The sequence below is a fragment of the Oratosquilla oratoria genome, unplaced genomic scaffold (genome assembly GCF_046742065.1).
Source record: "Oratosquilla oratoria isolate Oo_2021 unplaced genomic scaffold, ASM4674206v1 SCAFFOLD54, whole genome shotgun sequence".
Taxonomy (NCBI): Eukaryota; Metazoa; Arthropoda; class Malacostraca; order Stomatopoda; family Squillidae; genus Oratosquilla; species Oratosquilla oratoria.
The window spans coordinates 1,843,797-1,975,328 of NW_027467718.1; the positions used below are offsets into that span (position 1 = coordinate 1,843,797).

General features: G+C 38.5%; 8 protein-coding genes across 16 annotated transcripts; 7 read left to right on the forward strand and 1 right to left on the reverse strand.

Annotated features, from left to right (window-relative positions):
* Positions 1–36,448: 36,448 nt before the first annotated feature.
* On the forward strand, positions 36,449–64,815 carry LOC143023674 (uncharacterized). Of its 4 annotated transcripts, none has more exons than XM_076182281.1 (2): positions 36,449–36,697; positions 60,615–64,815. In XM_076182281.1, exon 2 carries the CDS (start codon positions 60,881–60,883, stop codon positions 61,838–61,840), a length of 960 nt encoding a protein of 319 aa, XP_076038396.1. In that variant the 5' UTR covers positions 36,449–36,697; positions 60,615–60,880; the 3' UTR covers positions 61,841–64,815. The 4 variants fall into 4 exon arrangements, with proteins under 4 accessions (XP_076038396.1, XP_076038397.1, XP_076038393.1 ...); XM_076182282.1 differs by lacking the exon at positions 36,449–36,697 and adding an exon at positions 57,579–57,732; XM_076182278.1 differs by lacking the exon at positions 36,449–36,697 and adding an exon at positions 57,862–58,037.
* LOC143023675 (uncharacterized) lies at positions 37,003–41,542 on the forward strand. Its single transcript, XM_076182283.1, has 2 exons — positions 37,003–37,086; positions 39,701–41,542. Exon 2 carries the CDS (start codon positions 40,054–40,056, stop codon positions 40,924–40,926), a length of 873 nt encoding a protein of 290 aa, XP_076038398.1. The 5' UTR covers positions 37,003–37,086; positions 39,701–40,053; the 3' UTR covers positions 40,927–41,542.
* Positions 42,206–43,497, forward strand: LOC143023666 (uncharacterized). Its single transcript, XM_076182269.1, has 3 exons — positions 42,206–42,263; positions 42,417–42,550; positions 42,706–43,497. Exons 1-3 carry the CDS (start codon positions 42,206–42,208, stop codon positions 43,495–43,497), a joined length of 984 nt encoding a protein of 327 aa, XP_076038384.1.
* On the forward strand, positions 54,486–54,998 carry LOC143023667 (zinc finger BED domain-containing protein 5-like). Its single transcript, XM_076182270.1, has one exon. The coding sequence runs from the start codon at positions 54,486–54,488 to the stop codon at positions 54,996–54,998; it is 513 nt and encodes a 170-aa protein (XP_076038385.1).
* Positions 55,608–56,129, forward strand: LOC143023668 (zinc finger BED domain-containing protein 5-like). Its single transcript, XM_076182271.1, has 2 exons — positions 55,608–55,762; positions 55,865–56,129. Exons 1-2 carry the CDS (start codon positions 55,608–55,610, stop codon positions 56,127–56,129), a joined length of 420 nt encoding a protein of 139 aa, XP_076038386.1.
* Positions 64,816–75,486: 10,671 nt separating the features above from the next.
* On the forward strand, positions 75,487–75,999 carry LOC143023669 (protein FAM200B-like). The gene has a single exon (XM_076182273.1). The coding sequence runs from the start codon at positions 75,487–75,489 to the stop codon at positions 75,997–75,999; it is 513 nt and encodes a 170-aa protein (XP_076038388.1).
* A 726-nt stretch (positions 76,000–76,725) lies between these two features.
* LOC143023670 (zinc finger BED domain-containing protein 5-like) lies at positions 76,726–77,133 on the forward strand. Its single transcript, XM_076182274.1, has one exon. It carries the CDS (start codon positions 76,726–76,728, stop codon positions 77,131–77,133), a length of 408 nt encoding a protein of 135 aa, XP_076038389.1.
* Positions 77,134–94,411: 17,278 nt separating this feature from the next.
* LOC143023676 (uncharacterized) lies at positions 94,412–119,536 on the reverse strand. Of its 6 annotated transcripts, none has more exons than XR_012966192.1 (5): positions 118,041–118,801; positions 114,487–117,114; positions 110,714–110,855; positions 110,243–110,418; positions 94,412–94,749 (listed from the first exon to the last, which is right to left on the reverse strand). XR_012966192.1 is itself a non-coding variant. In XM_076182288.1 (5 exons), the coding sequence occupies exons 2-5, from the start codon at positions 116,996–116,998 to the stop codon at positions 94,678–94,680; spliced, it is 2,949 nt and encodes a 982-aa protein (XP_076038403.1). In that variant the 5' UTR covers positions 116,999–117,114; positions 119,444–119,536; the 3' UTR covers positions 94,412–94,677. The 6 variants fall into 6 exon arrangements, 5 of the variants coding, with proteins under 5 accessions (XP_076038403.1, XP_076038401.1, XP_076038402.1 ...); XM_076182288.1 differs by lacking the exon at positions 118,041–118,801 and adding an exon at positions 119,444–119,536 and having other exon boundaries at positions 110,243–110,465; XM_076182286.1 differs by lacking the exon at positions 118,041–118,801 and adding an exon at positions 118,912–118,962 and having other exon boundaries at positions 110,243–110,465.
* Positions 119,537–131,532: the final 11,996 nt, after the last annotated feature.

Here is a 131,532-nt window from a genome sequence, read left to right on the forward strand (position 1 = left end):
TATATATATGTATATATATATGTATATATATATATTTCTGTATATATATGTATATATATGTGTATATATATGTATACATGTATATATATATGTATATATATAAATGTATATATGTATATATATGTATATATATGTATATGTATATATATATGTACTGTATATATATGTATATATATATGTATATATATATGTATATATATATGTATATGTATATATGTGTATATATATGTATATATATGTGTATATATATGCGTATATATGTGTATATATATGTATATATGTGTGTATATATGTGTATATATATGTATATATGTGTATGTATATATATATATATATATATATATATATATATATATATAAGGAGCAGTATAGACTTGCCACAAGTATACAAGGAATGGTATAAGCCGTACGTGAGGACGGTATGCTCAAGTTCACTCGATTCCTCCAAGAGTTTTCTCATCTTGGTGACATTTCCCCATTGTCTGTCACAATACTTCCAATGTGACAACCAAAATCTTGTTTAGCCTTCTTGATAGAATTTTGTACAAGTTATAGAAGATATTCAGCAGTGTGAGGTTTCCGTGATGTGTCTATTGTGTCAACTAAATAAATCTGACCAGTGGATGTTGTTAGAGTGACACATATTATAGGCTCATTATGGATGTTAGACCACCCATCAATTGAAAGACATACAGTTTCATTATTCAGGTCATCTGCACACTTTTTATATTCCTTTTCATACACAAGATCCAAGTACTTATCAGCAATATCTTTTCTGGATGGAGGAATATAACCTGGTCTTAGGTTCTTAACCATCATGAGAAACTGAGGATGCTGAACAAGACGAAACGGTGAATTTGTAGCAAATATCATTCTTGCAACTTCTTTGTCGAGATTCTCCTTTTGAGAGGCTGAAGTTTTTATGATAAATCTGTCCAGAGATGTTGATGACTTTCTTTTAAATGAAAATGATTTAGCAGAAGTGGCGCCTGTGGAGGAGTCTGATAGTGACCTTTTTAATGGTGAAGTCTGGTTTTCAGATAATTGAAGTGGAGCCGATGATGAAAGGACTGAAGCTGTTGATACATCTCCTGAAATGGATTTTTTTTAGCATATTGCATAATTTATAAATGAATAAATAAATGAATGAATACAGTATGATTTAGGCTACTTTTGAGTACAGTAGTTATTTTTTAGATAATGATCATATTCACATAAGCCACTAAATTATTTGGAAACAATTAACAGGATATAAATAAGTGGGCTTGGAATTCAGCCCGCACAGGATTCAGTCCACTTTGAAATTCACTAAAAATAATGGGTTGGGTTAGGTTTGACTAAAATCCCTTTGGGCTGAATCCTATACGGGCTGAATTCCAATGGAATCTATGAAATATATTACACAATGTTGATTGAAATGAGTAACAATCATCTAGGCCCCAAAGTTGAATGGATACAGTATAACATAGTGATATAGTCATTACCCAAATTTAGAAGTAGTGAAGTTGAAGTATCATCTCTTTAGGCCTTCACATTGTTATTGCACATGCTCTCTATTGTTCACCAAATTTATATAGTTACGTATGAAAAGGGTGAAATGCACACAATATAAGTAAAATTATTTACCTGAGTCATCAACTTCTTCTGTGTGCTATGGCTGACCTTGGCATTTATCTATGTGAGATTCTAATCTTGACACAATGCCCTGTAGTTCCTGGCTGCAGTCTTTGAATTTAACTCGGTATCATTGGTCAGAAGTTGTTGGTAGTTTTTCAAAATAATTCCAGACAGGATAATTTTTTCTGCCTGAAGGAACCACTCTGTCAGGTCCAGAAGACATCCTTCCTGGTTGATTCCAAAGCAGCAACTGACTCAGTAAGAAGCTGCTTACCTAGAACAAGTTTCAACAAGAATCTTGTTGAAACTTGTTGTGGGCTGCACAGTGATATATAGAAAATGTAGGCTTATACCGTTCCTTGTATACTTGTGGCAAATCTATATAACACTGCTCCTTATATTGATATGCTAAAATTTTTCTTTAGCAATCAGATCGCATATCAGATAGTAATCCCATAATATTTAAAATCTATAAAAAAGTATATTTAAATCAAATAAATCTGATTTAGATTAAAAAAAAAATCGATTTATATATATATATATAAAAATCGCCAACCCTGGTGTCCACTAACCTCATAAAATAATACCTGTAAGTCCGACAAAAATTGGCATTTCAAAGCATAACAGTGCCTTAAAAATAGTTTCTTATTTCACTATAAAAGTTTATATTAACTTATACTGCATTCAATAAGCCAATAGTTGATATAGTTGTCCTAAATACAATGTCAGGTATCTAGTTTTGATATATTTGTCCAATATAAAATGTTGGGTTACAAAGAAAGCAATGGCCACTAGCGGACCCAGAGATCTGGGTGCGCACGTCCTGTGTAATAGTAGTCCTTGATATGTGTATATATATGTGTGTATATTTATATATATGTATATATATATATATATATATATATATATATGTATATATATGTATATATATATATATAATATGTATATATATATGTGTATATATATGTATATATATATGTATATATATGTATATATATATATGTGTGTGTGTGTGTATGTATGTATATGTATATATGTGTATATATATGTATATATATGTGTATATATATATATGTATATATATGTGCATATATATGTATATATATGTGTATATATATGTATATATATGTATATACATGTATATGTATATATATGTATGTACTTGTATATATGTATATAAATGTATGTATATGTATGTATATACTGTATATGTATATATATGCATACATATATATACATATATATATGTATATATGTATGTGTATGTATATATGTATGTATATATATATATGCAGAGGTGGGCGTGGGGGGCTTTAGCCCCCCAAAAAAGTGGCCAGCCCCCCCATTAGCCCCCCCAACTGAAATGAGCAAATTGAAAATTTAAAACACTCATTGAAATAATTTTATTAAGTGGAATCTTTAATTGCCAGGGCTAAAGATTTGTCAGCCATCAGTGCTAGCCCAACCATTAACCCCCTCCCCTTCTGAAATGAGGATAATATATGTGTATTATCATATTACTATTAGCCCCCCCAAAAATTTGCTCAGCCCCCCCAACAAATTTGCTCAGCCCACCCTTAGCCTCCCCAACTAAAAATTCCTGGCGCCGCCGCTGTCCTCAACTACCTGAACCCTCAGTTCAAGCTGCTGTCCAGGAAAAAGCTTGGCGACGACATCAAGCATATGAGAGCCAGGGCCAAAAATGAGCTCACCCAGATCATGTCCAAGCAGGACTACCTGGCCACCAGTGCCGACAGCTGGTCGAGCCACAACCGGGCCTTCATAGGCTCCACAGTCTCGTGGTTGGACAAGGCCACCCTGGAGAGGACGACTGCAGTCTTGGGCATGAAGGAGGTGAAGGAGAGCCAGACAGCCAAGTACTTGGCGAGGTCCTTGAGCAAGCTGCATGAGGACTTCAGCATCAACAGCAAGATTATCTGCACGACCACAGACAGTGGCACAAACTATATAAGTGCATTTGTCAACTTTGCACAAGAGGACGTCGTCATACAACCTGGCGAGGACAAGCCTGACGAAGAGCTGGCTGACGAGCCTCAGGCCATATCTATGGAGGAGGCCCTGGACCAGGCTGACGAAGCCGAGGTTAGTCTGCCTAAACACCAGAGGTGTGGTGTACACACTCTGAACCTCCTGGCGTCTGAGGATGTTTCCAAAGTGAGTATAATAAAAAAAAATTATTTAATAAATTAATGATTTATAGATATTAAATAATTTATTGTTCTTTTGGTAAAAACTAAAAAGATGTAAATTATTATTTATTAGTTTTTAATTTGTGAATTGTAATAAAATATTAAATGATAAATATTCTTGTTTCAGGTCCCACAATGGAACCATGGTGGCAGGAATATCTTCAGAAGGTCGGCTGCCAGGGCACAGTCTTTGTGGAATGCCCAGGGCCGCCGAACTGTCGCAGCCAACGAGATAAAGGATGCTATCTTCAAAAAACTTAAAGTCCCTGGCGCGACGAGGTGGAACTCCAGCTATGACAGCTATAAGATGCTTTCTGGCCTGCTGGACCTGGACACCCGTAAACAGATCAATGATCTCTGTACCAGCATGCGCCCCAACCCGATCCCCGCCTTTGTTGACGAGGACAACGAGGTCATCGCCGAGTACGTCAAAGTTATGGCCCCAGTTGCCAATGCTTTGGACAAAATGCAGTCAGACCAGCATGCCTACATGGGGAACTTCCTTCCCAACTTGATGGTGCTCCAGAGGGACTTGAACCTGTTTAGGGACGACAACAGCATCAAGCATGCCAAGCCCCTCGTCACCTACCTCCTGGGGACACAGGAGCACCATGGCAGAGACAAAAAGGGCTTCACTGAAAGGTGGATATTTTTAATATTTTGATATGATATAACAATAATAATATAATATAATTATATAAATAATAAAGTAATATAGTGTTTTATAGTAATTGAAATGAAAAAAAAAAAATAATTAATAAATTAACTCGTATCTTAATTTTTTTCAGGTTTCAACACATGTTTGAGGACCAGGAGAAGCTCCTTGCGACTGCCTTCCACCCCAGGTTCCGTCTAAAGATGGTCAAGTACATATTCAAGACAAATCCTGACTTGTACAACCTGGTGAGGGACAAGATGGTGTCGGACCTTGTGGCCCAAATCAGGTCCAAGGAGGGGGATGTGGCCTCCGCCTCCAGCCAGCCCACCTCCAGGCCACAGTCTGTGGCCAGCCACACCAGCGAGCACGACGAGTTTGCCTTTCTTCTTGAGGACGAGGAGGAGCCTGTGGTGGTGGCCAACATGGAGGAGGAGGTCGGCAAGGAAGTAGACACTTGGGGCGCCATTCTCGGCACAAGCATCAAGAAGATCTCCCCGGCAAACTTCCCCAAGGAGCACAGACAGCACTGGGTGAACTGTTTCATCAAGAATAACACTCCCCTGCCCTCGTCTGCCTCAGCTGAACGACTCTTCAGCTTCGACTCGGACATTTTGAGGCCAAACCGAGCCTCTCTGACCAATCTGAACTTTGAGAACCTGACCTTCATGAAGAGAACTTGAAGTTGGTTAAGAGGGAGAGAGAGAGGGCCGACAAGTTAGAGTGAATCTGTGAAGAGTGAAGACTGAAGTATTGTGAATTTATGTTTTAAATGTTTTTACTGTTTTGTTTTGTGAACTTTTGTTTTTACTTTTTACTGTCTTGTATTAATAATTTGTTTTTCTAGTAATAATTTGTTTAATAAATAATGTAGATATCTTAAAAAAACACTTTTTTTAATCGGAAAGCTTTAAATTTAGATTCGGAGATTCGGAATGAGTAAAATTTAGGTTTGGAAATGTTCGGAAGGTATCGGAATTAAGGTTCGCTTTGCTATCTTTTAAAGATTCGGAGGTTCGTGGACAAATGTTCGGAATAAATGTTCGCACCGAAATTTTGAAAATCGGGTTCGTTATTCGGAGGTTCGGAACCCAAAACAGGCGAAGATTCGGGTTCGGATTCGGACCCCAAAAAAAGGTTCGCGCGCCCAGCACTTTGGTTTATTTGTTGCCGGACGTCTCTCACGATAGGGAACACAGAGATTTACAGCATTGTTTAGCTCCGTGGTGAAATTTTCCCACGCTTTATCAATATCAATCTCGTTCGAAGTTGTACACCAGTCTAAGTTTTCTAGTAATGATCGGAGTATATCAAAATTAGCTTTACGGAAATCGGGTACTTTTTCTTTGCTAGTCTTAGATAAATTGGCTTCCATTCTAATTTTGATCGCCAGTGCTGAATATTGGGCCGACATTTACTTCGTTTACAAGATTCTCTGTTGTAGAAAATATTAGGTCAAGGATATTATTCCCTCGAGTAGCCCTGTTTACGCCTTGGTGGAAGTCACTTTCCAGTAAGTTACTATACAAGTCTCGTCCTGCATGCGAACTCAAATCCTCACCCCATCTCTTCACCGGTAAGTCCTCTGATAAGTTACATATTCTTCGATGCACAGTATCATTTGACGATGGCAAGGTGTTTAGCTTCTGTGCTGCATTCTCCCCCGAAGAAGCAGCTAACATTATCTTTGCAGCATGGTAAGACAAAAGTTTCAACTATTGTATGGGGATCTTTATTTTGTGCAACTCTCAAGGTAACCATATATGAAGCACGGAGGCTAGCTCCATTTTGATCATGTACCTGACCGGTATGATCAAATCTGATACGCTTGAGAACAAGTGCCTTTCTCTCAAAATAGGACTGGTCTTTATCAGAAAGTTCAGGATGACAGCTGGATAGGTGTCGCTTGAGAAGACTAGGTTTCATGGATCCATTCTGAAAGAACTTTTTGGCCGATCACACACTGCGGCAAATCCTTGCCTTGCTTGTTAATAGATGTGAGGCCAAATTTGATGTAAGACTCGCTGTGCATTTTCTTGCCCAAGGAAGCCATCGTTATCTAGACTTTGAAAAAAGCAGTTTACACAATCATACTACACACCACAACGTAGTGATGCAACCACACAGCCATTCACCATACTATGCACTCATACTGCATACAAAACATTAATACTGTACACCACAGTAACACTGCACACCACACAGACAAGTCACCAGACCACACTATAATACTGCACACCGTGAGCGACCTTTCTCCCCTTTTTCTCTCTGACATCTAGGAACATCATGTTTCTCTTTAATACCGTAGATTACAATGCATCTCTTTTTATCCACCGCATCCCTGACCAAATTTCCTTTCTCCTTAATTACTTTAATTACAGTTTCCTTAGCATTTTCCTTGACTTGTTGCCCTACTATTTAACCCATTAAACTCCGATGACAAGATGTCTTGTCATTTGGTCAAATAAAACAAAAAATCATAAAACACCAAAATGTTTGATCAAACACCAGAAAAATATGACGTCAATCCTCGCTTCGCTCGCGAGCGAAGCGAGGACTGACGTCATATTTTTCTGGTGTTTGATCAAACATTTTGGTGTTTTATGATTTTTTGTTTTATTTGACCAAATGACAAGACATCTTGTCATCGGAGTTTAATGGGTTAATATATATATATATATATATATATATATATATATATATATATATATATATATCTATATATATTTATTTCCCTGTTCTACTTTCCAAGGTTTCTTTATTTCTTGTATTTTTTTTTTTATTTTCTCTTCCATTTTCTCGGTCACTGCCTGTATTTGCTCCTTCGTTTCTTTTCTTTTTCTTTAATGCGTCACTTTTATTTATATCTTCATTTTTCAATCTTTCATTTTCTCCCTTTTTCAAATCATCTAGCTCCCTGTTGGTTTCTTCATTTGCCTTTCATAGCAGGGCTATCTCTTTATACATCGCCCTATGCTCACTTCTGAGTTCAATTATTTCATCCAATAAATCGTTTATCTCTCCATTTCTCACCATATTCTTATACCTGGGCTCTCTATTTCTATCCATCCATTCATAATTCCGCCCTCTCATACCTGTACTTCTTCGGGGTTTTATTCAGGCATATCCTTTTTGGGATCACCCCCAGTGGCGATTCCACTCTTACTTCCAGGCATCTCTTCGTTGGTTCTTTATTTCTTAAATCGCCGTTATTTTCTTCCATTTTTTGAATAAATTATAACAAGAAAAAAAAAAAAGACTATTGCATTTTGGTCACTCGTAGTACAATTCTCCCTTCCCACTTTAGTAAACACAACTAGCGCCGGTTTTAAATTCGTCTGTCAATGAAGCCAGGGCTGCCGTTTCGTAGAATTTTGTACCAAAACGCAGAGAAAAGGCGACATGTGGCAACTGCGCGAGGAATTTATTTTTTTGCATATCAGCGGGCTGTTCAAAACATTTAAAAAATCAAGCTGTTGTTTAAAAATCATTTAACTATCAAATAATAAATGGAACATCAAAATATATAATTTCTATTGGTAATCATGTTCCTTATAAAATATTGTACCCCAGATTATACGTTTTACGGTGCAGAAAAAAAATTCTACGCTAAAGTTTTAGTTTTCTTTTTGTGATAATAATAAGAAAATATATATTTTACTAAATATTTTATGGCATGAGGGCCTTGTATGCATTCAAGAATATATTATAAAAAAGAACCAACATTTTGTCAGTTTGACAAGTACCTGTCTTGCTATGAAACATCATCATAACACTATTGAAAACAAAAAGCATCAAAAGCTGATTTAGGTAAAACGGCTGAGGAGAGTAAAAATGTGTCATATCATGTGAAAAATAGATTAACCTACACATGCTGACCAGGTCCAATCACCAGACAAAGAAGGGCCAGAACACTTATGTAAAACCCACCCCATCATGTTATTCAGTCTACCGTAACCAACATTTTTTATCCTACAACTAACCTAAGGCAGCCAAAGATGTAGGATATGCCTTCTTAAAAAAATAAAAAGGGGGGGGGGCAATCATGAGCACTCAAAAACCATGCCTCATTAAAAAAACAGAGAAAACCACATTCATAATAAGAGGCAAAACACCATAGGAAAATCACAATTTTTTTAGACCAATTTCAAGACTTACAGAATATATATATATATATATATATATATATACATACATATATATATACATATATATATACATATATATTTATATATATATATATGTATATATAATATATATATATATATATATATATGTATGTATGTATGTATGTATGTATGTGTGTGTGTGTATGTGTGTGTGTGTGTGTGTATTTACCTAGATGTATTTACCTAGTTGTATTTTACGGGAAGGGGAGCTATGCTCATGATTTCCCATCTTCATATCTCATTTTATCTAAAATGTTTTTAAATTCAGGTATTATTTTTGCACACACCACTTTCTCATCTAACTTGTTCCAAATGTCTATTACTCTGTCAGGAAAGCTGTTCTTTTTTTGAGATCTCTTCTATAGCTGTCTTTCTTGATTTTCTTGCCGTGTCCTCTTGTATTTCTATCATCCAATTTTATTAGATCCTATCAATAGTTTCTATGCCTTTCATAATTCTGTAAATAGTTATCAAATCTCCTCTCTCTCTTCTTTGCTCTAATGTCTGTAGCTCAAGTTTTGCTAGTCTCTCTTCATATGATAGTTTTGAGTGTTGGTGCCAATTTTGTAATTGCTTTTTGTATTCTTTCAAGTTCTGTTATACATTTTTTTTGTACTTGGTGACCACATCGTTGCTACATATTCCAATCTTGGTCTTATCAAAGTGATTAGTATTTTCTTCACCATTTCTTCATCCAGGTATGTGAATGCAACTTTGATTGTTCTTATTAAATTATAAGTTTCCCCAAAAATCTTGTTTATATGTTTCTCAGGTGACATATTATTCATAATAATGACTCCCAGGTCCTTCTCATTTTCTACTTTTTTTATTCCTTCTTCTCCCACTTTATATGATCCAACTATTCTGTTTTTGCTTTTTCCAAATTCCATTATACTACACTTCTTAGTATTGAACTCCATCTCCCACTTCCTACTCCATTCCCATACTTTATTGGGATCACTCTGTAGTGACTTACAATCTTCTTCAGTGTTCACTTTTTTTTTTAACTGTTTTGCATCATCTGCAAAGAAGCTCATATAACTTTAAATTTCTTCATCCATATCATTAATATATATAGCGAACATTATTGGGACCAGAACTGTTCCTTGTGGAACACCACTTATTACTTCATCCCAATTTGAGTGTTTGTCTCTTATCACTACTCTCATTTTTCTTTCTTGCAAAAAGTCTTCCATCCATTTAAGCAGTTTGCCCTGTATTCCTCCTTCAGTTTCTAATTTCTCAAGCAACTTCTTATGTGGTACTTTGTCAAAAGCTTTTTTTAGGTCTAGAAATGCACAATCATCCCATCCATCTCTTTCTTGTATTATATCTATTAGCCTTGAATAGAAACATATCAAATTGGTGACGCATGATCGTCCTTGTCTGAATCCAAATTGCCTTGGATTTAGCATGCTGTTTTTTTTTTCTAAATACTTTACCCATCTACTTTTGATAATTCTTTCACAAATTCTTGCTATTGTACTTGTTAGGGAGACTGGTCTATAGTTGGTAGGGTCTTCTTGATTTCCCCCTTTATATATAGGTACTATATTTGCTTTTTTTCCTTTTTTTTTTAACTTTTCCTTCTTTCAAGGAACTGTTTATTATGCTATGTATTTTGTCTGCCATTTCATTCCTGCATTCTTTCAAAATCCAGTTTGCTATTTCATCTGGTCCATGCGATTTTCTGACATCAAGATTACTCAAGTGTTTCATTATTTCATTCTTTGTTACTTCTATTTCATTCATAGGGGGGACTTTCTCTTCCCATTCGATCTCTCCAGGTTGTATGTTCTCCCTTGTAAACACCGATTTAAAATGCTTGTTCATAATTTCTGCCATTTCTATTTCCTCTGTGTATTCAACTCCTCCTTGTCTTAATTTCTCTAACTCTTGTTTGTTTTTCAGTTTGTTGTTTACAAATTTGTAAAATAGTTTTGGTTGATCTTTACATTTTTCTATGACATCTTTTTCATATTTTCTCTTTTCCTCTCTGCACACTTGTACATATTCATTTCTATAACAAGTATATATTTTCCATTTTTCAGATCTTTTGTCTCTCTTCCATTTGGTCCAAGCTTGATCTCTTTTTTCTTTTAACTCCCTACAACTTTTGTTGTACCAGCACTTTACATATTCTTTTTCTTGTTTTTGTCTTGGGACATATTTCTCTTTCACTGTATTTTCCTCATTGTATATTCTTTCCCAGTTTTCTTTTTGAAACAATTCTCTTATTCTATCAAAATTTGTTTTTCATACATCATTCTTCCTTTTCTATATTGTTCATCTCTTTTCATGTATTTTTCCTCATTTGGTTCCACTTCAATCAATATGTGGTCACTTTTACTTATTGGTGTCTTATATTCAATATTTTCCACTATTTCAGGTTCTGATGTGATTATTAGGTCTAGTCTCGATGGTTCTTCTTCATTTCTATACCTAGTGTTCTCTTGAATCCATTGTGTCATTCTATGGTCAATAATCATCCCAAGTAGAACATTTCCCCATGAGTCGTCTCCACCCTTTACTGTCATCTCTTCCCAGCAGACTTCTTTGCAATTAAAGTCGCCCATCATAACTATTCTTCCTCCATCTTCCATTATCTTATTTAATGTTATCCTTGTGTCTTCTAACATACTTTTATGTTCACTCTCTTCCCACGAGGCTGTTTTTGGAGGCACATAGTTTATTACAAACTTTCTGCTCTTCTTATCTCTGTCTTCCACTTCGATCATAATCATCTCTACTGTATTCTTTCCATATGTGACACTCCTCACGTTTATATCCTTCTTAGTCAGGAACATAACTCCACCCCCTTGTTTTGTCTCTCTGTTTCTAATCCAATAATTATATGCATCATGTCCTACACTGTTGGGTGGTAGTGGACCTTTTAATTTTGTCTCTACAATTCCCATAATGTCCGGTTCTTTTCCCCTCAGATAATCATTCACTTCATTCAATCCTGTTATTAATCCATCTATATTTGTGTAAGACACTCTTAATTTTCTGCTACTTCCATTGTATTTTCTGTTTCCCCTTTGTTTTTCTCTGGTATGGCCCATTTCCTCAGTTTCCTATTCACTACTCTCCAATAGAATTCCTCTTTTTCTGACTCTGTTCTGTTTTCGTTTTTTCCCCTTAGCTTCTTGTCTTTTTATTTTTTCCTCCTCTCTCTCCTCTTTATTCATTTCTCTTTTTATCCATACCTTTTTCTATTGTTCACTGTTTGCTAGTTTCCCTGTTTTTGCTAAGATATCCTCTGCTGTCGTTTGTGACCTGAATTTAACCTTAATTGGTCTGGTCTTATCTGTACTATATTTCCCAAGCCTATACATTTCTTCAATTTGTTCCCGATTTCAGGTTCATCTTCCTGAACTTATTCTAGTAAACTGCATACTTTTTCTTTTTCCTCTTTGATTCTTGTGGTTCTATTTGGATTATACTTCTCTTCCATTCCTAATATAATTATACATTTCTTTTTATCTGCTAAGTCTCTTACTATATTCTCCTTCTGTCTCATCACTTTAATAACTGTGTCTTCAGTTTGTTCATCTGTTGTTTTACTATATCATTAAATGCAATTTTGCTGTTCTCTTGAATTTTTTTTTCCAACCCTGTGCTTCTTTTGCTATGGATTCTTTATTCTCTTCTTTAATTCCTCACTCTCATCTTTTATTTTATCTGTCTTTTTAATACTTTTATTTCTTTAGTTAGTTTTTGGTTCACCTTCTCTAATTCTTCCAATTTTCCAACTCTCTGCGTGATCTTCGTGAGTTCACCGAAGCTATCCTCCCAATGTTTGACAATTTTCTCAAGTTTTTCTTCTAGGCTTGCTAATCGGGGAGGGTTGGCTTCTCCCTCCACATTAAATCCTTGGAAATTGTTATCTTTGCTTTCCATTGTGCTGCTCTTATCTATATTTCCAATCTTTACATTTCTGTTACTCCCTTCATCGTCACTAAATTGATCTGGCCCGCCTTTATTTATATGGCGTCTGCCTGCCTAGACCAAGTCCTCTCCTTCCTCATTTCCCTCAGTAATCCCTCCCCTTCTCCTTTTTCATCACCTTCCCACTATACCACGAGCTTTCCCCTTCCCTGTAAATACAAAAAGGTACTTCCTTGACGTTGAAATTCACGAAAATTTCACTTTTTCTTCGGAGCTCCAATCTTCGCCTTCAATCCGACGAATGTGTGTGTGTGTGTGTGTGTGTGTGTGTGTGTGTGTGTGTGTGTGTGTGTGTGTGTGTGTGTGTGTGTGTGTGTGTGTGTGTGTGTGTGCGCGCGCGCGCGCGTCCTTTATATACAAAAATGAAATACGTGGTACACTTGGAAAGGTCACCTCACAGACTACTTTTCTTTTGTTACAGTTACCAAAGTGACCAAATGTCTGGGATTTTGTCCTGGCGTGGGTGTGGATGAAAAGTCCCTCTCCCGTCCGTTCCTGGTCATAACCTTACCTAGGTTCTCGCCTGCTGTCGGGTGTCTGTCCTGCTCATCCTTTCCCTTGCCCCTTGTTGTGCTGCATTCGTAGCGGACGGACGTGTTTTGGAGTGCTCCGAGTGACTGGGGTCGGGGTCTGAAAATCTACCCCTTTCTGGTGCATGTTATTTGGTTTGTGATTCACAGTGTATTCTGGAGTGCATTGGGTGTCATATGTGCAAGAGTTGCATCCAATAGGATTGTACACCAATCCCAGTCTGTGCCATTGTAAACTTCGGCACCTGTGAACGGTGCGTCCTAAACAACGACGGTGACCGTGTTTTTGCGCTAGTGTATAACCTAATTAAGTGAGAAAAACAAGAATAATTAAATCAAGGTTGTAGAAAAAACAGAGGTGAAATCAAAGGACCAGATAAAATAGAATATTCTGCGTCGCAATTTGTTTTCCTTAAATTATGTATAAGTTCCCTGCTCAATTTTGAGCGTTCGTGTGTTCTCTATGGATGACCCAGGGGGAAGTGATGACACACCCTGTAGTTTTTGTAAGAAGACGGGCGGAGCTAGTAACAAATGGATTGGTTGTATAAACTGTCCGAGGTGGGCTCACCTAAAATGCACTTCTTTACAGGCGGTTAAAGAGGAACATATTGAGGAGATAAATTGGATATGTAATTACTGTGTAAATCAATTAAAGGCTGACAAGAAAATACAGGCTGAGTTGCAAAATGTTAAGAAGGAACTAAAGGACATGAGGGAAATGTTAGAGAAAAATTTGGGTGCATTGAAGGGTGAAATCACAAAGGAAATCACAGATGAAATACTAGTAGTGAAGCACGAGCTTGAAGGTGTTAAGAGTGGTGTAGAGGCAGTGGAGGCGTCGAATGCCTGCATGGTAGCAGCAGCTGCAGTTGGCTCAGCGGAGGGTGATGACAACAACTCTCCATGGACCACTGTAGTAAAAGGGAAGGTTAAGAAGAAAAAATTACTAGTAGTCAAGGCGAAGGACGAGAAGGAAAAGGCGGTAGATAACAAAAAGGAGGTTTCAAATGCACTTGAGGGTGTTCAGATCATGCATTCTAGATTTACAAAGGGAGGTAATATTGAGCTTAACTTTGAAGTAAGTCAGCAAGGAATGTGGCAGCTACCAAGTTAGAGGCTGTGAAAGCAGTCTCTATTAAAGCTGTTAGAAAATTCAAACCTAGAATAACACTATGTAATGTGTACAGGGAAGAGGATGGAGCCAATCTGATTGCTACTATGGTAAGAAAGAATGAAACCTGCAGGCAGTTGATGGTGTTGAGGAAAAAATTGAACTGTAATTTCAGAAACCAGCGCATGGCAACACTATTAACCCATTCAACTCCGATGACAAGATGTCCTGTCATTTGGTCAAATAAAACAAAAAATCATAAAACACCAAAATGTTTGATCAAACACCAGAAAAATATGACGTCAATCCTCGCTTCGCTCGCAGCGAAGCGAGGACTGACGTCATATTTTTCTGGTGTTTGATCAAACATTTTGGTGTTTTATGATTTTTTGTTTTATTTGACCAAATGACAGGACATCTTGTCATCGGAGTTGAATGGGTTAACTATATACTAAAGTGTGAACCTGACGTGCGTGAGTGCCTGCACAGGCACCATGACAAGATAAAGATGGAGTGGGGGTGTTTACAGTCAGAGACAGATATCATGTAAAGATATGTCACCTATTGTCAGAGGTTTGGTCATACTGAGGACAAATGTGCAGCAAAGGCAAATCAAAACCCGCCTAGCTGTTTCACATGTGCAGGACCCCACCTTGGGAAAAACTGCTGCACAGAGACGACGACTCGGAAATGCATAAATTGTGAAAGGTTTGGAAAGACTGAAACTGATCATGGGGTGAATGATCACTGTTGTCCTATATATGAGAATGAAGTAAGGAGGATAAAGGACAGCACTGACCATGGCTACTAATAACAAAGTGGAAATCAAAGCAGGTCTATTGAATGTACAATCAGTAAAAAATAAAACATTTGAAATAAAGGATTTGATGAGTGAAGAAGGCTTTGATATTTTAGCATTGACAGAGACTTGGTTAAGTGAATATGACTCTGCGGTTATAAAAGAAATGACGCCGTGTTCTCACACTTTCCTACATGCACCGAGAATGGGGAAACGAGGAGGTGAGGTTGGACTATTTCTTACTAATTCAATTACTAAAATTAAGTTATATCCTACCCAGGAAAAAAACCCAGTTATGAACTACTTAGAGTTGGATGTGAAATCATGAATAGAAAATGCATGTTCGTAGTGGTGTACAGACCTCCAAATTTGGGTATTAATGATTTTTGGAGAAGTTTGGTGCGTATCTGGAAACATCAGACATGGTGACCATGAACACTTTAATTTGTGGAGACTTTAATATGTGGATGGATTATATAAATGGGAGAGGAGTGATAGACTTTATTGATCTAATGGACTCATTCAATTTAACAAACAAGGTAAACAAATCAACTTCAGTCAGTGGCCACATGTTGGATTTGGTGTTTTGTGAGAAGGACAGGCCTAATTCATAAACTCGATGTTGAAGAGATATGTCGTTTATCACCTATACATAAATTAATTACTTTTGCTATCCCCTTTAATACGGCGACGAGACAAACGAAGAAAATTAAAATCAGACTAAAAAAAGATTTGAAGCCCGATCATTTTGACTTCAGTGATCCAAATACTATCAGATAAAAAACATAATCAATGTGAACATGAGATGGATAAGGAAATTGTGGACTGTGTTACATGTTCTTTCGAAGTTTACAATAGAAGTGTGAGTGAGGAGTACAATAAGGTGTGCCCTATTATTGAAAAAGAAATTAAACCTAGGGACAATACACCTTGGTTTAACGGTGAAATTTCTCGAGCCAAGAAAGACAATATTAAAAAGGAAGACTGTGGCGTAGGCATAAAAGTGAACATACTAGAAATGATTATAAAATTGCAAGAAACCATGAGAGAAGGCTGATCATAGAAAGGAAACGTAAATTTTATAGGTCTAAGACTATTGAAGCACGAAATGACATTCATAAGTTATATACAATATTAGATAATCTCACTGGTACAAAAAAGAAAGTCAAATTACCAGAGGGTGACAGTGCCCTTGCAGATAAATTCGTAGAATTCTTTGACAATAAGGTGAAAAATATTGTGGCGAATTTTCAGGATGATACAAATGAGACATAAATGAACCAAGACTATCTTTTAGACCAGTAAATCTGGGTGTGGTGAAATCCATAATGCGTAGAGCACGGTCGACATATTGTAGCAATGATCCCATCCTGATAAGTGACATTGAGTGTAGTGAGAATTTTGAAGACTTTGTAAGTGTTATCAAAGATTTAGTTAATCTTAGCATTGAAAAAAATACTTTTCCATTCTCTGAGAAAAGAGCGATTGTTAACCACTTCTCGCGGGCAGCAGCCAATGCCAGCCGTACGACGTGTCGTAATAATATTCGCATCATAAAATATAGTCACCGCTTATATCGATCGTTCGCTCTTACACCCGCGAATTTTGAAAACCACAGAGAATGGGATTCAGGGTACATTTGGGAGAATGTAAAAACACAGGGGCGACTACAATAAATATAATCAAGACGCCGATATGGCAGCGTCGCGAATCCACTTGCTCCTCATGAGGCCTACGTGTGCGGCACCGTATGGAAGGGGTTAAGCCGATAGTGAAGGGTAGTCTTGATAGCCAATCCTTAAATTCCTACCGGCCCGTCTCCAATCTGACATTCCTGTCAAAAATTATTGAAAATGTTATCCTCGAACAACTGAACACTCACCTTGAATTAGTACATGCTCTTCCTGAGAGTCAATCCGCCTACCGTAAACTACATTCTACGGAAACAGCGCTGCGTTCGGTAGTAAATGATATGAGAATGTTAATGGATGAAGGAAAATGTGGTGTATTGATTCTACTTGATCTTAGTGCTGCTTTTGATACAGTGGTGCATTCTATATTATTGCAAGACTGTAGGACCATAGGTATAGAAGGGAGGGCACTGAGGTACTTCAAAAGTTTCCTTGAGATGAGAACATATCAAGTACAAGTTGGTGAATCACTTTCAAGCCCAAAGGAGCTAGTGAGAAGGGTTCCGCAGGGAAGTGTCCTCGGTCCAATTTTGTTTTGCATATATACTAGAGGGCTCTCTGATCTACTGAATAGACATGGGGTCAGTTTTAAACTATTTGCGGATGATACACAATTCTATATGGCAGTGAACAATGTGCATAGCATAGAGACAGTGCTGAATGACTTAATGCATGACATTAGAAACTGGATGAAACTCAAACAACTAAAACTAAATGAAAACAAGACAGAGTGCCTGATAGTTGGGAAAGAAATTGATTTGGTAAGGCTAAACATTCCAAGGTTGCACATAAATGGTGTCTCGATGACTGTGGGAGACAATATTAAGAATCTGGAAGTGATCATAGACAGAAATGTAAATCTTGTGAGTCAGGTGCATCATGTGGTTAGAGTGGCTAGTTATCACCTGAGAAACATAACCTTTGTAAGGAAATATCTGGATAAAGAAACTGTCAAAATGCTTGTTCATAACTACGTGATAAGTAGGCTTGATTATTGCAACTCGCTGTATTATGGACTGCCTAACCACTTATTGAGGAAACTACAATTAGTTATGAACAGAGCTGCGAGGATGATAGTGGGTTTAAAGAGCCGTGAGAGAATAACTCCCGTACTGATAAGCTTACACTGGTTGCCTATTAAAACGAGGATCATTTATAAAATATGCACGCTGGTATATCAAGCGATTAAATTTGGAAAACCAGTCTACCTCAAAGAATTGCTTAGTGACTTCAGTACAGCTTCCGACTTGACGTTAAGGCATAATGTTCAATTAGACAGGCTAAATGAGCCAAGATTCAACACCGAAATGGGTCGTAAAGCCTTTGTGAATAGTGCTCCAAGGTTATATAATAAATTACCCGAACGCGTGAGGACATCCGAGAAGTACATAACCTTCAAGAAAGAACTAAAGGCATATTTGTTCACTGAGTGCTATGACACGGACAGCATGTCAATGAGGACGGATTTTGGTTGCTAGTATAATCGTTTTCAGCTGAGCAGAGCGTCATGCAAGACGGAGCTCAGCATCGAATCGTCACATCAAGTATCAAGTAAGTAAGTGTGGTGGATCCGTTTATGTTTTTGTCATAAGCCCACACATCCAAAAACAGCCTGCTAACTTGTTGATTTTGTACAAAACCTCTGCACCCTCCCAATCAAAGTCATATTTGAATATCGCCGAACTGTGTTCCCTCCTGTTCACTGCTCTGCAGTGTTCTTGGAGTCTCATGGCCAGCTTTTTCCCTGTCTCACCAATGTAGTGCGTGTTGCAGTCCATACACTTCACCTCATAGACTACCTCTGTTTGGCCCTCCTTGCACTCTCCATCTTTGACCTTCATGAGAGCAATGTACAAGGTGTTGCTTGGTTTATGTGCCACATTGACCCCACATCTCCGAAGCAGTCTTGCCATAATCTAAAAAAATCCCTTCACATAAGGGATCATCACCCTTGTTGTCTGTGGTATCGCACTTCAGTCGCTTTCCCTTTGTGGTGCCATCCACCTCTTCACCACTTGAATTGGGTACCCATTGGCCTGGAATACCTTTCTCAGCCTATTCTCTGGCTTGACTTATTTGGTCATCATCAATGCTAAGTTGTATGGGGGGACCCACTGAAGGCAATAATGGGTTTCAAATGTGTTCTGTCATTGTGCACCTTAGGTAACCCATAAAACTAGGGAATGATGGAATCCCCTGGCCTCGTCTTGTTCCACCCCTTTTCCATAATTGTTTTTCTTTTAGCTTTCTCAATTCCCCTTCAACCTTTTTCTACAGCTTCAGTGTCCTCGAGCAGAGTGGTGAACTTTGTCTCGTAGTCTTCTTTGTCCATGATAACAGTGGACCGCCAAGTATACCACATGTATTGCTTTTTTATATATAAAGGAGAATTAACTGCCTCTCCATTGTAACCCCTGAGGATAATCCCCAGAGGGGGTTCGAAATGTCGGGATTAAATTACCTGTTTCTGAATCCAGTGCTTTTTACTTTTTTTAATCATGGTTCCTAAGTCCAGCTTTTTCCATATATTACATGCATAAAATAGTACACAAATAAGAGTAATTATGATAATAACAAATATGAATAAAAATAATAACAATAATACATAATAATAAGCATGGTAAAGTCTTTCCCAAAAAAGCTCACCATTGAGGAAGCTTCAATGCACGCTGCCCAAAGACTCAAAGAAGGATGTATTACATGCTGAAAAATCAATTGACAACTACATTTCATACATCGTGGACAAATACACTAGAAGTTGTGGTGTCTTGATATATTTTTTCAGAAACTATTTGACCATGAAATTCTCTCTCAGGAGGCACTTAAGATGAACAAATGCAATCAAAACTACTACTAGAAAGTACAATTTTTTCTTGGCTCATATAATAAAAACAAACCACTCATCTAACATCATGGATTTATTCTTCAACAACAATGAGCAACCCATCATATGCCATCGGATATCACAACTGAGAAGACTCCATTAAACTGTGGGTGTTGTATTTCCAGTGATTCAATAAACACTGTTGAATATATTCACATAGTTATATCTACAGTAACAAATTACAAGTAACAATGGTGTATACTCCAGACAACCTTCCACAATGCTAAAGTAAACAGAACTGTATCTGCCATGATATGCAGGTATCTATAGCCACCAGTCATGTCACTCTCTAACATTACTGATGGCTTTCCATAATTACAATAACAACATTCGTGCACTTAATGGAACACTCAAGACTTTAATTACAAACAAGCAAAAATGCAATTACACAACAGGCCAATCAAAGGTCACTCAACTGCACAAACGAGAGTCAACCAAAATTTACAACTGACAGTATTTGTGTGTGATGAATCAGTCAAACAGGTCAATACTTAATACTTAATAGCTGAACACACCATCACACAGAGAAGTTAAATCACTCAAGTCACACTGGAGGGACCTCTCACCAGCATAGGTTATAATGCAGTACTTGAGATCAACCTTTCGTGAGGAAGTGTGAATGACAATGTGACATTTGAAACAAGTCCTTCATGAAAAGGCTTCTTTCCTCTATGGTTCACCACATGACATCTTAGATTACTTTTCCTTATGCAAAAGGTGTATCACACAGGTCACATTTGAATTGCCTCTCCATTGTGGGTCGCCATGTGTCGATTAAGACTATTCTTTCTTGAGAAAGCTGTATCACATTGGTCACACTTGAAAGGCTTCTCTCCAGTGTGGCTCATCACGTGCCGTTTGAGAGATTGCTTCTGTGAGAAAGCAGCATCACACAGGTCACACTTGAAAGGCTTTTCTCCACCATGGGTCTTCATGTGTTCTTTGAGATTACACTTTCTTGAAAAAGCTGCATCGCAAAGGATACACTTGAAAGGATTCTCTCCAGTGTGGGTCGTCATGTGACAACTGAGACCATTCTTTTGAGTGAAAGCTGCACCGCATAGGTCACACTTGAAAGGCTTCTCTCCAGTGTGGGTCATCATGTGATATTTAAAAACATAATAACGTGAGAAAGCTGCATCACACATGACACATTTGAAAGGCTTCTCTCCAGTGAGGAACATCACATGATGTTTGAGACCAGTCATTCTTGGGAAAGCTGCATCGCACAGGCCACACTTGAAAGGCTTCTCTCCAGTGTGGGTCATCACATGATATTTGAGAGCGCTCTTTTCTGAGTAAGCTACATCGCACAGGTCACACTTGAAAGGCTTCTCTCCAGTGTGGGTCATCACATGATTTTTGATAGCATTCTTTTGTGAAAAAGCTGCTTTGCACAGGTCACACTTGAAGGGCTTCTCTCCAGTGTGGGTCATCACATGATATTTGAGAGCACTCTTTCCTAAGCTGCATCGCACAGGTCACACTTGAAAGGCTTCTCTCCATTGTGGTTCATTACATGATATTTGAGAGTATTTTGTGAAAAAGCCGCATTGCACAGGTCACACTTGAAGGACTTCTCTCCAGTGTGTGTCATCACACTGTACTCTCCAATAGGCCAGTTGACAAGAGAGGCTCTCAGTGACAAATGGATCTTATAACTATAACAACATGCAAATCGCGAAAATCAGAAAGATTCATAAGACAAAACACATGCTCCCAGACAACCATGCCAACAAAAGTGTTCTATCCCACACGAGAAATATTAGCACGATGTGTATGGTTTGTCGCTGAAAGCCGACCCCGCTCGCCTCAAGTCCACATGAATCTCTAGGCGACGTGACATCATAACGTAAATTTCAATAAGGTGGACAGACCGAGTTTATAGTACACTTTGCAAAGTACTACATAAATTATTTCAAACATATCTTTCACCAAGTATTTCTACTAATGAACCACGACATGATAATAGTATATCATGCATTTGGCATGCTAAGAAAATATGGGGAAAGAGAAAAACTGCAACCCTAACATTATAAAGCGAGATTTTTTTTATTGTGTGCATGATATTTTCCTGCCTGTCTTTATTTCTCGTGTTTCAGTATTATTCTGCACTGTTTATTCATATTTCTAATCTTGCCATATAACAAGAAACTGTTTTCGATAAAAAATATGAGCCGTTGCTCATTAGTGTAGACCAGAGGTCGGGAAACAAGCGGCCTTAACCCATTCAACTCCGATGACAAGATGTCTTGTCATTTGGTCAAATAAAACAAAAAATCATAAAACACCAAAATGTTTGATCAAACACCAGAAAAATATGACGTCAGTCCTCGCTTCGCTGCGAGCGAAGCGAGGATTGACGTCATATTTTTCTGGTGTTTGATCAAACATTTTGGTGTTTTATGATTTTTTGTTTTATTTGACCAAATGACAAGACATCTTGTCATCGGAGTTGAATGGGTTAAGGCCGTATGCGGACTCCTGGGCCATCAAGTGCGGCCTTCTGCGGCCTTTGATGTACATATTATTCTTTTTAAAGACCTTGAATATTTTTTAAGTCTGAAATCATTAAACACCTGAAACTTATAAGGGTATAATTAAAAACAAAGGGTATAATTAAAAAAAAAAAAAAAAAAAAGGTCAAGTGTAAATTCTGCACCCACTTCGAAATTAAAAAAACAAAAAAAAGGGTAAAAAATCATTTAAGAATTCTATACATATGTATATTTTTTAACTTAAAAAAGTATTTTTAAACTGAATTTTTAGGGAGGGGGGTGGAAAACTTACACCGTCCCCTAAAAAGGGATAAAATAATTGAAAAAAGATATTAAGAATTTGTTCCGTGCGGCCTCTATGTGGGGCGATGAATTGCAAGGTGGCCTTCAAGCACAAAAAGGTTCCCCATCCCTGGTGTAGACTAACAAATCAAAGCAATGATTTAACTAAGGTTCAAGAAAAAATAACAAAACTAATTATGTCATATCCAGTGGCGGCGCCTAGGGAGGAATTGGGGGGGGGGGGACTTTAGCCTCCCCAAAAAAGTAGTCAGCCCCCCATTAGCCCCCCCCCAACTGAAATGAGAAAATTGAACATTTAAAACACTCATTAAAATAATTTTATTAAGTGGAATTTTTAATGGCAAGGGCTAAAGATTTGTCAGCCATCAGCGCTAGCGCTACCATTAACCCCCTCCCCATCTGAAATGAGGACAATATATGTGTATTATTGCGGCGTTATGCAAGTTCAACTGCTTTCATTATATATGACCCACGCCTCAAATCACCTGTAACCCGTTGTAGAAATGTCACACATTACAGATAGCCTATCTGTAATGTGTTACATATATGCATAGCCTATCTGAGATAGACTATGCAACGAATCGGGGCGTGGCCAGGCGACAATAGTATTCCCAAAGTATATAGACCAGGGATTCTCAAAGCGGTCGATATCGACCCCGCAGGGGTCAATCGGAACATCCAAGGGGTCAATGAATAGCCAAGGGGTCGAAAGGGGGTCGATGAATAATCAGGGGGTCGGTGAATGTTTACTGCTGGAGTAGAAGAGACCATTTAAAAATAATTTCAAACTACAAAATTACACTGTATTAATGATTATACTAATAAACATTTTTAGTTAATACCAATCATTGCTTTAATACCGATAATATAAAAATACTTTATAATAGGTTACAAAACGTTATTGTAGTGGAATTTATATATACAAGCATCCGGCTGACGCCGGCCGTGGCTCAGCCACGGGTGCTTGGCCTGCGGCGCCGCTCGCTGCGCTCGCAGTAGTCTTCTTCCACATGTGATTTTTGGAACATCTATACACGATAATACACACACGCGCACACATGCACACACATAGATACATACATAAACACACACACACACATTTTTGCAAATTTTTCTTCCATCTTTTCTTCCAACTTTTCCTTGACGTCTTCCAACTTGTCCCCTAAACTTTCCTCAATTTCGTTACTGTTTTCGTCGTGAGAATAGCTGGGCAAAATCATTTTGACGGCTTCTTCTTCGGAGATGGAGTAGATATCCTTCGGAATGACAACCTTTCCTTGTTACGATTCCTCTTCTGCCAGGACGGTGTCCTCGTTTTCGGCAACTGTGGGCACTACAGGTAATTCCTCTTCTCTTCTTAGGTGCTTGTAAAAAAGCTCTTGGTAAACACAATTACGGGCTGGTTTTAACTCGTAACTATCATTTACTTTCTCCCGCTTTTCTTTTAGACGATTTTTTTTTTCTCTAGAGCCAATTTTTCCTCAATTAACCGCTTTTCTTCTTTCTCTTTTGCAAGTCTCTCTCGTTCTTCTATTCTTTGCTTCGCCTTTTCCTCGTCTTGATGGATTTTATTCAGTCTCCTTTGGTCACGGGAATCTTTCATGGCTTTCCTGATGGCATATTTGTTTCTTCGTTTTGCATGGTTGAACGTTTTGAAGGCCTTCTCTAGATAATACATTTGATATGTTTTGTGGTCGGGTTTTCCGCCCGATTTCACAAAGTTTTTATACCCGACGAAATAATGTTTCGAGAAATTTTTATAAACGCTGTCTTCAATTTCTCCGTCAAAAAGTTCAAAATTGTCAAACATTTCGTCGGAATACTCGAAATCTTCAACTTCTCGTAGCGTCTCGTTGAATTTAAGCACTTTTCGTTGGAATTCTCGAACAGATGCGTTGGCACGGAAGGTTTTAACGTCTCTGTACAGATCCGGGAAAGCTTTTGTGTGTTCGTTACGTAACTGGGCATGCAGGTTCTTGTCATTCTGCAGTTCTGTTTTTATTTTTTCCGGTTAACCGTAATCCATTTCCAAAAGTGGCGAAGACGCCTTTTCTTGTTAGCGTCGGGTTCCCTGGCGGACATGGTGCCTAAGATACAAAAAAAATGACCACTATCTTAAACAACGCACATGTAATAAAACCTTACGTGACGTGGCCCAAAAACGCCGGACCCCTTTCCGTTTTCGCTCAAGCTCACTATGGTTTTGTGAAAACTGACAATTTGAGAAAACTCCGCGCTTTATAGTAAGTAGATATATGTATATATATATATATATATATATATATATATATATATACATATATATATATATATATATATATATATATATATATATATATATATATATACTTCCACCAAAGGTTTGGCATGGCCATGGGCTCTCCTTTGAGCGCTGTCCTTGCCAACCTGTTCATGGAATTTCTGGAAGCAGGGCCTTTCTTAGATATCGTTCCTGGCAACGTAGTATGGCTTCGCTATGTGGATGACATACTTCTAATTTCCCCCCAGACGGTTTGACATCCCCAAACTCCAAGCGGCACTGAACGAGGTTAAGCTATCCATCCAGTTCACCTTGGAGGAAGAAGTCAACGATTCCCTTCCATTTTTGGATACCCTTATCAAGCATGATAATCTTTTAAAATTTACAGTCTACAGGAAACCAACCAATAAGGACGATTTGACTCACTTCCTTTCCCACCATGACCTCAGTATTAAGAAAGGTGTAGTTATATGTTTCTACCTCAGAGCTCTCAGAATTTGTAGCCCTGAATTCTTAGAGGACGAGTTTAGGCACATAAAGGAGGTCTTTCAGAAATTAAAATATCCAGAGTGCATCATCCACCAGTGCAAGAAAAAGGCACTCAAAATAATGGAAGAGCGGGAACCAACGAAAGATCCAGCTAGGAGGCTTATCCTTCCAGCCAACAGCGTCACCACCACCCTCACCCGGACACTTGGGCGTTGCAACATTCAGGTAGTGGCCCAGTCCAGCAGGACTATCAAAGAGCTCTCTAGAAGGAGTGACAGCCAGGACGAGATGTGGGGAAAAAACGCTGGTGTCTACCGCATACCCTGTGCTGGATGTGATAAAGTATATATCGACGAGACTTCCCGTGACCTGAAGACCCGGATCCGGGAGCATCGCTACGATTCCCGGAACAACATCACCACCAACGCCTGTGTTATCCACCGGAACACCAACGACCACCTGATGGATTGGGATAACGCAGAGCTTCTTTTTAGTGAACCAGACAGGGTGAGGAGGAAATGCCTCGAAGCGGCCGCCATTCAAAGCTTCAAAACCATTGAGCAGAACAGAGGCATGTTCAACATCGCCCCTTCTATCATCCATCTGTTACCCGCATTATACAAATGTATGAAATGTCCCTTAGTCCACTTCAACAAACTGTCCGAAATGTCCTCCATTATCTCCACCAAGTCCCACCCGTCCCCTTCTCACCCCCCTCCGCCCCTCCACCTACCACCCACCCCTCCCTGATAACCTCTCCCAGTTCCTTCCCCGTCGGCCTATATGTATTCAGAGTGTTTGCCATATGTCTGTACTTGAAAAAGGTGTAACAAGCGAAACGTCGAAAAAAGATTTCGATCTCACACGGTGTTGATTCTCACAGTCTTGTCGGCTTTTGTCTTTGTGTTTCCTCTAAAAAACGCTGTGGAAGTCGGGGACAGGTGGTATTACGGTGACACTTTGTACTAAAAATATTATTGAAAAAGCGCTTGGGTAAGTCGGGGTCAGGTGGTATTCTTCTTATTCTTCTTCTTCTTCTTCCTCCTCGCGTTCTTCTTCGCGTTTTTCTTCGCGTTCTTCTTCGCGTTTTTCTTCGCATTCTTCTTTGCGTTCTTCTTCGCGTTCTTCTTCGCGTTCTACTTCGTGTTCTTCGCGTTCTTCTTCGCGTTCTTTTTCGCGTTCTTCTTCGTGCTGGGGATCCCGTGTTGGGGTTCCGCCCCGAGGCCGAAGGGGAAAACGAGGGATTAGAGCGCGGAAAGCTGCGGCCGTAGGCCGCTGTTTGCACAGCCAATGAGTACAGAAAAAAAACTGTACTCCTTGATAATGTGAATATATCACGAAAGCGCTCGGACTCCGTGTGTTTTTCCTTTGCCTAGTGGACTCTGCATATATATATATATATATATATATATATATATATATATATATATATATATATATATATATATAAATTCGACGCACCCAAGTTATATCACATTTGACATTTGTCACACTCCAAACTTCATCATAGTTCTTAACTCTTCTTAAACTTTTCTTCGCATTCATTCTTATCCTCTACCCACGTTGATTTTTTTTTGTCATATTTGAGATGGTGCCAATATGAATGGATCGTATTTATATGGAAAACCAGATATAACTAATATTAATGACTAATGAGACTGAGTAAATTCTTAAAGACGCAATAGATGATGAAATCAATTCAAACTAATTAAATAAAATCCATTGAAGTTTCAATTTTACAGCCTTCGTTGTCCGTGCAAATATATATATATATATATATATATATATATATATATATATATATATATATATATATATATATATATATATGTAGTGTTCATAAGCAAGATGCATATTTTAGGCGAAATTGCGTTCTTGGCAACTATAAACTTGAATCAGTTTGATTGGAAACACTTTGAGGAATTTCGTGGTTGTTATTCATGCAGTTTCAGTTTGGTTGGTAGTGGGTTTGTCTGTGATTTTGTACATGTTGAGGTTTTTCAACTTGCTGTTTCAATCTTGTAAATCGTTTTCCCCACATGGAGATGATTTCACTTCATGTATCTGTTTTTATATTGTGGTGCTGCTATTGATATATGGCCATTTTTATGCATAATTATACAAAAAACTGTATATGTACTTTCCACTGTTCTTGTTTCGTTGTGAAGCACATGCTTTTTCTTAATTTCACAGTTCCACTAATAACTATACAGGTTCTTGTTTCTTAAGGATATTTTCTATTCGTTTAGTGCTTGTTGCTCGCAGCACATTAGCGCAGGGGGACCCGCTCAGTTTCGAGTCCAATATTACCAATATTGGATTTTAAACTAATCCAGCGACCCTGTCAAGAAGACACTGTTACTATACTATAAATGTTGTTATTTGATAATAGTGATATTGAGAACGTCAATAATGATTTATATGAATTTTGTGTTAAAAGACAAAGAGGAAAGATAGAAATGTTAAAGAGGAAATATTAATCTCTTCATAGAGAATTAGAATCAATATAAAAATTAATAAGCTTAACATATTTTTGTAACAAAAGTCATCAAAAGGATGGAATATTTATACAAATATTTAACCTAAGCTAACCTAACCGAACCTAATTCAGTTAAAACCTAACCTAAAGTGAACCTAACCTACCTTATGTGTTTCCCAATGGTGACAATTGACGAATGGCACACACACACCTGCTAAGACGAGAAGACGTGTCCAGAATTAGCTCCGACATTGGTATTTATTTTCCGGTTATTTATGCATGTATACACTTATACCCTGTTGCATAGTCTTGACAAATTAAGACTTATATGAAAGCCAGTTGAGAAGTTGGCAAGAGGAAGGAAGAGAAGGGAGGAAATAGATTAAAATATAGATGTAAGCTTACCAGGAATTAGTGCTACGATAAACGACATGACGTCATATCGGCTACCGCAGAGATTTTAACGAAAACTCCTACGGGTAAGTTATCTTCTACGTCGTTATTCAGAGATCTTGATGAACTGAGTACAATTAAGATAATACGAGAGTTCAGCACCGTAGCAGCTCACATCTACACTGATAATTTCAGTGGCAATAGCGTTTACATACAGTTTAATCGTTGCTCCAGTTGTTCCGTCCGTTATCTTACCTGTTTTTGTTTCTGGAAACCAAATTGAGTGCTGAATACTAATTAATAACAAATATGAGTGCATCAAGAGTGCCTACAACAGCTAGGACAGTGAAAACAAGAGCTTCAAGTATGGAAACTGGACAAGATAGGGACGGGGCAGTTGGGGGGAACGGCTGTCAGCGGACTGAAGGGATACAAGATGGCGTCGGCGGTCATGCGGAAGACAAGTTTGACAACAAAGAGGTCTGCCCAAATTGCAAAGGCCAGATTAGTGATGATGATCATGTACTGGAATGTCATTTATGTGACATGTGGCACCACATAATGTGTGAGGGTATATGTGAACCTGTGTATGAATTTTTGAAGAGGAACGAAGAGGGATCTATCCACTGGTATTGTTCAAAATGTAATGCTGTAGTTGGTAAATTTGTTAAACAGATTACCTCCATATCAAAGAGACAAGATGAGGTCGAAAAACGTATGGATGCCTTGGAAGTTAGGACCAATGAAAAAATCAGTGAAGTGACGGAAGATATTGTTAAGATAAACCAAAATGTGAATATTGAAATCAAGTCAGAAGTGGACATTGTAGTGAAGCAGGAGCTCCAGGGATTCAGAGGCGAGATGTATAATGATATTTGTAAACTAGTGGAAAGGAAAATGACTGAAGGACAAGGGAAGTGGCAGAAAGAAGTGAGGGAGGTGGTATCTACAAAAGTGAAAGAAGACTTTGCTAATTCATACAGTGACATTTTGCAAAAATGCGATGGCAGAGCAGGTACTGGGTATGATGACAAGACAATACTGGAAAAGACGACAAGAGAAGTCCAGGGTAGAATGGACAGGAAGGATAACCTTGTCATTTATGGAGTCCCTGAGGAAATGGTAGGAGGCATGGATCTAGCGATTAGGTCCGAGAAGATTCGCCATGACAGGCTTGTGTTTACCAATTTGTGCAGTGAAATAGGCTTAACTTGTTATGATAGTGATATTGAAGAGATAAGAAGGCTAGGCAGGTATGAAGGAGAATCAGAATCTGGAAAATCTAGACCCATACTGATCTCTCTTAGAGGTGGTCTGAAAGATAGAATAATGAGGAACCTGTATAAACTTAAAGATGCCAATACAGGAATTTTCAGGAAAGTAGGAGTGTCACATGACATGACCAAGGAGGAAAGGAAGAGAGAAAAAGAGCTGAAAGAGGAGGCCCAAAGGAAGAACGAAGAAGCAGCTTCGGGAAACTTCTATGTGATAAGAGGAAGCCCGTGGAAAAGATACCTATTGAAGGTGAAGAGAAGAGAGGCAACGAGCAGAGCTTCGGAAGGAGTTGCAAGAACAGAAACAGTGAGCTGTGGGGACTTGGGAGAAGGCCGGATAGATATGTAAGCAAATATGTTGAAGCGTCTAAAAAAACTAGTGCTAATGAAGAATCGACAAATTGGGTTAAAAATGTTAAAGTGTTATTTTGTAATGTTGATGTGTTTTCCTATGATAAGATTAACGAACTAAGGACTATTTTAAGTGGAGAGCTAGTACCTCCCCAAGTAATTGCAGTACAAGAAGTTAAGCCAAAGAATTTTAGGTTTGAAAGAGACATAGTAGAGTATGCTATAGAGGGGTATGAAATATTTGGCAAAAATTTGGCAAAGGCGGAGGTTGGTAGGGGAATGTTGCTGTACATAGAAAAAGGTGTTCAGTATGACATTGTGGAATTCAAGGAGGAAGCTACTGAATATATTGCAGCAAAAATTAAAGGAAAAACGGGTGTAGGGGATGTGTTAATTGTGTCTATATATCGAAGTCCGAATAGTGAGGTAGAAAACAATGGGAAAATTATGTCACTGATGCAAGAAATAGCAGACTACAACATCAAACATAAAGTAATAGTGGGAGTTCTTAATTTACCAAATATAGAGTGGAAGAACATGACCTGCAAAACTGGTGATGATGACCTAAGTCTAAGGTTTATTGAGAAAATGCGAGATTGCTACTTTATACAACATGTCGCCGGAATTACTAGATTCAGAGGTTCAGATGCAGGCAACATACTTGACTTGATTATTACTGATGACAACATGATCGTGGAGGATATTGAGATAAGAAATCCACTTGGTAGGAGTGATCATGGATGTGTAATTTTCAGATGCAACATGGAACCACAGGTAAAAAATTGTAAGGGACTTGTGTATCTTTTTGAAAAGGCGGATTATTGCAAGCTAAACGGAATGTTGAATATTAATTGGGATGAGTATTTGGATACCGATGATATTGAGGACATGTGGTGCAGATTTAAAAGTAAACTACAAGAGTCAATAGACAAATGTATTCCAAGGAGAGAACTTAAAAACAGTGGGGAATTAAGGAAGAGAACAAATCATAATTTGCCAATGAATAGAAAGCTGTGGGCAAAGATTAAGAAAAAACAAAGATTTTGGATGCTATTGAAAAAAATGAGGGAAGGTAGAGAAATTAATCAGGACGAGTATGACAAGTTATATGAGGAATACAGACGGATTAATAATCAGGTAAGAGCTGAAACTAGGTCTTCTGTTAAGAACGTGGAGAAGACTATTGCGCAAAACGTCAAGTCTAACCCAAAGATATTTTGGAAGTATGTCCAGTCGAAAACAAAAGCTTCTGTCAGTATATGTAATCTGTATAAAGATTTGAATAAAACTTCTAAAACTAAAGATGACAATGAAAAGGCAACAGTACTTGCAGACTTTTTTAGCTCAGTGTTTACCAAGGAACCAGAAGGGTTAATACCAGAAGTGGAGGTCAAGGATATTCCAATGTTATCACAGATTGAATTATCTAGCAAGGATATTATCAGTGTTATAGATAAACTACAAAGGAATAAATCCCCTGGGCCGGAACGGCTTCATCCTCGAATTCTGAAAGAGACGAAAGATGTAATTGCATATCCGCTTTGTAAGATCTTTAATCTATCACTTTTGAGCGAAAGACTACCCATAGATTGGAAACTAGCGAACATCTCGGCAATATACAAAAAAGGTGACAGAAGCGACCAGTTAGCTTAACATGTGTCATATGCAAGTTATTGGAATCAATAATTAGGAAAAGGATTCTGGAACATCTCAAGGGCAATAAGCTGATTAGTAACAAACAGTATGGATTTGTGGAGGGGCGCTCGACGGTACTACAAATGATCACGGTCTTGGACAGATGGACTCAGATTTTAGATGAAGGAGGAGCTGTCGATGTTGCATACTGCGATTTCATGAAGGCCTTCGACACTGTCCCCCACAGAAGGCTAGTTGAGAAGATCAAGAGTTATAACATCAGAGCAAACATTTTGTCATGGATAGCAGACTTTCTCAATGATAGAAAACAAAGAGTGATTGTCAATGGAGTTGAGTCAGAATGGAAGGACGTGGTCAGCGGTGTACCTCAGGGATCTGCGTTGGGTCCGCTACTGTTTGTTTTATATATTAATGACTTGCCAGATTCTGTAATCGACAGTGAATTATTCTTGTATGCAGACGACACCAAAGTATTCAGGAGGATTCATGAAAGCCAGGACTGTGAGAAATTGCAAGAAGATCTCGTGAGGATGAGAAGCTGGTCAGAGAAGTGGCTGATGAGATTTCATCCCAAGAAGTGCTGAGTGATGAGAATCGGGAAATCAAATGTGGACAATAGGATATATTCTATGGAAGAAGAATTGACAAGAATCAAAGTAGAGAAGGATCTGGGAGTTGTAATTGATGACGAGCTAAAATTCACAGCACACTTGGCTGAGAAAATCAATAAGGCAAATAGACTAGTTGGGATAATAAGAAGAACTTTCGTAACATTGAACGAGACCATATTCAAGTCATTATACACTGCACTAGTCCGACCACATTTGGAATACGCTAATCAGGTATGGTGATTATACAAGAAAAAGGACATTGAGGCTGTGGAAGCAGTTCAAAGAAGAGCAACAAAGTTGGTCCCTAGCCTGAAGGATTTGCCTTACCCTGAACGATTGAGGAAATTAGACCTTCCTACACTATCATACCGTAGATCAAGAGGGGACATGATAGAAACCTTTAAAATTGTGAACAATTTATATGATAGTGAAGTGAGCAGGGGATTATTTATTGAACTTGCCGGTTCAGTGACTCGAGGACACACCAAGAGGATCTACAAGCAGCGCCCAAGATTGGACATCAGGAAATTCACTTTCTGCAGTCGTGTTGTGAACAACTGGAATAGTCTTCCTGATCATGTTGTGAATGCAAATTCAGTTGTGAGTTTTGAAAAGAGATTGGATAGTGTATGGAAACATCAAGATCAAATATTCGATTACACAGCTCAAATAAATAACAAACACCTAGACCACAGTGACCACTAGACCCCAGATGACCTAAGTTTTAGTCATTTAGAGCCGGAGTCACAGGCTTAATGGCCTCTTCCGGGACCCTTCTATGTCTATGTCTATGAATGAGTCACGAAGTCTATAAGTGGTCCGAATCAGCCATTGCTAGCGAGGGCTGAATGAACCATGAAAATGAACACAATTTCTGATTGTTAGTGTGTTATGTATAGGGCCTATAGTACTTAAAGAAAAATTCGTCTCACCCCCATTTTTAATCATGTGTTCTATTTTTCTGTATAGGTCATGGATCGCTCCCTAATTCCCCACAAGAGGCAACGAGTTAATGACGACGATCAAGTACTTCTAGTTCTACTGAAAATCCGGAGTTGGAAGAGAAGGTGGATGATGACAGTACCCAGAAAAACACAAGACGTCCTCCAGGGCCAAACAACATCAGCCTGCTGCCAGATAGTGGGCCTACCTGTCCTGATTTGAAGAAATATCCTTCACACATGCAAGGTAATCAGACAAGATCATTCAATAAAAGATGGCACCAACAATATTCTTGGCTTGAATATTCCGTGGTCAAAGATGCAGCTCACTGTTTTGCGTGTCGTCATTTTACAACTTCCCATCTTGGTCGAGCTGAACAATTATTCACCCACAACGGATTCAAGAATTGGAAGAAGGCAACCATGTCTCTGAAGGCTCATGATACTTCAGCTTGTCATAAATTTGCGATGCAAGCTTGGGGAGAATTCAAATTGCAGAAAGTTACAGGGGCAACAATTTATCAAGCCATTGGTGCAGGGCATGCCAAGACAGTGGTGGATAATCGGCGGTACATTAAAGTTTATTGATGTACTTCTCTATACAGGATGTCAAAATGTTGCCCAGAGAGGGCACAGAGAAGGGGATGAATCCGACAATCGAGGAAACTTTTTGGAATTACTTAATGTCCTAGCCAAGTATGATCATACAGTTGCAAAAAAAGTTAACGGTCCGGGGAATGCAAAATATACTCACCACGATATACAGAATGAATTATTTGAAATAATGGCAGGTATGATCAGAAAGGAGATAAGTGATGAGGTGATACAAGCAGTGCACTTTGCCATCATGGTGGACGAAACGAAGGATATAGCGAAGAAGGAGCAGATCTCTATTGCTGTGAGGTATCTCCATGATCAGGAACTTCATGAAGAATTCTTGGATTTCACACCAGCTGAAGGCCTTGATGCAGAATCGTTACTCCAGAAGATAAAAGAAACTTTACCCAAATGTAAAATTGACCACAATGCCTGTGTCGGTCAGTTCTATGATGGAGCGGCAGTTATGTCGGGTTGCACCAATGGGGTCCAAGAAAGATTCAGAAGAGATGTTTCACAGGCTGTATACATCCACTGCTATGCTCATAGGCTAAACAATATAATGTCAATCTCTGAGTTTTTCGTCACAATCCAATCACTGTAAAAAAAATTCTCCTCGTCAGTGGTGTATCATGAATTTCTAAAATTCCAAAAGGAGCTGAACCCAGAAAGACCATATATAGAACTCAAACGGTTATCGGACACCAGATGGGCATGCCAACACTCATCCTGCCAAGCTGTTAAGAGGACCTTGCCTGGCATTGTTGCAACCCTAAAACATTTAATGGAAGGGGAAATGTGGACAGGGCCAGTGGAGCAAGGTCACTCACTGCCCTTCTGGATCACCATTTTGTGACGAATCTGGTGTTCATGGAGAGTTTGCTGCATTTGACGAAAACCTTGTCAGATGAACTCCAGTCCCCCGATCTCTAGCTTGCCTCAGCAGTTGATTTGGTTGAAGCAGTGATGTCTAGTCTCACAGAGATGAGAAACGAAGAGAGCTGGGAGCAACTACGAAATCATGCTGAAGAATTGTGCCAGACTGTAGGGATTCGCAGATAACTTGCACGTCAGAGGCAAAGGGCAGCCCCACGACACTTGGATGAGTTTGTCATAACATCCGGCATAGGACAAGATGATGATTCGAATGACTCCGATGTTACCAAGAGACGGATTTACTATTCCGTGATAGACAAGTTTCTCAGTGAGTTGAGAAATAGGTTTTCCGGCGATGCATGTCAGGTACTTATTGGAGTATCTGCCCTCAACCCCAATCATCCAACCTTTTTGAACAAGGAAAAGCTATCAGGAATGGCTGCAAATTACGGGGTGGAGGACAAAGATCTATTCGTAGAGCTGCACCAACTAAGAAGGTTGATTGCCAGAAAGCAGGAGCAGGGAATGGAAGTGGACACACCTATGCAACTTGCCATCATGCTCAAACTGTACAAAGATGCATTCATAGATTTGTATAAGCTAGTGCGTATTAATGTTACTCTTCCAGTTAACTCAGCATCATGTGAAAGAAGCTTTTCGTGCCTAAAGCAACTGAAAACCTACTTGTGTAACAGTAGCGATGACAAACGTACCAGTAATCTTGGAGTATTAAACATCAATTCCCAAAGAGCAACGATGTTAGACAGGGATATGATTATTGATGCATTTGCTGCCAACCATAGGAATAGGCGTATCATTTTAAAGTAGGTGGAATGATGTATTTCCTGAGATATATCATCGTGAGTTTCTCTTCTTTTTTTAACTTTATCTGTTTATGGTTGAAATCCATGAAATGTCAAAACATCAAGGATTTACTGGCTTTTTCATATGAAGGGCACTGAATGAAGAAAACATGTATTTCTATCTATTTTTAAAACTATTCTTAAGGAACAACTTGCAATTAAATTTAGCAAGAGGATTACATTTTTGTTATCGAAATATGTAAATAGTTTCTAGGGAAGTGCTTATGTTTCAAAATTGTTTGTTCAGCTATATATGAATTTCATTTTCATTCATATAAATGTTCTACAAACCGTAAAACCTTTTTGTTTTTGTTTTTATTTCAATTTTTGTTTATTCGACAATTGAAGAAATATAGCCTACTTCAAGTAATGTTTCATGAAGCAATTTACACAGACGTATATGCTACATGGGTTATAAGGGTGATTAGATGCCAGGGCCCACAATACTATATAAGAAGCTTTTGAATTTTCACATTGGCCCTGAATTTCCTATGGCATGTACTGCATGATGAATTGGTCACTGTAGAAATATACACTTGATTTTTCTTCCTCACCCAATTACACAATTTGATGATTGACAGACAATAATACCCCATTCATAGACATTTAATCCAGCTCAAGAAACCCTAGTCAGCATGCAGACCATGTAGAGGGGGGTTTGATTACAATCCTGTCCAAAGTACCGTGTAATTTTTTGCAACCTAAGTGGAATAGCAGCTCGGTGAAGTGATAGTAATAGACCTCCAGCAGTGGGTTTGGAAGCTCGCTATACCTCACTCGAACAATAGATAAGTGAGGTTAGAAAGTCATTTTTTTTTACCGGGATCAAAACAGCATGGTATGCCTCCCATGTTCAAATGTTCGTGAATGATCATCATCTGAGATTATTTTCTGAGACCCCCCACCTCGTCAACATGCCCCTGAACCCCACCAAGGATCCTAGGCCGGCCCCTCTGACCCCATGGCGGACCTTGGACCATGCCTTTCGGATTGCTGCTAACGCGGAAATTATAGTACTAAAAGCCAACCCAAAAATTTGCTCAGCCGCCGCCCCCCCCCCTAGCCTCCCCAACTAAAAATTCGTGGCACCGCCGCTGTGGAACAACAATCTCATTTTTCATTCCCTTTAACATTCTTGGATGCCAACCGTCAGACCCTGGTGTTTTATTAATTTTGAGTTTCTCTATTCACCTTTTATTTATCTTTTTATTTACCGTAGTGAGTAAGTTTACCCTACCCTTCTTCTCTTGCATCATCTTCGTTTCTTCTTCTTGTACACCTGTAAGAGCTTGAAAAGACTTTCTGCATTCAAGCAGGCCTGGTGAGGGCTTTTTACCATCTCTGTGTTTTGTTTGTCACTGTTTCCCACCCAGGTTTCAAACATGGTTTGCCGTCTGTTTTGGGCCTTCGAGTGAAAAACTCGATTCTCCTCTGAGGCCCTCTACAGCCCTCTCTAAAGCTTCAGTTCTACTATGTAGGCTATAATGTAAGTAGGCTACTTCCTTTTGTCTGTGAAGTAGGTTAATTTAGTTAGCATACAGTATGTTGTTCTATCAGCGTTAAAAGTTGATATTTTGTTTTAGTTCTTAATTTATCATGTATGAATACATGTATAAAAAATAGCCCTCATTACATTATATTTGACAAATCAACACTGAAGTATAATTTGTATATTTTATACAACTTTTTTATATTCAGACTCCTCAATAAACATATTCAAATTAATTAAGTTCAAAGTAAATGTCGGCAATTTAGTCAATCTTTGTTTACATTCTTCCAAATGTCTCAGTTCACTCGTCAATCGTGTACATGTATTTATTGTGTGGTAGAGGTTATTTCATTATCTGTTCATTACGTGATGTTGCCTGGCTTGATGTTAGTTCCACATGACCACTGCCTATTTAGTAATTGGTAGGCAGAATGTAGTCGTGTCAAAGCGTTTATTTATTGTTTACATTCGTGCAATAGGTATGCAATGACCATATATTAAAAGCCACAAATTTGGTGATACATTCCTTAGGTAACTATATTCTCGGCAAATTCTTTTTAATGCAAAGTTTACGGGTTACAGGAGTATTATCAATTATTTGGGACTGGAATGCTTCAGATAATGCAGTAGAATGTCTTGCAAAAGGAACTGTTGCTTAAGAAATATTAATAATCAATTTACTTTATATCAGAAGGTTCCAGAAATAGCATAATTCTTCATAAAGTAACCAAAAAGTAGGCCTATGACTATGTTGTCCTTGTGATTTATGAGTAAGATTACCATGGGCACAATTAAGTTTTCACAAAAAATTAAATACAATAAACTTCAATTGACTGATTAACCAAAACTAACCTAGCTACTCTTACCATGCTCCTTGTTTTAGCTGATGGAATTGAAGGGATGGATGGGCAAGTGTCATCTAACCTAGCTGTAGGTAAGGATAGGCATGGTTTGACTGACTAGATTATATTCTGATAGATAAACCTCTTATGAATTTGATTATATTCTTCTGGTGCTGTTTCTGCCAGAAACAAACTCATCAATAGTCAATACTGTGTGTGTAGGGGGGGTTGGTTGGTGTGTGTAGGGGGGGTTGGAAGTGTTTTCTGTCAAAGGGAAGCCTATAAAGGAATCACACATTGACTTTTGACATCCTTGATTATTGGATGGGTGTAGGCCTCTGCCAAAAAATACTAATATTTTATATTTCCAGTTATCAGTTATCTGTGATGCTCTGATTTTTTTCCATGTGGCTTCGTTTCCTTTGTAATGCTTATTGATCCACTCCTGTGCCTTATTATTTTCATGTTAATTTTCACTTTACCAGTCACCTGAAGAATTAAATTATATGTTGACTTATGGGGCAAAAATATTTAAGCAAAATATTTATAACTCATTTGAAGTGGCTGTTTACTCTGAATAACTGTAACTCAACAAGCTACCCTGACAGTGTCTTGTTTTAGTATTTGATGGAAGTGGGGTCTCACTAATTGCCGACCAAATCGACCATAAGCCGACCAAACCCAAAAAATGACGTTTTTTTCCTCAAATGCACAATCTTCTACAAGAAATTAGCATATAGTCGCATTATTTGACCTATTTTCTTTAGAATGTATGATTTTCATGTAATTCGACCAAAGAGAATTTAGGTTTTTAGCTTCTGCAAAATGACCAACCACAGCTACGAACACTGTAACAAATTAGCATATGGTTGCATTATTTGACCTATTTTTTTTAAATGTGTGATTTTCATGTAATTTGATCAAAGAGAAGTTACGTTTTTATACTCAGCAAAATTACCGACAACAGCTATGAATACCATCCAGCCCGCCATCTATGATTGGTGGTATGGATCAAACTTCACTCTATTAAGTTTCCTACTATTGTGTTATTAGTGTAATAGACTGTATATAGTTGAATTATTAGAATGTGTGATTTTCATGTAATTTGATCAAAGAGAAGTTACGGTAATTTTGCAGAGGATAAAAACATAACTTCTCTTTGATCATATTACATGGAAATCACACATTTTAAAGAAAATAGGTCAAATAATGCAACCATATGCTAATCTTTTATCTAAATCATGCTCTCAGCAAAAATCGTCATTGTTCAGGTGTGGTCGGTTATTAGTGAGTCGGACGGTAATCGTAGCTATGGCCGGTAATTTTGCAGAAGACAAAAACGTAACTGCTCTTTAATCAAATTAGATGGAAATTGCACATTCTAAAGAAAATAGGTCAAATAATACAACCATATGCTAATTTTTATATAAGATTGTGCATTTGAGCAAAATCTCATTGTTTCGGTTTGGTCGGCGATTCGTGAGACCGTGGAAAGTGGGGGAGGGGGTGAATCTAACCTATCCTAAGTGTAAGTAGTGACATGTTAGGATACACTTACTAGAAGTAATTTACTTCTCCCACAAGGATGTTAAAAACCTACATTTTATTTATTTGTAGGCTTCTAGTGGTATTTCTGTGAAATGTTTTCCTGCCAATCTTGAGGTTAGGTTAGGTAAGGAATCTCCAAAAAATCGAAAACAAGTCATCGGCTGTAGAAATGAATATCAGATTCCCATGACTCTATCAATCAGTAATTTACAACATCCTTGATTGGTGTGTATGTCTGGTCCTCCATGAAAATTTGATAAAGATTTCTTATTACTGACTATGCTATTGTGTCCTACATCATACACCGATCTCTTTTTCTTGTGTCCTCTGTATCTTCGCAATATTTATTCAGCCACTCATTTTCCTTTTTATTTCCTGATTCAGTTTTACTGTCACAGTCTCTTTTATTTATTGTTTCTCATTTTCTGCACAACCCCATAGTTTTTAGTATTTGTTGAACCTTCTGTTTCTTTCGTCTTTCATTAAGCTGCTTCTTTAATATGAGTTGTTTCTTCTCTTCCTCTACAGTATTTCGGTTAATGCCCCATTGTATACGCTTGTGTTACTCTCAAAAAGTTAGATGTCAAACTTATTGTATATTTTCTTTCAGGTTGAAGGGTGAATATAAATATTTCCTTGGAAGAGGTATCAGAAGATTCTGTATATTCCTCACATAATAAAGAGAATCCTGTGTGGCATCTGCAGCACTCAAATCTTACAAGTCATCTAAAGTATCGTGCAATGACCCGTACTTGAGAGATGCCTTTCAAAAGTGACCTGTGTGATGCAGCTTTCTCAGGAAAGAGTGCTCTGGAATGACAGGTGAGGACTCACATTGGAGAGAAGGCTTTAAAGTTAGAATTGTCTCAAACACACACGACGACCCACACTGGAGAGAAGCCTTTCAAGTGTGTCCTGTGTGATGCAGCTTTCTCAGAAAAGTGTGCTCCCAAATATCACGAGATGACCCACTCAGGAGAGAAGCCGTTCAAGTGTGACCAGTGCAATGCAGGTTTTTCAGGAAAGAATACTCTGAAATATCACGTGATGACCCACACTGGAGAGAAGCCTTTCAAGTGTGACCTGTGCATTGCAGCTTTCTCAAGAAAGAATGATCTCAAATATCACATGAGGGCTCACACTGGAGAGAAGCCTTTCAAGTGTGACCTGTGCAATGCAGCTTTTGCAGGAAAGACTGCCCACAAATATCACATGATGATGCACACAGGAGAGAAGCCTTTTCATTGTGAAATGTGTGATAAATCATTCTTACACAAGAATCATCTCAACCAACATGTGATGACCCACACTGGAGAGAAGCCTTTCCATTGTGACTTGTGTGATTCATATTTCTCACGTAAGACTTCTCTCAAAGAACACATGATGAGCCACACTGGAGAGAAGCCGTTCAAGTGTGACCTGTGTGATGCAGCTTTCTCAGAAAGGAGTGCTCTCAAATATCACATGAGGACCCACACTGGAGAGAAGCCTTTCAAGTGTGACCTGTGCCATGCATCTTACTCAGAAAAGAGTGCTCTCAAATATCATGTGATGACCCACACTGGAGAGAAGCCTTTCAAGTGTGGCCTGTGCGATGCAGCGTTCTCAGGAATGACTGGTTTCAAACAGCACATGATGTCCCACACAGGAGAGAAGCCATTTGTGTGTGACCTGTGTGATGCAGCTTTCTCACAGAAGCAATCTCTCAAACAGCATGTGACGACCCACACTGGAGAGAAGCCTTTCAAATGTGACCAATGTGATGCAGCTTTCTCAAGAAAGAATTATCTCAATCGACACATGGGGACCCACAATCGAGAGGCACTTAAAGTGTGACCTGTGTGATACACCTTTCTCATGAGGAAAAGTAATCTAAGATGTCATGTGGTGAACCATAGAGGAAAGAAGCATTTTCAGCTTTTTCATGAAGGACTTGTTTCAAATGTCACATAGTCATTCACACTTCCTCACAAAAGGTTGATCTCAAGTACTGCATTATGACCTATGCTGGTGAGATGGCCTTTCCAGTGTGACTTGAGTGATTTAACTTTTCTGTGTGATGGTATGTTCAGCTATTAAATATTGACCCACTGTTATAGACCTGTTTGACTGATTCATCGCACACAAATACTGTCAGTTGTCAATTTTGGTTGACTCGTTTGTGCAGTTGAGTGACCTTTGATTGGCCTATTGTGTAATTGCATGTTTACTTGCTTGTAATCAAAAGGCTTGAGTGTTCCATTAAGTGCACGAATATTCATGTAATCATGGAAAGCCATCAAGAATGTTAGAAAGTGACATGACTGGTGGCTATAGATACCTGCATATCATGGCGTATACAGTTCTGTTTACTTTAGCATTGTGGAAGGTTGTCTGGAATATACACCATTGTTACTTGTAATTTGTTACTGTAAATATAACTATGTGAATATATTCAACAGTGTTTTATTGGATCACTGAAAATACAACACCCACAGTTTAATGGAGTCTTTCTAATTGTGATATAAGGTGTTGCTCATTGTTGTTGAAGAATAAATCCATGATGTTAGATGAGTGGTATGTTTTTATTATCTGAGCCAAGAAAAATTTGTACTTTCTAGTAGTAGTTTTGATTGCATTTGTTCATCTTAAGTGTCTCCTGAGAGAGAATTTTCTGGTCAAATAAGTTCTGAAATATATTACACCTCAATTTCTAGTGCATTTGTCCATGATGTATGAAATGTAGTTGTCAATTGATTTTTCAGCATGTAATACATCCTTCTTTGAGTCTTTGGGCAACGTGCATTGAAGGTTCCTCAATGGTGAGCTTTTTTGGGAAAGACTTTACCATACTTATTGTTATGTATTATTGTTATTATTTTTATTTATATTTGTTATTATCATAATTATTATTATTTATGTACTATTTTATTCATGTAATGTATGGAAAAAGTTGGACTTAGGAACCATGATGAAAAAAGTAAAAAGCACTGGATTCAGAAACAGGTAATTTAATCCTGACATTTCAAACCCCCTCTGGGGTTCATCCTCAGGGGTTACAATGGAGAGGCAGTTGATTCTCCTGTATATACAAAAAAAGCAATGCATATGGTACACTTGGCGGTCCACTGTTATCATGGACAAAGAAGACTACGAGAACAAGTCCACCACTCTACTCCATGACAGAAATACCTGTGAGATTTTTTTCTTTAGATCTGTCACTGAAGCTGTAGAAAAAAGTTGAAGGGGAATTGAAAAAGCTAAAAGTAAATCAATAATGGAAAAGGGGTGGAACAAGACGAGGCCAGGGGATTCCATCATTCCCTAGTTTTATGGGTTGCCTTCAGTGGGTCCCCCATACAACTTAGCATTGATGATGGTGGTGGTGAACTTGTTGCAGATTTTGAAGAACTCCAGTGAGTTCCTGGAGGAAATTCGAGGCATCAGTGTGAAGGAGGATGAAGTGATGGTTTCATATGATGTAAAATATGTGTTTACGTTGTTATCACAAAACCTGGTGTAGTGATCCATCATGCCTGTGCTGAAGAGGATGTGGGGCTTCCTGGAAAATGAGAAACTATCACCAGAGGAACTGATGGGGTTGGTAAGTTGGTGCCTGGATTCTACCTTCTTCAGGTTCAGAGACTTTACGATCAGAGAGTTGGGACTCCCATGATTTCATCTGTATCAGTAATACTTGCTGAAATCACCAGGCAGTGCTTCGAGGAGGAAGTCCTAGTAGCAGTCCGAACATCCCTGAAGCTCTGGGCACGATATGTAGACAACGTATTTGCAGTCCTGAAGGAAGGAGATGTTGACAGTTTGCTCTTGCATCTCAGTTCTAAGAACGAGACTATCCAATTTGGGATGGAGGAGGAGGTGGAAGGGAAATTGCTGTTCCTGTATGTACTAGTGACACATAAAAGAAACTCGTCCATTAGTGTTTACAGGAAGTCAACGCACACTAACCACTTGTTGGGTTATAAGAACAACCACGCGGCATGTCACAAAAGGAATGTGGTGAAGACATTGTGGAGCAGGGCAGAGAGAGTGTGTTCAATGGCTCACTCAATAAAAGAAGAGAGGAACAAGCTGAGAAATGTATTCATGGCCACTGATTACCCAAACAAAGTGGTGAAGAGATGGATGGCACAACAAATAGAAAGTGACCGAAGTGCAACACCACAGACAACAAGGGTGATGATCCCTTATGTGGAGGGATTTTCTGAGATTATGGCAAGACTGCTTTGGAGATGTGGGGTCAATGTGGCACATAAACCAAGCAACACCTTGCACATTGCTCTCATGATGGTCAAGGATGGAGAGTGCAATGAGGGCCAAGCAGGGGCAGTCTATGAGGTGAAGTGTAAGGACTGCAACATGCACTATATTGGAGAGACAGGGAAAAAGCACACTGCAGAGCAGTGAACAGGAGGGACCACAGTTCAGCGATATTCAAGCATGACTTTGATTGGGGGGGTGCAGAGGTTTTGTAGAAAAGCAACAAGGTAGCAGGCTGTTTTTGGATGTGTGGGCTAGTGACAAAAACATAAACGGATCCACCACACTAAACCCTATTTTCAGAGGGGCAAGGGAAAGGATGAGCAGGACAGACACCCGACAGCAGGCAAGAACCTAGGAAAGGTTATGAGCAGGAACGGACGGGAGGGGGGCTTTTCATCCACACCCACACCAGGACAAAAGAAAAGCAGCCTGTGAGGTGATCTTGCCAAGTGTACCACGTATTTAATTTTTGTATATAAAGGACGCGCGCAGACACATGCACACACACACACACATATATATATATATATATATATATATATATATATATATATATGTATATATACTGTAAGTCTTGAAATAGGTCTTAAAATTTTTGTGATTTTCCTTTGGTGTTTTGCCTCTTTTTATGAATGCGGTTTTCTCTCTGATTTGTTTAATCAGCCATGGTTTTTGAGTGCTCATGACTGCCCCCCCCCCCCCTTTTTATTTTTTAAGGAGGCATATCCTACATCTTTGGCTTAGGTTAGTTATAGGATAAAAAAATGTTGGTTATGGTAGACTGAGTAACATGATGGGGTGGGTTTTTTTACATAAGTGTTCTGGCCCTTGTTTGTCTGGTGAATGGACCTGGTTGGCATGTGTAGGTTAATCTATTTTTCTCATGATATGACACATTTTTACTCTCATCCGTTTTACCTAAATCAGCTTTTGATGCTTTTTGCTTTCAATAGTGTTATGATGGTGTTTCATAGCAAGACAGGTACTTGTCAAATTTGACAAAATGTTGGTTCTTTTTTATAATATATTCTTGAATATGTATAAGACCCTCATGCCCTAAAATATTCAGTAAAATATATATATTTTTATTATCACAAAAAGAAAGCTAAAACTTTAGCGTAGAATTTTTTTCTACACAGTAAAACGTATCTTCTGGTGTACAATATTTTATAAGGAACATGATTATCAATAAAAATCATATATTTTGATATCCCAATTATTATTTGATAGCTATATAATTTTTAAACAACAACTTCATTTTTTAAATGGTTTGAACAGCCAGCTGATATGCAGAAAAAAATCCCTCGCGCAGTTGCCATATGCCGCCTTTTCTCTACGTTTTGGTACAAAATTCTACGAAACTGCAGCCCTGGCTTCATTGACAGACGAATTTAAAACAGGCGCTAGTTGTGATTACTAAAGTGGGAAGGGAGAATTGTACTACGAGTGACCAAAATGCAATAGTCTTTTTTTTTTCTTGTTATAATTTATTTAAAAAAAAAAATGGGAGAAAATAACGGCGATTTAAGTAATAAAAAACCAACGAAGAGATGCCTGGAAGTAAGAGTGGAATCGCCACTTGGGGTGATCCCCAAAAGGACATGCCTGAATGAAACCCCGAAGACGTACAGGTATGAAAAATATATATATATATATATTTTCCAGTTTTGACAGAGAGGGCGGAATTATGAATGGATGGATAGAAATAGAGAGCCCAGGTATAAGAATATGGTGAGAAATGGAGAGATAAACGATTTATTGGATGAAATAATTGAACTCGGAAGTGAGCATAGGGCGATGTAGAAAGAGATAGACCTGCTATGAAAGGCAAATGAAAAAACAACAACGGAGCTAGATGATTTGAAAAAGGGAGAAAATTAAAGATTGAAAAATGAAGATATGAATAAAAATGAGGCATTAAAGAAAATGAAAAGAAACGAAGGAGCAAATACAGGCAGTGACCGAGAAAGTGGAAGAGAAGGTGAAAAAAAATTAAAGAAACCTTGGAAATTAGAACAGGGAAAATATATATATACATATATATATATATATATACACACACACACACACAAAGGGGACCCCCCAACCAATTTTTTTTTTTTTTTCTGAAGGATCTTGCTGATTTTTTTCTGTGTGATATCTAGGTCTGAGGAAACCACAGCTTGAGTTTTATTCAGATCTGACCAGTAGTTTTTAATTTTTAATAAAAAACGTAAAAAATACCATATTTTTGGGCTTTCAAATCCTATCTTCTCTCACAATTTTTATTCGATGTCTTCCATTTTACAGCAAAAGAATCTACATAAAAAAAAAAAATAGAAAGTTTTTTTAATATCTTTGTTTAACGCCGAGGAAAAAAACATAAAAAAAATTATCGAAAAAACGCAAAATTTTGACACGTTATTAAAAAATTTCTATTTAACACATGGAAAAAAACTCTTTCATTTTTTGTCATTTATCTAGCTATTGATTGGGACCTCATATGCAAAAATCGGTTGAAAATTGAGGGAGGAGATAGACTTTGTGTATCAAAAACTTACATTTTTCAGAAACGAGTGAATTTTTTTTTCCCCTTATTTTGACTAAATTTTACATTGGACCTCCTAAGACCCATTGAAAACAGGTTCCATTGTATTTTCATGATGATTTTGCATCTTTCAAGTAATTCAGGCACTTTGTACCCTCCTACAGTGTTGGATATTATTCACTCCAAGTGAGGGTCTCATAAGGCGCCACCTTAGTCTTTGTCGCAAAGTTTAAGTTCTTGGTCTAGAATGACCCAGCAAGGTAGTCTGATTGCTGGGATTCAGCTCTCTTTTCTTGGGTTTCCTTTCTGGTGTTGGAACAGGCTCTTGCTGCATCAGGGACATCACTGTGAGGTTTGAGACTCTAAACCCAAGGTGTTGCAACAAGGAGGCATCCTTGTAGCCACTTGTTAGCAAACAGTTGTTTGCGTAGAGACAACGTGTCTGATATAGGTGTAGAGGACAGAGGATCAGGTGCTGAGGATGTGGATGTAGATGGCAGGGAGAGAGCTGCTGGAGGGAGTACTAGTGGTGGTGGCGGAGGTGGTGATAACAAAGTTGATGCTGGGGTTCTTTCTCCCTTTGAGTTGCTAATGTAGACGTTCTTATCTTCTTCATGTGTGCCTTTTGTTTGGATAGCTTAGGCATGGCTAATATCTTCAAATTTCTCTTCACTGAAAAATATATGCGAATTTCACACGGCAAATTAGTGAACGCGGCAAACAAGCGTGTACATGTCCTTTACTTTGTAAGGCTATCAGGCCACTGCCAGTCGTGCAGGCTGAACTTCCTCACACCACATACTCACGTGCATGCAGGACGTAAGAGAAAACTTTATAAGTGCATCAAACGCAAAAAAAAAAAAAAAAAAAGTAAAATATGGTCAAAACGTATGTAAAAAATGGTCGTGCGCAGCATGTGGCTGCCGGGGGGAGGGAGGGTAGACCCTTTAAATCCTTTAAAAATGGCGGTACGATAAAAACACTTTACCAGCATCTAGAGCAAGATCCCTACTATGTATTTATGCAATAAAACAATTCTTTGTTTTTTTTTTCTTCAAATTTTTCTTAAATCTGGGGGTGGGGGTTCCCCTTAAATAGAGCAACAAGTCAAGGAAAATGGTAAGGAAACGGTAATTAAAGTAATTAAGGAGAAAGGAAATTTGGTCAGGGACACGGTGGATAAAAAGAGATGCATTGTAATCTATGGTATTAAAGAGAAACATGATGTTCCTAGATGTCAGAGAGAAAAAGAGGAGAAAGCTCGCTAAAGAAATCTTGAAACAGATTCAAGAGGAGGGATGTGCAGGGCGGCTGGAATGACACTCAGAATAAAAGTTTTAAGTAAGTTTATCACAGCACTAACAAACGTGCGTACACTTCAAAGACGAGAACGATACTAACCCACGCCAATCTTACATTTGGCGGGAAAGACAGGCAAGAATCGCTTTGCGATTACAAAAATGCTCACAAAATATACAATAATATTTATAATAAATCAAAACTGGAAATATTTACATAAAACACAAGAAATGTCACTATTCCATAGCTCGGCCACCACCACTCGATAACCCCACCGAGCAAAAAAAAAAAAAAAAAAAAAATGCACAACACAAATGTATACAATAGGCGCACTCGACCATCAAGGCCTTGTACTTCTGGAACGTAGATTATACGAGTGGCAAACAGCGGGTAACACAATGGGAACATTGAGCTTTGGGGAAGGCTGGGTAAATGCAGGTATGGGCACCTGAGTCTTCTTAAGCCTGTCAGAATGCAAAACCTCACTAAGTCCCTTAGATGGGTCAAAAACCCTGAACTTGTTGGGATGTAACTGTTCAGTTACCAAAAAGGGGCCTGTAAATTTACAATTAATTTGGATTGGCGGTCAGGCATGCTCTTACAAACATGATCACCAACAACGATAGTAACAGGCTTTGCACGAACACGTTGGTGTTTCAACGTTTCGGCCTTGGAAATAGCAAGTCACAGGGTCATAAGTGGCATGCATCGCGTGATTCTGGAGTTGACTATAGTCATCAAAATTATAGAGGGGACGAGCAGGGCTGTCAAGCACATCATAAGGGAGCCGTTTTTCAACTCCAAAGATGACATAATGAGGCGTTTTGCCCTTAGAAACATTAATGGTGCTATTAATACAAGCACTGACATGGGGAAGCCAATCTTCCCAAGACTCATGAAAGTTACGAGCAACATGTCTTAGTATCTCTAGAATTTTCCTGTTCGTCCTCTCGACAAGACCATTGGACGCCGGATGATAAGCAGTCACGAACGTCTGTGTGATGCTGTAACGTTCACAAATACTAGCCAAAACCTCATTGCTAAATTCCGTCCCATTGTCACTAAGGAGCACCGAAGGAGTAGTGTATGGACACAAAACATGAAAAACTAAAGCATGGGCTACAACTGGTGCAGACTTGTTACGTAAGGGAGATAATATTACAAAACGACTAAAGTGGTCCACACACACAAGGACATACACAGAAGCTTGAGTGCTACGAGGCAGTTGCAAAAGGTCTATAGCCACAGTCTGAAAAGGGCGAGAGGGAGTAGGGTACTCTAAGATGTGAGCAGTACTAATAGAACCTTTGTTCTGGGCACAAGAACTACACCTGGCTACATGAGAGGTAATGTCTAGTCGCATTTTAGGCCAATAATACTTCTTACGCGCCATAGCGAGTTTTGTCACGACCTGAGTAACCAGCCTGAGGGGCATCATAAGCAAGGGACAAAAGAACGGGAACTAGAGACTCAGGGATCACTAGCTGTGCTACATCTTGCTCAAACACTTCCACATTACAAATGGGAACCTTGTCCTGTAAGGAAGATTGGGACAGAGGTACCGGTAAAGCTGGTAAGGTGGTATCACCAGACTCCAAAGCATAAATGACCGTGGACCAAACAGGGTCCTCACGCTGAGCTTTGGCCAGATCCTTCAGGAAAAAGTTATTAATCACTGCAACAGCAGCAACAGGGATATTACGTGAAAGTTCATCAGCAACGTTGTTCGCACCCCCCGGGATATATTTAAGGGTTGGATTGAATTCCTCGATCGTGAGGAACTATCTGGCTAGACGGCCTGAATGATTTTTGCCCTTGAAAAGCTGAGTGACAGCAGTGTGGTCCGTGTAGACTGTAATAGGATATCCAAAAATGATATCACGGAAATGCTTTAAAGCCCACACCACAGCCAGGGCCTCTAAATGAGTAATATAGTAAGGGGACTCAAGCTTATTAAGAATACGACTAGCATATGCAATAACATGTGGTCTACACCCATCTACTTGTTGCATGGGTACAGCTCCAATGCCTGTACCAGAAGCATCTGTACAAATTGTAGAGGGAAGACTTTAATCTGGGAAGGCCAACACAGGCGCTACAGTAAGAACAAGCTTCAAGGAATCAAAACTATTCTGATGAACATCACGCCACCGGAAGGAAGAGTCCTTCTTGAGAAGGCGAGTCAGAGGGGAAACAATTAAAGCAAAGTCTTTAATGAATGCACGATAGTATCCTGCAAGTCCAAGGAAGGAACGTACATTTTCAACTGACTTCGGTATAGGGAAGTCCCTCACCGCCTTGATTTTATCACCTGTGGTGTGGATACCATGTTTGTCTACAACATGACCTAGGAATTGGATACTAGACTTGAAAAAGGAACACTTGGGTAAGTTGAGTTTAAACCCAGCTTCAGCAAAGCGTTGCAAGACCATGGACAGCTTAGTAAACTGGCTATCCACATCTTTGGAAACTAAAAGCAAATCATCCAGGTACACAAAAAGTCCATTCCCAACTAAGCCAGGAAAAATGGAGTTAACTAAGCGTTGGCAAGTCAAAGGAGCATTCCGCAAACCCATGGGGCAACGAAGCCATTCATAGTGCCCACTGGGAGTCGAGAAGGCCGTGACTTTACGAGACTTCTCCTCCAGGGGTATCTGCCAAAAACCTGCTTTTAAATCTAAAGTGGTGAACACCGTATTGCCAGTGCCAATAGACTGAAGGTCGCTTAAGACAGGCAAAGGGTAATGGTCTGGAACAGTGACCTCGTTAACTCTCCTGTAATCAACAACTGGACGAAAAGATCCATCTTTCTTAGGCACCAGGAGAAGAGGCGAGTTCCACTCTGAGTGGGACTCCTGTACAACGCCTTCACGCAATAAATCGTCAACCAAGGACTGGGCTATAAGCCGACGAGAGTGAGGTAGCCTGTAAGAGGGGACGTAAACAGGACGAGTACCTGGCTGAAGATCAATTCTATGAACCACACGGTCCGTAACACCTAATGGATCACCGGGCAAAGCCAAAGCCTGACGGTGGGTAACTAACAGTTCAAGGAGACGAGGCGTCTCCTCAGGAAAATCAATCTCGCCTACAAATGTGGTAAACTCAGAAGCTAAGTGAGCAGGGTCACGTGTTGGAGGAGACTGTAGTACAGAAGCTGCTATAATAGGCGAGTCCTGGAAAGCAGCAATGTGTACCACCTCAAAGGAGCCTAAGTGACTGCCAGGAGAGAGAGGAATAGGAGCACCCGTGACGTTGGTTACCATCGCCGTGGTAACATGATCCTCGCGAACAGTGGAGAGAGTTCCTTCTAATGCAAGGCGACGAATACGAACAGAGTCAGGCAAAGAGAGAACGTCAGACCCTATCGGGGCACCTGAAACGCGCACCGGAACTCGAACAGAACTTGAAGGTCCAATAAGATGCTCCCCTATAACAACAGCAGCACAATGAGAATCAGGGTGAAAGCGCTTAGAAGGTGGTGAGGGCAAATATAAGGACTGATTAAGCACAGTAGAATCATAAACAGAAACTGGCCTATCTGATGTAGAGATATCAACATTGCAGAAAGTCACTACACGGCGACTAGGAGAAATATCTATGCCATGAGCTGTAAGAGTATCAATACCCAAGAGACAGTCAAATTTAAGGGCAATAACAGAAACAACAACGAAAGTGACATGGAAGACTGTAGCATGCGAGGGAAACTGTAAGGGAAGACAAACAGATCCAAGAACAAGCAAGGGAGAACCTTGCACAGAATGTAAATTATTACAAAAGGGAGATAAAGGGAAATTTTACAATTCCCGGAGGGCATAATTAGCCTTTCTACTTATGAGACTACATTCTGCACCAGTATCTACAGTGACAGAAAATAGGCGTATCCCTAGTAAGAAATTGGAAGGTAAGTAATTGGGAAGACTCAACAGCCACTAAGGGGATTATTTGAGACCGAACATTACTGGTCAAATCTTTGGGGTGTGAAACAAGCGCTGGGGAAAATGGGATTGACGAGGCTGGTGAGAAGTCTCATCCCTAATTTTCAAAACCTTGAAACATTGATCAGTCGAGTGTTTACAATGACCATGGATATGGCAATAACTGAGTTTACCCTGAGGTTCTACTCTAGAAAGGTCATGCGTCATATTAGAAGAAACATTAGATACACTCCTGCGAACAAGGGACTGTCTTGACTTGTGTATCTGGCGCCTACGGCGGTAACAAAAATCGCTTGAATGACCAGACTTGTTATAAAAGGTACATGTAAGGAGAGGGGGGGGGGGTAACTGTAGATTGAGGGGAGCTATGAGTAGGAACTGTAGACTGAGAGGGCTGAGGAGAACAAGGGATATTGGTATGTTGAAGAGCATTGCTAATAAACAAAGAACTAGGAGGCACTTCCCCTAGTTTACAGGAAAGCCTTGTTACAAAAGACAATAGAGCTTCTCAAAAGGCACACAAAAAAAGGATATACATAAAAAATTCCAAAATAAGGCGAAACCTATCTAGATTGATAGTGCCATTATCTACCCAGTCTGAATGTGAGAGTGAATCTAATGCATCAACGACAATTATACTTGCCTGAGCTTGTGCACGCCTATAGTCAAGAGTACCCAGTCGGGATACAAGGGTATCAGCCAGTTTGAAACACCATTGAAGAGAATTGCCACTAGGGGTATCTGAAAAAAAGTTTAATAAAACTAGACTTAAAGATGTCATGATTATAATCCAAAGACTTGGGATCTAAACACGACGCTGACAGCAACTCAGATGATGGAGAATGTGGCACAAGCTGGGACCTCACAAAGGAAATCTTTTCAGGCCTAGTCGAAACACTGGAGTTCACTATGGCATCCTTGCATTGGCGAATAAAATCTATAGCCTTATAATGGGGATCTTGGCCTGAAAATTTAATAACAAGAGGGTTCCTGGTGCAACAAGGTCAAATGGTGCGCCATTGTTTCAGATGGTATTTGGGGACTAATAAAAGATGGTACTTTTGGTTTAGACATAATAGAAGGGGGGCAAGGTAACTGCACTCCACTACATAATAACATTTATGAGAAAAACAAAAATTATACATTAATTATTGCGACCGATTTACAAAAACACAAGCCTCTTTACAGGAAAAATGAATCCACCTAGGCTGACGGTCGTAAAACAATGTCCAACACACAGGGGCAAAAAAAAAAAAAAAAAAAAAAAAAAAAAAAAAAAAAAAAAAATACAAATAATAATAGAAATAAACAATAACACCAGTTTTCTTTCAATCAAAGAAAACGTGACCGTCAATGAAATGACGTCACGGAGGAAACAAACATGGCAGCCAAGACAACATGCCCGGCTATAAACATATGAAATTTATACAAGAATTTATTACAAAATCTCAAAAGGAGATTACTGATATGCTTACAACAAGAATATATATATATATATATATATATATATATATATATATATATATATATATATATATATATATATATATATATATATATATATATATATATGCACACACACACAAAAAATGGGAAACAATTCAAAATACCCAGTCGGAGGCGAAGTGAAATCGTCTGTCCCGCAGGCCAATTCTTCATGCAGGCTGGCCTGCACAGTAATCCGTCCTCATCCAGTCTCCACGTTAATCCACAGAAACACGGTAACAATAGGCAAGTGTTCCACCAATGCTGAAGACGATGACGATAACAAAAAGTTCAAACGAAGCCAGAACACGAAGAACCACGAAGCATGCGTTCCTCAATAAAATCACGTGGCCAACGTCGCCAATACACTATTCCTTATCAATACTGGTCGTTAGTACCATTACTTCCTAAAAGTTATTAAACCTGTAATCCTAGAAAACGAGAAAGGAAGAGAAAGAAAACACAAGACACGCAAAATGCCGGCCGGCTCTCAAAGTTCACAACAATGCAAAACTCAATTTGAGTTTGGTAAACTATTGAAATATAAAGTACATATCACTTTTACAGAAAGTTCACACAATAATTGTTTTTCCGCTGCCATAAAAAATGTGCAGAGCGGCTGGAATACCACTCAGAATAATTTTTTTAAGTAAGTTTATGAAAGCGCTAACAGACGTGCGTACACTTCGAAGACGAGAACGAGACTAAACCCACGCCAATCTTGCATTTGGCGGGAAAGACAGGCACGAATCGCATTGCGATGACAAAAATGCTCACAAAATATACAATAATAAAGATATATATTAATAAATCAACAAAACTGGAAATATGTACATAAAAACACAAGAAATGTCACCATTACAGGGAGAGATTATAGATAAAGAAATTGAGGAAACATATAGAATAGGAAAATACTCAAAAGAAAAGCAGTATAGTCCAATAAAAATAAAGCTTAGGTCTCAAATGATAGGAGAGGAAGTTCTATCTACTACAATGGTTCTCAACCTGGGGTACGCGTACCCCCAGGGGTACATTAGAGGAAATTCGGGGGTACGTGACAGGTTTCTGAAAATAACCAGGCTGTAATTGCAAACCTGTTTTTAGAAATGGACTATATGTGCTAGGCTAGATGTGACCTCCTCTAGAAGCAGACGTTAAGTTACAATGTCAGCAAGGAAAATCTTGGAGTTATGTCACTTGAGAGAAAGCTGTCTTGGACTACAGTTATCACATAATCTTGCAAACCCATAATACAGTAGTCATCCCTTGCTCGTTTTCTATTGATCACATCTCTCAGCACGCGTACCGAACAGGTACCATAGTGAGACGTTTTCGCTTCCCACTTCACAAACTTACCACTCTTTCCCCACTACTTTCACCCTCAGGTATGTACGTTGAGATCTGCCTCATTGTTCCAGTGTATTTGTAATCTGATTTTATAGTGTGATTTAAACTTTCTTCTCTGTACTGCTGTTTCTCCTACTTCTACTGTCTCTCCTCCCTCTGCTGTTTCCTTCTTGTCGTGGCTCTCCTCCCTGTCGTGCCTCTCCCCCCTGCCGTACCTCTCCTCCCTCTCGTCCCTCCCCCCCCTCTCGTGCCTCTCCCCCCTCTCGTGCCTCTCCTCCATGTCCTGACTCTTCTGTCTGTCCCCTCTCCCCCTCCCCCTGGAAAATTTTCTGCTGGCGCTCACGGTGTGCAGTATCATAGTGTGGTCTGGTGGCTTGTCTGTGTGGTATCCACTGTTACTGTGGTGTACAGTACGAATGTTTTGTATGCAGTATGAGTGCATAGTGTGGTGAATGGCTGTGTGGTTGCATTACTACGGTGTGGTGTGTAGTATGATTGTGTAAACTGCTTTTTTTTCTTCCAAATTCCGGATAACGATGGCTTCCTCGGGCAAGAAAATGCACAGCGAGTCTTACATCAAATTTGGCCTCACATCTATTAACAAGCAAGGCAAGGATTTGCCGCAGTGTGTGATCGGCCAAAAAGTTCTTTCAGAAGGATCCATGAAACCTAGTCTTCTCAAGCGACACCTATCCAGCTGTCATCCTGAACTTTCTGATAAAGACCAGTCCTATTTTGAGAGAAAGGCACTTGTTCTCAAGCGTATCAGATTTGATCATACCGGTCAGGTACATGATCAAAATGGAGCTAGCCTCCGTGCTTCATATATGGTTACCTTGAGAGTTGCACAAAATAAAGATCCCCATACAATAGTTGAAACTTTTGTCTCACCATGCTGCAAATATATTATTAGCTGCTTCTTCGGGGAGAATGCAGCACAGAAGCTAAATACCTTGCCATCGTTAAATGATACTGTGCACCGAAGAATATGTGACTTATCAGAGGACATTTGCAACAAGTTACTGCGGAAATCAAGGAAGCTCCTCTAGGCATGTTTGTAATTCAACTTGATGAATCAACTGATATATCATCTTGTGCCTAGCTTCTTGCCTACACGAGGTATATAAAAGACTCAGACTTTAAAGAAGTGTTTCTTCTGTCACCCTTTGGAATCTACAACAACGGGAAATGACATCTTTGAAGCTGTGTCCAGCTTTTTTGAAAAAGGAGGGCTTTCTTGGGCAAACATGATGTGATGTACAACAGATGGTTCCCCTGCAATGCTAGGTTGTCGGCCTGGCTTCCAAGCAAGGGTGAAAGAAGCCAACCCCAGGGCAAGCAAGATGCACTGCATGATTCACCGCTATGCATTAGCTGTGAAGACCATACCTCCAGACCTCAAAACCGTACTTGTCGATGTTGTAGCCATGGTAAACTTGATCAAAAACAGTCTGCTGAACACAAGGATGCTGCGTCGTTTGTGTCAAGAACTTAATGCTGAGGAAGAGTCACTCCTTTTTCATACAGAAGATGGCTATCGAGGGGTAACGTAGTGGCTCGAGTTGTGACATTAAAGGGGGAACTGAAAGAGTTCTTCGAGAGAAATCAGAAGGAAAAAAGCAAGGAAATTTGTGAACAAGCTTTCAGACAAGTGGATCATGAAACTGGCTTATCTCAATGATATATTTTCTAGCATCAATGCAGTCAACAGATCACTTCAAGGTTACTCGGCAACTGTGATTGATTTTGTGGACAAACTGCGAGCTTTTCAAATGAAACTCAAACTTTGGCAAGAAAAAGTCACAGCGGGTCGGTATGATGCTTTTGACAATATGAGCGATAGCTAGTCAGTTCTGTGTAAAGATGATGTGAATGAGTTCAGTGGTCTCATCCATAAGCACTTGGTTTCTCTCAGTCAAGAGTTAGAAAATGATTTTCCTGATATCACAGACTTAGATTGCCAGCTCATTCGAAATCCATTAGAGGTGGACCCTACATCCCTTCCAGATGAATTGCAACAAGAGTTCATCGAGTTTGTCAATGACTCAACTGCAAAAGATTCTTTCGATAGTTTGTCATTGACCAGATTCTGGTCAACAATGGCATGTTCGTATCCTACTTTAGCAAAGAATTGTGTACGGAACCTCCTGATGTTTCCATCCACATACCGCTGTGAGTAGGGATTCTCACCATTGTGCTTGATTAAAAACAAGTTACGTTCACGTCTTGCAGTCAAAGACGACATAAGAGTGGCTCTTTCAAAGACTGTGCCAAGGATTGATTTGTTGGTGGCAAATAAACAGGCCCAACCATCTCACTGAATTGTCTATACTTGCATTTTAATGTAGTAACATGTGTCTGTGCTACAATTTAAGCTTAATAAACTAAGCCAATTAACCATGCATTTTTCATCCTTACTGATGCTGCATTGTGGGTAAGGGGTACGTGACTGATACTGAAAGACTTCAAGAGGCACATATGATTAAAAAGGTTGAGAAGCCCTGCTCTAGAGCTCCATGCTGAGTTACATTCCTTGCATGAGGATGAATCCCCCTGGGGATCCTATTTTGCAGGCTAGCGAGTTGGAGCCCTTCGAAGAGGCCTCAAACTTGGAGGAGGTTATTTCTTTGGAAAACGACTGTGTCGCTCCAGAACCTACCTCTTTGAGACCTTCTCGTAAGACTGCGCTAGCCTCTAGAGACCAAGTAAGGTCTCTATCACTTGAAAAGTTATTGTAAAATTTCCTCGAAAGTGTTGTATTCATTAAACACTTTCTTTTTGTTGTCGGGAAGGTTGTGGTAATTGTTATTGGGAATCGCAGTGTTTACCTTAGTTTGTTATTTTCTTCGATTCAGGAGCCTTTCCTGAAGCTTCGAACCACGCCTATCGTAACTTTAGATAAGATGCTTAAACTCCCCTCTTCTTTATTTTGTTTATTAAATCTGTGTAACAATTTTTGTTTAATAAATCGGGAATTACTTTAGGTAAAAATTAACTCGTGGCCTTCTGAGCTCTTTTCGAACTCGTTCGAGTCCCTTGGAACACGGCGCATACTAAGGTCGGAAGTTCCAGTATTGCCGTCCTGCGGAAACTCGTCATCGAAACGGATAGATACGTCATCCAGCGGACATGGCGTCATCAGCGGAATTATGACCGTAATGTCTCTTTTTTTCTTAAATTCAGAAGTGTATGGTAGAAGAAATAAAATTACAAATCGATATGTCTTATTATTGTATTCCCTAAATTAAAATCGGTTCAATTACGTACGAATATCACTATGAATGGTGGTACGAGGTGAATACCTGCACTGGACTACGGAATTGGCCAGCTTAGTATTTATTGCTAGACTTCCTCGTTGCATTTACCTCCGTGACATATCACAAAACTACCATCCTCCCTCACCTACACTTATCCAGAGTGCAATATAACCTAGGTTGGCCAGATACAAGTCCATATGGCGCATCATTATATTGCAATTATATCACCGGGCAAATCGACAGCTTTCTCAGATACAGCAGTCACCCCTGTGATTTGACTCTAGTACGTTTTCTTTCAGTGTAAATGATGAGAAAAGACGGGAAATGGAGCTACGGACAAACAGCAACACTGCGAGTCTGCGACTCGGAACAGTCAGATTACCCCTGAGCTCAGGACGCAAAAGGACCTACTTTTTTGGAAACCTCAAACCAAGGGATCACGGCTTCGGTTCAGAAGGCCTTCAAGTTCTACTGAATTCAAACTTACCAATGTTTGAAATCCCAATCCGGCAGAAAATTGTGACCGGTAAGTTCTCAAACTATCCATTAAATTATTAAATCTCAATTTCCATAATATTCAGACTCCTCAATAAACATTCAAATTGATTTAAAAGTAGATGTCGGCAATATGATAAATCTGTGTTTACATTCTTCTTGGTGGACCGTCACATCGTCTTCCTCGATACGAAAATCCAATTTAAGAAATCAACTTCCAAATCTCTCAGTTCACTGTGCACTGATTATGGACACTCGTCAATCCTGTACATGTATTTATTCTGTGGTAGAGGCTATTTCATCAACTGTTCATTGCGTGATGTTGCCTGGCTTGATGTGAGTTCCACATGACCACTGCTTATTTAGTAATTGGTAGGCAGAGTGTAGTCATGTCAAAGCGCTTATTTATTGTTTGCATTCATGCATAATAGGTATGCAATGACCATATATTCAAAGCCACAAATTAGGTGACACATTCCTTAGGTAACTATATTCTCGGCAAATTCTTTTTAATGCAAAGTTTACGGGTTACAGGAGTATTATCAATTATTTGGGACTGGAATACATCAAATACATACAGTAAAATATCCTGGAAAAGGAACTGTTGCCTCAAAAAATATAAATAATCAATTTACTTTATATCAGAAGGTTCCAGAAATAGCATCATTCTTCATAAAATAACCAAAAAGTAGGCCTATGTTGTCCTTGTGATTTATGAGTAAGATTACCATGGGCACAAATAAGTTTTCACAAAAAATTAATTACAATTAATTTTATTTGACTGATTAACCAAAACTCACCTAGCTACTCTCACCATGCTCCTTGTTTTAGTTGATGGAATTGAAGGGATGGGTGAGTGTAATCTAACCTAGCTGTAGGTAAGGATAGGCATGGTTTGACTGACTAGATTACATTCTGATAGATAAACCTCTTATGAATTTGATTATATTTCTGGTGCTGTTTCTGCCAACATTGCCTTGTTCACTCCTCAATCCATTGTGTGTAGCGGGGGTTGGAAGAGCTTCCTGTCAAAGGGAAGCCAATAAAGGAATCATACATTGATTTTTGACATCCTTGATAATTGGATGGGTGTAGGCCTCTGCAAGAAAATACTAATATTCTGTATTTCCAGTTATCTGTTATCTGTGATGCTCTGATTTTTTTCCATGTGGCTTCGTTTCCTTTGTAATGCTTATTGATCCACTCCTGTGCCTTATTATTTTCATGTTAATTTTCACTTTACCAGTCACCTGAAGAATTAAATTATATGTTGACTTATGGGGCAAAAATATTTAAGCAAAATATTTATAACTCATTTGAAGTGGCTGTTTACTCTGAATAACTGTAACTCAACAAGCTACCCTGACAGTGTCTTGTTTTAGTATTTGATGGAAGTGGGGTCTCACTAATTGCCGACCAAATCGACCATAAGCCGACCAAACCCAATTTTTTTTCCTCAAATGCACAATCTTCTACAAGAAATTAGCATATAGTCGCATTATTTGACCTATTTTCTTTAGAATGTATGATTTTCATGTAATTTGATCAAAGAGAATTTGTTTTAGCCTCTGCAAAATGACCAACCACAGCTACGAATACTGTAACAAATTAGCATATGGTTGCATTATTTGAACTATTTTCTTTAAAATGTGTGATTTTCATGTAATTTGACCAAAGAAAAGCTACGCTTTTATCCACTGCAAAATTACCAACCAAATCTACGAATACCGTCCAGCCCGCCATCTATGATTACTGGTGGTATGGATCAAACTTCACTCTATTAAGTTTCCTACTATTGTGTTATTAGTGTAATAGACTGTATATAGTTGAATTATTAGAATGTGTGATTTTCATGTAATTTGATCAAAGAGAAGTTACGGTAATTTTGCAGAGGATAAAAACATAACTTCTCTTTGATCATATTACATGGAAATCACACATTTTAAAGAAAATAGGTCAAATAATGCAACCATATGCTAATCTTTTATCTAAATCATGCTCTCAGCAAAAATCGTCATTGTTCAGGTGTGGTCGGTTATTAGTGAGTCGGACGGTAATCGTAGCTATGGCCGGTAATTTTGCAGAAGACAAAAACGTAACTTCTCTTTAATCAAATTAGATGGAAATTGCACTTTCTAAAGAAAATAGGCAAATAATACAACCATATGCTAATTTTTATATAAGATTGTGCATTTGAGCAAAAACTCATTGTTTCGGTTTGGTCGGCGATTCGTGAGACCGTGGAAAGTGGGGGGGGGGTGAATCTAACCTATCCTAAGTGTAAGTAGTGACATGTTAGGGTACACTTACTAGAAGTAATTTACTTCTCCCACAAGGATGTCAAAAATCTACATTTTATTTATTTGTAGGCTTCTAGTGGTATTTCTGTGAAATGTATTCCTGCCAACCTTGAGGTTAGGTTAGGTTAGGTAAGGAATCTCCAAAAAAATGAAAACAAGTCATCGGCTGTAGAAATAAATATCAGATTCCCATGAGTCTATCAAACAGGGATTTACAGCATCCTTGATTGGTGTGAATGTGTCGTCCTCCATGAAAATTTGAAAAATTTCTTATTACCGACTATGCTATTGTGTCCTGCACTATACACTGATCTCTTTTTCTTGTGTCCTCAATATGTTTTGTATTATTTATTCAGCCACTCATTATCCTTTTTATTTCCTGATCAGTTTTACTGTCACAGTCTCTTTTATTTATTTTTTCTCATTTTCTGCACAACCTCATAGTTTTTAGTATTTGTTGAACATTCCGTTTCTTTTATCTTTCATTAAGCTGCTTCTTTAATATGAGTTGTTTCTTCTCTTCCTCTACAGTATTTCGGTTAATGCCCCATTGTATACGCTTGTGTTACTCTCAAAAAGTTAGATGTCAAACTTATTGTATATTTTCTTTCAGGTTGAAGGGTAAATATAAATATTTCCTTGGAAGAGGTATCAGAAGATTCTGTATATTCCTCACATAATAAAGAGAATCCTGTGTGGCATCTGCAGTGCTCAAATCTTGCAAGTCATCCTAAGTATCATGTGATGACCCGTACTTGAGAGATGCCTTTCAAAAGTGACCTGTGTGATGCAGCTTTCTCATGAAAGAGTGCTCTGGAATGACAGGTGAGGACTCACACTGGAGAGAAGGCTGTAAAGTTAGAATTCTCTCAAACACACATGATGACCCACACTGGAGAGAAGCCTTTCAAGTGTGTCCTGTGTGCTGCAGCTTTCTCAGAAAAGTGTGCTCTCAAATATCACAAGATGACCCACTCTGGAGAGAAGCTGTTCAAGTGTGACCTGTGCAATGCAGGTTTTTCAGGAAAGAATACTCTGAAATATCACGTGATGACCCACACTGGAGAGAAGCCTTTCAAGTGTGACCTGTGCATTGCAGCTTTCTCAAGAATGGATGCTCTCAAATATCACATGAGGACTCACACTGGAGAGAAGCCTTTCAAGTGTGACCTGTGCAATGCAGCTTTTGCAGGAAAGACTGCTCACAAATATCACATGATGATGCACACTGGAGAGAAGCCTTTTCATTGTGAAATGTGTGATAAATCATTCTTACACAAGAATAATCTCAACCAACATGTGGTGACCCACACTGGAGAGAAGCCTTTCCAATGTGACTTGTGTGATTCATATTTCTCACGTAAGACTTCTCTCAAACGACACATGATGAGCCACACTGGAGAGAAACCCTTCAAGTGTGACCTATGTGATGCAGCTTTCTCAAGAAAGTGTGATCTCAAATATCACGAGATGACCCACACTGGAGAGAAGCCTTTCAAGTGTGACCTGTGCCATGCATCTTACTCAGAAAAGAGTGCTCTCAAATATCATGTAATGACCCACACTGGAGAGAAGCCTTTCAAGTGTGGCCTGTGCGATGCAGCTTTCTCAGGAATGACTGGTTTCAAACAACACATGATGACCCACACAGGAGAGAAGCCATTTGAGTGTGACCTGTGTGATGCAGCTTTCTCACAGAAGCAATCTCTCAAACAGCATGTGTTGACTCACACTGGAGAGAAGCCTTTCAAGTGTGACCTTTGCGATGCAGCTTTCTCAAGAAAGAATCGTCTTAATCGACACATGGCGACCCACAATGGAGAGGCAATTCAAGTGTGACCTGTGTGATACACCTTTTTCATGAGAAAAAGTAATCTAAGATGTCATGTGGTGAGCCATAGGGGAAAGAAGCCTTTTCAGCCTTTTCATGAAGGACTTGTTTCAAATGTCACATAGTCATTCACACTTCCTCACGAAAGGTTGATCTCAAGTATTGCATTATGACCTATGCTGGTGAGAGGCCCCTCCAGTGTGAATTGAGTGATTTAACTTTTCCATGTGATTGTATGTTCAGCTATTAAGTATTGACCCACTGTTATAGACCTGTTTGACTGATTCATCACACACAAATACTGTCAGTTGTAAATTTTGGTTGACTCTTGGTTGTGCAGTTGAGTGACCTTTGATTGGCCTATTGCGTAATTGCATTTTTGCTTGTTTGTAATTAAAATCTTGAGTGTTCCATTAAGTGCACGAATGTTTATGTAATTATGGAAAGCCATCGAGAATGTTAGAGAGTGACATGAATGGTGGCTATAGATACCTGCATATCATGATGGATACAGTTCTGTTTACTTTAGCATTGTGGAAGGTTGTCTGGAGTATACAGCATTGTTACTTGTAATTTGTTACTGTAAATATAACTATGTGAATATATTCAACAGTGTTTATTGAATCACTGGAAATACAACACCCACAGTTTAATGGAGTCTTTCTAATTGTGATATAAGGTGTTGCTCATTGTTGTTGAAGAATAAATCCATGATGTTAGATGAGTGGTATGTTTTTATTATCTGAGCCAAGAAAAAATTGTACTTTCTAGTAGTAGTTTTGATTGCATTTGTTCATCTTAAGTGCCTCCTGAGAGAGAATTTTCTGGTCAAATAATTTCTGAAATATATTACAACTCAATTTCTAGTGCATTTGTCCACGATGTATGAAATGTAGTTGTCAATTGATTTTTCAGCATGTAATACATCCTTCTTTGAGTCTTTGGGCAACGTGCATTGAAGGTTCCTCAATGGTGAGCTTTTTTGGGAAAGACTTTACCATACTTATTGTTATGTATTATTGTTATTATTTTTATTTATATTTGTTATTATCATAATTATTATTATTTATGTACTATTTTATTCATGTAATGTATGGAAAAAGCTGGACTTAGGAACCATGATGAAAAAAGTAAAAAGCACTGGATTCAGAAACAGGTAATTTAATCCTGACATTTCAAACCCCCTCTGGGGATTATCCTCAGGGGTTACAATGGAGAGGCAGTTGATTCTCCTGTATATACAAAAAAGCAATGCATATGGTACACTTGGCGGTCCAATGTTATCATGGACAAAGAAGACTACGAGACAAAGTCCACTCTGCTCCAGGACAGAAATACCTGTGAGATTTTTTTCTTTAGATCTGTCACTGAAGCTGTAGAAAAAAGTTGAAGGGGAATTGAAAAAACTAAAAGTAAATCAATTATGGAAAAGGGGTGGAACAAGACGAGGACAGGGGATTCCATCATTCCCTAGTTTTATGGGTTACCTAAGGTGCACAACGACAGAGTACCTTTGAAACCCATCATTGCCTTCAGTGGGTCCCCCTCCCCATACAACTTAGCATTGATGATGACCAAATAAGTCAAGCCAGTGGTGAACTTGTTGCAGATGTTGAAGAACTCCAGTGAGTTCCTGGAGGAAATTCAAGGCATCAGTGTGAAGGAGGATGAAGTGATGGTTTCATATGATGTAAAATATGTGTTTATGTTGTTACCACAAAACCTGGTGTAGTGATCCATCATGCCTGTACTGAAGAGGATGTGGGGCTTCCTGGAAAATGAGAAACTATCACCAGAGGAACTGATGGGGTTGGTAAGTTGGTGCCTGGATTCTACCTTCTCCAGGTTCAGAGACTGTTTACGATCAGAGAGTTGGGACTCCCATGATTTGATCTGTATCAGTAATACTTGCTGAAATCACCATGCAGTGCTTCGAGGAGGAGGTCTTAGTAGCAGTGCCAACATCCCTGAAGCTCTGGGCACGATATGTAGACAACGTATTTGCAGTCCTGAAGGAAGGAGATGTTGACAGTTTGCTCTTGCATCTCCGTTCTAAGAACGAGACTATCCAATTTGGGATGGAGGAGGAGGTGGAAGGGAAATTGCTGTTCCTGGTTGTACTGGTTATACATAAAAGAAACTCATCCACTAGTGTTTACAGGAAGTCAATGCACACCGACCAATTGTTGGGTTATGAGAACAACCACCCAGCATGTCACAAAAGGAATGTGGTGAAGATGTTGTGGAGCAGGGCAGAGAGAGTGTGTTGATTGGCTCACTAAAAGAAGAGAACAGGCTGAGAAAGGTATTCCAGGCCAATGGGTACCCAATTCAACTGGTGAAGAGGTGGATGGCACCACAAAGGGAAAATGACTGAAGTGTGATAACACAGACAACAAGGGTGATGATCCCTTATGTGAAGGGAGTTTCTGAGATTATGGCAAAACTGCTTTGGAGATGTGGGGTCAATGTGGCACATAAACCAAGCAACACCTTGCACATTGCTCTCATGAAGGTCAAAGATGGAGAGTGCAAGGAGGGCCAAGCAGGGGTAGTCTATGCGGTGAAATGTATGGACTGCAACACGCACTACATTGGAGAGACAGGGGAAAAGCTGGCCATGAGACTGCAAGAACACTGCAGAGCAGTGAACAGGAGGGAACACAGTTCGGCGATATTCAAACATGACTTTGATTGGGAGGGTGCAGAGGTTTTGTACAAAAGCAACAAGGTAGCAGGCTGTTTTTGCATGTGTGGGCTAGTGACAAAAACATAAACGGATCCACCACATTTAACCCTATTTTCAGAGGGGCAAGGGAAAGGATGACCAGGACAGACACCCGACAGCAGGCGAGAACCCAGGAAAGGTTATGACCAGGAACGGACGGGAGGGGGACTTTTCATCCACACCCACGCCAGGACAAAAGAAAAGCAGCCTGTGAGGTGACCTTGCCAAGTGTACCACGTATTTCATTTTTGTATAAAAAGGACGCGCACACACACACACACACACACATATACATATATATATATATATCTATATATATATATATATATATATATATATATATATGAAGTCTTGAAATAGGTCTAAAATTTTTGTGATTTTCCTTTGGTGTTTTGCCTCTTTTTATGAATGTGGTTTTCTCTCTGTTTTTTTAATGAGGCATGGTTTTTGAGTGCTCATGACTGCCCCCCCCCCTTTTTATTTCTTAAGGAGGCATATCCTCCATCTTTGGCTGCCTTAGGTTAGTTATAGGATAAAATATGTTGGTTATGGTAGACTGAATAACATGATGGGGTGGTTTTTTTTTACATAAGTGTTCTGGCCATTGTTTGTCTGGTGATTGGACCTGGTCAGCATGTGTAGGTTAATCTATTTTTCTCATGATATGACACATTTTTACTCTCCTCATCCGTTTTACCTAAATCAGCTTTTGATGCTTTTTGTTTTCAATAGTGTTATGATGGTGTTTCATAGCAAGACAGGTACTTGTCAAATTTGACAAAATGTTGGTTCTTTTTTATAATATATTCTTGAATATGTATAATGCCCTCATGCCCTAAAATATTCAGTAAAATATATATTTTTTTTATTATCACAAAAAGAAAGCTAAAACTTTAGTGTAGAATTTTTTTCTACACAGTAAAACGTATCTTCTGGTGTACAATATTTTATAAGGAACATGATTATCAATAAAAATAATATATTTTTATATTCCAATTATTATTTGATAGTTATATAATTTTTAAACAACAATTTCATTTTTTAAATGGTTTGAACAGCCAGCTGATATGCAGAAAAAAATCCCTCGCGCAGTTGCCACATGCCGCCCTTTCTCTACGTTTTGGTACAAAATTCTACGAAACTGCAGCCCTGGCTTCATTGACAGACGAATTTAAAACCGGCGCTAGTTGTGTTTACTTAAGTGGGAAGGGAGAATTGTACTACGAGTGACCAAAATGCAATAGTCTTTTTTTTTTTCTTGTTATAATTTATTTAAAAAAAATGGGAGAAAATAACGGCGATTTAAGTAATAAAATACCAACGAAGAGATGCCTGGAAGTAAGAGTGGAATCGCCACTGGGGGTGATCCCAAAAAGGATATGCCTGAATAAAACCCCGAAGAAGTACAGGTATGATAAAAATATATATTTTCCATTTTTGACTGAGAGGGCGGAATTATGAATGGATGGATAGAAATAGAGAGCCCAGGTATAAGAATATGGTGAGAAATGGAGAGATAAACGATTTATTGGATGAAATAATTGAACTCAGAAGTGAGCATAGGGCGATGTATAAAGAGATAGCCCTGCTATGAAAGGCAAATGAAGAAACCAACAGGGAGCTAGATGATTTGAAAAAGGGAGAAAATGAAAGATTGAAAAATGAAGATCTAAATAAAAGTGAGGCATTAAAGAAAAAGAAAAGAAACGAAGGAGCAAATACAGGCAGTGACCGAGAAAATGGAAGAGAAGGTGAAAAAAAATTAAAGAAACCTTGGAAATTAGAACAGGGAAAATATATATATACATATATATATATATATATATATACTATATATATATATATATACTATATATATATATACATACATACATACATACACATACACAAAGGGGACCCCCCACCCAACATTTTTTTTCTAAAGGATCTTGCTGATTTTTTTCTGTGTGATATTTAGGTCTGAGGAAACCTTCACAGCTTGAGTTTTATTCAGATCTGACCAGTAGTTTTTATTTTCTAATAAAAAAAAATGTAAAAAATACCATATTTTTGGGCTTTCAAATCCTATCTTCTCTCACAATTTTTATTCGATGTCTTCCATTTTACAGCAAAAGAATCTTCTACATAAAAAAAAAAAAAAATAGAAAGTTTTTTTAATATCTTTGTTTAACGCCGAGGAAAAAAAACATAAAAAAAAATTATCGAAAAAACGCAAAATTTTGACACGTTATTAAAAAATTTCTATTTAACACATGGAAAAAAACTCTTTCATTTTTTGTCATTTATCTAGCTATTGATTGGGACCTCATATGCAAAAATCGGTTGAAAATTGAGGGAGGAGATAGACTTTGTGTATCAAAAACTTACATTTTTCAGAAACGAGTGAATTTTTTTTCCCTTATTTTGACTAAATTTTACATTGGACCTCCTAAGACCCATTGAAAACAGGTTCCATTGTATTTTCATGATGATTTTGCATCTTTCAAGTAATTCAGGCACTTTGTACCCTCCTACAGTGTTGGATATTATTCACTCCAAGTGAGGGTCTCATAAGGCGCCACCTTAGTCTTTGTCGCAAAGTTTAAGTTCTTGGTCTAGAATGACCCAGCAAGGTAGTCTGATTGCTGGGATTCAGCTCTCTTTCTTTTCTTGGGTTTCCTTTCTGGTGTTGGAACAGGCTCTTGCTGCATCAGGGACATCACTGTGAGGTTAGAGACTCTAAACCCAAGGTGTTGCAACAAGGAGGCATCCTTGTAGCCACTTGTTAGCAAACAGATGTTTGCGTAGAGACAACGTGTCTGATATAGGTGTAGAGGACAGAGGATCAGGTGCTGAGGATGTGGATGTAGATGGCTGGGAGAGAGCTGCTGGAGGGAGTACTAGTGGTGGTGGCGAAGGTGGTGATAACAAAGTTGATGCTGGGGTTCTTTCTCCCTTTGAGTTGCTAATGTAGACGTTCTTATCTTCTTCATGTGTGCCTTTTGTTTGGATAGCTTAGGCATGGCTATCTTCAAATTTCTCTTCACTGAAAAATATATGCGAATTTCACACGGCAAATTAGTGAACGCGGCAAACAAGCGTGTACATGTCCTTTACTTTGTAAGGCTATCAGGCCACTGCCAGTCGTGCAGGCTGAACTTCCTCACACCACATACTCACGTGCATGCAGGACGTAAGAGAAAACTTTATAAGTGCATCAAACGCAAAAAAAAAAAAAAAAAGTAAAATATGGTCAAAACGTATGTAAAAAATGGTCGTGCGCAGCATGTGGCTGCCGGGGGGAGGGAGGGTAGACCCTTTAAACCCTTTAAAAATGGCGGTACAATAAAAACACTTTACCAGAATCTAGAGCAAGATCCCTACTATGTATTTATGCAATAAAACAATTTTTTTTTTTTTTTTTTTTTCAAATTTTTCTTAAATCTGGGGGCGGGGGGTCCCCTTAAATAGAGCAACAAGTCAAGGAAAATGCTAAGGAAACGGTAATTAAAGTAATTAAGGAGAAAGGAAATTTGGTCAGGGACACGGTGGATAAAAAAAGATGCATTGTAATCTATGGTATTAAAGAGAAACATGATGTTCCTAGATATCAGAGAGAAAAAAAGGAGAAAGAGTTCGCTAAAGTAATCTTGAAAAAGATTCAAGAGGAGGGATGTGCAGGGCGGCTGGAATGACACTCAGAATAAAAGTTTTAAGTAAGTTTATGAAAGCACTAACAGACGTGCGTACACATCGAAGACGAGAACGAGGCTAAACCCACACCAATCTTGCATTTGGCGGGAAAGACACGCAAGAATCGCTTTGCGATTACAAAAATGCTCACAAAAATATACAATAATATTTATAATAAATCAAAACTGGAAATATTTACATAAAACACAAGAAATGTCACTATTCCATAGCTCGGCCACCACCACTCGATGACCCCACCGAGCAAAAAAAAAAAAAAAAAAAAAAAAAAAAGCACAACACAAATGTATAAAAAAGGCGCACACGACCATCAAGGCATTGTACCTTTTGAACATAAATGATACGAGTGGTGAACAGGGGGTAACACATTGGGAACATTGAGCTTTGGGAGAGGCTGGGTAAATGCAGGTATGGGCACCTAAGTCTTCTTAAGCTTTCAGAATGCAAAACCTCTCAAAGTCCCTGAAATGGGTCAAAAACCATGAACTTATTGGGATGTAACTGTTCAGTTACCAAAAAGGGGCCTGTAAATTTACAATTAATTTGGATTGGCGGTCAGGCATGCTCTTACAAACATGATCACCAACAACGATAGTAACAGGCTTTGCACGAACACGTTGGTGTTTCAACGTTTCGGCCTTGGAAATAGCAAGTCACAGAGTCATAAATGGCATGCATCGCGTGACTCTGGAGTTGACTATAGTCATCAAAATTGTAGAGAGGCGAGCAGGGCTCTTAAGCACATCATAAGGGAGCCGTTTTTCAACTCCAAAGATGACATAATGAGGCGTTTTGCCCGTAGAAATATTAATGGTGCTATTAATACAAGCACCGACATGGGGAAGCCAATCTTCCCAAGACTCATGAAAGTTACTAGCAACATGTCTTAGTATCTCTAGAATTTTCCTGTTCGTCCTCTCGACAAGACCATTGGACGCCGGATGATAAGCAGTCACGAACGTCTGTGTGATGCCGTAACGTTCACAAATACTAGCCAAAACCTCATTCCTAAATTCCGTCCCATTGTCACTAAGGAGCACCGAAGGAGTAGTGTATGGACACAAAACATGAGAAACTAAAGCATGGGCTACAACTGGTGCAGACTTGTTACGTAAGGGAGCTAATATTACAAAACGACTAAAGTGGTCCACACACACAAGGACATACACAGAACCTTGAGTGCTACGAGGCAGTTGCAAAAGGTCTATAGCCACAGTCTGAAAAGGGCGAGAAGGAGTAGGGTACTCTAAGATGGGAGCAGTGCTCGTAGAACCTTTGTTCTGGGCACAAGAACTACACCGGGCTACATGAGAGGTAATGTCTAGTCGCATTTTAGGCCAATAATACTTCTTACGCGCCATAGCCAGAGTTTTGTCACGACCTGGGTGACCAGCCTGAGGGGCATCATGAGCAAGGGACAAAACAACGGGAACTAGAGACTCAGGGATCACTAGCTGTGCCACATCTTGCTCAAACACTTCCACATTACGAATGAGAACCTTGTCCTGCAGGGAAAATTGGGACAGAGGTACCGGTAAAGCTGGTAAGGTGGTATCATCACCAGACTCCAAAGCATAAATGACCGCAGACCAAACAGGGTCTTCACGCTGAGCTTTGGCCAGATCCTTCAGGGAAAAGTTATTAATCACTGCAACAGCAGCAACAGGGATATTACGTGAAAGTGCATCAGCAACGTTGTTCGCACGCCCCGGGATATGTTTAAGGGTTGGATTGAATTCCTCGATCGTGAGGAACCATCTGGCTAGACGGCCTGAAAGATTTTTGCCCTTGAAAAGCTGAGTGACAGCAGTGTGGTCCGTGTAGACTGTAATAGGATATCCAAAAATGATATCACGGAAATGCTTTAAAGCCCACACCACTGCCAGGGCCTCTAAATGAGTAACAGAGTAACGGGACTCAGGCTTATTAAGAATACGACTAGCATATGCAATAACATGTGGTCTACACCCATCTACTTGTTGCATGGGTACAGCTCCAATGCCTGTACCAGAAGCATCTGTACAAATTGTAGAGGGAAGACTTTAATCTGGGAAGGCCAACACAGGCGCTGCAGTAAGAACAAGCTTCAAGGAATCAAAACTATTCTGATGAACATCACGCCACCGGAAGGAAGAGTCCTTCTTGAGAAGGCGAGTGAGAGGGGAAGCAATTGAAGCAAAGTCTTTAATGAATGCACGATAGTATCCTGCAAGTCCAAGGAAGGAACGTACATTTTCAACTGACTTCGGTATAGGGAAGTCCCTCACCGCCTTGATTTTATCACCTGTGGTGTGGATACCATGTTTGTCTACAACATGACCTAGGAATTGGATACTAGAACACTTGGGTAAGTTGAGTTTCAACCCAGCTTTAGCAAAGCATTGCAAGACCATGGACAACTTAGTAAAGTGGCTTTTCCACATCTTTGGAAACTAAAAGCAAATCATCCAGGTACACAAAAAGTCCATTCCCAACTAAGCCAGGAAAAATGGAGTTAACTAAGCGTTGGCAAGTCAAAGGAGCATTCCGCAAACCCATGGGGCAACGAAGCCATTCATAGTGCCCACTGGGAGTCGAGAAGGCCGTGACTTTACGAGACTTCTCCTCCAGGGGTATCTGCCAAAAACCTGCTTTTAAATCTAAAGTGGTGAACACCGTATTGCCAGTGCCAATAGACTGAAGGTCGCTTAAGACAGGCAAAGGGTAATGGTTAGGAACAGTGACCTCTTTAACTCTCCTGTAATCAACAACTGGACGAAAAGATCCCTCTTTCTTAGGCACCAGGAGAAGAGGCGAGTTCCACTCTGAGTGGGACTCCTGTACAACACCTTCACGCAATAAATCGTCAACCAAGGACTGGGCTATAAGCCGACAAGAGTGAGGTAGCCTGTAAGAGGGGACGTAAACAGGACGAGTACCTGGCTGAAGATCCTTTCTATGAACCACACGGCCCGTAACACCTAATGGATCACCGGGCAAAGCCAAAGCCTGACGGTGGGTAACTAACAGTTCAAGGAGACGAGGCGTCTCCTCAGGAAAATCAATCTTGCCTACAAATGTGGCAAACTCAGAAGCCAAGTGAGCAGGGTCACGTGTTGGAGGAGACTGTAGTGCAGAAGCTGCTATAATAGGCGAGTCCTGGAAAGCAGCAATGTGTACCACCTCAAAGGAGCCTAAGTGACTGCCAGGAGAGAGAGGAATAGGAGCACCCGTGACGTTGGTTACCATCGCCGTGGTAACATGATCCTCGCGAACAGTGGAGAGAGTTCCTTCTAATGCAAGGCGACGAATACGAACAGAGTCAGGCAAAGAGGGAACGTCAGACCCTATCGGGGCACTTGAAACGCGCACCGAAGCACGAACAGAACTTGAAGGTCCAATAAGATGCTCCCCTATAACAACAGCAGCACAATGAGAAGCAGGGTGAAAGCGCTTAGAAGCTGGTGAGGGCAAATGTGCGGACTGAGCAAGCACAGTAGAATCACGAACAGAAACTGGCCTATCTGATGCAGGGATACCAAATTGCAGAAAGTCACTACACGGCGACTAGGAGAAATATCTATGCCATGAGCTGTAAGAGCATCAATACACAAGAGACAGTCACACTTAAGGGAAATACCAGAAACCACAACGAAAGTGACATGGAAGACTGTAGCATGCGAGGGAAACTGTAAGGGAAGACAAACAGATACAAGAACAAGCAAGGGAGAACCTTGCACAGAATGCAGATTATTACAAAAGGGAGATAAAGGGAGATTGTACAATTCCTGGAGAGCAAAACAAGCCTTTCTACTCATGAGACTACATTCTGCACCAGTATCTACAGTGACAGAAATAGGCGTATCCCTAGTAAGAAATTGGAAGGTAAGTAATTGAGAAGACTCAACAGCCACTAAGGGGATTATTTGAGACCGAACATGACTGGTCAAATCTTTGGGGTGTGAAACAAGCGCTGAGGAAAATGGGATTGATGAGTCTGTTGAGAAGTCTCATCCCCAAGTTTCAAAACCTTGAAACATTGAGTCAGTCGAGTGTTTACAATGACCATGGATATGGCAATAACTGAGTTTATCCTGAGGTTCTACTCTAGAAAGGTCATGCGTCATATTAGAAGAAACAGTAGATACACTCCTGCGAACAGGGGACTGTCTTGACTTGTGTACCTGGCGCCTACGGCGGTAACAAAAATCGCTTGAATGACCAGACCTGTTACAAAAGGTACATGTAAGGAGAGGGGAACTATGAGTAGGAACTGTAGACTGAGAGGGCTGAGGAGAACAAGGGACATTGGCATGTTGAAGAGCATTGCTAATACACAAAGAACTAGAAGGCACTTCCCCTAGTTTACAGGAAAGCCTTGTTGCAAAAGACAATAGAGTCTCATCAGTCTTATACTGGAGAGAAGATGCAGCTCTTCTCTCAAAAGGCACCAGAAAAAGGATATACATCAAAAATTCCAAAATAAGGCAAAACCTATCTAGAGTGATAGTGCCATTATCTACCCAGTCTGAACTTGAGAGTGAATCAAATGCATCAACAACAATTATACTGGCCTGAGCTTGTGCATGCCTATAGTCAAGAGTACCCAGTCGGGATAAGAGGGTATCAGCCAGTTTGAAACACTATTGGAAAGAATTGCCACCAGGGGTATCTGAAAAAAGTTTAATGAAATTAGACTTAAAGATTTCATAAACATGATTCAAATACTTGGGATCTAAACACGACGCTGACAGCAACTCAGATGCCAGATAATGTGGCACAAGCTGGGGCCTCATAAAGGAGATCTTTTCAGGCCCAGTCAAAACACTGGAGTTCACTATGGCATCCTTGCATTGGCGAATAAAATCTATAGCCTTATAATGGGGATCTTGGCCTGAAAATTTAATAACAAGAGGGTTCCTGGTGCAACAAGGTCAAATGGTGCGCCATTGTTTCAGATGGTATTTGGGGACTAATAAAAGATGGTACTTTTGGTTTAGACATAATCCACGGGGGGGGGGGCAAGGTAACTGCACTCCACTACGTAATAATATTTACGAGAAAACAGAAAAATTATACACTAATTATTACGACCGATTTACAAAAACACAAGCCTCTTTACAGGAAAAATGAATCCACCTAGGCTGACGGTCGTAAAACAATGTCTGACACACAGGAAAAAAAAAAAAAAAAAAAAAAAAAAAAAATACAAATAATAATAAAAATAAACAATAACACCAGTTTTCTTTCAATCAAAGAAAATGTGACAGTCAATGAAATGATGTCACAGAGGAAACAAACATGGCAGCCAAGACAACACGCCCGGCTATGAATATATGAAATTTATACAAAAATTTATCACAAAATCTCATAAGGAGATTACTGAATTGCTTACCACAGGAAAATATATATATATATATATATATATATATATATATATATATATATATATATATATATATATATATATATGCACACACACAAAAAAAAATGGGAAACAAGTCAAAATACCCAGTCGGAGGCGAAGTGAAATCGTCTGTCACGCAGGACAATTCTTCGTTCAGGCTGGCCTGCACAGTAATCCGTCCTAATCCAGTCTCCAAGTTAATCCACAGAAACACGGCAATAATAGGCAAGTGTTCCACCAATGCTGAAGACGATGACGATAACAAAAAGTTCAAACGAAGCCAGAACACGAAGAACCACGAAGCATGCGTTCCTCAATAAAATCACGTGGCCAACGTCGCCAATACACTATTCCTTATCAATACTGGTCGTTAGTACCATTACTTCCTAAAAGTTATTAAACCTGTAATCCTAGAAAACGAGAAAGGAAGAAAAAGAAAAACACAAGACACACGCAAAATGCCAGCCGGCTCCCAAAGTTCTGACCACTGCAAAACTCAATTTGAGTTTGGTAAACTATTGAAATATAAAGTACATATCACTTTTACAGAAAGTTCACACAATAATTGTTTTTCCGCTGCCATAAAAAATGTGCAGAGCGGCTGGAATACCACTCAGAATAATTTTTTTAAGTAAGTTTATGAAAGCGCTAACAGACGTGCGTACACTTCGAAGACGAGAACGAGACTAAACCCACGCCAATCTTGCATTTGGCGGGAAAGACAGGCACGAATCGCATTGCGATGACAAAAATGCTCACAAAATATACAATAATAAAGATATATATTAATAAATCAACAAAACTGGAAATATGTACATAAAAACACAAGAAATGTCACCATTACAGGGAGAGATTATAGATAAAGAAATTGAGGAAACATATAGAATAGGAAAATACTCAAAAGAAAAGCAGTATAGGCCACTAAAAACAAAACTTAGGTCTCAAATGATAGGAGAGGAAGTTCTATCTAGAACAACTGTTCTCAACCTGGGGTACATTAGAGGAAAATCGGGGGTACGTGACACGTTTCTGAAAATAATCAGGCTGTAACTGCAAACCTGTTTTTAGAAGTGGCCTATATGTGCTAGGCTAGATGTGACCTCCTCTAGAAACAGACATTATGTTACAATGTTAACAAGGAAAATCTTGGAGTTATGCCACTTGAGAGAAAGCTGTCTTGGACTACAGTTGTCACACAACCTTGCAAACCCATAATACAGTAGTCATCCCTTGCTCGTTTTCTACTGATCACATCTCTCAGCACGCGTACCGATTAGGTACCACAGTGAGACGTTTTCGCTTCCCACTTCACAAACTTACCACTCTTCCCCCACTACTCTCACCCTCAGGTATGTACGTTGAGATCTGCTTCATGGTTCCAGTGTATTTGTAATCTGATTTTATAGTCTGATTTGAACTTTCTTCTCTGTACTCCTGTTTCTCCTACTTCTACTGCCTCTTCTCCCTTTGCTGTCTCATTCCTGTCGTGCCTCTCCTCCCTGTCGTGCCTCTCCCCCCTCTCGTGCCTCTCCCCCCTCTCGTCCCTCCCCCCCCCCCTCTCGTGCCTCTCCCCCCTCTCGTGCCTCTCCTCCATGTCCTGACTCTTCTGTCTGTCCCCTCTCCCCCTCCCCCTGGAAAAATTTTTGCTGGCGCTCACGGTGTGCAGTATCATAGTGTGGTCTGGTGGCTTGTCTGTGTGGTATCCACTGTTACTGTGGTGTACAGTACGAATGTTTTGTATGCAGTATGAGTGCATAGTGTGGTGAATGGCTGTGTGGTTGCATTACTACGGTGTGGTGTGTAGTATGATTGTGTAAACTGCTTTTTTTTCTTCCAAATTCCGGATAACGATGGCTTCCTCGGGCAAGAAAATGCACAGCGAGTCTTACATCAAATTTGGCCTCACATCTATTAACAAGCAAGGCAAGGATTTGCCGCAGTGTGTGATCGGCCAAAAAGTTCTTTCAGAAGGATCCATGAAACCTAGTCTTCTCAAGCGACACCTGTCCAGCTGTCATCCTGAACTTTCTGATAAAGACCAGTCTTATTTTGAGAGAAAGGCACTTGTTCTCAAGCGTATCAGATTTGATCATACCGGTCAAGTACATAAACAAAATGAAGCTAGCCTCCGTGCTTCATATATGGTTGTCTTGAGAGTTGCACAAAATAAAAATCCCCACACAATAGTTGAAACTTTTGTTTTGCCATGCTGCAAAGATATTGCTGGCTGCTTCTTCGGGGAGAATGCAGCACAGAAGCTAAATACCTTGCCATCGTTAAATGATACTGTGCACCGAAGAATATGTGACTTATCAGAGGACATTTGCAACAAGTTACTGCGGAAATCAAGGAAGCTCCTCTAGGCATGTTTGTAATTCAACTTGATGAATCAACTGATATATCATCTTGTGCCTAGCTTCTTGCCTACACGAGGTATATAAAAGACTCAGACTTTAAAGAAGTGTTTCTTCTGTCACCCTTTGGAATCTACAACAACGGGAAATGACATCTTTGAAGCTGTGTCCAGCTTTTTTGAAAAAGGAGGGCTTTCTTGGGCAAACATGATGTGATGTACAACAGATGGTTCCCCTGCAATGCTAGGTTGTCGGCCTGGCTTCCAAGCAAGGGTGAAAGAAGCCAACCCCAGGGCAAGCAAGATGCACTGCATGATTCACCGCTATGCATTAGCTGTGAAGACCATACCTCCAGACCTCAAAACCGTACTTGTCGATGTTGTAGCCATGGTAAACTTGATCAAAAACAGTCTGCTGAACACAAGGATGCTGCGTCGTTTGTGTCAAGAACTTAATGCTGAGGAAGAGTCACTCCTTTTTCATACAGAAGATGGCTATCGAGGGGTAACGTAGTGGCTCGAGTTGTGACATTAAAGGGGGAACTGAAGGAGTTCTTCGAGAGAAATCAGAAGGAAAAAGACAAGGAAGTTTGTGAACAAGCTTTCAGACAACAAGTGGATCACGAAACTGGCTTATCTCAATGATATATTTTCTCGCATCAATGCAGTCAACAGATCACTTCAAGGTTATTCGGCAACTGTGATTGATTTTGTGGACAAGCTGCGAGCTTTTCAAATGAAACTCAAACTTTGGCAAGAAAAAGTCACAGCGGGTCGGTATGATGCTTTTGAGAATATGAGCGATAACTTGTCAGTTCTGTGTAAAGATGATGTGAATGAGGTCAGTGGTCTCATCCATAAGCACTTGGTTTCTCTCAGTCAAGAGTTAGAAAATTATTTTCCTGATATCACAGACTTAGATTGCCAGCTCATTCGAAATCCATTAGATGTGGACCCTACATCCCTTCCAGATGAATTGCAAGAAGAGTTCATCGGGTTTGTCAATGACTCAATTGCAAAAGATTCTCTCGATAGTTTGTCATTGACCAGATTCTGGTCAACAATGGCATGTTCGTATCCTACTTTAGCAAAGAATTGTGTACGGAACCTCCTGATGTTTCCATCCACATACCGCTGTGAGTAGGGATTCTCACCATTGTGGTTGATTAAAAACAAGTTACGTTCACGTCTTGCAGTCAAAGACGATATAAGAGTGGCTCTTTCAAAGACTGTGCCAAGGATTGATTTGTTGGTGGCAAATAAACAGGCCCAACCATCTCACTGAATTGTCTATACTTGCATTTTAATGTAGTAACATGTGTCTGTGCTACAATTTAAGCTTAATAAACTAAGCCAATTAACCATGCATTTTTCATCCTTACTGATGCTGCATTGTGGGTAAGGGGTACGTGACTGACACTGAAAGACTTCAAGAGGCACATATGATTAAAAAGGTTGAGAAGCCCTGCTCTAGAGCTCCATGCTGAGTTACATTCCTTGCATGAGGATGAATCCCCCTGGGGATCCTATTTTGCAGGCTAGCGAGTTGGAGCCCTTCGAAGAGGCCTCAAACTTGGAGGAGGTTATTTCTTTGGAAAACGACTGTGTCGCTCCAGAACCTACCTCTCTGAGACCTTCTCGTAAGACTGCGCTAGCCTCTAGAGACCAAGTAAGGTCTCTATCACTTGAAAAGTTATTGTAAAATTTCCTCGAAAGTGTTGTATTCATTAAACACTTTCTTTTTGTTGTCGGGAAGGTTGTGGTAATTGTTATTGGGAATCGCAGTGTTTACCTTAGTTTGTTATTTTCTTCGATTCAGGAGCCTTTCCTGAAGCTTCGAACCACGCCTATCGTAACTTTAGATAAGATGCTTAAACTCCCCTCTTCTTTATTTTGTTTATTAAATCTGTGTAACAATTTTTGTTTAATAAATCGGGAATTACTTTAGGTAAAAATTAACTCGTGGCCTTCTGAGCTCTTTTCGAACTCGTTCGAGTCCCTTGGAACACGGCGCATACTAAGGTCGGAAGTTTCAGTATTGCCGTCCTGCGGAAACTCGTCATCGAAACGGATAGATACGTCATCCAGCGGACATGGCGTCATCAGCGGAATTATGACCGTAATGTCTCTTTTTTTCTTAAATTCAGAAATATATGGTAGAAGAAATAAAATTACAAATCGATATGTCTTGTTATTGTATTCCCTAAATTAAAATCGGTTTAATTACGTACGAATATTACTATGAATGGTGGTACGAGGTGAATACTTGCACTGGACTACGGAAATGGCCAGCTTAGTATTTATTGCTAAACTTCCTCGTTGCATTTACCTCCGTGGCATATCACAAAACTACCATCCTCCCTCACCTACACTTATCCAGAGTGCAATATAACCTAGGTTGGCCAGATACAAGTCCATATGGCGCATCATTATATTGCAATTATATCACCGGGCAAATCGACAGCTTTCTCAGATACAGCAGTCACCCCTGTGATTTGACTCTAGTACGTTTTCTTTCAGTGTAAATGATGAGAAAAGACGGGAAATGGAGCTACGGACAAACGGCAACACTGCGACTCGGAGTCGGAACAGTCAGATTACCCCTGAGCTGAGGACGCAGAAGGACTTCCTTTTTTGGAAACCTCAAACCAAGGGATCACGGCTTCGGTTCAGAAGGCCTTCAAGTTCTACTGAATTCAAACTTACCAATGTGAATGTTTGAGATCCCAACCAGGCAGAAAATTGTGACCGGTAAGTTCTCAAATTATCCATTAAATTATTAAATCTCAATTTCCATAATATTCAGACTCCTCAATAAACATTCAAATTGATTTAAAAGTAGATGTCGGCAATATGATAAATCTGTGTTTACATTCTTCCTGGTGGACCGCCACACCGTTTTCCTCAGTACAAAAATCCAATTTAAGAAATTAACTTCCAAATCTCTCAGTTCACTGTGCACTGATTATGGACACTCGTCAATCGTGTACATGTTTTTATTGTGTGGCAGAGGTTATTTCATTATCTGTTCATTACGTGATGTTGCCTGGCTTGATGTTAGTACCACATGACCACTGCCTATTTAGTAATTGGTAGGCAGAATGTAGTCATGTCAAAGCGCTTATTTATTGTTTACATTCATGCATAATAGGTATGCAATGACCATATATTCAAAGCCACAAATTAGGTGACACATTCCTTAGGTAACTATATTCTCGGCAAATTCTTTTTAATGCAAAGTTTATGGGTTACAGGAGTATTATCAATTATTTGGGACTGGAATGCTTCAGATAATGCAGTAAAATGTCTTGCAAAACGAACTGTTGCTTAAAAAAATATTAATAATTAATTTACTTTATATCAGAAGGTTCCAGAAATAGCATCATTCTTCATAACATAACCAAAAAGTAGGCCTATGTTGTCCTTGTGATTTATGAGTAAGATTACCATGGGCACAAATAAGTTTTCACAAAAAATTAATTACAATTCACTTTAATTGACTGATTAACCAAAACTGACCTAGCTATTCTCACCATGCTCCTTGTTTTAGTTGATGGAATTGAAGGGATGGATGGGTGAGTGTCATCTAACCTAGCTGTAGGTAAGGATAGGCATGGTTTGACTGACTAGATTATATTCTGATAGATAAACATCTTATGAATTTGATTATATTTTTCTGGTGCTGTTTCTGCCAACATTGCCTTGTTCACTCATCAATACTGTGTGTGTAGGGGGGTTGGAAGTGTTTCCTGTCAAAAGGAAGCCAATAAAGAATCGCACATTGATTTTTGACATCCTTGATTATTGGATGGGTGTAGGCCTCTGCCAAAAAATACTAATATTTTATATTTCCAGTTATCTGTGTCATTGTATCTTCCGTGATGCTCCGATTTTTTTCCATGTGGCTTCTTTTCCTTTGTAATGTTTATTGATCCACTCCTGTGCCTTATTATTTTCATGTTAATTTTCACTTTACCAGTGACCTGAAGAATTAAATTATATGTTGACTTATGGGGCACAAATATTTAAGCAAAATATTTATAACTCATTTGAAGTGGCTGTTTACTCTGAATAACTATAACTCAACAAGCTACCCTGACAGTGTCTTGTTTTAGTATTTGATGGAAGGGGGGGGGTGAATCTAACCTATCCTAAGTGTAGGTAGTGACATGTTAGGATACACTGACTAGAAATAATTTACTTCTCCCACAAGGATGTCAAAAACCTACATTTTATTTATTTGTAGCCTTCTAGTGGTATTTCTGTGAAATGTTTTCCTGGCAACCGTGAGGTTAGGTAAGGAATCTCCAAAAAATGGAAAACAAGTCATCGGCTGTAGAAATAAATATCAGATTCCCATGACTCTATCAAACAATGAATTACAACATCCTTGATTGGTGTGTATGTGTGGCCCTCAGCAAAAATTTGATAAAGATTTCTTATTACTGACTATGCTATTGTGTCATACACCGATCTCTTTTTCTTGTGTCCTCTGTATCTTTGCAGTATTTACTCAGCCACTCATTTTCCTTTTTATTTCCTGATTCAGTTTTACTGTCACAGTCTCTTTTATTTATTTTTTCTCATTTTCTGCACAACCTCATAGTTTTTAGTATTTGCTCAACCTTCCGTTTCTTTCATCTTTCATTAAGCTGCTTCCTTAATACGAGTTGTTTGTTCTCTTCCTCTACAGTATTTCGGTTAATGCCCCATTGTATACACTTGTGTTACTCTCAAAAAGTTAGATGTCTAACTTATTGTATATTTTCTTTCAGGTTGAAGGGTAAATATAAATATTTCCTTGGAAGAGGTATCAGAAGATTCTGTATATTCCTCACATAATAAAGAGAATCCTGTGTGGCATCTGCAGCACTCAAATATTGCAAGTCACCTGAAGTATCATGCGATGACCCGTACTTGAGAGATGTCTTTCAAAAGTGTCCTGTGTGATGCAGCTTTCTCAGGAAAGAGTGCTCTGGAATGACAGGTGAAGACTCACACTGGAGAGAAGGCTGTAAAGTTAGAATTGTCTCAAACACACATGATGACCCACACTGGAGAGGAGCCTTTCAAGTGTGTCCTATGTGATGCAGCTTTCTCAGAAAAGTGTGCTCTCAAATATCATGAGATGACCCACACTGGAGAGGAGCCATTCAAGTGTGACCTGTGCAATGGAGGTTTCTCAGGAAAGAATACTCTGAAATATCACGTGATGACCCACACCGGAGAGAAGCCTTTCAAGTGTGACCTGTGCATTGCAGCTTTCTCAAGAAAGAATGCTCTCAAATATCACAAAAGGACCCACACTGGAGAGAAGCCTTTCAAGTGTGACCTGTGCCATGCAGCTTTTGCAGGAAAGACTGCTCACAAATATCACATGATGATGCACACTGGAGAGAAGCCTTTTCATTGTGAAATGTGTGATAAATCATTCTTACATAAGAATCATCTTAACCGACATTTAGTGACCCACACTGGAGAGAAGCCTTTCCAATGTGACTTGTGTGATTCATATTTCTCACATAAGACTTCTCTCAAACAACACATTATGAGCCACACTGGAGAGAAGCCCTTCGAGTGTGACTTGTGTGATGCAGCTTTCTCAGGAAGGAGTGCTCTCAGATATCACAAAATGGCCCACACTGGAGAGAAACCTTTCAAGTGTGACCTGTGCAATGCAGCTTTCTCAAGAAAGTGTGATCTCAAATATCACAAGATGACCCACACTGGAGAGAAGCCTTTCAAGTGTGACCTGTGCCATGCAGCTTTCTCAAGAAAGTGTGATCTTAAATATCATGTGATGACCCACATAGGAGAGAAGCCTTTCAAGTGTGACCTGTGCAATGCAGCTTTCCCAAGAAAGACTGGCCTCAAACGACACGTGATGACCCACACTGGAGAGAAGCCCTTCAAGTGTGACCAGTGCAATGCAGCTTTCTCAAGAAAGTGTGGTCTCAAATATCATTTGATGACCCACACTGGAGAGAAGCCTTTCAAGTGTGACCTGTGCCAAGCATCTTACTCAGAAAAGAGTGCTCTCAAATATCATGTGATGACCCACACTGGAGAGAAGCCTTTCAAGTGTGACCTGTGTGATGCAGCTTTTTCACAAAAGAATACTCTCAAAAATCATGTGATGACCCACACTGGAGAGAAGCCTTTCAAGTGTGGCCTGTGTGATGCAGCTTTCTCAGGAAAGAGGGCTCTCAAATATCATGTGATGACCCACACTGGAGAGAAGCCTTTCAAATGTGGCATGTGTTATGCAGCGTTCTCAAGATTTCATGTTTTTAAATATCACATGATGACCCACACTGGAGAGAAGCCTTTCGAGTGTGACCAATGTGATGCAGCTTTCATACAAAAGTATGCTCTCAATTATCACATGACGACCCACACTGGAGAGAAGCCTTTTGAGTGTATCCTTTGTGATGCAGCTTTTTTGAGAAAGGGTAATCTCAAAGAACACATGAAGACCCACAGTGGAGAAAAGCCTTTCAAGTGTGACCTGTGCCATAAAGCTTACTCACGAAAGCAATCTCTCAAAAAACACGTGACGACCCACACTGGAGAGAAGCTTTTCAAGTGTAACCTGTGTGATGCAGCTTTCACACAAAAGAATGGTCTCAATTATCACATGATGACCCACACTGGAGAGAAGCCTTTTGAGTGTACCCTTTGCGATGCAGCTTTTTCAAGAAAGTGTAATCTCAAAGAACACACGAAAACCTACACTGGAGAAAAGCCTTTCAAGTGTGACCTGTGTGATGCTGCTTTCTCACAGAAGCAACCTCTGAAATGGCACGTGATGGCCCACACTGGAGAGAAGCCCTTGAAGTGTGACCTTTGTGATGCAGCTTTCTCAAGAAAGGATAGACTTAAAGAACATGTGATGACCCACACTGGAAAGAAGCCTTTCAAATGTGATGTGTGCAATGCAGCCTTCTCAAGAAAGAATGCTCTCAAATGTCATGCAATGACTCACACTGGAAAGAAGCTTTTCAAGTGTGAACAGTGTGATGGAGCTTTCCTGACAAAGGGTAATCTCCAAGAACATGTGATGACCCACTCTGGAGAGAAGCCTTTCAAGTGTGACCTTTGCAATGCAGCTTTCTCAAGAAAGAATTGTCTCAATCGACACATGGGGACCCACAATCGAGAGGCACTTAAAGTGTGACCTGTGTGATACACCTTTCTCATGAGGAAAAGTAATCTAAGATGTCATGTGGTGAACCATAGAGGAAAGAAGCATTTTCAGCTTTTTCATGAAGGACTTGTTTCAAATGTCACATAGTCATTCACACTTCCTCATGAAAGGTTGATCTCAAGTATTGCATTATGACCTATGCTGGTGAGAGGCCCCTCCAGTGTGAATTGAGTGATTAAATTTCTCTGTGTGATGGTATGTTCAGCTATTAAGTATTGACCCACTGTTATAGACCTGTTTGACTGATTCATCACACACAAATACCGTCAGTTGTAAATTTTGGTTGACTTGTTTGTGCAGTTGAGTGACCTTTGATTGGCCTGTTGTGTAATTGCTGGTGAGAGGCCCCTCCAGTGTGACTTGAGTGATTTAACTTCTCTGTGTGATGGTATGTTCAGCTATTAAGTATTGACCCACTGTTATAGACCTGTTTGACTGATTCATCACACACAGATACTGTCAGTTGTAAAATTTGGTTGACACTCATTTGTGCAGTTGAGTGACCTTTAATTGGCCTATTGTGTGATTGCATTTTTGCTTGTTTTTAATTAAAGTCTTGAGTGTTCCATTAAGTGCACGATTGTTCATGTAATTATGGAAAGCCATCAAGAATATTAGAGAGTGACGTGACTGGTGGCAATAGATACCTGCATATCATGACGGATACAGTTCTGTTTACTTTAGCATTGTGGAAGGTTGTCTGGAGTATACACCATTGTTACATATGATTTGTGACTGTAGATATAACTATGATAATATATTCAACAGTGTTTATTGAATCACTGGAAATACAACACCCACAGTTTAATGGAGTCTTCTCAGTTGTGATATCAGATGGCATATGATGACTTGGTCATTGTTGTTGAAGAATAAATCCATGATGTTGGATGAGTGGTTTGTTTTTATCATCTAAGCCAAGAAGAATTTGTACTTTCTAGTAGTAGTTTTGATTGTATTTGTTCATGTTAAGTACCTCCTGAGAAAGAATTTCATGGTCAAATAGTTTCTGAAATATAAAGACACCACAACTTCTGGTGCATTTGTCCACACTGTGTGAAATGTAGTTGTCAATTGATTTTTCAGCATATAACATATCCTTCTTTGAGTCTTTGGGCAACGTGCATTGAAGCTTCCTCAATGGTGAGCTTTTTTGGGAAAGACTTTACTGTGGTTATTATTTTTATTTATATTTGTTATTATCATAATTATTATTATGTACTATTTTATACATGTACATATATGTATGGAAAAGGCTGGGCTTAGGAACCATGATGAAAAAAGTAAAAAGCACTGGATTCAGAAACAGGTAATTTAATCCTGACATTTCGAACCCCCTCTGGGGATCATCCTCAGGGGTTACAATGGAGAGCCAGTTAATTCTCCTTTATACATTAAAAAGCAATGCATGTGGTACACTTGGCAGTCCACTGTTATCATGGACAAAGAAGACTACGAGACAAAGTCCACTACTCTGCTACAGGACAGAAATACCTGTGAGATTTTTGTCTTTAGATCTGTCACTGAAGCTGTAGAAAAAGGTTGAAGGGGAATTGAGAAAGCTAAAAGAAAAAACTGATGGAAAAGGGGTGGAACAAGATGAGGCCAGGGGATTCATCATTCCCTAGTTTTATGGGTTACCTAAGGTGCACAATGACAGAGTACCTTTGAAACCCATCATTGCCTTCAGTGGGTCCCCCTATACAACTTAGCATTGATGATCAAATAACTCAGGCCAGTGGTGGTGAACTTGTTGCAGATGTTGAAGAACTCCAATGAGTTTCTGGAGGAAATTCAAGGCATCAGTGTGGAGGAGGATGAAGTGATGGTTTTGTTTGATGTAAAATATGTGTTTACGTTGTTACCACAAGACCTGGTGTAGTGATCCATCATGCCTGTGCTGAAGAGGATGTGAGGCTTCCTGGAAAATGAGAAACTATCACCAGAGGAACTGATGGGGTTGGTAAGTTGATGCCTGGATTCTACCTTCTTTAGGTTCAGAGACTTTGTTTACCATTAGAGGGTTGTGGATCAGGACAGAGTGTGTTCATTGGCTCACTAAAAGAAGAGAACAGGCTGAGAAAGGTATTTCAAGCCAATGGTCACCCAAATCAAGTGGTGAAGAGGTGGATGGCACCACAAAGGGAAAGTGACTGAAGCGCGATACAACAGACAACAAGGGTGATGATCCCTTATGTGAAGGGAGCCTCTGAGGTTATGGCAAGACTGCTTCAGAGACATAAGGTCAATGTGGCACATAAACCAAGCAACCCCTTGCACATTGCTCTCATGAATGTCAAAGATCAAGAGTGCAAGGAGGGCCAAGCAGGGACAGTCTATGAGGTTGAAGAGTATGGACTGCAACATGCACTACTTGAAACATCTTCCACTTCTATGTATCAAAATATTACCAGGTATACTCATAACGTCATATGGCAAAGATATGTTGATGACATTTTGTGCATTTGGCTGTTGACTTCAGTGTAGACTCCTTTCTTGTTAAGTTAAATAATTTAGTTCCTTCAATCAAATTCACTACTGAGATAGATCATGATAACAGGTTACCCTTTTTGGATATTCTAATACATAGAAGTGGAAGATGCATCAAGTATGATGTATTCAGAAAAAGTACAAATGTCCTGTCTTATGTCCACTTTTACTCAGCTCATCTTGAAAAAACTAAAATTTTGGTCTTTTCTTCTATGTTTCTTAGGGCTTACAGAATTTGTAGCCCCGATTTCTTGGAGGATGAGCTGAGGAAAATTTGTGACATTGCATCGGACTCGAGATATCCAAAACATATAATTGATAAGGCTCATAACATGGCCAAGAGGTCCTATTTTGACATCACTCGGGAAAGGAATAACTTTTGTAACAAAAATCTTTTAGTTCTTCCTTTCCACGAGAACTTGATAAGTCTTTCTAAAATTCTTAGTTTGACATTAATGTGGTATTTAAGAATACAACTTCTATTAAAAATTCCCCAGGTGATGGGGTAGGCTGTGTTTATAGCATTCCTTGTCACAAATGCAATAAATACTACATTGGTCAAACTGGAAAAGAGGTACCAGAATCAATCAACACAGGTATAGTGTGAGGTCGGGTCAATTGTCCAGTGGGATTTTTGTACACATTAGAGATCATAACCATCCCATTGATTGGAGTAATTCTAAAGAATATGTCTCATGTAGTTCTATGCTAAATAGAAACATTATTGAATCTAGTTTGGTTAAACATTCCTTTCATAATATTATGAATGTAAGTTTAGGTTTATATAAACTTGATAATTTTATTAAGAAAATTGTTGATTATGTAGCAGCTCATGGTGTGTCCCCACCTTGATACACTCAGAAAAATGATCTTGTGTGACCTCACATATTCCTGTCTTGTCTACTTTTTTGTACATATGATCCCACCTTTTATCATTCTGTATTCCTTGAAAATGTCTGAATAGATGAAAATGTTCGGATCATAGTGTTTCATTTCCTAAGTGGTTTTCAGCGAATTCTTACATTCACGCATTTTAGTGATTTGTTATATATATATATAATATATATACAGGGGAAATTCCTAAAAGAAAAAAAAGAAGGCAAAAGAGGGGCTGGAAATCCTCGTACCAGCACCCTAAGGTTTGGGTCTTTTAATGTGCGTGGATGTGGTACAGATGAGAGTAAAAGGGAAGAGATAGAGGAAGAAGAGACGAGAACGAGGATGGAAGATAGACCTGAATGGGAATCTAACCCAGGAGGAGGCAAAGGAACAGGTGCTACAAATGAACAGAGGGTCAGTGGAGAGCTATTAGAGATAATAGGTACGTTGAGGAACGTAATAGACATACAGGCACAGAATGCCCAATGCACACCCAAAACCCCAATAAAGGAGGTAAGAGGTTAATTGGGGAATCCAGCCAATACGAAGGCTGATGGAAAAGTCCACGGAGACATCCACAGTAAATTGGTGTACCCCCGGGTCACCTGAGATTCGTACACCTACGAGTGTGCCGAGGGGAGAGTGCCTCGTCAAGCTATCAAAAGGAAAATCCATCCTGTCATCAGAGAGCGATTATCCTTTTGATAGCTTGACGAGGCACTCTCCCCTCGGCACACTCGTAGGTGTACGAATCTCAGGTGACCCGGGGGTACACCAATTTACTGTGGATGTCTCCGTGGACTTTTCCATCAGCCTTCGTATTGGCTGGATTCCCCAATTAACCTCTTACCTAATACTTGACTGGACATGCATAGCCGCCACGACCGAGCTAAGCCACGACTCTCTCTTGTGGATTCGCCCCATGGGTGGCACACTACTTCCCCTTCTGTGGGCTCACCTCTGGGCAATCGGCGATTGTCCACCAGGTCCTGAAGTCCTACACCCCTGTCAAGCGGGCAATTGTGAATTTGAGTTGGGTTCATGACCCCAACTCGAGCTAAAGAATTTCCCCATTTTCCAATACTACTCCGAATGAAAGATTGGTTACAAAATAGGACGAGGGAGTCATATGAGAGGTACAAAGAAAAGAAAAGAGAAGTAAAGCAAAAGGTAAAGGTTGCAAAGAGGAGAGCAGATGTGAAATGGGGTAAGAGTTTGACAGAAAATTTTGAAAGTAATAAAAAGATGTTTTGGAAAGAAATTAAGAGAGGAAGAGGAGGTGAATCAAGTAGAGAAGAAAAGGTAAAAGGTGCAGATGGAGAGATGATAATGGAAGAGAAGGCAGTAAGGGGAAGATGGGCAGAATATTTTAGGGAGTTGCTAAATGTGAAGGAGGATAGGGAAGGAAAGATTGCTGCAGTGGGAAGTGCGAAGAAAATGACCGTGATGACCGAGGAGAAATAAGGAAGGATGAGGTGAAGGCAGTTGTTAAGATGATGAAAGCAGGTAAGGCACCTGGTCTGGATGGATGCCATGCGGAATGTCTGAAAAAGGGAGGTACAGTGATGGTGGACTGGTTGGTGAGGATATTTAATGTTTGTTGGAGAGAGGATAGAGTGCCGGAGGACTGGAGGAGTGCCTGTATAGTTCCTCTTTACAAGGGAAAAGGGGACAAGTGTGAATGTAGTAGTTTTAGAGGGATTAGCTTGTTAAGTGTAGTTGGGAAGGCTTATGGGAGGATCTTGATTGAGAGGATTAGGAGAGGAACAGGAGTAATTGGTGAGGAACAGTGTGGATTTAGGACAGGTAGAGGTTGTGTAGATCAGATTTTTGTGGTAAGACAGATATGTGAGAAAGCTATAGGAAAGGGGAAGGATGTGTTTTTGGCTTTTATGGATCTGGAAAAGGCTTATGATAGGGTAGACAGGAAGGCACTGTGGGAGGTTATGCAGATATACGGGATAGGAGGAAAGCTTCTGGGAGCTGTCAAGAGTTTTTATGAGAGTAGTAGAGCTTGTGTCAGGATTGGAAATGGAGAGAGTGAGTGGTTCGAGGTAAAGGTGGGACTTCGTCAAGGATGCGTTATGTCACCCTGGCTGTTCAACTTATACATGGATGGGATGGTGCGAGAGGTAAATGCAAGGGTAGTGGGCAAGGGATTGGAGATGGTTAAAGAAAATGGAGAAAAATGGGAGGTGAGCCAGCTGTTGTTTGCGGACGACACTGCGCTTGTGGCAGGATCGGAGGAGGGATTGAGGAAGTTGGTGGCAGAGTTTGGGAGAGTATGTGATAGAAGAAAGCTAAAGATAAATGTGGGTAAATGTAAGGTGATGAGATGTACAAGGGGTGAAATTGGCAGTAGACTGGAAGTGAGCATTAAGGGAGAGCGATTGGAGGAAGTGGATAGTTTTAGATACTTGGGTGCAAATGTTGCAGGGAAAGGTGGAGTGAAAGCGGAGGTAGAATGTAGATTGAGAGAAGCGAGTAAATGCCTTGGTGGATTAAAGAGTGTAATGAGGAATAGACATTTGGGAATGGATGCTAAGAGGAGACTGTATGAAGGAGTGATTGTGCCAACAGCACTGTATGGGACAGAAACATGGAACATAAGAGAGGAAAAGAGAAGGAGTTTGAATGTGTTTGAGATGAGGTATCTGAGAAGTATGATGGGGGTTACTAGGCTAGATAGAGTGAGAAATGAGGAGGAGAACAGGGGTGGAAAAGGAGCTGGGAGATAGGGTTGATGAAAGAATATTAGGATGGTTTGGACACATAGAAAGAATGAGTGAAGAAAGACTAGTAAAAGAGGTGTGGAAGGCAGATGTGGAGGGAGTGAACATGAGGGGACGTCCTAGGATGAGGTGGATGGATGGGGTGAAGGGGGCTTTGGGGAAGAGGGGAATGTCTGTTGAGGAAGGACGGGAGAGGACAGAAGACAGGGGTGAATGGAGAATGGTTGTATATGGATGATGTTGTGATTGCATGAGGTGGAATGGGCGGGTGGATAGGGGGTGAGATAGTATGTGTGAGCAAAATTTGACGCAGCCCGAAGGGATTTCTCCCCGTCCTCTCATTTTATGCATGGGGGGACGGAGAGGGGGGGTCGCCGATTTAATGAAGCGGCCTTGCTGTGGATGTGCTGTGTCTTGCGACACTGCTTCTGACCGAGGGCAGTGGACAAGGTGCAGGGATGACCCGTCATTCGGGAGGTGCTAAGATGGGAGGGAGGGTGGAGGGGTGTGGAGTGTATTCGGGGATGGAATGGGTGGGAATGATTCTATGCCTTTTTCTTTTTGGCTACCCCCCTTGAAAGGGGGAAAAAGCCTTTGTATATGTATGTATTTATATATGTGTGTATATGCATACATATATGTATATATATATATGCATGTGTGTGTGTGCATTTCCCTAATTGTATTATACGGGAAGGCGAGTTATGCTCGTGGTGTCCCGTCTTCATATCTCGTTTTGTCTAGGCTGCTTTTAAATTCGTGTATTGTTTTTGCACACACCACTTTCTCATCTAACTTGTTCCAAACATCTATCACCCTGTGGGGAAAGCTGTTCTTTTTCAGGTCTCTTCTATAACTTACTATGGTAAATATAACAAAACAAAACATTAAAAGATGTATAGAAAAACTCAAAGTTAATAAAACATCAGAGCCTGACGGTTGGCAACCAAGAATCTTAAAGGAAATGAAAAAGAGATTGTTGTTCCGTTAGAAATTATTAAGAAATCCATCATATCCGGAGATGTCCCAAGAGAATGGAAGCTAGCTAACATTACTCCCATATTCAAAAAAGGTGACAAAAAGAAGCCAAATAACTATAGGCCTATAAGTTTGACTTCAATCATAGGAAAAATAATGGAAACTGTCATCAGAGATGCTATCGAACATCATTTAGAAAGTAACCGTTTGATAAATGATAGCCAGCATGGTTTAAGACGGAAACGTTCTTGTGTGACTAACTTACTCGAATTCTACAACACAGTTATCTCGAATTATGACAAAAACAATATAGATTTAATATATCAAGACTTTGCAAAAGCTTTTGATACCGTCCCACACGAAAGACTACTTACTAAATTATATATCTTTACACGGAATAAGTGATAGCCTATTAGGTTGGACTAGTAATTGGTTGAATGGTCGAAAACAGAGAGTTGTTTTAAATGGAAAAACTTCTAGATGGAAAAATGTTACAAGTGGAGTTCCTCAGGGTTCCGTTCTTGGGCCACTTCTATTCATAGTATATATAAATGATATAGACCATGGACTATTCATAGTACATATAAATGATATAGACCATGGACTGTTTCCAAATTTGCTGATGATACAAAACTGTGCGGAGTGGCAAATGATCACTCAAACCAATTAGATATTCAAGAAGATTTAGATCAATTACAGCAATGGTCTGAAAAGTGGCTAATGAAATAAATCACAAGTAAATGCAAGGTAATGCACATAGGTAAAAATAACAGTAAGTACGATTACAAGTTATTTGGAAATTCCTCAACAAAAGTGGATAGTGAAAAAGATCTCGACGTAATTATCAGTAACGACCTCAAATCATCCAAGCAGTGTATTTCAGCCTCTGAGAAAGCAAATAAGATTCTAGGACTGATTGCGCGATCTTTTGATTTCAAAAGTCCATCACTCATTAACAAGCTATATAAATCGTTAGTTCGTCCACATTTGGAATATGCTGTTTCCGTATGGTCACCGAATCTCATTAAAGACATTGACAGACTAGAAAAAGTACAACGGCGAGCCACAAAACTGATTCCAAATATCAAAAATAAATCATACGAAAATCGACTAAAACATATGAATCTGTTTTCCCTAAAAAAGCGTAGACTCAGAGGTGACTTGATACAGGACTTTAAGATTTTAAAGGGAATTGACAACATCAAAAGTGACCAAATTTTCACATTGAATGAGAATCAGACAAGAAACAATGGTCTCAAACTGTCTGGAAATAGATTCAATTTGGAAGTAGGTAGAAACAACTTTGCCAACTGTGTAGTTAATGAATGGAATAAACTTCCTGCACAGGTAGTGCAATGTAGTTCAGTTCAAAGCTTTAAGAATCATTTAGATAAACACCTAAGCAAGATGCTGTAATGATTATAATTTATTTTATATTATTTGTTTTTGTTTTGTTATCATTTGTCTGTCTGATTTTCATTTATTATTAGTTATATGTCAATTTATTATTATTTACTATTTACCTGTTTGTTTACTATTTAACTATACCTATGCATTTATGTATTTTATTTGTTATTTACATTATTATAGTTTTTATTTATTGTTTTATTATTATTGTGATTTTTTTCGCATCCGACCTAGATATGGACCAAAAGGTCTCCTGTCGGCATGCTCCGCCTTTGTAATCCTTTGTAACTGTCCTTCTTGATTTTCTTTCAGTGTCCTCTTGTATCTCTGCTATCCCATTTTATTAGATCCTTTCTATCAATAGTTTCTATGCCTTTCATGATTCTATAAATAGTTATCAAGTCTCTCTCTTTCTTATTTGTTCTAATGACTGTAGTTCCAGTTTTGCTAGTCTCTCTTCATATGATAGTTCTGAGAGTGTTGGTGCCAGTTTCGTAATTGCTCTTTGTATTCTTTCAAGTTTTGTTATACTTTTTTTCTTTTTTTTTTGGTGACCACGTCATCGCTGCATACTCCGATTTTGGTCTTATCAAAGTGACTAGTATTTTCTTCACCATTTCTTCATCCAAGTATGTAAATGCCACTTTTTTTTTTTTTTTCTTTTTTAAATTATAAGTTTCTACAAAAATCTTGTTTATATGTTTCTTAGGGGACATATTATTCATAATAACGACTCCCAGGTCCTTCTGATTTTCTACTTTTTTTTATTTCTTCTCCAAATTTATATGATCCCACTATTCTTTTTTTGCTTCTTCCAAATTCCATTATGCAACACTTCTTAATATTGAATTCCATCTCCCACTTCCTACTCCATTCCCATACTTTGTTGAGATCATTCTGTAGCGACTCACAATCTTCTTCAGAGTTCACTTTTTTCAACAATTTTGCATTGTCCACCAGAACAGTTCCTTGTGGAACTCCACTTATCACTTCATCTCAATTAGAATGTTTGTCTCTTATCACCACTCTCATTTTTCTTTCATGCAGGAAGTCTTCCATCCATTTCAGCAGTTTGCCCTGTATTCCTCCTGCAGGTTCTAATTTCTGTAGCAATTTCTTATGTGGCACCTTATCATAAGCTTTTTTCAGGTCTTTGGGCTGAATCCCATGTGGGCTGAATTCCAATGGAACCTATGAAATATAGTACACAATGTTGAATGAAATGAATAACAATCATCTAGGCCCAAAAGTTGAGTGGATACAGTATATTATAGTGATATAGTCATTACCCAAATTTAGAAGTAATGAAGTTGAAGTATCATCTCTTAGGCCTTCACATTTTTATTGCACATACTCTCCATTGCTCACCAAATCTATATAGTTACATATGAAAAGGGAGAAAGGCACACAAAATACGTAAAATTATTTACCTGGGTCATCAATTTCTTCTGTATGCTGTGGCTGACCTTGGCATTTATCTCTGTGAGATTTTAATCTTGACATAATGCCCTGTAGTTCCTGGCTGCAGTCCTTGCATTTAGCTCGGTACCCTTTGCCAGAAGTTGTTGGTAGTTTTTCAAAATAATTCCAGACAGGATCGTTTTTTCTGCCTGAAGGAACCACTGCCAGGTCCAGAAGACATCCTCCCTGGTTGATTCCAAAGCAGCAACTGACTCAGTGAGAAGCTGCTCTTGGAGGAATCGAGTGAACCTGAGCATACCGTCCTCACATACGGCTTATACCGTTCCTTGTATACTTGTGGCAAGTCTATATAACACTGCTCCTTATATTGATATGCTAAAAATGTCCTTTAGCAATCAGATCGCATATCAGATAGCAATCCCACAATATTTAAAATCTATAAAAAAAAATCTATTTAAATCAAATAAATCTGATTTAAATAAAAAATATATTTTTTATATTTTTAAAAAGATAAGAAAAAAAATCACCAACCCTGGTGTCCACTAACCTCATACAATAATACCTGTTAAGTCCGGCTAAAATTGGCATTTCAAAGCATAACAGTGCCTTAGAAATAGTTTCTTATTTCACTATAAAAGTTTATATTAACTTATACTGCATTGAATAAGTCAATAGTTGATATATTTGTCCTATATACAATGTTAGGTTTCTAGTTTTGATATATTTGTCCAATATAAAATGTTAGGTTACAAAGAAAGCAATGGCCTCCGCTAGCAGACCCAGGGATCTGGGTGCACACGTCCTGTGTAATAGTAGTCCTTCACATGTGTATATATATATATATTACTTCTTACTTCTGCTCCCAGGTAGGCTTTCATCCTGTCAGTCGGGCCAGCACACTTCTCCAGATTGTTCTCTCAAAGCTTCCTTCTTCCCTCAAATCCTCTATTTTTCCTAAACTATTTGCCTCAAGGATTTCTTCAATTCCATCTTTCCATCTTTTCTTCGGTCTACCTCTAGATCTGCTACCTTTTGGTCTCCAGTTCCATCTTTTCTTTGCAATTCTCTCTTCATCCATTCTCTCCACGTGCCCAAGCCACCTTAGTTGTGCCTTTTCTATTTTGCTTCTAATTAATGTTACTCCAATCATTTCTCATATTTCATCATTTAGAATAAAATATTTACATACACCATCAGTATATCTGTTACTTGTTTTTATTTTGTGTTTATTTGCAACCATCTCCAGATTTTTTTCAACTTTTCACACCCTAGGTGAAATGCACAGGAACCAAGTCAAACATTAATGTACTTTAATACTATATTTCAACTCTCAACTGCAAAATTAGAAAATATGTACAAAACACACATGTACAACCTAAGTATTTCATCTTATTACAATGAAATCTGTCAAAACAAGTGACACACAAAACAATATAACTGAGAATTTACAGTCTCAATGTCTCAAAACATTGATGCATCAATACTAGACAAGGGTCTATTCTTCCTTGACTCTGAACAAGGTTTTGAGAACTGTTCTGTTGCAAAAGACAGGGTGTGTAGTAGTCCTGGGATGGTTCTAGGCCAATTTCCACAACTTCATCAAAGCATGACTACCAAACAGTTCTTTCAGCATCTCGTCCTGAAGTTTCTGTCAATTGAAATTAGGGGCAGGGATCAATACATTGTTAATTATTCAGTCCCTTCACCCACACCATCAATCCCTTAAAAAAAAAAAAAAAATGGGTAACTGCCAACAAGCAAGGCAGGAAAAGCATCATGTAAGGATTAAGTCTTTATCAGTACAATGTTTCACTCTTTTGAGCTTTATCAAGTACTTGATAAAGCTCAAAGAAGCAAAATGTTGTACCAATAAAGACTACATCCTCACATGGTGCTTTTCCCAACTTATCTATTACTGTTGTCTTCATCTTTCAACTGTGACAAAAAAAATAAAATAAACCCATCATTGATGTCACTCCTTCAGATGGGCGGCACTCGAGGGCAACCATGAGTATAAGTGTACAGTATTTGACATTCTCCGTTACAAAGAGAGAAGCTGCGGATGCTATGAGGAAGGCTATAGATTAGGGCACTGCCCATTTTGAGATCAAGGATGATGACAATCAGGGAAACAACTGAGGAGGCTGTTCTTTTCTTGAATGATGAGTCAAGGGTACTGCATGTTTTGAGGGCAAGAACAACCATTGCTCTAAAGCAGCTATCCTCAAAGCAAACAGTACCTGCCATTGTCACTGTCCTTGAACTGGAAAGTGTCTTCCACTGCCTCTGTCTTCATTCCCAACTGTCACCATCCTCAAAAAGGGCAGTGTACTTGACTTTCAACACCCTTGAAGTGGGCATTGTCCTTGAATGTAGCCAGTCTTGAGGAGGCTTAAGTTTTCATTTCAAGTGGCCAACATACAGCTGTTGTTCTCCTCACTTATAGCCAAGAAAGACATAGAAAAAAGAGAAGGAGAGTAGCTGGTGTGTGAATTTACCTAGTTGTATTTTGTGGGAGAAGAGCTATGCTCATAGTGACCCGCAGTTGTATCTTTCCGCATCCAGTTCTTCTTAAAATCATGTATAGTTTTAGCACTCACTGTTTTCTCTTTCAATTAGTTCCATGTATCTATTACTCTGTATGGAAAGCTGTTCTTTTTCAAATCTCTTCTGTAACTGTCCTTCTTAAGTTTCTTCTCATGTCCTCTTGTATTTCTTCTGTCCCATTTAAGTAGATCATCCCTATCAAGGATTTCCATCCCTTTCATAATTCTGTAGATGGTTATCAAATCACCTCTTTCTCTTCTTTGTTCCAAAGTTAGTAAGTTTAGTTTGTCCAATCTTTGTTCGTATGTCAACTTGCTAAGTGTTGGTGCCATCTTTGTCAATGCTCTTTGAATTTTTTCTAGTTTATGTTTTTCATTCTACTGGATGTCCATAGTGATGCTGCATATTCTAATTTTGGTCTTATCAGTGTAACTAGTATTTTCTTTACCATTTCCTCATCCATGTAGTCAAAGGCCACTTTCATTGATCTTATTAAATTGTAAGTTTCTCCAACTATTTTGTTTACATGTTTGTCTGGTGTCATGTCGTTTGAGATAATTACTCCTAGGTCTCTGAGTTTACTTTTGTAACTTCCTTTGTTCCAATTTTGTATTGACTGGATATTCTATTTTTACTTTTTCCAAATTCCATTATACTACATTTCTTAATGTTGAAATTCACTTCATTCTTTATACTCCATTTCCAGACTTTGTCCAGGTCTTCTTGAAAAGATTTGCAATCTTCTTTACTTACTCTCTTCAATAGTTTCACATCATCTGCAAAGAAGTTTATATAACATTTGATTCCTTCATCCATGTCATTTATATAAACAGCAAACATTATCAGAGCCAATACAGAGCCTTGGGGGACTCCACTTATCATGTTTACCCAATTTGAGTTCTTTTCTCTAAGTACCACTCTCATTTTTCTTCCGTTCAAGAAGTCTTTCATCCATTCCAATAATTTTCCCTGTATTCCACCTATTGTTTCAATTTTTCTTAGTAGCTTTTTGTGTGGTACTTTGTCAAAAGCCTTTTGTAAGTCCAGGAAGACACAGTCTGCCAGCCATCTCCTGTATTATTTCTACCAATCTTGAGTAAAACCATGTTAAGTTTGTAGTACATGATCTTCCACTTCTAAATCCAAATTGCTTGGTGTTTAGTATTTTGTTCTCTTCCAAGTGTTTAGTCAATTTATTTCTAATAATTCTTTTGCATATTTTTGCAATTGTGCTTGTAAGAGATACTGGTCTATAGTTTGTGTGTGTGTGTTTACCTAGTTGCATTGTACGGAAGGGGAGATATGCTAGTAGTGACCCGTCTTTGTATCTCTCAGCATCTAGTTTGTTCTGCACATAATAATTTTTCGTCCGATTTCTTCCGGACATCTATCACTCTGTGGAAAACTATTCTTTTTTCAGATCGCTTCTATAACTATCCTTTTTGAATTTCTATTCGTGTCTTGTTTTTCTTCTGTCCCACTTTAATAAATCTTCTCTATCAACGACTTCCATGCCTTTCATTATTCCGTAAATGGCCAGTAGATCTCTTTCTCTTTGTTCCAGGGTTGGTAGTTCTAGTTTGGACAATCTTTGTTCATATGTCAATTTTGAAAGTATTAGTGCCATCTTTGTCGTTGGTCTTTGGATTCTTTCTAATTTCTTTATATATATATATATATATATATATATATATATATATATATATATATATATATATTTTTTTTTTTTATTGGGTGCCCATAGTGTTGTACCGTACTCCAATTTTGGTCTTATCAGCATGACTAACATTTTCTTTACCATTTCCTCATCCATGTAGTTAAAGGCCACCTTTATTGTTCTTAGTAAATTGTAGGTTTCTCTGACTATTTTGTTGATATGCTTGTCTAGTAGAATGTCTTTGTTAATAGTTACTCCTAAGTCCTTTTCCAAGCTAACTTTTTTTACTTCCTTTGTACCAACCTTATATTGCCCTGATATTCTTTTTTTACTTTTTCCAAACTCCATTATACTGCATTTCTTGATGTTGAAGTTCCCGTCCCACTTTTGGCTCCATTTCCAGACCTCTCTAAAGTGATTCACAGTCTTTTTCTGTACTTATTTTCTTTAGTAGTTTTGTGTCATCTGCAAAGTTTATGTAACATTCAACACCTTCATCCATGTCATTTATATATATGGCAAACATTGTCAGAGCTAGTACAGAACCTTGTGGGACTCCACTTATCATTTCTTCCCAGGTCAAGTTTTTGTCTTTAACTACCACCCTTATTTTTCTCCCAATCAAGAATTCTTCCATCCATTTCAATAATTTTCCTTGTACACCTCCTGTTGCTACAATTTTTTTTCTATTAGTTTTTTTGTGTGGCACTTTATCAAATGCCTTTTGTAAATCTAGAAAAGCACAATCAGCCAATCCATCCCTTTCTTGCATTATGTCTATTACCCTTGAATAAAAAAACAAAAATTCGGTGGCACATGCTCTTCCTTGTCTAAAGCCAAATTGTTTTGGATTCAGTATCTTATTTTCTTCAAGATGTTTAATCCATCTACTTTTTATCACTTTTTTACATATTTTAGCTATTGTGCTTGTAAGGGAGACTGGTCTATAGTTTGTTGGGTCTTCCTTATCTCCCCCTTTATATAATGGTATATTTGCATTTTTCCAATCTTGTTGTACCTTTGCTTGTTTATGTGAGCAATCTATTGTTTTATATATTTTGTCTGCTAGCTCATCTATACATTCTTTTAGTATCCAATTTGCAATTCTGTCTGGACCATATGTTTTTCTGACATCAAAGTTTTTTATTATTATCATTATTATTATTATTTTTTTTTTTTTTTCATTAGGAGGATCTTTCTATCTTTTCTTCTTCCCAATTATGTGCATTTTCTATTGTTGATATTGACTTAAAATATTTGTTCATAACCTCCACCATTTCTACTTCTATATATTCCTCATTCCCTTGATGCAGTTTCATTATTATTATTATTATTATTTTTTTCAATTTACCATTCACATGCCTGTAGAATAATCTAGGTTGATCCTTTCATTTATCTATTATGTCTTTTTCATAGTTTTGTTTTTCTTCCCTGTGTATTTTCACATATTTATTTCTCAGTTTGATATATTGCCACTTATCCATTTTTTTTTTTTTTTTTTTATCTTATCCAAGCTTTGTCTCTTCTATCTTTTACCTCGCTACATTTTTTGTTATACCAGCACTTAATGTACACCCTTTCCTGCTTCTGCTTTGGTATGTATTTATCTATTCCTTTATAAATTTCTTTTAATATATTCCATTTCTCTTCCATCTTTGTTTCTTCATTAAAGAAGTTTTCCCAATTCACATTTTGAAAGAATTTTCTGAGTTTCTCAGAATCAATTTTATTGTACATTAGTCTTCCTTTCCTGTGTTTCTCCTTTCCCAAATCAATTTCTTCTTTTAGTTCAAGCTCTATTAATATGTGCTCACTCTTCCCAAATGGTGTCTTGTATTCCATTCTATCCACAATTTCAGGCTCTGACATAAATATTAAGTCTAGTCTCGACAGTTCTTCATTGTTTCTATATCTGGTATTCTCCTATACCCACTGAGTCATTGTATATTCAATGGTCACATCTAGTAGTATATTTCCCCAAGGGTCCTCTCCACCTTTCACTGTTATCTCTTCCCAACATATTTCTTTGGAGTAAGTCACCCATAATTACTATGTATCCTCCTTTTAATAATTCATTTAATACATGCTTTATGTCTTCCAACATTTATGAGTGGTCACTTTCAGTCCAAGAATATGTTTTTGTGGGCACATATATTACTACAAATTTTCTACTTTTCATGCCACTAGTTTTCAACTTTTATCATAATCAATTCCACATTATTATTTCCTTCTGTTATCTTTGTCACATTTAAGCCTTTTTTGGTAAAAAAAAAAGAAAAAAGAAAAAAAAAAAAAAAAAAAAAATTGCTACTCCACCCTGTTTCTCCTTTCTATTTTCTATCCAATAATTATATAGACCTTGTCCCACAGTATTAGGTGGTAATGAACCTTTTAATTTCATCTCTACAATTCCCATTATATCCAATTTATCTTCCAGATAGTCATTTAATTAATTTAATCCTGAAATGCCATCCATGTGTACAATATTTTTAATTTTATCCTTTCTCTTTTTTTTTGTTTTTTGTTTCCTTTTTTTTTTTTTTATATATATACCATTTTCTCAGCCTCAGGTCTACTCTCCAAAAAAACTTGTTCTGTTCTTTTCTCTTTTTTTTATTTGTGTGTATTTACCTAGTTATATTTACCTAGTTGTATATTATGGGAAGGGGAGCTATGCTCGTGGTGTCCCGTCTTCATATCTCGTTTTATCTAGACTGTTTTTAAATTCGTGTATTGGTTTTGCACACACCACATTCTCATCTAACCTGTTCCAAATGTCTATTATCCAATGTCAGTAGTTCAAGTTTTGCCAGCCTCTCCTCATATGATAGTTCTGAGAGCGTTGGTGCCAATTTCATAACTGCTCTTTGCATTCTTTCCTCTTTTCTTCTCTGCGCACTTGTACATATTCATTACTACAACCAGTATATATTTTCCATTTTTTTTTTCTTTACTCCATCTTATCCAAGCTTTATCCCTTTCATCTTTTAACTAACTACATCTTTTGTTGTACCAATATTCTACATATCCTTTTTCTTGTTTTAGTCTTGGAACATACTTTTCCACTCCTTCCTTATAAATCTTTGTCAAGATTTTCCATTTCTCTTCTACTGTTGTTTCCTCTTTGTATATTCTTTCCCAGTCTGCTTTTTGAAGAAAAAAAATTCTCATTTTATCAGTTTTTTTTCCATACATCATTCTTCCCTTTCTATATTGTTCATTTTTTCCCATATATTTCTCTTTATTTAGTTCCAGTTCTACTAATATGTGGTCACTTTTATTTAGTGGTGTCTTATATTGAATATTGTCCACTATTTCAGATTCTGATGTGATTATTAGATCTAGTCTTGATGGCTCTTCCTCATTTCTATACCCAGTATTCTTTTGTATCTATTGTGTCATTGTATATTCTATAATCATATCAAGTAGTACATTTCCCCATAGGTCGTCTCCACCCTTCACTGTCATCTCTTCCCAGCTGATTTCTTTACAATTAAAGTCACCCATTATAACTATACCTCTATCTTCCATTATCTTATTTAGTGTTATCCTAATGTCTTCTAACATATTCTTGTGTTCTCTCTCTTCCCACGAAGATGTTTTAGGAGGCACATAATTTACCACAAACTTCCTGCTCTTCTTGTCCCTGTCCTCTATTTCCATCATAATCATCTCCACTCTATTCTTTCCATATATAACATTCCTCACATTTATATCCTTCTTAGTCAGGAACATAACTCCACCACCTCGTTTTACTTCTCTGTTTCTAATCCAACAATTATATGCACCATGTCCTACACTGTTGGGTGGTAATGGACCTTTCAATTTTACCTCTACAATTCCCATTATGTCCAGTTCTTTTTCTTTCAGGTAATCATTCAGTTCATCCAAGCCTGATATCAATCCATCTATATTTGTGAAGGACACTTTTAATTTTCTGTTACCTCCATCCTGTTTTCTGTTTCCCTTCTGTTTTTCTCTGCTATGAACCTTTTCCTCACTTTCATATCCACTACTCTCCAATAGAATTTCTCTTTGACTCTTCTGTTCTCGTTTTTTTTTCCCCTTAGCTTTGATTCTTTTTTTTTCTCTCTTTCCTCTTTATTCATCTCTCTTTTTATCCATACCTGTTTGTACTGATCACTTTCTGCTAGTTTCCCTGTCTTTGAAAGACATTCTCTGCTGTCGTTTGTGACCTGAATTAACCTTAATTGGTCTGGTCTTGTCTATACTGTATTTCCCTACCTATGTATTTCTTTAATTTCTTTCCCTATTTCCTGTTCACTTTCTTGAAATATCTTAATACCTTGTTTACTTTTTCTTTCTCATCTCTTAATCTTGTAGTCCTATTTGGATTATGCTTACCATACATTCCTAATATAATTATACATTTCTTTTTATCTGCTAAGTCTCTTACTATATTCTCCTCTCTCATCACTTTAACAGCTGTGTCCTTAGTGTATTCCTTCATGTTGTTTCACTATATCTCAAAATTCAATTTTATTATCCTTCTGAACTTTTCTCAAACCCTTTACCTCTTTTGCTATGGACTCCTTATTCTCTTAATTATTTCTCTTTAATCCCTCATTCTCATCCTTTACTTCTTTTGTCTTTTTAATTTTTCTATTTATTTAGGTTTTGGTTCTCTTTCTTTAATTCTTCCAGTTTATCAACTCTGTGTAATTAGCGTTGGTTGGCTGAACCTAACCTCCCATGGTTCATTCATTTTTGTTAGTTTTTTTCTAGACTTGCTAATCAGGGGAGGTTGTCGTCTCCTCCCTCATTAAATCCACATAAATAATTATCTCTACTTTCTATTGAGTTGCTCTTATCTATATTTCTACTTGTGATCCCTTTGCTGACTTCTCCGACTTCACTCGTGTCGTCTGCGCACCTTTTGTTTACACCCCTTCTGACTTCCGGGGCCTGTTCCTCCCCTTCCTCATTTTCTTCCATTTTTCTCAATAATTCCTCCCCTTCTCCTTTTTCTTCACCTGCCCAGTCTACACCATGAGCTTTCCCCTTCCCTCTTAATACAACACAGGTACTACCTCGTCATTGAAATCCACGAAAATTGCGGGGGGGGGGGAGGGTTTCCGGAGTTCCAATCTTCGCCGTCTGTCCGACATGTATTTACCTAGTTGTATTTTATGGGAAGGGGAGCCATGCTTATCGTGTCCCGTCTTCATATGTCATTTTATCTAAACTGTTTTTAAATTCATGAATTGTTTTTGCACACACTGCTTTTTTCTCTAACTTGTTCCAGATGTCTATTACTCTGAGGAGAAAGCTGTTCTTTTTCAGGTCCCTTCTATAACTGTCTTTCTTGATTTTTTTTCCTTGTCCTCTTGTATTTCTACTATCCCATTTTATTAGATCCTCTCTATCAATGGTTTCTATGCCTTTCATGATTCTACAAATAGTTATCAAGTCTCCTTTCTCTCTTCTTTGCTCTAATGTCTGTAGTTCAAGTTTTGTAAATATCTCTTCATATGATAGTTCTGAGAGTGATGGTGCTAGTTTTGTAATTGCTCTTTGTATTCTTTCAAGTTTTGTTACACATTTTTTTGTACTTGGTAAACACGTCGTTGCTGCATACTCCAATCTTGGTCTTATCAAAGTGACTAGTATTTTCTTCGCCATTTCTTCGTCCAGATATGTAAATGCCACTTTGATTGTTATCAAAATATAAGTTTCTCCAAAAATTTTGTCTATGTGTTTCTCAGGGGACATATTATTCATAATAATGACTCCCAGGTCCTTCTCATTTTCTACTTTTTTCATTTTTTCTTCTCCCAATGTATATGATCCTACTATTCATTTTTTGCTTCTTCCAAATTCCATTATACTACACTTCTTGATATTGAATTCCATCTCCCACTTCCAACTCAATTCCCATATTTTATTGAGATCACTCTGTAGCGACTCACAATCTTCTTCAGTGTTCACTTTTTTCAACAATTTTGCATCATCCACAAAGAAGCTCATATAACTTTCAATTCCTTCATCCATATCATTAATATATATAGCAAACATTATTGGGGCCAAAACTGTTCCTTGTGGAACACCACTTATCACTTCATCCCAATTAGAGTGTCTCTTATCACCACTCTCATTTTTCTTTCATGCAAGAAGTCTTCCATCCACTTCAGTAGTTTGCCATGTATTCCTCCTGAAGTTTCTAATTTCTTAAGCAACTTCTTATGTGGCACCTTATCAAAAGCTTTCTTCATGTCTAGAAATGCACAATCAGCCCATCCATCTCTTTCTTGTTTTACATCTATTAGTCTTGAATTGAAACACATCAAGTTTGTGATGCATGATCATCCTTATCTAAATCCAAATTGCCTCGGATTTAGTACTTTGTTTTTTTTCCAAATACTTTACCCATCTAGTTTTGATCATTCTTTCACAGATTTTAGCTATCATACTTGTAAGAGAGACCGGTCTATAGTTAGTAGAGTCTTCCTTGTTTCCCCTTTACATATTGGTACTATATTTGCTCTTTTCCAATCTTCTGGAACTTTTCCCTCTTTGAATTAACTGTTTATTAGGCTATGTATTTTGTCTGTTAGTTCATTCCTGCATTCTCTCAAGATCCAGTTTGCCATTTCATCCAGTCCATGCAATTTTCTGACATTGAGATTACCCAAGTGATTCATTATTTTATTTCTTAATACTTCTATCTCTTTCATAGGGGAAACTCTCTCCTCCCATTCCATATCTCTAGGTTGTATGTTCTCCCTTGTAAACACCGATTTAAAATGCTTATTCATGATTTCTGCCATTTCTATTTTCTCCGTGTATTCAACAACTCCTTGTCATAGTTTCTCTAATTCTTGTTTGCTTTTCAGTTTGTTGTTTAATCTGTAAAATAATTTTGGTTGATCTTTACATTTTTCTAATCTTTTTCGTATTTTATCTTTTCTTCTCTGCACACTTGCACATATTCATTTCTATAATTAGTACATATTTTTCATTTTTCAGGTTTTTTGTCATTTCCATTTTATCCAAGCTTTATCCCTTTTGTCTTTTACCTCCCTACATCTTTTGTTGAACCAGCACTATACATATCCTTTTTCTTGCTTTAGTCTTGGAACATACTTTTTCCACTTCTTTATAAATTTTTGTCAAAATACTCCATTTCTCTTCTACTGTTGTTTCTTCCTTGTGTATTCTTTCCCAGTCAGCTTTTTGAAAGAATTATTTTATTTTGTCAAAATTTGTTTTTTTATACATCAATCTTCCCTTTCTATATTGTTCATTTTTTTCATGTATTTTTCCTCATTTAGTTCCAGTTCAACCAATATGTGGTCACTTTTACTTATTGGTGTTTTGTATTTGATCTTGTCCACTATTTCGGGTTCTGATGTGATTATTAGGTCCAGTCTCGATGGTTCTTCCTCATTTCTACACCCAGTATTTTCTTGTATCCATTGTGTCATTGTATATTCAATAATCATATCATGTAATACATTTCCCCATAGGTCATCTCCACCCTTCACTGTCATCTCTTTCCAGCAAATTTCTTTACAATTAAAGTCACCCATTATAATTATTCGTCCTCCATCTTCCATTATCTTAGTGATATCCTGGTGTCTTCTAACATATTTTTGTGTTCTCTCTCTTCGCACAAAGCCATTTTAGAAGGCATATAATTTACTACAAACTTCCTGCTCTTCCTATCCTTGTCCTCCACTTCCATCGTAATCATTTCTACTCTATTCTTTCCATATGTGACATTCCTCACATTTATATCCTTAGTCAGGAACATAACTCCACCCCCTTGCTTTACCTCTCTGTTTTTAATCCAACAATTATATGCACCATGTCCTACACTGTTGGGTGGTAATAGACTTTTCAATTTTGTCTCTATTATTCCCATTATGTCTGATTCTTTTTCCTTCGGGTAATCATTCAGTTTGTTCAAGCCTGTTATTAATCCATCTATATTTGTGTAAGACACTTTTAATTTTCTGCTACTTCCATCGTGTTTTCTGTTTCCCTTCCATTTTTCTCTGCTATGGACCATTTCCTCACTTTCATATTCACTACTCTCCAATAGAATTTCTCTTTTTTCTGTCTCTGTTCTTTTCTTGTTTTTTTCCTTAGCTTCTAGTCTTTTTGTTTTCTCATCCTCTTTTTCCTCTTTATTGATTTCTCTTTTTATCCATACCTGTTTAAATTGCTCACTGTCTGGTAGTTTCCCTGTTTTTGCTAAGATATTCTCTGCTGTCATTTGTGACCTGAATTTAACCTTAATTGGTCTGGTCTTATCAGTATTGTATTTCCTGAGCCTATACATTTCTTCTATTTGTTTCCCTATTTCTGGTTCATCTTCTTGAACTACTTCTAATATACTATTTACTTTTTCCTTTTCCTCCTTTATTCTTGTAGTCCTATTTAGATTATACTTCTCTTCCATCCCTAATATAATTATACATTTCTTTTTATCTGCTAAGTCTCTTACTATATTCTCCTTCTCTCTCATCACTTTAATAACTGTGCCTTCAGTTTGTTCCTTTATCTGTTGTTTCACTATATCTCTAAATTCAATTTTGTTATTCTCCTAAACCTTTTTTTCCAACCACCTACTTCTTTTGTTATGGACTCTTTATTTTCTTTATTATTCCTCTTTAATTCCTTATTCTCTTCCTTTACTTCTCCTAACTGTCTTTTTAATTCTACTTCTTTAGTTAGATTTTGGTTCTCTTAGTTCTTCCAGTATATCAACTTTCTCTGCAACTAGAGTTAATAAGTCAAACCTAACCTTCCAATCTTCATTCATTTTTTTTTTCTCCTCTAGATTTACTAGTTGGTGGAGGTTGTCCCCTTCTCCCTCTTTAAAAAAAAAAAAAAATCAGTTATCATCTCTTTCCACTGAGCTCCTATTATCTATATTTCTGCTCTTCACACCTCTGCTTCCTTGTTGTTCGTCTGTATATTCTGCCCCCCCCCCCGTTTGTTTACGCTTCTCCTAAGATCCTGGGCCCATTCGTCCCCTTCCTCATTTCCTTCCATTTTCCTCAGTAATCCCTCCCCTTCTCCTTTTTCTTCACCTTCCCACTACACCACGAGCTTTCCCCTTCCCTATTAATACAACACAGGTACTTCCTTGTCGTTTGTGATCCTCGAAATTTGCCGTTTTCTCTGGAGTCCAAGCTTCGTTGTCACCTCTAGTGACGTGTGTGCATGAGTGTTTGATTCACAATGGTCTTGGATCACATGCAGGACTCATGATCAACAACCATTTCCCTCCCAAAAGAGAGCTCAGAGCTGATATATGATCAATCTATGGTTAATGTTGTGACCTTACACGCACACACAAACCCAACTCCCCACCCACAAGAGTTGGAGTAATGACTCACAGTGCAGCAACACTGAAATTATTTCACCCCTGGGCAGGATTCAAACCTGGACTGCTGTAGTGGTAGTTGGGAACTCTACCAATACACCATCAAGTGTGTGTATTTACCTAGTTGTATTTACCTAGTTGTAATATACGGGAGGGGAGCTATGCTTGTGGTGACCCGTCTTTGTATCTCTCCGCATCAAGTTTTATCTTAAAATCTTGTATAGTGTTAGCACATACTGTTTTGTTGTCTAATTTGTTCCATGTATTTATCGCTCTGTGTGGGAAACTGTTCCTTTTCAAGTTTTTTCTATAACTATCCTTTTTCAAGTTTTTTCCGTGTCCTCTTGTTTTACCGTTGTCCCACATTAATAGGTCGTTCCTGTCTAAAACTTCCATTCCTTTCATTATTCTGTAGATAGTTAGCAAATCTCCTCTTTCTCTTCTTTGTTCCAGAGTTGGTAGGTTCAATTTGGATAGTCTTTGCTCATATGTTAGTTCGGCGAGTGTCGGTGCTAGTTTTGTTGTCGCTCTTTGTAATCTTTCTAGTTTCTTAATATTCTTTTTGGTACTGGGTGTCCAAAGTGATGCTGCATACTCGAGTTTTGGTCTTATTAGTGTAGTAAGTATTTTCCTTATCATTTCTTCGTCCATATAGGTAAATGCCACTTTGATTGCTCTCAATAAGTTGTAGGTTTCTCCGAACATCTTGTTTATATGCTTATCTGGTTTCATGTCCTTTCCAATCATCACTCCAAGATCTTTTTCATAGTTAGTTTTATTTATTTTTTCTTCCCCAATTCTGTAATCTTTTGATATTCTATTTTTACTCTTTCCAAATTCCATTATGCTGCATTTCTTAATATTGAATTTTACTTCCCATTTTTGAGTCCAATTCCATATTGTGTCCAGATCTTGTTGCAATGAGTTGCAGTCCTCTTCCATTTTTACCTTCTTAAGTAATTTTGCATCATCTGCAAAAAAATTTATATAGCACTCCACGCCTTCATTCATGTCATTAACGTATACAGCGAACATGATCGGTGCCAGTACTGATCCTTGCGGGACCCCGCTTGTTACTTCTTCCCAGTTGGAGAATTTTTCTCTAATTACAACTCTCATTTTCCTCCTAATCAGAAAGTCTTTCATCCATTCCAATAATTTTCCTCTGATGCCACCTTTTGACTCTATCTTATTTATTAGTTTCCTATGAGGTACCTTATCGAATGCCTTTTGCAGGTCCAGAAAAGCACAGTCTGCCCATCCATCTCTTTCTTGTATTATGTCTACTAATCTTGAGTAAAAGCAAATCAGATTTGTTGTACAGGATCTCCCTTGTCTAAATCCAAATTGATTTGGGTTCAGTGTAGATTTTTCTTCCAGGTACTTAACCCATCTGTTTTTGATCACTCTTTCACAAATTTTTGCTATTGTGCTTGTTAGTGAGACCGGTCTGTAGTTAGATGGATCTTCCTTATCACCTCCCTTATAAATTGGTACAATGTTTGCTTTTTTCCAGTCCAATGGTACTTTTCCTTCTTTAATTGATGATTTAATTATATCATATATTTTGTCAGTTAATTCTTCCATGCATTCTTTCAGTATTCAGTTTGCTATTCCGTCTGGGCCATGTGATTTTCTGACATCCAGGGTTTTAATTTGATCACTGATTTCTTTTTGTGTTACGTTTATTTCTTTCATTGCTGGGGATAATTCTCTCTCTCTAACTTCACTGTTAGGCGATTTTTCTATTGTGAATACTGATCTGGAGTGGTTGTTCATTATTTCAGCCATTTCCAGTTCTTCTGTAAATTCTTTTTTATCTTGGCGCAGTTTTTCTATTTCTTGTTTGTTTTTCAGTTTTCCATTTACATATTTGTAAAATAGTTTGGGTTCTTCTTTACATTTGTCTATTATCTTTTTTTCGTAATTTATCTTTTCATATCTGCGTATTTTTACATATTCGTTTCTTAGTTTGATGTATGTTTGCCATTTGCTTTGTTTCTTATCTCTTTTCCATTTTTTCCAAGCTTTGTCCCTTTTTTCCTTTGCTTCACTACATCTTTTGTTGTACCAGTTCTTTATGTATGCCTTTTCCATTTTTTGTTGTGGTACAAATTTGTACACTCCTTCATTATAAATTTCTTTTAGTATGTTCCATTTTTCTTCTATCCCTGTATCTTCGTTTTGGAATTTTTCCCAGTTTGCATTGCGAAAGAATGTTTTAAGTTTCTCAAAGTTTGTTTTGTTATACATGGGTCTTCCTATTCTATGTTTAACATTTTTGCTTTGGTCTGGTTGTTCTTTCAATTCCATTTCTATTAGTACATGGTCACTTTTTCCTATCGGAGTTTTGTAAATAATATTATCGATTATCTCAGGTTCTGTTGTAAGTATTAAGTCCAATATTGAGGGTTCTTCATTTCCTCTATATCTAGTATTTTCTCTAATCCACTGGGTCATTGTGTATTCAATGGTCAAGTCAAGGAGTACATTGCCCCAGTGTTTCTCTCCCCCTTTCACTGTCATATCTTCCCAGCATATTTCTTTTGAATTAAAGTCACCCATAATTACTGTATTTCCTCCATCCTTCAGTGTTTCAATTAGTTCTTCCTTTGTATCATCTAGTAACTCAGCGTGATCCCTCTCTGACCAGGCTTGTGTCTTAGGAGGTACATATACCACTGCAAATTTTCTTTTCTTCATTTTTTTACCTTCGACTTGTACTATAATTGATTCTACATTATTTTTTCCTTCAGTTATTTTTGTTACAGTTAAATCTTTCTTGGCCAAAATTAGAACTCCTCCGCCCTGCTTGTTCTTTCTATTCTTTGTCCAACAGTTGTATTCTCCTTGTCCCACAGTGTGGGGTGTTAGTATGAACTTTAATTTGGTTTCTACAATTCCCATTATGTCTGGTTTTTCTAATACTAGATAATCATTTAATTCGTTTATTCCTGAGATTATTCCATCTATATTTGTGTAAGCTATTTTAAGTGTGTGTATTTACCTAGTTGTATTTTACGGGAAGGGGAGCTATGCTCGTGGGGTCCCGTCTTCATATCTCATTTTATCTAAACTATTTTTAAATTCATGTATTGTTTTTGCACACACCACTTTCTCATCTAACTTGTTCCAACAAAGAGAGACTCAAGCAGAAAATCCCAAATATTGACTAGGGAGGAAGAGGTGGTAAGCTTGTGAAATTAGAAAGAGAAAATTGAGATGAAGAAAGTGGAAGAACAGAGAGATGAAGAATGTGTTGATAAATTTTTACATAAGGAATGAACATGCATTTAACATGTAGCAAATAAAATTTTCATTTTACTTCAACAAATAACAAACTGATAATATAACATGTTTATTCATATTTTTCCATCTGTTTTATGAATGACAGGTATCTAGTTTGTAGTTTTTCTCACTACTTAAATCCTGAGTACAAATGTGAACATCTATTAACATCTCAGTGATGTAACAAAAAAGCAAACTGATTGCATGTCTAAATAAAATCAATCACCATATAGTATCAACAAGTAGATATATAATTTTGTTTCACATAATATTCAAATCTTATACTGTACTCACATGCAGTTTCACCATAGAACTTTTCAGGTGCTTGCGAGTGAAGTCAGCCAACTTCTTGTAAGTGAATCCTGACTGCCGTTCATGGTCATCTACCCAAGCCTCACGTGGGATATTACCCATCACCCACTCTACCTTTACACTGTGCTTTCCCAGTGTTTCTGCTATTCTTGCAAATCCTGTGGGAGTTAGGTGACTGTCCATGAAAATTATTCCTTTGTACATCCTGTAAAAATACATACATGTATATTGGCAATCAATTCATTATAGGAACACTTCACATGTAGATTTATGATAACTTGGCAGAAAAATATATTCTCATCCTTAAATGAGCTAAAAGAGCTAGTGTTGGCTATGCAGATATTCATATTTCTGTAGTGATTAAGATAAATCTATTGTTGGAAACCATTTGATTTTTCAGTAAATTAAAAATTCAATATGTTTATCCTATACTCATGTCATTAAGATACTAACTTTTGTATGTGAAGTGATGTCAACAGCTTTAACATCCAATCACAGTCATCATTTGCAACACCATAAAGCCAAAGAATGGAAACTTCCTTCTGCAGGGGAGAACCCAATTGTATCCCACCTGCCTTTGTTGACAAACGGATCTCTGGGAAGTACATACAATAGAAATATAATCTTTGTACAAGGGGCCTTATTGTAATAATTATTTACAATGATGATATTGTTGAATATATTACTGACAAATGTGAGTTATGTGTGGTGCTGAAATGGGAAATGCATTAAATGGGTTTTGTGTATGAAGTGGGTGGATGTTTTGAATTGACTACCCCCTTGTATGAGGAAAGGGTTTTCACTGTATATATGTGATTTCTATACATTCAACACATAACTGATACCAAAGATCTATGTATGGTCAGTGGAATTGACCTAATATGTTATATAAAAGATGTTAAAGTGACATTAATACATTGTATACAACCCTTTAATGAAGTGACACACATGTTTACACAAAAGAAAATTATCTTATCAGGCATGTATCCTTGAGCACATGTCTTAGCAGTAAAGAGTAAATGTTTAGTTTCATTTGCAGTAAAAAGTTCCTATTACATGTGCAACTCCTTTAAAATCTAATGTCCAAAAGCAAGGTAACCTTCATCAATGTTAGTACATCAAGACAACTGATGTCAGGATAAATAGATTTACAGTTAATGTGTATGACACAAGGGAAATAAATAATAATAAGGCTTATAGTACTTTCTCCTTCCCTTGAGCAACAATTGTCTGGGAATTAACAATTTGCAGAACACAGCTTTCCATTTCCATTTTCCTACCACAAATGCAAATTCCCTCCCTAGTCCATAGTTAGGGTGTGTCAGAGTATCCCCTATTCATGTGCCACCAGTTTAAAGCCATTGCAATAAACTAATATGTCCGAGTATGACAACCCCCCCTAGTATCTACTTAAGCTTCAGAGATAAGGCTTTGCGTATTGACTGGGAAAGAAATCTAATAGGTGCTGGTATGACAGCCATTACCTGGACATGTTCCATGTATTCATCTAATTGTAGGTACGTACATACATATACCAAAGGGTTTTTCCCCTTACAAGGCAGGTAGCCAAAAAACAAAGGCATAAAATCCACTCCCATCCATTCCATCCCCACATACTCCACTTCCATTCATCCCCCTCCCCCACCCACCTCTCATCTTAGCTCCTCCTGGATGAGGGGTCATCCCAGCATCTCGCCCACTGCCCTGGGTCAGAAGCAGTGTTGCAAGACACAGCGCATCCACAGCAAAGGACACTTCATTTAATCAGTGACTCCCCTCTCCATCCCTTCATGCAGAAAAAGAGAAGATGGGGAGAAATCCCTTTGGGCTGTGTCAATTCATTTTTCACACCCACTCCCTTACCCCCATCCCCCACCCACTCCCCCTCATACATCACAGCATCATCCTTACACAACCATTCTCCATTCATCCCTATCCTCTGTCATCTCCCATCCTTCCTTCCTCCACATACATTCCCATCTTTCCCAATGCCCCTTTTACCACATCCATCTCATCCTTGGTCACCCCCTCATGTTCACTCCTTCCATCTCTGCCTTCCACACCTCTTTTAATAATCTTTCTTCACTCATTCTTTCCATATGTCCAAACCATCTCAATACTCTTTCAGCAACCTTATCTCCCAACTCCCTTTCCATCCATCCCCATTCTCCTCCTCCTCACCTCCTCATTTCTCACTCCATCTTGCCTAGTAACCCCTATCATTCTTTTCAGGCACCTTATCTTAAACACATTCAAACTCCTCCATGTCTCCTCTCTTATGTTCCATGTTTCTGCCCTGTACAGTGCTGTTGGCACAATCACTCCTTCATAAAATCTCCTCTTAGCATCCATTCCCAAATGTCTATTTCTCATTACACTTTTTAATCCCCCAAGGCATTTACTTGCTTCTCTCAATCTACATTCTGCCTCCACCTCCATTCCCCCCTTTTCTGACACATTTGCACCCAAGTATCTAAAACTATCCTCTTCCTCCAATCTCTCTCCCTTAATACTCACTTCCAATCTGCTGCCACTTTCTCCCCTTGTGCATCTCATCACCTTTTACCTACATTTATCTTCAACTTCCTTTCACACTTATTCCCAAACTCTGTCACTAAATTCCTCAATTCCTCCCCTGATCCTGCCACAAGCACAGTGTTGTCGGCAGACAACAACTGGCTTACCTCCCACTTTTCTCCATTTTCTTTAACCATCTCCAATGCCTGACCCATTACCCTTGTATTTACCTCTCACACTACCCCATCCATGTATAAATTGAACAGTCAAGGCGACATAACACATCCCTGACGCAGTCCCACCTTTACCTCAAACCACTCACTCCATTTCTGATTCTAACACAGGCTCTACTACTCTCATGAAAACTCTTGACTGCTCTTAACAGCTTTCCTCCTATCCCATATATCTGCAATACCTCCCACAGTGCCTTCCTGTCTACTGTCATAAGCCTTTTCCAAATCCATAAAGGCCCAAAAAAACATCCTTACCTTTTCCTACAGTTTTCTCACACTATCTTACCACAAAAATCTGATCCACACAACCCATACCTGTCCTAAACCCACACTGTTCCTCACCAATTACTCCCTCTGTTCCTCTTCTAATCCTCTCAATCAAAACACTCCCAAATTAGATAAATACATGTATAGAACCATCCCAAGTCTTTTGGACTTGAGTGAAAACAAACTTGATAGATATATCCATTGTTATGTGCAAGTCCTGATGAAGTTCCCTCAAGATTTCATGACTACAGAACACTCAAACTCTGCCATTTGTAATGTCAGCAAACAAGTTCCTAACAGCTCACTTCTTTTGTTTATGGTATTGCCAAGATTTTTTTCTCTCTCAGACTGCACCCCACATTTTGTTTCCCACTGTGTACCCAACTGGTGGATATTTTTCCTTGGAAGCTGTTACGACTGCTAAGTGTTAAAATGCCATTCACTGCATCAGCTCTGTTTGACCTCTCAGTGTGTGTGTGTATTTACCTAAATGAAGTATACAGGAAAAGAACAATATTCATGGGATCCTGTCTCTTACTCTCAAATTATTATACCTGGCTTCATATACATGCATGGTTCCTACTTAAATTATATCTCCTTAATCTTCAATTATTATATCTATATTCAAATTCATGTATTGTTCCAGCTTCCAAGTATTAATGCATCTATATGGAAAACTATATTTCTTCACATCTTTTAGAGTTTAAATATTTTGTATTATTTCAATGTCATTATGACTTTAAAGCCCTCTCCTCCTAATCAAGAAATCTCTTCTATCCATGCAGTCTATCCCATTTAATGATCTGAACACTGTAATGATATCACTTCTTTTTCTTCAGTCTTTCAATATTGGCAAATCCAGTACTTTTAGTCTCTCTTCATACAACATATCTTCTAGGTTAAGAATTAGTTTTGTTGTTGTCCTTAGTATCCTCTTAATCTTGTTTATCTTCACTCTGTGTAAGGACTATAACACTAATGCATACTCCAATCTTGCGTGGATTAGGGTTTTTTGTGAGTGTGTGTGTGTGTGTGTGTGTGTGTGTGTAGTTATGGATTTTTTTTTTTTAATATTGATACAATATAAATAACTGTGTGATACATATTTCTGTATGGAAACACTGACCAATATATTTTCCTAGCATTTGCATCACCACACTCCCTTTCTTTGAAATCAACCTTGAAAAATAAGATATACAAAATACTTACGAAGCTCTCTTAGTTCTGGTAGACTGTTGACCTGGCTCTTGAGCTCTACCATATCCTCTGGTGATTTAACATACAGATCAAGATCCCACAAAGAAGTTGGGAGGATTATGTTAACATCCCATGGTCCCTGAAGTTGCCTCACTGTGCAGGTTCCACCAGGAGCTGTCAATTTAGTAATAGGCCATGTGCAGCAACCTTTAGAGCACATGTAATGTAGGCAACCATTGAGGGTTAGCATCACTTCAATGCTTCTCTCACGAAGACTTTCAATTACTTCTGCTAAATAAGGTTCATCATTACAACAATTCTGCACTTGAAGAATGATCTGTCTTGGTAGATAGCAAAGTGACTTGAGCACATGTATATTGGATTTAACATTCCACCTATCTCGTCGCAACTTTGAAGTAACAGATGTAGAGAACAACTCTTGCATATCACTTTGTGCAATAGCTTCCAAAGCAGCATCCACACTACTGCGGGAACTAACAACAAGCTCAGCCATTTCTTTGGCATAGCTGGAAAGTAAACCATCAAGCTTCAGAACACCTACAAGTATCAACAGTAAGTTCCATAGATTGTGCAACTCTACTTTTTTTCCTTGTCCTATCTGTAGGATGTCATGAAGAACCTGATCAGATTTCCCCTTATCTAATTTGTACTCCTTCAGTTGATCACGAATTCCTAGGGCTGCCCTATACTCAAGTTGGCTAGTATGTGGAAAAGTGTAAACAACAGTGTCTCCCATGATTGTCTGATGTCGTCTACAAGAGAGAAAGGCATCTAGCATGTCATTTGGATAGCTGCACTCATCTGCCAATTGCTGCAGGCATTCCTGCTCTATATCCACTTCTCCTTTCAAGATACTCTGAAGAGCTGCTGCATTAAGAGCTTTAATGAAGAAATTTATTTCCTTAAGCGTATCAGATCTAGTGAGGCCTTGATCAGCTAGACGTTCCATCAGCATCTTGAGATACATTTGATCCAAGGCATTGAGTAGTTCAGGCAGTGTTAGTGGAGCCTTGACTTTCTCTGGTTGTACACATGCAAAATAAGTCAACAGTATAATGTTCCGTGGCGTCCTCTCAATGTGTTTGGCTGCAATGGATACAGCCTTTACCACTTCTTCCTCAGGTGGGGGACTGGACATCCTTACTTGAAGAGCTTTATAATACTTCCCTGCCATTATTTCAATCTTTGCAGGTGGCAGTGCAGATAGTAATACGTGGAAACATTTAATACCTCTCATAAGGGAGACAGCTTCATCCAAGCTTCCTGTCCTTGTTGTCAAAAGGATACAGAGGCTTCCATGCTGGGCTTCCTGATAGAGTTCACTTAAAAGACATCTTACCTGCTGGCTAACTTCATCAAAACCATCAGCTATGACAAGAACTTTCAAGTTGCGCACTGCCCTCAAAAGGAGGTCATCACTGACATTCTTGCTTGTATTAGGAAGGGAAGACCTAATAAACTCCTTCAAAGTTGTGCCACAACATGTCTGCTTACAAGGCAAATATAGAACCAATTGGAAACTTTCCAACTCATCGATACTTTTAATGGCATCAAGGTGATCAAACACAACCTGAGCTACAAAAATGGACTTCCCAGCACCACTTGGACCTTCCACACATATGACATGAGGCCTACTGCTGCTGCTTCCAGATTCTGGTGTTGTAAGCAGTTCCCTGACTGGTAGAGGAACATTCTTAGAGTCTCCTGGTCTCAAACCTCTTCGTTCTACATGAAGATCAAGAGGTTCATAGATGTCTTTCAGCAAGAAGGGCCTGAATCTCAATATCTGTGGGAAAGGCTGAATTTCAAGCAAGTCCCTTTTTCTTGGCTCACTCTCCATGGCTCCATCCTTAATCAGTTTGTTTTCTGTCTCTTCCAACTCAACAACAACATCCTGTCTCTTCAGAGTATTTAACCCTCTCTCCACATGATCAGTGAGGTACTCTATATCTTCTATTGGTAGTCCCAATCTTTTTTTATAGTTTTTAAGTTTATCCAAGGCATTATGACATACAGATGTTAACTCATCAAACAGACGATTTCTCTCTGCCTCATTGACAACAGTTTCTTTTATTTGCCTTGATTCATGAGCAAACTTGTTCCGCTGCTCCTTAATAAGGTAGAGTGAATTCTCTTCACTGTCTGCATCATTCTGCCAGCAAGGATCTTGCACTGGTCTGAAGCTACACCAAAGTGTGAGAATTTTATATTGCAAGGTAATGTCCATGTCCTTAAATTCAGTCTGAGATTCTATAATGTCTTGCTGCTTCCTCGTGAAGTGCTTCTTCCAGATCTGGCCTGTTGCTGACAGCCAGTCTGCAATGGGCTGTGCCCCACCCACAAAATGAGTTTCAAAAGATGCAGTCATGATGAGGTTGCAAAAAACATCAATGGCCTTCAGTCCTTTTGAATAATTGATATCACCAGAGGTGAGGCCTCTGTTAATATCATTGACAATATTGTTGAAAGGTCCACTGCATGGGGACCTAAAGGACTGCGCCATTTTGACTGTAATAAAATCAGACCCTAAAGATAGGCATGTGTACTACAGGTGATGGCTGTAGTTCCGGGTCAGGTTTTTCCATTCTCCTCTCAGTACCATCGCTGTACTTCCTGAAGCTGAAAGCAAATGAAAATATAAGAAAAATTACCACACAAAACTTCAATCAATTAACTAAACTGTTTATTGTGAATACTGTATCCCTTAAGTGTTTTCATTAGAAATACATATACAGTAATGCACAATGATAAAAGATAAGTTGACCTGTGTTGCATTAAACCAAGCACAGTTTGGGGGCAATGCAGAGTATTTCTGACAGGTTCTAGGCTAGTGCTCACTGTCCAAAATGAGTGACTGGAACTGCCATAAATGCCTAAGTAAAAATTATACCCATATACAATCCTACCTCCTATTTGTGTATGCTAATTGACAATTAATGATACAATATGTACAAGGCAATACAAGCCTGTAACAATTCTCTTAACTTTCAATCACAATAAACATAAGTTTTGTGTGTCTGTCCATTTACACAGTGAGACACGAGTTTTACAGATACTGCTGTTGGGGTACACTAGCAAATACCATTGCCTTAGTTCATATAATGGCATGACTGATAAACCTAAAAAAATCCAATCACCACAGTGATCACCACCAACACACTATTTCATCCTACCATGCCACACCCTAACCATACACAGACAATAACAAAATATCTCCTTGAGTGACATATGGACCAACCTGATGAATGTTGCCAATTATCTGAGAGCTGAGGTTCTCTTGCACGGAAGAAGGCCTTGGGCAATAGATTCATTAATCAATGGAACAATACTTGGGCCGCCATACTCCACTACTCCAAATTTTTGTTGGAACTAATTCATTACTGATTGATTAATCAATGAAATAATACTTGGGCCATACTCCACTACTCCCAATTTTTGTTGGAACAAATTCATTACTTTTAGCAAGAAAATTGGCAAATATTCAACAAATGTGTATGTTAAACATAAAAAAAAAAAAATAATAGTAATTAGACTTATATAATCACCATCTACTGGAGTATTACTTGGACCACACTCCAACATATTTCATAAAAAATCTGTTAATATTTTGAATAAAACTGTTAACAAACTAAAACTCCAGATCCAGATCACCATCAAAACGTAGTAGGAATATACCTAGGCCAAATATCACTACCCAAAACTTCATCTAAATCTGTACATGACTTTCTGCAAAGAAAAAAGTAACTAAAACTGAGGGAAAACAATCTTTGAAAATTTGTCACTACTGAAATCTACTTGAGTGTAACTTTAACATACTTCGCCACTAAACAAAATCCGAAAAAATAATTTAAAAACTGCACATTTTTCAAAACCGCAGGATATACTACCGTAACCCCACCAAACCTAACCAACACTATCCCCACCCCGCCCCCGATGATGCTTGCCTTTTATTCATCCCTTCTTATATCGAGACCTTTAATGTACATTAGTTTGAAGTTTGAGCCATAATGCACTTTTGATTTTTAATTTCATATACGTAAAATAATTAAACACGCACGACATATTCTTGGTTGTTGTAATAATGTAATATAGGCATCATCCTATCTAACCTATTATTACGATGAAAAAAATGATTTTTTTTTTTTTTTTTTGCGCAGGGGTTCCTTGAGACGTGCAATTTATTTTAAAGATTACGCAAGGGTAAAAAGGTTGAGAAACGCTGAACTAGACAGTATGACAGACTTGGTGTGCACTGTCACTGTGCACTACCAACAACCCCTCAATGTTTTCCTTGCATTCACTACCTAGGCCCCACATAATTCAATTGTGCTATTACTAAATAAAGTCTTATTATGACTCAGGCTGACAAAATGTTATTGCGAAAATACCATTATGATAACATTAAATTATAATGACCTATTTACAACGATTTTTTTTTCAAAGGCAGGTAGAATCCCCTGTGGATCGCACTATAGAAAATGGGGATTCAATTATTTAGAGAGCAGGATAGATAAGATGGGAGGGAGGGGGGAATTTGGGGTTTAGTGGAAGGAAAGAGTGAAATGGAAGGAAGTAAGAGTTATGATAGATGTGAGGCAGACCAATTTGCTCGGTTAGTTTATAGTCTTTTGGACTTTTTTTTTTTTTTAGCTTCAGTCGAATCTATAGGCTACTTTTATAGTATTCAGTTGTTAGAACCAAACCTAGTGTTGTCCATGTGAATATCTAAAAGAATGCCAAGTCACCTATAAATCCCATATAATTCCACCTTCTCTTTGCACTCCCCCACAAGACTAAGGCAAACTAACTTTTACAACATTTCGTAGTAGTACAACAATGAATGAAGATAATTTGGAACACACTTGCTTTTGAAATATTAAAACAAGAATCTTACTCGAAAAAAATGCACCTGCAAAGCTTCTTCGTTCATGTGCTTAAAAGTAATTACCATGAGGAAAATGTGAAAAATCAGGTACAGTTATGTTGCACTGAAAATAGAATGAACACACACACACGACACACAACATGACAGTACGAGGAGATGACGTGTGGGGCAATGTACTGCTAGACATGACCATGGAGTACACAATGACCCAGTGGGTCAGTGAAAACACAAGGTACAGAAACAATGAAGAGCCATCAAAACTAGATTTAATATTTACAACGGAACCTGAAATAGTGGACAAAGTCCACTACAAGACACCAATTGGAAAGAGTGACCATGTACTCATCGAAACTGTACTAAAGGAAGAAATAGAGATGAAGAGGAGCGAAAAGCATAGGAAAGGAAGATTGATGTACAACGAAACAGACTTTGCAAAACTAAAGACGTTCTTCCAGAATGCAAACTGGGAAAAATTCTATATGGAAGAGACAACAATGGAAGAGAAATGGAACATACTGTTGGCTAATTACAATGAAGGGGTAAACAGGCATGTACCAAGACAAAAGCGAGAGAGAGAGTACATTAAATGTTGGTTCAACAAAAGATGCAGTGAGGCAAAAGACAGAAGGGACAAAGCTTGGAAAAGGTGGAGAAAAGACAAAAAACAAAGCAAATGGCAAATTTATATAAACTATAGAAATGAGTATGTTAATGTGAGAAGAGAGGAGAAAAGGAACCACGAGAAGGATATTATAGATAAATGCAAAGATCAGCCCAAGCTATTCTACCGGTATGTAAATGGTAAACTTAAAACCAAACAGGAACTAGTGAAACTACGCCAAGGAAATATAGAATACACAGAAGAATTAGAGATGGCCGAAATCATGAACAATCACTTTAAATCTGTCTTCACCAGAGAGAAAATACAAAATTGGGACGTAGATAATAACAAACATTCTCCCCACATGAGTGAATTTACAACATCACAAAAAGAAATATCAAAACATCTGTCAAAACTGGACGTTAGAATCACATGGCCCGGATGGAATTGCAAATTGGATTCTAAAAGAATGCAAAGAAGAGCTAACGGACAAAATACACATCATAATAAATAGCTCACTCAAGGAAGGAAAGATACCTAATGACTGGAAAAATGCTAACATTGTACTAATATATAAAGGAGGAAACAAGGAAGAACCCACCAACTATAGACCAGTATCACTAACAAGCACTATAGCCAAAATTTGTGAGAAAATCATCAAGAATAGTTGGGTAAAACACCTGGAAGATAACAACATATTAAACCCAAGACAATTCGGGTTCAGACAAGGTAGATCATGCACCACAAACTTGATATGCTTCTACTCAAGACTAATAGACATAGTGCAAGAAAGAAACGGATGGGCTGATTGTGCATTCCTAGACTTGCAAAAAGCATTTGACAAAGTACCACACAGAAAACTACTAAAAAACTGGAACACATAGGAGGAATACGAGAGAACCAACTAAAATGGATGGAGGACTTCCTGACTGGTAGAAAGATGAGAGTAGTACTCAGAGAAAAATATTCAGATTGGAAAGAGGTTATCAGTGGAGTACCGCAAGGATCTGAACTGGCTCCAATAATGTTTGCTATCTATATGAATGATATGGACGAGGGCGTGAACTGTTACATGAGCTTCTTTGCTGATGACGCCAAACTATTAAGGAAAGTAGAAACTTATAAGGACTGTGAAGCACTGCAAGAAGATCTGAATAGGGTATGGAACTGGAGTCAGAAATGGGAAGTGGATTTTAATACTAAGAAGTGTAGCATAATGGAGTTGGAAAAAGCAAAAAGAGAATATCAAGAAAATATACAATTGGAACCAAGGAAGTAAAGAAAGTAGGATCCGAAAAAGACTTGGGAGTTATTATCACAAACGACTTGTCCTATGATACACAGATTAACAAAATTGTCGGGGAGACTTACACCTTGCTAAGATCAGTAAAAATGGCTTTTGCTTACCTGGACGAAGACATGATAAAAAAAATATTGGTTACATTGATAAGGCCTAGACTAGAGTATGCGGCGACATTGTGGTCCCCCAGTACAAAAAAGAACATAAAAATAGAAAGAATCCAAAGAGCAGCTACAAAAATGGCACCTGCACTTGCAAACCTATCATACGAGGAGAGATTGGCTAAACTGGAGCTACCGACACTGGAGCAAGGAAGAGAGAGGGGAGACCTACTGACCATCTACAGAATCATGAAAGGCAGAGATACTTCATAGAGAAGAATTACTAAACTGGGACAAGAGAAACACAAGAGGACATGGAAGGAAATTAAGAAAACACAGCTATAGAAGAGAACTGAAGAAAAACAGTTTTCCACATAGAGTTTTGGACACTTGGAACAAACTGGATAATGAAATAGTAAGCGCAAAAACCATTCATGAGTTTAAAAGCAAACTAGACACTGAGAGATACAATGGCGGGACAACACGAGCATACCTCCCCTTCCCGCAAAATACAACTAGGTAAATACTAGGTAAATACACACACACACACACACACACACACACACACACACACACACACACACACACACACACACACACACTTCATCGAACGGACGGCGTAGAGGACGTTCTGAAATTTTCGTGGATCCCAAAGCAAAGGAAGTACCTATTGTATTTACAGGGTGGGGGGATTGCTCGTGGTGTAGCGGGAAAGTGAGGAAAAAGAAGGGGAGGGATTACTGAGGGAAATGGAAGGAAACGAGGAAGGGGAGGACTTGGTCCAAGAGGCCAGACGGCTTGTAAACAAACGCCGAACCGATGATTTGGATTTCGATGATGGGACTAACAAAAATGTAAAGATTAGAAATATAGATAAGAGCAGTACAATGGAAGGTGAGGATAATAATTTCCAGAATTTAATAAGGGGGCGGCGGATACCAACCTCCCCCTACTGGCAAAACTGGAGGAAAAACTTGAACAAATGACTGAACATTGGGAGATAAGGTTCGCTAAAATGTCAAAAATTGCAGAGAGAGTTGAAAAATTGGAAGAACTAGAGAAGGCGAACAAAAACTTAACTGATGAAATAGAAGAACTAAAAAGACAGTTAAGAGAAGTAAAAGAGGAGAATGAAGAATTAAAGAGGAATAATAAAGAAAACAAAGAGGCTATAGCTAAAGAAGCTAAGGGTTGGAAGACAATCCAAGAAAACAGTAAAGTTACATTTACTGATATAATTAAACAGCAAATGAAAGAACAAACTGAAGACTCAGTTATCAAAGTGATGAGACAGAAGGAGAATATTGTAAGAGACTTAGCAGACAAAAAGAAATGTATAATTATATTAGGAATGGAAGAGAAACATAACCCAGATAGAACCTCAAGAATCAAAGAGGAAAATGAAAAAGTAAGCAGTTTACTACAATTAGTTCAGGAAGATGAACCAGAAATAATGAAACAAATCGAAGAGAAGTTCAGACTCGGAAAGTATAGTACAGATAAGACCAGACCAATTAAGATTAAATTCAGGTCACAAACGACGGCAGAGAATATCTTATCCAAAACAGGGAAACTAGCAACAAGTGAACAATATAAAAAGGTATGGATAAAAAGGGAAATGAATAAAGAGGAAAGATGGGAAGAAGAAGATAAAAGACTTGAAGCTAAGGAAAAAAACGAGAGCAGAACAGAGTCAGAAAAAGAGAGATTCTTTTGGAGAGTAGTGAATATGAAACTAAGGAAATTCGACATACAAGAGAAAAACAAAAGGGAAACAGAGAACACAATGGAAGTGGCAGAAAACTAAGAGTGTCTTACACAAATATAGATGGATTAATAACAGGATTGAATGAGCTGAATGATTATTTGAAGGAAAAAGAACCGGACATAATGGGAATTGTAGAGACAAAATTAAAAGGTCCACTACCACCCAACAGTGTAGGACATGATGCATATAATTATTGGATTAGAAACAGAGAGACAAAGCAAGGGGGTGGAGTTATGTTCCTGACTAAGAAGGATATAAACGTGAGGTGTGTCACATATGGAAAGAATACAGTAGAGATGATTATGATCGAAGTGGAAGACAGAGATAAGAAGAGCAGAAAGTTTGTGATAAAGTATGTGCCTCCGAAAACAGCCTCATGGGAAGAGAGTGAACATAAAAGTATGTTAGAGGACACAAAGATAACATTAAATAAGATAATGGAAGATGGAGGAAAAATAGGTATGATGGGCGACTTTAATTGCAAAGAAATCTGCTGGGAAGAGATGACAGTAAAGGGTGGAGACGGCTCATGGGGAAACGCTCTACTTGAGATGATTACTGACCATACAATGACACAGTGGATACAGGAGAACACTAGGTATAGAAATGAGGAAGAACCATCGAGACTAGACCTAATAATTACATCTGAACCTAGAATAGTGGACAAGATTGAATATAAAACACCAATAAGTAAAAGTGACCACATATTGATTGAACTGGAACTAAATGAAGAAAAATACATGAAAAGAAATGGATAATACAGAAAAGGAAGAATGATGTATGAAAAAACAAACTTTGATCAAATAAGAGAATTCTTTCCAAAAGAAAAATTGGAAGAAATATACAAAGAAGAAACAACAGTGGAAGAGAAATGGAATATTTTGACAAAAATTTACAAAAAAGGAATGGAAAAGTATGTCCCAAGACATAAACAAGAAAAAGAATATGTAAAATGCTGGTACAATAAAAGTTGTAGGGAGTTAAAAGACAAAAGAGACAAAGCTTGGACCAGATGGAAAAAAGACAGAAGGCCTGAGAAATGGAAAATATATACTTGTTATAGAAATGAATATGTACAAACGTGCAGAGAGGAAAAGAGAAAATATGAAAAAGATGTCATAGAAAAGTGTAAAGATCAACCAAATATATTTTAAAGATTCTTAAACAACAAATTGAAAAACAAACAAGACTTGGAGAAATTAAGACAAGGAGGAGTTGAATACACAGAGGAAATTGAAATGGCGGAAATTATGAACTAACGCTTTAAATCAGTGTTTACAAGGGAGAACATACAACCTGAAGAGATCGAATGGAAAGAGAAAGTCCCTCCCATGAAAGAAATAGAAGTAACAAAGAACGAAATATTGAAACACTTGAGTAATCTTGATGTCAGAAAATCGCATGGACCAGATGAAATATCAAACTGGATACTGAAAGAATGCAGGAATGAACTGGCAGACAAAATACATAGCATAATAAACAGTTCCTTGAAAGAAGGTAAAGTTCCAGAAGATTGGAAAAAAGCAAATATAGTACCTATATATAAAGGAGGAAATAAAGAAGACCCTACCAACTATAGACCAGTCTCTCTAACAAGTACAATAGCAAAAAGTTGTGAAAGAATTGTCAAAAGTAGATGGGTAAAATATTTAGAAGAAAAAAACAACAACGTGTTAAATCCAAGGCAATTTGGATTTAGACAAGGACGATCATGCGTCACTAATTTAATATGTTTCTATTCAAGGCTAATAGATATGATACAAGAAAGAGATGGATGGGCTGATTGTGCATTTCTAGACCTAAAAAAAACTTTTGACAAAGTACCACATAAGAAGTTGCTTAAGAAATTAGAAACTGAAGGAGGAATACAGGGCAAACTGCTTATTGGATGGAAGACTTTTTGCAAGAAAGGAAAATGAGAGTAGTGATAAGAGACAAACACTCAAAATGGGATGAAGTAATAAGCGGTGTTCCACAAGGAACAGTTCTGGCCCCAATAATGTTTGCTATATATATATATTAATGATATGGATGAAGGAATTGAAAGCTATATGAGCTTCTTTGCAGATGATGCAAAACTACTGAAAAAAGTGAACACGGAAGAAGCTTGTGAATCACTACAGAGAGATCTAAATAAAGTACAGGAATGGAGTAGGAAGTGGGAGATGGAGTTCAATACAAAGTGTAGTATAATGGAATTTGGAAAAAGCAAAAACAGAATAACAGGATCATATAAATTGGGAGAAGAAGGAATAAAAAAAGTAGAAAATGAGAAGGACCTGGGAGTCATTGTTATGAATATGTCACCTGAGAAACATATAAATAAGATTTTTGGAGAAACTTATAATTTAATAAGAACAATCAAAGTTGCATTTACATACCTGGATGAAGAAATGGTGAAAAAAATTCTAATTACCCTGATAAGACCAAGACTGGAATATGCAGCAACGATATGGTCACCAAGTACAAAAAATGTATAAAAAAACTTGAAAGAATACAAAGAGCAATTACAAAACTGGCACCAACACTCTCAAAACTATCATATGAAGAGACACTAGCAAAACTTGAACTACAGACACTAGAGCAAAGAAGAGAGAGAGGAGATTTGATAGCTATTTACAGAATCATGAAAGGCATAGAAATTACTGATAGAGAGAATCTGATAAAATGGGATGACAGAAATACAAGAGGACACGGAAAGAAAATAAAAAAAGACAGCTATAGAAGAGATTTGAAAAAGAACAGCTTTCCTCACAGAGTAATAGACAGTTGGAACAAGTTAGATGAGAAAGTGGTGTGTGCAAAAACAATACATGAATTTAAAAATAGTTTAGATAAAATGAGATATGAAGACGCGACACCACGAGCATAGCTCCCCTTCCCGTAAAATACAACTAGGTAAATACACACACACACACACACACACAAACACACACACACACACACACACACACACACACACACACACACACACACACACACACACGGCGCGGTTGATAGAGTACTGTACTGTCAGTACGGAGGTGCCGGTGGTACCTGGTTCGAATCCTGCCCATGGCCGAAATTATTTCGGTATCTCTGCGCTTCAGGTCGTTACTCCGACTTTCGTGGGCGGAGAGTTGGGTAGGTGTGTGTGTAAGGTCATAGCATTACCCATAGATCGGTCATACGAGCTCTGAGCTCTCTTCCGAGAGGGAAATAGCTGTCGATCACGAGTCCAACACGTGATCCAAAGACCCTAGACTTTTCACAGGTTTCAGTTTGGAGTTCACTTTGAGGTGTTTCGTTTACGATTACCGAGCTAAGATATTTGTTTAAAATATTACACATTCCTTCATTTGAATATTCAAGTTGACCGTCAGCAGATAATAGTGGACCAATGTGATTCCTAGCAACCTTTTTATTTCTAATATAACTATGAATTCTTTGGAGTCTCTTTGGATTTATCAGCGATGTTCATTTCGTATTGTCGTTTTTTCTTCTATTGTCTTTTTTAAATCTCTCTGTATTGATACATAACTTTCATAGCCATTAGATGCACCCGAGCACTTATATATATATATATATATATATATATATATATATATATATTCGTATATATTGTTATGAAGGTGATTGTAGGTTAAGCAAAAATTTGAGTATGTATTAGTTTCATAAAGGTACACAAATTCGCCCGTGTGTGGCGTTTGGCAACGCGGGATGCCCGAGCTGAGGGCAAGCAGGGTTAGTAGTTAGTCGTTCCAAAGCAAGGCCTGCTCAAGGGTAGTAGTTTTTGTTTCCCTCATTGATTTATGTATTATTCCTATCTACCTCAGAACCACCTCGAACTAGTGTGATGCTAACAGTGAAAGACCTGAGTTTAAAATAGAGTGAGAGAAAATAACAGAAGCACGGAGCAGACACTTGGACCTCCCCGGACATTTAGGTCGCGGCGGACAGTTGAATTCAAGTGGACATTTGGGCCACAGCGATGGACAAATTCCCCGTCATCACACACTTGTGATGTAACCTTCCCTAGTGTCCTATGTTGTGAACACCCCTTGTGTTACCTTCTGTCTATAATGTCTTGTACTCCTGTACCCGATACATTGAAAATGCTAAGTGCTATTAGCCATACGTCTATATACTCTTCCCCCAACAATAGTTTCTAATGTCTACAGGTAATGTATTATTCCCCATTCTTTTGATCAAAAGTCATCGTTCAGAAGACTTGAAAATCAACTCAAGAGGCTTTGTAGTGCAGAATGTGCTGTTGTTTTTAACAAAACACATGTACACACAATGAAAGAAATAACTGTGACACAGAAGGAAATAAGGAACCAAATAATAAACCTTGATGTTAGAAAATCACATGGTCGGGATGGAATTGCAAATTGGACATTTAAAGAATGTATAGATGAACTAACAGACAAAATATAAAAGATAATTGATTACTCACTTAAAGAAGGAAATGTACCACAAAATTGGAAAAATGCAAATATTGTACCAGTATATAAAGGGGGAGGTAAGGAAGATCCAACAAACCGGTGTCCCTTACAAGCACAATAGCAAGAATATATGAAAAAGTTATCAAAAGTAGATGGTTTAAACATCTGGAAGAAAATAATATACTTAATCCAAAACAATTTGGCTTCAGACTTGGAAAATCATGTACCACTAACTAGATAAAGTACCACACAGAAAGCTAATAAGAAAACTCGAAATAATAGGTGTACAAAGAAGGTTAGTGAAATGGATGGAAGATTTCTTGAACAGAAGAAAAACGAGGGTGATAGAAACAAAAACTCAAACATGGAAGAAATGATAAGTGGAATCCCACAAGGTTCTGTATTGGGAGAACAGGGTTTTTCGCCACCTGAGACAGATCGCCACTCATTTCTGTCATTTTCTTGGACCTTTCGCCACCCATTGCATAGACGTTTCGCCACCTGTTGCGTGGACTTTTCGCCACCGATATTTATTGAAAATATTACTGTACTTAACTTCTGGGATTGGAGATGATTAAAGAAAATGGAGAAAAGTGGGAGGTGAGCCAGCTGTTGTTTGCGGACGACACTGCGTTTGTGGCAGGGTCAGAGGAGGGATTGAGGAAGCTGGTGGCAGAGTTTGGGAGAGTATGTGATAGAAGAAAGCTAAAGATAAATGTGGGTAAAAGTAAGGTGATGAGATGTACAAGGGGCGAAAGTGGCAGTAGACTGGAAGTGAACATTAAGGGAGAGCGACTGGAGGAAGTGGATAGTTTTAGATACTTGGGTGCAAGTGTAGCAGGAAAAGGTGGAGTGAAGGTGGAGGTAGAATGTAGATTGAGAGAAGCGAGTAAATGCCTTGGTGGATTAAAGAGTGTAATGAGGAATAGACATTTGGGAATGGATGCGAAGAGGAGACTGTATGAAGGAGTGATTGTGCCAACAGCACTGTATGGGGCAGAAACGAGGAACATAAGAGAAGAAGAGAGAAGGAGTTTGAATGTGTTTGAGATGAGGTGTCTGAGAAGTATGGTGGGGGTTACTAGGCTGGATAGAGTGAGAAATGAGGAGGTGAGGAGGAGAACAGGGGTGAAAAAGGATTTGGGAGATAGGGTTGATGAAAGAATATTAGGATGGTTTGGACACATGGAAAGAATGAGTGAAGAAAGACTAGTAAAAGAGGTATGGAAGGCAGATGTGGAGGGAGTGAACATGAGGGGACGTCCTAGGATGAGGTGGATGGATGGGGTGAAGGGGGCTTTGGGGAAGAGGGGAATGTCTGTTGAGGAAGGAAGGGAGAGGACGGAAGACAGAGGTGAGTGGAGAATGGTTGTATATGGATGATGTTGTGATTGCATGAGGAGGAATGAGCGTGGGTGGGTGGGGGGGTAGTATGTGTGAGTAAATTTTGACGCAGCCCGAAGGGATTTCTCCCCGTCCTCTCCTTATATGCAAGGGGGGACGGAGAGGGGGGGTCGCCGATTAAATGAAGCGGCCTTGCTGTGGATGTGCTGTGTCTTGCGACACTGCTTCTGACCCAGGGCGGTGGGCAGGGTGCAGGGATGACCCGTCATCCAGGAGGTGCTCAGATGAGAGGGAGGGTGGGAGGGGTGTGGAGTGTATTTAGGGATGAAATGGGTGGGAGTGTTTTTATGCCTTTCCCTTTTTGGCTACCTCCCTTGGAAGGGGGAAAAAGTTTACGTCTCTGTCCGAACGTGTCAGTGACGTCACGGGTGGGCGGAGCTACGGTGCGCCCACTATGTTCGAGAACATTCTAATATCGCCTCGAAGATTAGTTGAACCAAAATCAGCTGAAATATATTTGTAGCTATCTCCTATTGTATGTTTTTCTTCAATGATTATAGTAAGGCTCTTTGCCAACACATCTTGATGGGCAGACATAGAATAGAATAAATTCATGGTCTATTAAGGCTCTATTTTCTACTTTGCTTCTTGGTTGAGTAAAACCGTCACGACGTCCATACTACCCAGTCTCTCAAGTCAACACTCAAATAAATAAATAGATAAATAAAACGAAATTCCAAAAATAATATCCCTTCAAAATTCCTGTCCTTACAGTATGATTGTGAGAAGAAAGATGGATGTATTGGCTTTGAGTGAAACTAAGTTGAAAGGGAAGGGTGAGTGTAAGTGGGAGGTTATCAGGAGTGAAGAGAGGGCGAGGGAGGGAAGGGGTGGCTATTCTAGTAAGTGAAGAGATAGGTAAACGGGTAGTGGAGTGGAAGGAGGTTTTCTCAAGGATAATGTGGATGAAGGTGAAACTGGGGAAGGAGATGTGGGTCTTTGTAAGTGCATATGGGCCTGGCAGTGAGAAGAGTGTAGAAGAAAGGGAGGCCTTTTGGATATATCTAAATGAGTGCATAGAGGATTTGGGAAGAAATGTCAATGTGATAGTACTGGGAGACCTTAATGCTAGGGTGGGAAATGGTCCAATCGATGGAGTGGTTGGGAAATGTGGAGTTCCAGGAAAGAATCGTAGTGGAGAGTTGATGGTGGAAATGTGTCTAGAAAGAGAGTTGATGATAGCAAATACAGTGTTTCGGAAGAAAGTCAAGCATAAGTACACATGGGAGAGGGTGGTAGATAGAGCGCTAATGGATTATGTAGTGGTAAATAGGATTATGATAGGAAGAGTTAAGGATGTACATGTTTTTAAGGGGAGAGAGTGGGGGAATATAAGATAATTTTCTGGTGGAAGATAAATTGAGAGTGGAGGATAGATGGCGAAAGAGGAAAGGGACAAAAGGTAGGGAGGTTCTTAGAGTGAACTCCTTAAATGAAAAGGAGTACGGAAAGAAGCTGAAGGAGGAGTGGGAGGGAGTAAAGGGTAGAGTAGAGCTGGGTGGAGGAGGAATGGGGATGGTTCAAGGAGGGAGTCATAAAGTGTGCAAGGATGGTGTGTGGAAACAAGAAGGACAGGGGGAAATAGAAGAAAGGGTAGTGAATGGTGGGATGAGGAAACAAAGAAAGGTAGATAGAAGGAAGCTTTCACAGATTTACAATACGAGGGAGTCATATTAGAGGTACAATTAGAAAAAGAAAAGAGAAAAGGGTGCAAAGAGGAGAAGCAGATGTGAAATTTTTAAATTAAAAAAAATATTATTCAGAAAAAGTAAAAAATAAAAATAAAGAAAATTTGGAAATATATTATTATATATATCAAGTGAAGAAAAAAAAGAATTAAAAAATGTAAAAAAAGTGGATCAAAATAATTTAAATAAGCAAGTAAGGGGAAGATATCAAAATATTCTTAAGAAACAAAAAAAAAAAAAAAAAAAAAAGGATAAGAGAAAAAGCTCAAAAGTGGTAAGCATAAAACAAAACCAAGAAAATGAAACATTTTAAAATGAAGGAAAAATAAGAAAAAAGAGGTGAAGGCAGTTATAAGATGATGAAAGCAGGTAAACCTGGAACAAAAAAATGCAAAAAAAAGCGAAAAAGGGAGGTACAGTGATGGTGGACTGGTTGGTGAGGATATTTAATGTTTGTTGGAGAGAGGATAGAGTGCCGGAGGAGTGGAGGAGTGCCTGTATAGTTCCTCTTTACAAGGGAAAAGGGGACAAGTGTGAATGTAGTAGTTTTAGAGGGAATTAGCTTGTTAAGTGTAGTTGGGAAGGCTTATGGGAGGATCTTGATTGAGAGGATTAGGAGAGGAACAGGAGTAATTGGTGAGGAACAGTGTGGATTTAGGACAGGTAGAGGTTGTGGTAGATCAGATTTTTGTGGTAAGACAGATATGTGAGAAAGCTATAGGAAAGGGGAAGGATGTGTTTTTGGCTTTTATGGATCTGGAAAAGGCTTATGATAGGGTAGAACAGGAAGGCACTGTGGGAGGTTATGCAGATATACGGGGATAGGAGGAAAGCTTCTGGGAGCTGTCAAGAGTTTTTATGAG

Coding starts and splice junctions, on each gene's coding strand:
- LOC143023675 (XM_076182283.1), top strand. CDS start 40,054: ATGACCCACTCAGGAGAGAAGCCGTTCAAGTGTGACCAGTGCAATGCA.
- LOC143023666 (XM_076182269.1), top strand. CDS start 42,206: ATGGACAAAGAAGACTACGAGAACAAGTCCACCACTCTACTCCATGAC. Junction 42,264..42,416: donor ACTCCATGACAGAAATACCT/GTGAGATTTTTT, acceptor GGTTGCCTTCAG/TGGGTCCCCCATACAACTTA. Junction 42,551..42,705: donor AAGTGATGGTTTCATATGAT/GTAAAATATGTG, acceptor TACCTTCTTCAG/GTTCAGAGACTTTACGATCA.
- LOC143023667 (XM_076182270.1), top strand. CDS start 54,486: ATGGCTTCCTCGGGCAAGAAAATGCACAGCGAGTCTTACATCAAATTT.
- LOC143023668 (XM_076182271.1), top strand. CDS start 55,608: ATGAAACTGGCTTATCTCAATGATATATTTTCTAGCATCAATGCAGTC. Junction 55,763..55,864: donor GAAAAAGTCACAGCGGGTCG/GTATGATGCTTT, acceptor GGTTTCTCTCAG/TCAAGAGTTAGAAAATGATT.
- LOC143023674 (XM_076182281.1), top strand. CDS start 60,881: ATGATGACCCACACTGGAGAGAAGCCTTTCAAGTGTGTCCTGTGTGCT.
- LOC143023669 (XM_076182273.1), top strand. CDS start 75,487: ATGGCTTCCTCGGGCAAGAAAATGCACAGCGAGTCTTACATCAAATTT.
- LOC143023670 (XM_076182274.1), top strand. CDS start 76,726: ATGAAACTCAAACTTTGGCAAGAAAAAGTCACAGCGGGTCGGTATGAT.
- LOC143023676 (XM_076182288.1), bottom strand. CDS start 116,998: ATGGCGCAGTCCTTTAGGTCCCCATGCAGTGGACCTTTCAACAATATT. Junction 110,856..114,486: donor ACCAGAACTAAGAGAGCTTC/GTAAGTATTTTG, acceptor TGTACTTCCCAG/AGATCCGTTTGTCAACAAAG. Junction 110,466..110,713: donor ACATCACTTCACATACAAAA/GTTAGTATCTTA, acceptor GTATTTTTACAG/GATGTACAAAGGAATAATTT.